Source organism: Azolla caroliniana, unplaced genomic scaffold (assembly GCF_043228905.1).
Source record: "Azolla caroliniana isolate FFs.n. ecotype wild unplaced genomic scaffold, voAzoCaro1.0.p SCAF_4, whole genome shotgun sequence".
In the NCBI taxonomy this organism is placed as follows: domain Eukaryota; kingdom Viridiplantae; phylum Streptophyta; class Polypodiopsida; order Salviniales; family Salviniaceae; genus Azolla; species Azolla caroliniana.
The window spans coordinates 22,330,945-22,474,587 of record NW_028230439.1 but is presented as its reverse complement, the minus strand read 5'-3'; the positions used below and the strand labels follow the sequence as shown (position 1 = coordinate 22,474,587).

Here is a 143,643-nt window from a genome sequence, read left to right as displayed (position 1 = left end):
TGCCCTTATTTTCCACCCGTGCTTGGTGTTGATCGGCCATTTGCCCTTCTTATAGAAGTCAATGGACATCAAATTGATCTCCGATCCGTGGTCCACCAAAGCTATCACCGGTTCCCGGACATCGCCGATCTTCACCGGGGTTTCCGTGGTCGCTCGGGCCCAGTGTGGTCTCGAATAGTGGCTTTCCGCACACTCGTCTCCCAGCGCCATGTCGTCTAGGTGCGTCGTCCGCACCTCCACCGGCCTTTCCGGTTCTGTCTCCGTCGACAGCCTCTTCCGTTTCACCAAGTCCACGATGGAGTCGTGGAACTCCTTCTTGGCGATTCCCAGCACCTCTCGTAACGACAGCTCCACCTTGCTGTCGAGGATCCGTTCCTCCAGGACCTTTCGTAAGTCCGTGGTCCTTTCTATCTCCGTCCCCAGACGGTACCCGCCCTTCTGGGGTTTATCTTGCGTGCCGGCCCCGCCGGCTTCGTCCCGTCGTGGCCCGGACCGGGTCTCGTATCGTTGTGAGGGCCCGGTCGTCCCAGGTCTCCCCACCCGCTTCTCTTCTACCAGAGCCTCGTAATTCTGGCAAGCGGCTTCCACGAAGCCCGTCCTTTCCTCGACCGGGTCGCTCCACCCGGTCATCTCCCGTACCCGTTTCTCCGCACTGTCCGATTCCTCCCCTTTAAGCCTTGCACCGGCAAGGCCTTCCAGCATCGTCGGCCAGAATCCGGCTTTGCTTTCCCTTCGGGCCTCGCCGCCCCCGACTCGAATGCCGGCCGACACCGAGTAGTGGACGGTTTCCGCGTGTCGGGCCGCCGCCTCTTCCATCAACCTTTTCATACCACCTTTTCCGTCGTTTCGGCTCAGGGCCCTTCGGGTGTCGCTGGCATGCACCCGTCCTTCCCACAGGTACACCACCCTGTCCCTCAGCGCCTCCGCGAAGTCGCCGCAGTCCTTCCGAATGTGGCTGACTTCATCGCACCACATGCACCTGTTTCCTGCCGCCGGCCGTCGGTCACGAGCCGGTTCGCCTCCTTCCCTTCGGGCCTGCGCGATTTGGAGGTCCTTTATCGCCTTCGTCAATTCCTCCAGCGCCGCTCCTCCGGTTGAGCCTCTGACTACGCCGGTCGAAGCCGAACCGGTTTCCAACCACTCCCGGGTCTCTTCCTTGCGCTCATGTGGCGCTGGTTCGAGCTTCCTTGCTGCGACCGAGCCCGACCCGGTCGCCCCGTTATCCGCCCATTCTCGCCGTTTGTCGAAACGGCCACAGACCTTCTTGACAGCCGCCCAGTCGGTAGTGAGCCCTTCTTCGGTTTCCAGCAAGAGGCCCACTTGCTCCCGATCCCGCTCGTCGACCGACTTGACAAACAGCAAGACCCGGCTCGTGTCCAGGATGGTTCGGTCGAGCGCCGAAAGGCGCGCAAAGTTTTCCTCGAACTCCCGGAGGAGCGCCGACGCGTTTCTTCCCTTCCCCGGGGACTCCACCCATTCCATGAACCTTCGCTTCGAAAGCCGGAGCGCGTCGTCCAGCCCGTATTTCTCTAGGAGCCGACCTTCGAACTCCTCCCAGGTACGGCTCTCCGTCCGCACCTCGAGCACCTCCGCATGGATGCTCGGCATCGCTACTCGGGGAAATCCGGCAAGACGCCTTTCTTCCGGAATGTCCCGCATCAGCATCTCTGCACCGTAGGACGCCAAATACTTCGTGGCATCCTTCCCATCGAACCGGCCGATCGTGCCGACGACCGCCTCAATAGCTCTGTCGAGGGCACCGGTGCTCTCGCGCGCGTTTACAATCCGATCCACGGCCGAAGCCATGGCCTCTGCGAGATCCGACCCCCTCATCTTCTGCTCTTCTGCCGCCTCTTTCACGTCGGGTTCACCAAAGATGTCGAGATATTATGCAAGTGCGCGTGGAATCGAGGCGGGACCGCGGGGGTCTCGGACCAAAGAGCAAGCGAGGGAGGAGAAAGAGAGAGAACCGGCTACGCAGGACCGGGGATACACAGGGACACGGCCCTTCAGCACGGAGAACGCGGACAGAGACCGACACAGACAGATGTGAATGACTTAATATGTATATTAAGAAAATGGCTAATCACGACTACAACCCTCGACGGGGCACAGGTTGGTTACAACCGAACAGGCCGGCGAACAGATGCCGATGCCTGTTCACTTCGACGCTCAAAGGGGCTGCCGGAAGCACTCGGGCGTTCCTCGAAACAGCGCGAGCCTCCTCGGAACCCTGCACAGAAAACTATGGAGCTCGAGAAGGAAGGAAAACAGAGAGAGAAGCGTCCAGAAACGGTCCGACAGCACTTCGTCCTCTCCCCCGCGAGATGCCTGCAACAGCTCTTTCCTCCTCTTTTTATAGCCCGACGAGCAGGCCGTCATGTCAGCTTTATTCCCTGTCCCTTTTGGACAGGGATCCGCTCCGTTTTTCACGCATCCGCGTAGTTACGCCGCCGACTCGTACAGTTCGCGCGCGCGACCGAAAAGACTGTTCGCGCGGTCTTTGTCTCCACTTGAGTTAGGGCCCGTTCCTGCCGATTATCCTCACAATTAACTTCTATGTACAACTTGGAGCGTGCGCGCGTGAAGAACCGGTTCCCACGCCTTGGTGCGCCGATTCCGCCTATGGACGGTTTTCTTCACGACAGCGTAAAATATAACAATTAAGACAGAACGACAATTAACACAGAAAGATAACAACGCTTAAGCTTTCATTAATTAACCGCTAACTATTACATTGTATCCGGGCCTTTAAATAAGTTTCCGGTCTGTATTACAAAACGGTGCCATCCGCACCTGTTCGGGATCGGTCCGGATCCGGAACGGCATACCGATTCCGGTCTGTCCGTCCACACTTATAGCTTAATTACAACCACATTCCTACTACTTAATTAGCTCTCCGTTTCCCACTCTGGACTCCTTTGCCGGCCGTGTCATCAAAGAAGGGAGATAGAGTCATGATGACACTCACATTATGCCTCGACAGGATTTGAACCTTCGACCTTGTTATAAACATCTTGAATCCTTAACCATTGTAATAATATGTTTATATCTATGGTTTTTAGAATATGTAATCTAATATCATAGGACTATTCTATATTACTCTACATTCTAGAATGACCTAGAATATTCTAGAGTGTTCTATATTACTTATAAATAGGGATCTATCAATCATCCCAAAACTAATTTGGTTCAACGCTATTATATAGCACTTTGTTGCCTACTCTTTGTAATTTGTTTTACACTGCAATATAATATTTCCCTTTCGATTCTCTCTCTCTCGACACAACCAAGTCGCCTTCTAGTTAGCGCTTCCCCCAACATTCAAGATTCACAATGTTTTACACGGTTTTTTGGACCTCGAACTCTACCATCCTTCTCGAATTCCGGGATGACAACCTTCTCCATCACCGCTTGTGGAATCATCGACAGGGGAGGAGTACGAGGTTACCTAAATCCTCGACTCTCACTTGCGTCGTGGACAACTTCAATATTTGGTCTTATGGAAAGGTTACCCCATTTCGGACACCACATGGGAACCAGTTACACATTTACAAAATGCTCTAGGGGTCATTCGGTCTTTTCATCAACGGTACCTATAGAAGCTAACCGCGTGGGTCTTGGGAGGTGGCCTTAAAGGGAGGATAATGTCGTAGACATATATATGAAGTGAACTAGATGCCATGCCACGATGGAAGGTAGGGGTTGAACCCATGACCTTCGAGGTCTCCAGTGGGCAACCCTACCAATTAGGCGACGTCCATCTATGCATCCTTATATAAAATCCAACTTGATGTATTCTAGATTGAACATTAGAAGTTTCCTAGCTTGCATGCATCCTCATCCATTCTCTATTCCTAGCTTGCATGCATACCTCTACCTTCTTGTATTTAAATACTCAAGTATACCTTGATTCTAATCAAGGTGAACAACAACAGTTACGGAAACATAAGTTGAGTTCTTGTTCTTTTCACTTGTCTATTCTCCCTCGTAGTACTTAGTCTCGTCTTGGATCTGCTCTATTCTACTCGTCCGTGACAGTCGAACACTCGCTTGTCAAGTGTTCGTTTGTTGAATGCTCATTTGTGACGGTTACCGCTTTGAAAAGTTTGGCATCAAACTTAAGATTTTGTGCCAATCGCCAGATTGGATGTGTCAATTATCTTGAATAACGTTCAACGCTAATGAAACTAGTTTTACTTTAATTTGAAAGTAACTAATTATTGCCAAACGATCAGTAAAAAATGGATGTTTAGTGTGCTAATGTTCGGATGATTAAGGAAAATTAGATAATAAAAAATTAGATAACAAAATATTAAGTGAACAAAAATTTAATCTATGTAAAACAAATAGTAGGTTTCACTTTCTTAATCTCTTCCTCACTAATTGGCTTACCTCGTAAGCTTACGTAGAGCTTGTCGATAGCTTCATGCATTGATCTTATCCCCAACAACGACACCAAATAGAGGTGTCGTACAGACGCACTTCAATAGATCAATGGAGTTTTGCTTCCTGTCGACGTCGTTGGGCTAGGATTCGGACTGGTGTATGCCCTTATGGTGGCAAACCTGGCAGAGGTAATTGTGAAGTACATCTGAGCTACTAGCTTACTTAACATTATGTGATTAATATTAATATCTCTCTTACTCTCTCGTATGCTTACACAAAGAAGTGAAAATGAATATAATATCTTATTATCACCAATCTTAGTACAAAGAGGTTGAGCACCATCAAGAGAGAGAGATTGGAGCTTGGTTTACTAATCACTATCATTAATCTCTCTTAGCTCTTAATTACAATTATGGAAATAGAAAATGAGGCTTTAAGCATTAATCACTAGGAGAAACTCTCAAGATTGAAGAAGAAGCATAAAAGACACTACAAAGTGATTTTTAAAGCTTTTACAATATACGTGTGGCCGTTTCAAACTAGGCTGCCCATTCGCTTCCATTCCCTCTTGCTTGGATTATTCTATTCCCCTTTTTGTAAGCTAGTTGCTTGGCATTCCTTGTTGGTGCGCATATCTTCACGACATGTGTGCCACATGCTATAGATCTACTTAACATTATGGTATAAGACATGCGATCATTTGTTTAGTGAGGGAGAGAAGACTTAGTTTAGTCGAATCTTCGAAGTAAGTGACACCACGTAAAATATGAGATGGATAGGATTCACATGTTCCTTTAAAGAAAGAAGTCATGAAACTAAGAATTTTGCAACAGAGTTTTAGACGGTGCATCTACCCTCATGTATGAAAACATTGAAATGTTTATCAATTATGCCACATTATTTAATGAAGAAAATAGATTTAACAACAAATATGCAAGTTTTCTTTGATTTAAATTGAAAAATATGCACGTTTTCTACCTCATTATTAAGTTACTTTTTGAGTTTATAAAGTCTTTGGCAAATATCATGAACAAAAAAGGAAGTTATGACAAAACTTTTAGCTCATATCAACAAATGGTGACTTTTCAACTACAATAAAGATTGAAAGACGATTTTTGGAAGCATTCAATATCTTTCTTTTCCTGGCTCCACATCCATTTTCACGAAATGTTCTTCTGCACAATATTATTGTGTTGCCAACCACAATATATCTTGATTGAACAATGTTAAATTTCCCTTCTTCTTTGTAGAACACAACCTTGTCACAACGACCATGAATTAAATGCCATTGTTTTACTCTATATATTCATTCAAAATAGAGCCTTTCATTCATCTTGTTTATCTAATTTTTGTCGATTCCTTGATATGTAGTGATCATTTTTTTCATTGTTATAACTTTCATGTCAACTAGATTTAGACAAGTTTTTGTTTTCTTAGACATGTTATTTTTACCCTCCATCCACATATGCATCGCAATTCAAAGTTCCATGTCTCATATAAGGAAGTATAGATATGCTTCTAGCTCCGTTGCGAATCAAGTTGTTCTACCCCCCCACCTCCAATTGAACTTGTTGATGTCCTAGAACTCAAGTTGAAGTTTTGATTGCTTTGGATTCCAAGGTTGTGAATAACAATCTATATGTATTATAGGTGCCTCATGCATTGGTTATTCTATACCCCCAATGGTCGAATGTAGACCTAATAAGTTCAAGTTCCAATTTATGCATTACATACAACTCATAGATACTCGTCCTCAAAGGAGGGGTAATGAAAAAAAGAGGGGTTTGTGAGTTTACCTAAATCGGGGCGTGGACAATCTATCTTATCTTCTTGGCAAAAGCGATCATGAGTAACGTGTATGTTGGAGAAGCTATCTATCTATGGGTTAGATTGATTTAGGACCACATGCTATGTTTTGTGAAGTATAATTTTTGACGATGATGTGTAAAATGCATGCTGCTCATGGATTTAGTGCGGAAGGAGACACCAAACTAATGTTATGCTAGGCGAACACGAATTTTATGTACTATGGAACTTAAGCCAACCATCATGGAGGAGATAAGGTGTGCGTTCTGGACAGAAGGGAATGACACGAAAGGTTGTGTGGTAGGGGCTGAGAATTTGGCCACGTATGAATTCTATGTTATTAAGGCAACTCAACAGAGTCAATTCACGTGACTTAATTGATGATGGTGGCACGTCCATCTTACTTAATCTGAATGAGATCCTCATGAGTCATATTCTTGTGCCAATATTCTTCTTTCTTAAATTTCTATTCTTCTTGTGGGAAATGAAATTAGACGCGTGTGTTCTTGTACCTCTCTCTCTCTTTTTATTCATGTCTTTTTATCCTTCACACCTCTCTCTCTCTCTCTCTTTTATCAACTTACTTATTTTGTCAGCATTTGAGATGTTGTCTAGTTACTTATTTTGTCAAGCTACTGTGCTCTCCCCTCAATGCGCACGATAAAAGCACCCCCTTTCCTTCACAACTCAAGCATTCTTATTACATAGAGAGAGAGAGAGAGAGAGAGAGAGAGTGTGTGTGTGTGTGTGTGTGTGTGTGTGTGTGAGTGAGGGAGGGATTGAATTATAATGGAGACATTATTATTATTATTGGCGTACATTTGCATAGCTTCTTTAGTAGTACTGGCCGCGTTATGGGCAGGGCATGAATGGAGGAGGAGATACGGTAGTAGTAGTAGTAGTAGTAGGCTTGTTCCCCCAGGGCCCTTTGCATTCCCTGTTCTTGGCAACATTCCACACCTCATGATGGGGGGCACGACTCGGCATCGATACCTCGCGGGCCTCGCCACGAAATATGGTCCCATCTTCCTCCTTCGACTCGCATCCAGGCCCTTGATCGTGGTGTCGAGCCCATCCCTGGCTCGTGCGCTCCTCCACACGCATGACAAGACGTTCGCGAGCCGCCCGCCCTCCCCCCAGGCCAGGCTCCTCCTCGGCCGCGAGTTCGGCGAGAAGCTGGTTACTTTCCTCCCTTATAGCAACGAATGGAGAGCGGCACGGAAGGCCTACATCGACCACATCTTTGCCCCACACCATATCGAAGAGTTCCATTCGGGCATCGTCTCCCATGAGATCCGTCGCCTCATTCAGACTCACCTTATCCCTGCTAGCAATGCTGGCCATGCCATTAATCTCACTGCTTGCATTGGGAACCTCATGGTGGACATCATGTGGCGTATCATCGACCGTCAAAGGTCTGAATGTTCCACCAAGTCCACAGTTATATGCAAACAACGCATTGAGGAACTTGGGGATTTACTTGCTGCTCCCCTTATCGGCGAATTCCTACCCTCGCTTGGTTTTCTCGACTACAACGCAAAGGCTTCGATGAAGAAGTCGTATTCGTGGTTCGACGATTTCACGGAACAGATCATCGCTGAGCGGGAGGAGAAGGGTGTGATAAGCAGTCAGGAGTTGGTTAAAGACATCCTAGATGCCTTCCTGTTGCCGGAGAACAAATTTAGCAGAGGGTTAGTGAAGGCTCGCATAATGGTGAGTCAATCAGCTCACCAAGAGGGCGGACGGACCTACCTTTATATATTTACATATTTAGGCTATATATATATATATATAACAAACTTAGCACACACTTTTAAAATAAATAAAAAAGAAAAAACTATGTTGTTTTGCATTTGCAGGAGTTGTTGGGGGCGGGGGTTGAGACAACGAGCACGACCATAGATTGGGCGATGGGCGAACTATTGTCAAATCCAAGTGTCATGGGAAAGCTTCGAGATGAGCTCAATATTGTGGTTGGACGAGAACGAGATGTAGTAGAGGTCTCAGACATCCCACACTTGCCATACCTGAGAGCTGTCGTCAAGGAAACATTCCGGATGCACCCTCCTACACCATTATTGCTCCCACACATGTCCCTTGATGCCTGTGAAGATGTGGGTGGCTATAGGATCCCCAAAGGAACCACGGTCCTCATCAATTTATGGGCCATCGGACACGACCCCGACATATGGAAGGATGATCCCGACATGTTTCTGCCGGACCGCTTCATGTCTAATGGTTGTAACTCCTCTATTGATGTCAAAGGCAAACATTTTGAGGTCCTTCCATTTGGCTCGGGGAGAAGGATTTGTCCTGGTATGAACCTCGCCTTGCCTACCGTCGAGATGACACTCGCGAACCTAGTTCATGCCTTCGACGATTGGAAGCTCATGCTCCCCCCTGGCCACCATTCCTTGGACATGTCTGACAAATGTGGACTTATTTGCTGTCGTGTCCATCCTCTCATTGTTGTACCTACAAAAATTTAGTTCAGGCTCCTTGACACATTGCATTCACTACACATCGTTTCCGAACTAGGGCAATTGTTTAGGCAGACTTGTCTTGTCCGGTGTGATACCTTTGGTAAAACATAGCAATTGCCTAGGGTTTATCATGACATATACATATATTGTAATTATAAGCTTTGTATTATAATTGTCTTGTACGATTAGACTTCAAGTCAAGAGATAGCCACATGTAATTTAATGGCCACAAACACCCTACAAAATAATTCCCTCCACCAAATCCTATATTGTGTGAGCATCTCTCATAATATTTATGTATATAATTCTATGTAACAATTTAGAGTTCAATGTTACCATAACTTACACGGCACTAATATTTAGTTGTATATTTTTTAAATATGCCTTTACTTGTCAACCAATCCTTTCTTCAATTTTTGTACAATAATAATATGTACATAACTTTCAAACGTTAAATCGTGAATCAATCGATATTGTTTCTAACATACCTAAGATTTGTTTTTAATTGTTGATGCGCGAGAAATGTGAAAAGCATGATAGTTGAGCGAGAAAGGCATGAGAGCAATGGAGAGTGAAGAGGGTGAGATGAGTGAAGGGAACCCTATCTAATCCATATCCAATATGGTCCTTTTCGATGACTTGCGCGATGGTGTCGACGTTGAAGTCGATCATTGCAATCGCTCCTCTTTTGGTGGTGGTCACGTCACGTCAGCTGTTTTTGAAGGTTCTGAATTCGGATGACGAATCGGGGCACCGTTTCATATGGCTCTTGATATGCTGCGTAGAATAATTGCTGCATCCAACACTCTTTGTGCAACTCGCCGGTGTAATAACTTGACAAATTTCTCGCTTAATTTACTCGAAGGAAGCAGGAACTGGGATGGTAAGTTGATCGAGCTCTGCTTGTGTCGGAAATCTCTTCGTCTGTGTTGTAATAAACTAATTAGTGTAGAATAAATAAATAGGAAACTAAATAATAAAAATGTAACCTTATGATATGAAAAGGTGCACCCCAAAAATAGGGTGCACCTATAACCACCACATTTCCTCTCTGTGTGGTCGGTTGGTTGTAAGAGAGAGACAGAAACTATCATTCAATTAAGTTTTCTTCTTCTCTTTTTCTCTCTCTCTCTCTCCCTCTCTTTCCATTCCATATTTCCTTATTTTCCACATGGTATCAGAGTAGTGAAGGAGTCCAACCCCACCAAGAATTGTGTCACGGTGTTAATAACGAACGTGTGAATTAAAGAAAAGTTTTTCGACCATGTCAAATGGTGGAGTGATAGCAAATGTGGCAGCAAATGCCACCTAGGTATCGTCTCGCACTTATCACATTGAAAAATTAAATGATAAAAACTATCAACCATGGCGTATGACCATGGAAATTATATTAGAATGTTGAGCGGCAAGCTCAACTGGAGCCGGATCGGCTGGATAAGCCTGAGCCGGTGAGCGAGACGGATCGGTAAGCCAGTGAGCTGGGGAGCTGGTTACCCGGATCCAGTCGGTAACCAGAAGCCTAGTATTAGTTTAGACTACTAGGCAGTTATAGTCTTGTAGTAAGTGTCTGATGCTCATGTGATCATTGAAGTACGCGGTACTCTTGTCAATCCCATGAGGACTTGTATAAATAGTGCTATTGAGCATAGTTGTATAGACAGAGTGTTTATATTGTTTTGAATATAGCTTTTACGTTCTGCTCTCTTTGTCTCTCCCGTGTACTCTGTGTATTCTCTGCTTTCTCTGTTTTCTAACGCTTCCACAAGTAATCGTTTTCATGGTATCAGAGCACGAGGGTTGAGAACCTCTGCAGCCGACAAACGCTTGAAAGCAAACCCTAACAGATCGTAAGAACACTAGACAGAGAAGTGATGGATAGAGGAATGGCTAGCTCGCTCCCTGTGGAGAAACTCGACAGATCCAACTACGCATCTTGGTTGTACAAGATGCACCAGTACCTGCTTGGGCATGGCTACTGGAGTTTCGTCGAAGGAGCCAACAAAACAGCACCTGATGCGGCACATAAGGATTTCCCAGTGTGGGAACAATCGGCAAGCAGAGTGATGTACTACTTCGCATCCAGTGTCGGAGACCAACTGCTGAGCCACATCCGAGACGCCAAGACTCCGAAGGAGGCTTGGGGAAACCTGAAGAAGGTTTTCGCCACGAGCACTACAACCCGGAAGCTGCAACTACGACAGGAGTTGAGCAATGTCCGACAGAAGGAAATGTCGGTGGCAGATTAAACCGCCCGGATCAAAGAGATATGTGACTCGCTTGCCTCTATCAACGTTACCGTAGAGGAAGACGAGATGGTGCAGGTCTATCTTGGGGGCCTGGCGTCTAAGTTCAGAGCGTTCCGAACGGCAGTGTGTACAAGGGAGAATACGTCGTCATTTTTCGACTTACAGTCGATGCTCCTTGTAGAGGAGAACCACGCCGGTGCATCAACTAGCGCACCCATTGATAGCCGGATGCTGTACACGGAAGCGGATCGGTCCCATGGGCGTGGTGGACGAGGCGGGTCGGCACGCCATAGAGATGGCCGGCAAGACCAGGAACAAAGGCACAGAGAACGTGTCGACAACAATTCCGAACCCTCCGGAAGCAGGGGGAGTCATGCCGGCACCGGTAGATGGCAAGAGAAGACTGCAACAGAATGTTGGTACTGTGGCAAAAAGGGCCATAGAGAAAGCGAGTGCTGGAGAAAACGCGCTGAGTCAGATAAATCCGGATTTGGCAAGGCCGACAAGGATGGTCGGCAAAGCTCGCACTACGCGAAGGGATCGGGAGGATCCAAGAACGGTAACATGCCAGCTTGGTGATGAAGCACGAGGCAAACTCCATGAAGAAGACCACTTCCAAATCGGAGAAAGTGTGGTATGTTGATTCCGGTGCGTCGAACCACATGATGAGCCACAAAGAGTGGTTCTCCTTTTTGGAGAAACCGGATCAACCAGGAGTAGTCAAAACCGGAGACGACACTTCTCACCCAATCGTGCAAGTCGGAGAAGTCCCTTTGAGCCACGTCGGACAGAAGGGGAAGCTGATGAACGTATTACACGTTTCGACAATCACGAAGAACCTAGTGTTGATCGGACAGATCGTCGACCAAGGGATGCAGGTGCAGTTTACGCACCTCGGGTGCTTCATCGAGGAAGAGGGCCAGATTATTGCACAAGGGCGCAGAGACAGGAGGATGTTTATCCTCGACGCCAACGACGTCGGTACCACTCTGTTTGCAAAAGGATAGAAGGTCGAATCGGACATCGACCTGTGGCACAAGCGGATAGGCCACGTCAATTACCGAAGGCTTCAAGACCTGCAAGCGAAACAAGTTGTTTTCGATTTGCCGAAGTTTAGCGGCCGGAAGGCCTAAGTATGTGAAGCCTGCCAACTCAGGAAGCAACACCGGCTTCCATTCCCTACCGAACGTAACCAGAGCCGTAACAAGCTTGACCTTATCCATTCGGATGTGTCCGGACCGGCACAGAATGTTAGTCTTGGCGGGAGTCGATATTTCATCTCTTTTATCGACGACTATACGCAGCACACATGGATCTACCTCATTGAGCGGAAGGGTGAAGTCTTCGAGTGTTTCCGGAGTCTCCAAAGCATGGTGGAACGGGAATCGGAGAGGAAGATCAAATGCCTGTGGTCGGATGGCGGAAAAGAATACTTTTCCGGCCAATTCAACAGTTATCTGCAGCAAAAGGGAATTCGGAGAGAGTTCAGCTGCAGATACACACCGCAACAGAACGGTGTTGCCAAGAGGAAGAACCGGTCACTTATTGATGCGGCAAGGGCAATGCTGGAGGAGAAGAGCATGCCCAAATTCTACTAGGCGGAGGCAGTCCAAACGGTTGTCTACATCCAGAACCGGATCGGTGACAAGGTGTCAGTTCATGAGCTATATTTCGGGCGCAAGCCAAATTTGAGACACCTTAAGATGTTTGGTAGCATTGCATATGTGCATGTACCGGATGAGAAGCGAAGGAAGTTGGATGCAAAATCGGAAAAATGCATCCTAGTCGGCTATGCTCAAGAGCAAAAGGGTTATAAGTGTTATAACCCTCGGAAAAAGCAGGTCTGAGTTTGTCGAGATGTCGAGTTCGCTGAATCGGCATCGTGGTACTCCTTACCGGCTCCGACTTTTGAATCTGACCCCATGCCGGAGGATGAGGCTAGTGCGCCTGAACCGGCCCAGGTAGATAATGATGAAGCGTGGACTCAGGATGAGAGTCCGGAATCGTTTCGGTTGAGCGGGCCGAACGAGAGACTGAGTCAATCTAACCAATCCGATGAGGAACCGGCGAGTAGTGGAGACTCTGTCGTGCTCTCCCCGCGCAAGGAACCGAGGAGACGGTTCACGCGCAAAGAGAAAGGGAAGAAAAAGATGTCGGAATTCGAAACCGACAACGATGAGTTAGATCGATGTGTATCCGACTCCGGCAAGGAGAAAGGCGGATCTTCGGCAACGAAGACCGAACCGGCCAAGAAAGGCCTTAAACCGGGTAACGGTGAGTTACACCGGTCCACCCGCCAGAAGGATCCCATCACGCGGTATGGGTACAATGAGTACATGGCGCATCACCATGCGTACATGACTAAGCTGGCAGAAGTGCGTGAGCCGGAGAGCTACGCAGAAGCGGCAAAGGACGCAAATTGGCGTGCCGCTATGGAGGAAGAAATGCGGGCACTTGATGTCAACGAGACATGGGACTTAGTTGACCCTCCCCATCACTGTAAACTGATCGGATGCAAGTGGGTGTACAAGGTAAAGTATAACGCTAACGGTTCAGTTAACCGGTACAAGGCCCAGTTAGTGGCGAAGGGATACACGCAGACCCACAGAATCGAGTACGACGAGACCTTCACTCCGGTAGCCAAGATGACAACGGTTCATGTGGTGTTGGTGGTTGCAGCAGCAAGAGGGTGGCATCTTCACCAAATGGATGTGAAGAATGTGTTTCTTTAGGGCGATCTTGAAGAAGAAGTCTTTATGACTCCGCCCCCCAGTTTTCAATTGGAGACGAACAAGTCGGCGGTATGCTGGCTGAAGAAGTCGTTGTACGGCCTGAAGCAAGCCCCTCGAGCTTGGAATGCAAAGATCACGCACCAGTTGCGTAAGATGGGGTTTGTGGCCTCCAAGTCCGACTCTTCGTTGTTCATTCGGCAAGGCTCAACCGGTCCGGTATGTATCCTACTATATGTTGATGATTTAGTCATCACCGGCCTGGGTCTTCCAGAAGTCAACCACGTCAAGTCCTAGTTGTCAGACGCATTTGAGATGAAGGACCTGGGGGACCTTCATTATTTTCTTGGGATCGAGGTGATCCGAACCCCCGACGACATATTGCTCTCACAACAACATTACATCTTGAATATGCTATACAAGTTCGGCATGACAGAATGTCGACCTGTCTCCACACCCTTGGACCAGAACGAGAAGCTTCGTCCCAACTCCGGACTAGCCTGCAACGAGAAACGGTTGCGACAAATTGTCGGAAGCCTTATTTACTTGATTATCACGCGACCCGACATCAGCTATCCGGTCGGAATGATAAGTCAATTAATGCAGAAGCCGACCATGGAGCACCTTCAGTGCGCGCAGTGGATACTGCGATATGTAAGCGGCACGAAGGACTGGGGCCTATTATACCGGTGCGGTATACCCGAAGAGCTGGTCGGTTACACAGATGTCGATTGGGCCGGAGATGCATCAGATCACCAATCAACCTTTGGTTACATGTTTTCCCTAGGTAGCGCGGTTGTTGCGTGGAGCAGCAAAAAGCAACCAACAGTTGCTCTGTCGAGCACTGAGGCTGAGTATCGAGGCGCTACCATTGCCACCTGTGAAGCCATTTGGCTTCAGCGACTGCTGCAAGACCTACGAATCGAGGTACCGACCCCGATTCTGGTCTACTGGGACAACATAAGCAGCATGCAACTCGCCAAGAACCCCGTATTCCATGCTCGCACAAAGCACATAGAAGTGCACTATCACTTCGTGCGTGAGCGTGTCCTGAGCAGTGAGGTCAAACTTCAGTATGTTCACGCGGATCGGCAAGTTGCCGACATCTTCACCAAACCACTTGGATTGGACAAGTTGCAACACTTCATCGAAATGCTTGGTGTTCAACATCTCGATGTGCCACACTTGAGGGGGAGAACGGGCAAAGACATCGGAACGGGCAAAGGCAAAGAGACTACCAATTGCACCGGTGAGGGAAGAACCGACGAAGGGAGAGTCAAGAAGAAGAAAGGAGCCGAGTCGACAAGGGAAGTTGACACGTCCGAACAAGTCGGAACAAGCGGCAGCGGCGGCAGAGTCAAGAAGGACAGAACCGACCGAAGGAAGAAGGCCAAGACCCGGACATGGTCCGTTGTGGTGAAGGGTTTGGAACCAGAAGACGAATCGGGAGCAACCGATTCGGACAAGAGATGGAACGAATCGGAGACAGTCGATTCGGTTCAACAGATAGATTCGGAAGAACCGGATCAATTCAAGGCCAAGAGGACGAGAAGGCAGTGAAAGTCGATGCCAACACGAAGGAATCGGCAAACCAGAACGCGTCGAAGTCACAGTAGCAAGGGAGCTTAATTGGGCCTATTGAGCAGACGAGGAGCGGCAAACAGAACTGGACCAGACGAGGAGCGCGAGCAAGGCGGAGCGACACCAGGAGAAGTCGGTTGGAAGAACCGACTGCCACAGAGGCTGACACTAGGATCCAACCTCAAGTTGAGCTTGAGGGGGAGTGTTGAGCGGCAAGCTCAATTGGAGCCGGATCGGCTGGATAAGCCTGAGCCGGTGAGCGAGACGGATTGGTAAGCCGGTGAGCAACTGAGCCGGTGAGCTGGGGAGCCGGTTAGCCGGATCCAATCGGTAACCGGAAGCCTAGTATTAGTTTAGACTACTAGGCAGTTATAGTCTCGTAGTAAGTGTCAGATGTTCGTGTGAGGATTGAAGTACGCGGTACTCTTGTCAGTCCCACGAGGACTTGTATAATTAGTGCTACTGAGCATAGTTGTATAGACTTCAAGTAGAAATTTGCAAACGGCTGAAGTCGTCTTATTTGTCAAGGCTCGTCCTTCCACTTGATTTGTCAAGTCTTCCCTTGCCAGCGCTAAGTACTTCATTTGTCCCACTCCCATTGGCATCGAGACCAGATCCACCATCCATTTGAAGTGTATGGTGAGTGGGTATGTCGGCTTTAACTCATCACGATGACGTATATTTGAATATGCTTGGCAAGTTTCGCATGTGGACACGAAATGGAGTACATCTTTGTACATGCTTGGCCACCAGTACTTCTCCTTCAACTTTTCGAACGTCGCCCATGTTCCTCTATGACCTGCCCAAGCACTCTCGTGGAATTCGGTCATCAGCGTCTCTTGCTCTTCTTTCTTTACCACCACTCGACGTGGTATTCCTGTCCTTCTTTTTGGATGTCGCCAAAGGAATCCTCCCTTCAAGAAGTATCGGTAAGCTTTCTGTTAACTCTTCGGGCCAGACAATGGCCTAACACAGGGTGTCTACGTGAGACACTTCACCAAAGGGTGTTACGGCAACCGGATTAGACTTCAATGCTTAATCCAACTTAGTTAAGTTACTTATTAGGATCGTCTTTAATAACACGCGTAAGATATAACAATTAAGACAGAACGGCAATTAACACAGAGAGATAACAACGCTTAAGCTTTCATTAATTAACCGCTAACTATTACATTGTATCCGGGCCTTTAAATAGGTTTCCGGTCTGTATTACAAAACGGTGCCATCCGCACCTGTTCGGGATCGGTCCGGATCCGGAACGGCATACCGATTCCGGTCCATCCGTCCACACTCATAGCTTAATTACAACCACATTCCTACTACTTAATTAGCTCTCCGTTTCCCACTCTGGACTCCTTTGCCGGCCGGTAACACATGGCACGCCCGTGGGACAGTACCTTGTACGTCGAATTCACAACCGACCCTTGCTATTCTTCGTCCAAAATGTCTAGAATGCTTTGTTCGAGAAGCTCCAATGGTTCATCTAGAAGTGGTTATTGTTGTTGTTGCTGTTGCTGCTCTGTTGTTGTCTGCTGTGGCGGGTCCGTTGGTGGTTGTTGCGGCTGCTCCTCCGTTTGTGGCTCTTACACCGGCGTCTCCGTCATTGCTCCCTGCGTCATAGTGGTCTCCGGTCGACTGGTTCCCGGCTGGCCCTCAGCCGGCGACGGTTCCTCATCACTAAGGTTAACCGCTGTCGCTTCTCGTGCTTTTTCTTCCTGTACCCGAGACCGCTCGTAGCTTTCAAACTAGATTTGAGCATCCAGCCTATCATCGTCCATCTGAGCTACGAGCTGCTTGACCTGCGCAAGCTGTTCATCTGCCAGGACTTGGAAGTCGTCGGCCAGCTCGTCCCGTATGGCGATGAAGTCCTCGGAAGTCAACGTATAACAGTCATCTCCTTCCTTCCGCCGGTTTGCCACATCCACCCGTAGCAACTGGAGTTCCGCCGCGTTTTGTGCCCACTTTGTCCACCATTTTACGGAGCTTTCATTAATCAAGTGTTTCGTTTGATTCAGCCATGCCCGGAGGATGGACTGAATCCGGCTCGTTCACAATTGCGATTTGGTTTCCGCCGCTTGCCGTTTCTCCTTCAGTTGTTTGATGATTTTGACGTTGTCCTCCGCCTGCGCCTTGTAATGCGTCAATTGCCTTTGATATGTCCTTTGTAATTTCTGCAATACTGTTGACGCTCTCTCTTTGTCTTCCTGCTGCTGCCTCTGGAGCTCCATCCGGACCTTCTCCGCCTCTTCCAAGCGTCTTGTATTTTCCGCCCGTTCTTCGGCGATCGTCGTCGCGGCCAGATCAACTGCCTGCTGGAGCTCGGCCATCCGTTCTTTATGCTCTGTTTCCAGCCGTTTGTAGTCCCGGTGCAGGTGCTCAAAATCATCCGTCTTTTGCTTGAGCCGTGCGTTGATCTGACGACGGGCCCGGTCCTCGCGGTCCTTCTGCTGGCAGAGCTCTTCCTTTAGAAATTCAATCTCTGTTTCCGCCGTTTTTCGCAGCTTGTCCTTTTCCTGCAGCACTTTGTCTTTCTCCTCCTTTAGCCGGTCGTACGCTTGATGGCCTTTCCGGAGGCTCTCCTCTGCCCGGCGGAGGTTCTCAGCAGTCTTCTTTAATTCGGCTTTGGCTGTCGTCTTCAATTCTCGTTCACGGCTCCTTAACGCTTCTTGTGCGGCAAGTTCCTCTCTCAATTCCGCAAGCTCCCGAGCTTGCACCACATCTCTCGCCGGAACGGTTTCCGTTGTCGGGGTCTTATTGCTATGTACAGGTCGTTCCGTTTCTTTATTCTGTACACTTACCGGAGTCACCGGTGATTGGATCCGTATTTTGGCCATCTCTGTCGTGACCTGATCCAAATCTTTTTCAAGGCACCGGATTCTGGACCGGGCCATCTCTAGTTGTTCGGTTGTGACGAGCAACCGTTCGCTTTGCGCTCTTTCTTCCGCCTCTATATACCCCACTACTCCGGCTATCTGTTCGCCTATCCACCGGAGCCACAGGCTACCGGTGCCTTGTTGTGCTTGCACGGAGGTTTGATAGATGGGCTCACTTGTAGAGGGGTGGTCCCGCCTGGTTTCGCCGAGTTGCAGTTCCTTTTCTGCTCGTGGACCATCCTGCTGTCCTGGTTCTGTCGAATACAAGTGTATAATGGACATATTCACACTATCCCTTTGTATAGATCAAGTTTGGGCCATTTGTGTAATTAGCATAAATGGTAGTTGCCCTAAGTCGGTCACTATATATAGTGACCTTGTAACCTTTTTGTAAGGTTGGTTGTATTATTGTTTCTATTGAATAGAAAGTCTTTTGTGCCTCTCTCTCTCTCTCTCTGTCTCTGTGCACGATCTTGCAAACTGTCATACGCAGGTTCTCAACACGAATCGAATGCTATTTGATCTTCCGCATTGACGACCTCTGTCTCCAACATCTGGTATCAGAGCCTGCACAGTATTCGGTCCTTCATCCCGCTGTCGGCCGTCGTCTCAGCCTGCACAGCATTCGGTTTCTTGCGTCATTCGAAGAAGAGAGAAGAAGAAGAAAAACGAGGCTTGCATCTCATCGCGTTAGATCATCTTCGCTTGGAGTAAGCCAGCAGGTTGTACTCTGTTCCTTGTGATCGTAACCGCTCGAGGTGAAATCCCCTTGTGCAACATTGACACGATCGTGCTCCACTCGGTTAAACGGCATCCGAAGAGGTCATCAAACACTGCTCGCCGCTCATTGTAACCACTCGGTGTAGATCGGTCTCAAGACAACAACCCCAATTCGTGCTTCATCCGGCTGATCGACATTCGGGAGGATCAGTTGGATCCGTCTCTCTCATCGCTGCAGTCACCCGAAGCAGAATCGGTCCAGACAATCGGTTTCAATAATCGGTATTTGGCATATATATTCGGAAGCGAACCGGGCTCACTCCGACTCGGCAACATTCGGGAAGACCAGTCGGTTCTGTCCCTCAAGTTACCGGAGTCAATTCGAGCAAGTTCAACAATACATATATCCGAAGCCGAACCGACTCAGGTTCAAATCCGACTAGAACGATATCGGGTGAGCCAACCGGCTGCACTCCAACAAGGTTCGTAGTCAACTCCGAACCGAGCTTCGTCAACCGAAACCAAATTTGATGGCATCAACATCCGGCTCGTCAGAAATGAGTCTACGAAAGTTCGATGGATCAAACTTCAACTTCTAGAAGGAGCAAATGCAGGACTATCTCATAGTCAAGGGGCAAATCGATCCCATCGAAAATGAAGAACCTCCAGAAGGATACAAACCAATTGAGTGGCAGAAGCTAGACAGAATCGTCCGCGCCACGATTCGGATGCACCTATCGGAATCGGTATACTTTACGGTGCAATCGTGTACGACAGCATTCGAACTGTGGAAAACACTGTCGGACACCTGCGAAAAGAAGGTCGCTGCAACGAAGATGTTTCTGATCCGGCGCCTCTACAACCTACGGATGAAGGAATCAGATTCGGTTCAAGCACATCTCAATGAGTACGAAAGCATAAGCTCCCAAATCTCATCTCAGGGGACGGCAATCGAGGATGAACTCAGAGCAATGATACTCATGAGCAGCCTTCCCTCATCATGGGAAACTTTCGTCACAACTGTGTGCAACGCGTCAACCACGGCTGTTAAATACTCCGAAGTCACGAGCGCAATCCTGACCGAAGCAGCTCAGAGAAAGTCTTTCGCCAAAGACTCAACAGACGACGCTTATGTAGTACAAGGTTCGATAGACCGATCGAACATACGAGGAAGAGATTCCTCACGGCAGCCGAACAATCAGCGAAGACGGAGCCAGTCACGGGATAATCGAATCTGCAACTATTGCAAGAAACCCGGACACATCAAAGCCGACTGCCGCGCACTCAAGAACAAGAACGACAAGTCTCAGAAATCAGACAAGAAGAGTGGCCGGCATGAGGAGATCAATTACGTCAGCTTCTCAGCTGATGTGCTACCAAACGACCCGAATATACTATCAATCGAAAATCCAGTCGGATCAGAAGTTCTGCTCACGACTGAAGAATCGAGCACATGGCTCTTAGATTCGGGCGCGTCATTTCACGTGACTCCTCATCGATCCCAATTTCGGCAATATACGATCCGTCACTCCGACTCAGTTCGAGTCGACAACTCGCAACACTGTGACATCATTGGAATCGGCACAGTAGAGCTCAACCTTGCAGGTGGCTCTACACTTGTACTTCACAATGTCCGACATGTACCCGAGCTCTCAAGGCCATTGATCTCAGTCGGACAACTAGATGAAGACGGCATTCGTGCCGGTTTTTCTTCGGGAGGGTGGACACTCCACAGGGGGAACCTCCTGCTTGCTAGAGGACCCAAGATACACTCACTGTATCCGTTACATGTTACGCTCAGAGAGGGTAACCTGTTTTTGGTGGATATTCCTGTGTCATCACTATGGCACAGAAGATTAGGACACCTCAGCAAGGCCGGCATTACGCACCTATCTAGAGCCGGATACATCCCTAAACTCTCCTTCTCAGACCATCAATTCTGCGAACATTGCCAGTATGGCAAACAAGCAGCCGCATCACACCCGACATCAGCACCAAGAGAAACGAGACCTCTCGATTTAGTCCACTCGGACGTCTGTGGCCCAATGCCGCATCAGTCTCTCGGCGGTGCCTCTTACTTCGTCAGTTTTATTGACGATTCGACTCGAAAGGTGTGGGCTTATCCAATTCGCACCAAAGATCGTGTCTTCTCGATCTTCTCCGATTGGCTCGCTATGGTAGAAAATCAAACTGACCGAAAACTGAAATGCTTTCGGACCGACAATGGGGGAGAGTTCAAATCAGAAGAATTCGTCAAATTCTGCCGACAACGCGGCATCCGACGTGAATTTACGGCACCACACAGTCCGGAGCAAAACGGGATTGCAGAACGCATGAATCGGACAATCCAAGAACGGATAGTTTCCATGCTCCAACACTCCGGACTGTCGGATGGCTTCTGGGCAGAGGCTCTACTCACGGCAGTACACATAATCAATATGTCGCCAAGTAGACCTCTAGGACTTCAAATTCCTCAGGAACTATGGATCGGCAGTAAGCCGAATTACGACAAGCTGAGGATCTTCGGATGCGAGGCGTACGCCCTTATTCCGAAAGATGATCGCCGAAAACTTGCACCTCGGTCCAGGAAATGCATTTTCCTTGGATATGGATCAGACGGCGAAATGGGATACCGACTCTGGGACCCCGAACGCAGACAAATCGTTCGAAGTTCGGACGTTGTGTTCAACGAGTCGGCTATGAATCCATCAGTCGAAAAACCGATCGAAGTCCGAAGGGTAACATTTTCCGATGTGCCGACCCTTCAAGAAGGCCCCGCTCTTAACACACGGTCAGCTTCACGGGTAGCTGAACCTTACACCACCGACTCGGACAACTCTGACTCGGCACAGCAGAATAATTCGCTTTCGGACCATCCGACCTCGATACCCGATGCGACCAATCCAATCATACCTCGACGATCCGAGAGACTGTCGCAACCTCCGGAGAGGTATTCTCCTGGAATTTTCTTCACCGACGCCGGCGAACCGACGTCTTACGAAGAAGCATCGACTTCTGTCGATTCAGCCACCTGGCATCTGGCGATGGAGTCGGAAATGCACTCCATTCGGGCAAACAAGACTTGGGATCTGGTCGAATTACCTAAGAATCGACGTGCTCTTCCTTGCAAGTGGGTTTATCGACTAAAAGAGACGTCTGATTCGACCACCCCAAAGTACAAGGCCAGATTAGTTGCGAAGGGCTTCCGACAAGAATATGGCGTCGACTTCGACGAGATTTTTTCACCAGTGGTGAAAATGACAACCCTTCGTTTTCTACTCGGCGTAGTGGCAGCCGACAACTTGGAGCTGATTCAGCTAGATGTCAAAACAGCCTTCCTCCATGGTGATCTTGAAGAGGAAATTTATATGGAACAGCCAAAAGGCTTCGTGGCAACTGGCCAAGAACATCTAGTCTGCCGACTCAGGAAGAGTCTATACGGCCTCAAACAGGCACCGCGACAATGGTACAAGAAGTTCGACGACTTCATCCAATCGATCGGCTTCTCAAAAAGCGATGAGGACCATTGTCTTTTTACCAACACAGCTCAAGATGGATCACCCATCTTCCTCATCATCTACGTGGACGACATGCTAATTTCTGGACGCCACGCGGGCGAACTTGCCGATCTCATTCGGCAACTGCGGTTGAAGTTTGCCATGAAGGACCTCGGTCCGGCACGACACATACTTGGCATGAAGATTAGTCGGCATCGCGACAAACAACATCTTTTTTTGTCTCAGACCGACTATATCGGACGTGTCTTGGAACGCTTCAACATGCAATCAACCAAATCTGCTTCAACCCCGCTCCCCATGAATCTTCGGCTCTCTCAGCGAGACTGCCCGACATCCGGTCCGGAGGGGGAAGATATGAAGTCGGTACCGTATGCACCGGCAGTCGGCTCCCTTATGTACCTGATGGTCGCGACACGGCCTGATATCTCTCAGGCCGTAGGAGTCGTTAGCAGATTTATGCACAATCTTGGCCGATCGCATTGGAACGCAGTCAAGCATGTGTTCAAATATCTGGCTGGCACAAAAGATCACGGCATTCTTTTCGGTCCGAACTCAACCTCAGGCGTAGTCGGTTACACCGACTCGGACTTCGCCGGCTGTATAGACAGTCAGAAATCAACAACCGGATACTGCTTCAAATTCGGCAATGGAGCAATTTCGTGGAAGTCGAAACTTCAGGAGTGCACAGCGACCTCAACGACCGAAGCAGAATATGTAGCTGCGTCCGACGCTGCAAAAGAAGCTTTGTGGCTCGGCCGGCTGGCGCACACGTTTCGACAAGTCGACCATGACTCGGCCCCAGTTGTCTATAGCGACAGTCAAGGTGTTGTTGCCTTGTCGAAAAATCCGGTTCACCACAACGCCTCCAAACATATCGACGTTCGATATCACTTCGTTCGGGACTGCGTCATTTCAGGGAAAATCGGTCTAGAGAAAATATCCACAACCGACAATGTCGCAGATGGAATGACCAAGTGTCTTTCGGCAGACCGCTTTCGGTCCCTTCGGCATCAGATGGGCGTAACGACAAACCAGTCCGGTTAGAGCCGGACACAGCGCAGGATGGTTTCAGACAACCGACATCAGTTCCTTAATGATCGGCTTCAACTCTTCCGACCCGACCAGTCCGGTCTTCTGCCTTTGGACCCTGCCGACTCGAACAAAACTGATATGTCCGAGAACCTAGGTTTATACCTGTAATCTTAGATAACCCATGTATACGCCCATTACGGGGGAGTGTCGAATACAAGTGTATAATGGACATATTCACACTATCCCTTTGTATAGATCAAGTTTGGGCCATTTGTGTAATTAGAATAAATGGTAGTTGCCCTAAGTCGGTCACTATATATAGTGACCTTGTAACCTTTTTGTAAGGTTGGTTGTATTATTGTTTCTATTGAATAGAAAGTCTTTTGTGCCTCTCTCTCTCTCTCTGTCTCTGTGCATGATCTTGCAAACTGTCATACGCAGGTTCTCAACACGAATCGAATGCTATTTGATCTTCCGCATTGACGACCTCTGTCTCCAACAGGTTCCCCTTGCGCTTCTTCTTGGCTGACCGAGGGAGGCTGCAGTGACCTTTCCGGCTCTGGCGGGATGGGACTTGCCGGTGTTGCCGGTGGTGCCGGGGCTTCTGTTTCTGGTGCCATCTGCACCGGTTCCGGTTCCTTCCTTGGCGTGGGAGTCTCAGTATGCGGAGCCGGTGTTCCCTCCTTCTGAGGGTCCGAACGTTTCCCGGCTGTCTCAACGGTCCTTGCCGACGACCGTCGCTGGAGGTGCTGTGTAGGCTCCTCCTCTATTTCCTTCTCCTGAGCTCCGGCATTGAGTTTTGCCGCCAAGGGGTCCACTTCTCGATTCACCGGTCGGCGGAGTGTGACCTTTACGGGCCGTGCCGGTGGTTCCTCCTGCACCTCCGATGGGCGCTTCCGGCTTCCGCTTCCTGCTGCCGCCTATTCTACATCCACCGCCTTTCCCTTACTGGCCTTAGAGGCCAACAGTTGTTGCCGTTTGGAAGCCGTCCTTGGGGTGCCGTCCGGCACTCTTCCTCGCTTCTTGGGCTGGACGGTCTGAACGGGTGGCACCAGCAAGGTGAGCCACTACGTTACGGCGTGCCATATCCTTCGTCCGTCTCGGCCTTCTTTGCCGTCTTTGCCTCTGACGATCTCGATCGCCGCACACAACCCATCTGCGATCAATACCGGCCAATCCACCTTGATCCCTTCATAGGTGGCGATGATCATCCCTGCCCGGTTCTGCGGCATGACAGGGGGTCTAGGGTACACGTGGCCGTATTCATGGAGCACACGAGCAATTTCGCGGAACAGCATATCTCCGCCGCCCTGTGTCTAGTAGCCCTTGCTGGCAAGAGAGTACTCACCAAAATACCTGATGAGTTGCTCCGAGGTTGGATTGTCGATCGTGAGTATGCCTCCCTCCAGAAGGCCTGTTAACGCTCGAATCGCCTCTGCCGTTATGACCTCTGTATCGATTTCCTTGATCACTTTGTCGGCTTCTTTGTGTGGCGGTACTTCCATCATCATCAAGAAGCCCTCGAGCCCTTGTTGCTTCAGCCATGTCTTGGCGGCTTCCGACAGCGTTTGCGGGTCCATCTCTGTGTCGGGGTCGGATTGCAGTGACGAGGATGGATGGTGATGAGAGCGGGGTTGAGAAAGAGAGAGTTCAGAAGGCGGGGGTTCTCTGTGCGCAGGTTCTCGTCTGATGATCTTGCAACGTTTCGGTGCTTCTGTGCTCCTGGGTTCGCGAAAGTAGAGGGTCTCTACGCACAATGGTTTTTGTCTGTGCATTCTGGCGCCTTTTTCGAGTTTGTGCATGTCGCGTACTTAAAATAGCATTATGTCCTGTGGTGGCGCTTTAAATGCCCACTACGTACCTTTTCGCTCCACGCTCTTTCATCCATTCATTCCTCGCTTTTGCATGATTGTTTTTTTTTTTTTTTCTAGTTATTATTATTATTAGTGTGACGTCACATGTCCGTTGGTCCTCCCGGACCCTTATCGGCCTCATTCTCTCCGGTTCCCGGCTTGCCGTCTTGGTGGTTGCCGTCGGTCCTTTGCTCAAACGGGTTCTTAGGCATCGGTCCTCTATATGCCTTTAACCGGAATCCGTTGACCCATTTGCCTAGCACTTCGCTGGCAAGTGTCCCCAACTGGTATGACCCATTATACTCCCGTGTTAGCCAATATGGTCCGGTCCATCTAAACCTTAGTTTACCCGGCATCTTGCCCATCCGGGTTTGGAATACTAACACCGGTTTGCCGATTGCGAACATTTTTTCGTTACCTTTCCTGTGCCAGTCGACGAATGCTTTCCGTCGCCGTTGCTCCAATTCTAAATGTAGGATGTTGGCCAACCGTTGTTCCTCCAACTCACACAGCGCTGTCAGCCTTATTGTCTCGGACTCCTTCTCGTTCAGCCGTTCTCGTAGCTGGATCCGTAAGCTAGGTACTTGGAATTCTACCGGCATGACCGCCTCGAGTCTGAATGCCAACCGGAACGGTGTTGTTCGGATGCTCGTTTTGTATGTCGTCCGGTATGCCCAAAGCGCGCTATGTAGCTTTGTGTCCCAATCCGTCCGTTTCTCGTTGACGATCTTCCGAAGGATATTCTGGAGCGTCTTGTTTGTTGATTCCGCTAATCCGTTCGCCTGTGGATAGTAAGGTGTGCTTCGTTTGTGGACCACGGCATAGAAGGTCTTTAGGCTTTCCACTACTTGTCCAAGAAAGTGCCCCCCTTGGTCACTTCTCAATTCAATGGGGCATTCGTAACGGCACCAGATGTACTCATATAGAAACTTTGTCGTTGACACAGCGGTGTTATCCCGTAAAGCTTTGGGCTCCACCCATTTCGTGCAGTAATCCGTAGCAACGATAACGTACCGATTACCCGTTCTCATTGCCGGTGGCTTGAACGGTCCTACAAAGTCCAGCCCCCACTTTTGGAATGGCTCGAGTGGTAGTACCGGCTGGTGTGGCATACGAGCCTGCTCCGTTGGCTGGCCCATTCTCTGGCATAGGTCACATTCTTTTGCGTACCGTACCGCATCTCTTAATGTCATCGCCGTTTTGTCTTCGGACTTCATCTCCTTGGCGATGTGCACCGGTTTTGCTTCGTCCGTGGTGCCTAAATTCACCTCTTCCAATTGCGATGCTTTTACGCGCTGTGAAACGGCCATTTCCCGTTCCAACGCTTCCTGCGCTTGCCGTAACTCCCGGATTGCGTCTTTATCCGGTTCTACTTCCGCCTCTTCCGGTTGCGGTAAGTACGGTGCTACGGCTTCGGCAATGTCAATTTCGAAGAGGGGTATGATCTTCGGGTTTTCCTGCAGGTATTGAGCTTCTTCTTCGTCCGCTAACCCTTCGAGCATGTTGACGCATTCCGCATACAACGGTATACATTCCTTGCCAGTGCTCGTCCTTGGCTGTGTTGGTACCCGTACCTTGGCTTTTCCTCGCCGGAAGGTAATTATATTTTTTCGCCAATTCTGTTTGATATGTGCCGTTTTCAACCATGGCCACCCCAGCAATAGCGGGTATGCGCCTTGTCCCTATAATTGTAGCACTACCCCAGAGCCTCCGTCTATAACTGTGCCGGGGAGTTCTTTCCCTTTTACAATGGCAGTGATTACCGGATTGCTGGTGTCTACCACTGTTTGTCCCTCCTCCGGATTCGAGAAGAGTACCGGTGCCGGTGATGGTTCTCCTACCGTCATGGCCGTCTTCAGTCCTTCCGTGAATCTAGGCATGAGTTGTAGGAGTCTTTCTAGTGGTAACGTAACCTGGCATTCTTGCAACGCCTGCCATGTCTCGTTCTCGGAGTGACTACCGCCGGCAAGCCCTGCGGTGGTCTCCTTTTGCTGCTGTAAGTCTGTGACATTCTGCTTGTTTGCTTTCTTTACCCATTCCGTTGCTTGTTTGTGGATGGTCTCCTGTGTCTCCCATTCTTTGGCCATGCCCGTCGACCTTGTGGTCACCTGCTGCAGGTCTGCCACCTCAGGGATGACCATATTTACCGCCGGTCATTTTTCATAGCTCTTCACCGGGCATTGGTTACTATAATGGCCTTCCTGTCGGCAGTAGTAACAGTAGGCTTTCCGGGCATTGCTAGATTCGGCCTTGTCTGTTGTTCCCGGGGTAGGTCCTACGGTACGCGCGGGGTTTTGTACCGGTTGGTTACTTGGAGCGCCTTGTTCCGGATCCCGGGGGTAGCCGCCTTTTTTTAAATGCCGTTTTTTGTTATAGCTCTTCTTATTACGATACTCTTGACGGGGTTGCCCGTTATATCTGCCGTATTCCTCCCGTTGCTGACGATACCCGGGGGAGTGCTCCCGGTCGTACTGTTCGTATCGTCTATTGTAATCCTGGTACCGATTATGCCGGTCATAGTTCTCTCGCCGATCACCGTACCGGACATCATTTTCCCGTCGCTCGCCATACCGGACATCCTGTGCCGGTCGGTCACGGTCCATTCGCCGCCAGCGTTCGTCTTCTTCATCCCGGCTGCTGTGTGGCTCAATTTGTCGGACGGGCGGTGCTTGCCGAGTCAACAGATTATACTCGCACCTATCCGTCGTATGGCTCTTGGATTGACAGATTACACATTGTGTCCTCATAGTGCATTCTAGAGCCAAGTGTCCGGAATTCAAGCAGGTTGTGCACTGTATTGCTTGCCAAAACCGGAGGTCTTCATCGGACGGTAATGCCCGTTGAAGTGCGCCCAGTGTGAGCCAGGAGCTTGTCTTTTCCATCTCTTTCACCCGGTCAATGACCTGGTCGATGGTACTTGTGCGGAAATCGATTACCGTGCAAACCGTGCGTGCGTAGGGGTTCCCGGAGCGCGTTTAGGAATATCGTCCGTAATTCCTTCTCCGGGGGTGCACGGGCAAGCTGACTATGCATCCGTTGAAACCGGATGACAAATTGGGGAATGCTCTCCCCTGCCTCTTGCCGGATGGTATAAAATAAGCCTACCATTACGGTCTGGTCCACCTCCTTTTGAAAAAAATGCATGAATTTAGCTTTTAAATCTGCAAAGGTGTTGATGGTAGACGGGTCCTGCGTCCGGCGCCATCTTGCTGCCGGTCCCTCCAATGTGACGCCAAACTCTGCTATCTTAGAGCGTTCTTCTTCCTCCGGTCTCAGTCGCTGGGACACATGGTTGGCTTCCCATGTCTGTTCAAAGGCGTGCACATGAGCTTCCGCGTCCGGATCATCTTTATACTTGGAGTACTGGAACGGCATGTCGTCGTCCGGTATCGATGCGCGGGCTGGTAGTGTTGGTGCTCGTTCCGGAATTTTCTCCGGTGTCGGTGTTCTTTCCCGATTTGATTCCGGTGTTGGTTGTTTCTCTTCCTTTGGTGACGAAGGCCTCTCCTCTTCGACTTCCGGTGTCGGAGGTCGTTCTTCTTCTGCTGGTTCCGGGGGTTCCAGCGTTAGCACTTCCGGTTCCGGTGTCGGTAAGGTATCTTATCCTTCGTCCTCCGGTCCGCCCGAGGTTTCGTTACTTCTACGGTAGTTCGTGTGCACGCTGTATTCCCCTTCGGAGTCCGATTCATATGCTGAAAAGGCCTCTGCTTCGCCTTCTCCGTTTGCCAACGCGTGGAGAAGGGATTCGGTTTCCCGGAGGCTGCTTAGGCTGCTGTCGTCGTCCGGGTGCGATGTTTGCTGTAACCAGAGGGAGTCCTCCGCTACTCTCCGGATTACGTTGGAAAACGAGCGATACGCTCTAATTTCCTACGCCGCTTGCTGGAAAGCCTGGCGTCTCCTTTGCCTTTCAGCAAGGCGTCGAGTTCGATCTGTAACCAGGTCGTGCGTTGATCTAGACATCCATCCGTGCCGTCATTCGCTGCAAAAACAGGAATCGTGGTCGCCAAAAACTGTGTTAACTCTTCGGGTCAGACAATGGCCTAACACAGGGTGTCTACGTGAGACACTTCACCAAAGGGTGTTACGGCAACCGGATTAGACTTCAACGCTTAATCCGACTTAGTTAAGTTACTTATTAGGATCGTCTTTAATAACACGCCTAAGATATAACAATTAAGACAGAACGGCAATTAACACAGAGAGATAACAACGCTTAAGCTTTCATTAATTAACCGCTAACTATTACATTGTATCCGGGCCTTTAAATAGGTTTCCGGTCTGTATTACAAAACGGTGCCATCCGCACTTGTTCGGGATCGGTCCGGATCCGGAACGGCATACCGATTCCGGTCCGTCCGTCCACACTCATAGCTTAATTACAACCACATTCCTACTACTTAATTAGCTCTCTGTTTCCCACTCTGGACTCCTTTGCCGGCCGGTAACACTTTCTTTCAGATTCGTAGGGCCTCCTCCTTTGTCAACGAAGCATCTGTCGTCAATGTTCTTAGGAATCTACCGATTAGTAACCACTCTCCTTCGTACTCGTTCTCGTTGAAGGCGTGGAGGGTTTGCGTGTCCGTGTCTTCCGCCGAAAATCGAGCCATCTTGAAGAAGTCAAGGGCGACATCTTCATCTTCCGAAACCATGTTACTTTCATTTGAAAATCTTGCCCTTGACAGCATGTCAGCCATGGCGTTCTTCTTCCCTGCAATGTGACGGATCTCTGGGTTTAAAGACTTGATGTAGGCGATCCACCTTAGCATAGCAAGATTTGGGGTCGCACATCCCGAGACCATTCCGAGAATTGGGAGACAATCTGTCTCTATTATCACTTCTGACCCGATCAGGTAATCTTTCTCCGTCTTCACTGCCGACACAATACCCCAAAGTTCCCGCTTGACTTGGGCATATCTTTGTTGCCGTTCGCTGAGAACCTTTGCTCCAAACCGGACGGCATATCGCGCATTATCTTCAACTTCTTGATTGATGACCCACCCGATTCCGGTTGGGCTCGTATCTACGGTCACGTAAATTGGTTTCCCTTCGGCATAGTCGGCCTTCCTTAGTGCCAGAGCTTCAAGAAGCAGTTTCTTTAATCTTCGCATCGCCTCTGTGTGCTCGTCTCGCCATTCGAACTTTATTCTTTTCTTTAGTAGTCCATATAACGGTTCGGCGACATGAGCGTAGTGAGGAATCCATATATGATAAAACGGGCACGCTCCAAGGAACCTTCGAACCTCCGTTTGGTTTTTGCATTCTTCTTTCATGTCTTGGATTGCGTTCACTTTGGATGGTGAGGGCTTCTGGCCGTATGCTCCACACAAGTGACCTACCACCAAGATCTCCGGTTGCCCGAATGTGGATTTTTCTCCCGAAAATGTCAAATTCGCATCTTCGAGCCTTTGAAGCACCTTCTCGCAATCTTTCATATGATCCGCAACGAACTTTCTACAACCTTCCTTATCTTTCTATTCATCTTTCTCCTCATCCGAACATCCTTTTATCGGAATATCATCCAAGAATGGCATCGTGATGTCCGGAATGCAATCCTTCAAGACTTTATTCATGGCATTCACCATATGAGCCACCGAGTTCGTTGCGCCTTGGGGTAAGGTACACATCCGCACAAGCCCGATCGGAGTCCTCATGGTTGTAATGTCCCGACTGTCGATCGCCAATTGGAATTGGTCATATCCGGAGTAGAGATCGCCAATGGAGTAGATGGACCGGCCCGCAAACGCTTCGGCAAATTCGTCCACGCTCGGACCGATTTCGGCATTTCGAATTGTCACCTTGTTGACGGGTTGAAGATCTTGGATGAATCGCAATGATCCATTCTTCTTCGGCACCGTGAACCACCTATTGGAATAAGGAGCATTCGACGGTTCTAGAATTCCCATACTCACCTTCTCCTTTAAGAGCTCGATCAGCTTCGGAAGGTGTGCTCTCAGAACCGGTATCGGTTTCAAATTCCAAGGCACATGAGGCACCGTGAAAATCACCATCGGCTCTATAACCTTTGGGTCGGCGCATCCGATTTCTCGTGGGAAGAATGCGAAAGCCTTCCCATGTCTCTCAAGCATATCGCGAAACATTCGCTCCTCTTCAGGGAGAAGGAAATCCTCCTTTCCAACTCGTAGCTTCCCCTTCGTCTCTTTGGTGAAGACATGACCTATCTTCTTCGGATCTCTTAAGCTTGGATCGTTAGCGACTTCCTTCATCTTTTGCCAGCTATCTTCCGGTAGCGGAACCGCAACTGGCTTGATCTTCTTATCCACCGTTCTATATTTCGTGTTGATGTCAGCTTCCTTCATCAAGATGCCACGACGGTATTCATCGATGATAGCGTACATGTTGACGGAGTTAACCGAAATCACGCGTTGGTTGTGAAGATAGCTCAAGTCCACGACGTCCTTGATTTCGCCGATGGTGTCGTTAAATGAGGCTTCTTCCATAATATGAGTCACAAACTCTCCTTCTTCTATTATGTTCTCTTCTTTCAGCATCTTCCCGAATTCTTGTATCCGGCGCTTGTGCTTCTTGTCGGGTAGTACTAGTTTACATGCGCCACTAGGTGTGACACATGTTGCTTCTCCTTGCAATCCACACACTCTTCTTTCTTGTGGGGTCTTGTGATTGCTCAGACTATTTGTGCCCCATGCTTCAATAGTCCGCTCTAAAAATCCGAGGATTCGCCTCTGAGACTATCTCGATTCCTTTCATGATTGGCTCGCACCGTTAGGAATTGGACCGATCTTTGGTTGTCAAGACTCTTTATTCGTGCGAAGGCTGCTCCATTATCGAACACTTTGGTCTCCATCCGAGATGATGTGATATAAGGTTGCCCTAGGATGACAGGATGCGACGCCGATTCTTGTACAAAGAAGTGTTGATCCATCTCCACATCCCCGATCGTGACTTTGACATTGGGACAAGCTCCATACAAATCCTCCGTAGACTTTGTTGCCGCGCGAATCTTCCATCCGTGGTTTGTATTGATTGGCCATCTTCCTTTTTTGTAGAAGTCGGTTGACATGAGGTTAATCTCCGAGCCGTGGTCGATCTAGGCTACCACGGTCTCTTTCTTCTCCCCGATCTTTACCGGCGTCTCCGTTGTCGCTCGTGCCCAATGAGGTCGAGTATAGTGGTTGTCCACCATATCTTCATCGACTTCGTCTCTTGCCATCATAATGGCATTCGTTTTTGCTTTTTGCGGCTTCTCTTCTTCCTCGTCCGATTGTTGTCTCTTTCTCTTTACAAGGTCCACGATCGTGTCATGGAACTCCTTCTTCGTAATGCCAAGCAATTCCCTCAAGGACAAAGTTACGTGGCTATCAAGAACTCGTTCTTCGAGAATCTTCATTAGGTCCGTCGTCTGCTCTATGTCCGACCTTAGCTTATAGGTAGGTATGGTCCTTGTCCTCCGAGCGGGGTCTTCGACACCAACCTTCACGGGCCGAACCGTTTCTTCAACTCGTATGCTCGGCTCCCCTTTTCGGCTTGATTCTCGTTCCTCCGTTTGTAAAGGTCGACTCGTCTCCGCATCGTCCTTCTTTTTCGCGTTCCTTGTTTCATGTCTTTCTGATGGCCCTTGCTCTTCTATTCTCTTTCTCTTTTCTTCGACGAACACCTCGTGGTTGTCGCACATCACCTCTGCGAGTATGGTGTTGTTGTCCACCGGATCCGACCACCCGGTTATGCTTTGCACGCTTCGGTCCGCAAGCTCTACCTCGTTCAATGTGATTTTTCCCTTCTTCTCATATTCGAGAACGGAAGTCCAAAACTTTGCTCCCGCTCTAGCAGCTTCAGTCTTGTCTTTCCCGACTCTTATTCCGGCCGACGCAGCATAGTGCATCGCATCCACATGAGTCGCATCGGCATCCTCCATAGATCTCTTCATTCCTCCTCTTCCGAAATTCACCCCTAGGGGTCTTCTAGTCTCGCTTGAGTAGATCATGTTGTCCTCTATGTATACGATATTTTGTCGAATCGCCTCTCGAAGGCTCGCACAATCCCTTCTCATGTGGTCCATGCTATCGCACCACACGCATCTAAAGGGTTCTTTTCCTTTAGGGCCCCGACGATTCATGTTGGCTAGAGTAACCTTCTCGAACTTCTTCGCTAGCTCTTCAATGATGTCGTCATCAATCTTCTTTTCTTCCACGTTACTTTGTCTTGGCGGCTCAGCTACTTTCGGCGGTCTTGCTTTCTCTGTGGTAGTCGGTCCCGTCAAGTCGGTGTCATCAACCCATTGGCGACGCTTGTCGAGCCTATTGCATGCCCGCTTCACCCCGATCCAGTCCGCTACGAGCCCATTTGCTTGGGTATCATCTTCGAGAAGAGTCCCCAACTCCCGTGTATCCTTTATGTCCACGGCCTTCAAGAAGTACAAAGTCTTGTCCTCTTCAAGCAACACTTGGTCCGTATTGGGGAGACGACTAAACATCTGGTCGAATTCGTCGTACACCCTCGAGGCGCTCATCTTCTTATTTTTCTTCTCTATCCACTTCATCAGGGCATGTCGAGTCATCCTCGTTGAGTCTTCAGTCACGAACTCCACTAGTATCGTTTTCTCGAACTCGGACCATGTTGTCTTACCTTCTTGAAGCTCGATGACGCGTCTTTGGATGTTGTTGGCGACAACTCTCTTGAAGCTTGCGATTTGACGTGCCTCGGACACGTCCCTTTGATTCATCTCCCTTCTATATGCATCAAGGAACTTCGTAACGTTCCTTCCTTCGAATTGGCCCTCGAGCTCTACGACACGATCGACAGCCTTCTCCACGCTCGCATCGTTGTCCCGAGATCTCATCATTTGCTCGACGATTAGCATCATCCTTTCGAGCTCTCCCGCTTGGTTGCTTGAGGACGCCATCTCCAAGTATTAATCTTGACTTGATCCTTCCTACCGCCTCGTTCACGTCGGGTTCACCACTTAATTATGTCGTGAAGATCCGTCACTACGCGCGGATCGTGAGGCGGAACCACCGAGGTTCTGGACCGGAAGGATTTAGAGTCGATACAAGCTTTGGCGAGAAAGTACTTAAGATAGATTGGGAAAGAGAGAAGTTGAGATTAAACGATTGAGAAAGATCGATTGAACTTTTTATCTTTGGATTTAAGAAACAAGTTACACCATCAATTTGATAACGAATTTCTTCTTCTTAATTTTATAATAAAAAAAAACCGTGTTTTTTCTCCTCCCCCTTCCCTCTTTTATAGATGCTCTCATGCATATGATGCATGTGAGGGTACAAGACATGCATAAATTGAATGTTTGCCATTTGGCGCTTATGTATTACATGTGGTGCATGATAACCATGTCACTTATTTTAGCTCTCATGTATGAGAATTTACATGTAAAAGTACAATGATAGAAATATAATTTCAACTAAATAACATGGCTTAATGGTAAGCCAATTGACTCTTAACTTGGAGGTACAAGGTTCGAATCCTTACTTGCCCTCCTTGTATATGTAAATATGTATATATATTTATATATTTATTTATCTAGTCGCCGGATGCCGTCGGTTACCAATGCCGTCGCCGGATGCCGTCAGTTATCGGTGCCGTCGTCGGATACCGGTGCCTCGCCGGATGCCGTCGTCGGTTACCGGTGCCTCGCCAGATGTCGGTGCCGTCGCCGGATTGCCGCGGGATCACCAGCTCAATAGGATGCCGTCGGTTACCGGTGCGTCGCCAGATACCGGTGCCGCCACCGGATGCCGTCAATTACCGGTGCCTCGCCGGATGCCGTTGGATCACCGGCTCAATCGCCGGTCCGGTTTTGGTTGGCCAAAACCCTTTACGAGTAGCTAGCCCGCCTCCACTCTTAGTCCAAGTTACCTTGAACTCTCTATGCTCCACACATAGACACAAAGATAATATCTTTTGCTCCACCTTATATATGATGAGAGTTGTATTTGTCGTGCCTATGTGGGATATCTCACAATTTTCTCTTTTCCTTTCACAAACTTTATACCCTCATATCTTGACATTTAGTTGTCTGTTTCTCGTGTAATAAAGTGCATTCGAAACCTCCATCATTTTGTACTTAGATATTAAATCTATTTAAAATGTTATCTTCACAATTATTGTACTATGTGATTCATACTCGATTTCGTACGTTTTATGGGATTTTCACACTATTGCCTAAAATCTTCACGACAACGCAGTTCGCACAATATTTGTTGGGTAAGGAGAACTTCATGGCTATAAGGGTTATCGATTATATGACCCAAAATACAAAAGATTTATATTTAGCCGACGAGTGATATTTGATGAAGACAAACTGTTATCTAATCCTCATTCACATCATGGCTATGAAAAGATACAAGACACGACTACCATGTCTAACACTAAATCCAATAAAGAAGTAATATCATCACCTACTAATTCTTGGCGGGCTCCACAAATGTCCTCGGAAATTCAACATGTCACAATTAACTCTCCTCCATTAATGCCCTCATCTCTAGAGGTCCTCCCACAAGTCTCAAGTTCAACCAATGACTCCAACTTATTGCCTTTAATAACCAAAAAATCCCAACAAACTGATATACATACTCCAATTTTAAACAGTAACCCCAACCAAAGTAAAAAGAGCCTTAATAATCACCATAGCACTCATAAAGAAAAACTCTTAGATGGAACACAACTGACTCATATTTGTGAAAGTGTTTTTAGAATTCAAGGTATTGAAGTCTACAAAAATATAAGGTATGGAGCATTCACGCCCGAAGGCCAAGCACACGAGCTAAGGTTTCAAGTATAAGTCAAACTAAAAGCAAGAAAGATGGAGAAAAGTAAAAGAAGGAAAAAGCAGACCACCAAAAAGCAGTCAGAAACAAACGCTCATAACTCTCTCTTGCTCACGTGTAAATATGGGTTAGAAAGCTTATGACGAGAGCTATCCGTAGCTTTTTAAAACTCTAAATTTGGAGCATGGATGAGGGAGATATGACGATTAGAAGATCGTTGTGTCATAGCTAAGAATAGGAGATGGAAAAGCTCTAAAAAAAGCGTGGAAAAGAAAGCAAGCGAAACTTATCTACTAGAGGAGAACTTCATATAAAGCAAGAAGAGTGAGGTGGTGAGGAGGGCTTTTTTCTGGTGGTGTTTTTCTTGCCTATTCATGTAGTGCGTTTTTCTAGTGATCAATTCATCCTTGTAGGCTTGAGTTTATGTATCTTCTTTCTCTTGTTTCTATGATCATCACTCCTTATTAATATATCTTTGTAGATTTGGGTTTCTATATCTTCCTTCTCTCTCTTTTCTATCATCATCTCTCTTTTCAATATTGATTATTCATGCTCCCATCCTATCAAAAATCTCCTTATTCCACTACGACGATCCTCATGCCTTAATGGCAAGTTGAAAACCATTGGTCACAATGATGCAAAAGTAATTAAAATAGGATGTAGAAATACTTCATATTCCACTAATAATCAACATGTAGAACATACAAATAGTTCTGACATTGCGAAATCACCTAGTTCACTTAGCTCTACATCTACTCCAAAGAAAGTTTGTACTATTCAAGATCTTTATGATCACACAAAAAAATAGACACTCTTGTTGCGAACCATCAATTTGAACCTGAGTTTGCATTTTCGGCTCTTGGTTCCCCCTCAACCACATCAGACATTTCTGATGAATGGCAAGTTGCCATGGGAAAAGAACTTGAATCTCTTGAGGCCAACAAAACGTGGACCCTGGTACCACTCCCAATGGGACGCTCACCTATTTCATGCAAATGGGTGTTGAAGAAAAAACTAAACCCTGATGGTACTGTTGCACGTTACAAAGCTCGACTTGTCACTCGTGGTTTTTCTCAAGTTGAAGGACTTTACTATTTTGAGACATTCTCACCCGTTCTTCGCATGGCATCTTTTCGGCTCCTAATGGCTCTGGCCACCATTCTTGACCTCGAGGTACATCATTTGGATGTACAAACGGCATTTCTACATGGTGATTTACCCGAAGAAATCTACATGTCACAACCTCCTGGGTTTGAGTCACACTCTCAACCAAACTATGTGTGTCGGTTACATCGGTCACTTTATGGACTCAAACAATCTCCTAGGTTATGGTTTCAAAATTTTAACAATTTTATACTCTCACATGGCTATTCTAGATTGTTATCAGAACCAAATATATACATTAGACATAATCATACATCTAATTGGTTGTTAGTGGTAGCACTATATGTGGATGACATTCCTATAGTCGGAACACCATCTGAAATTACTCAAGCAAAGCTAGAACTTTCCAAAGCATTTTCAATAACAGATTTAGGTCCCCTATCTTATTTTCTAGGCATGCAAGTTACACGTAATCGTAGTATGGGCACTTTGATCATTCATCAAAATAAATTCATTAATGAAATTTTGAAATCCTTCGGAATGTTAAACATTAAACCTTGCCCTACTCCCTTATCACTAACATGTAACTTAAGCATATCCGATGGTCCAACCACAAAAAGAGATATTAATTTTATGCAACAATTTCCCTTTAAACAATTAATAGGAAAACTTCGATATTTAGTCACAGGAACTCGTCCTAACCTTTGTTTTGCAATTAATTATCTATCGCGCTTTATGCATAACCCCGGCCTTATGCATTGGAAATCACTTCAACGAGTTATGTGATATCTAAAACACACATCTAACTATGGATTAACATATAAACAATCCCAATCCAAAAGACCAATCAAATCACTTGTTGGTTGGTCTGATTCGGATTGGGGGGGGGGGGGGGGGGGGGGGGACGTTGATTCTCGAAGATCTACTGCTGGTTTTTCTTTTATAATGGCAGGAGCAACAGTGACGTGGCAATCGAAAAAACAAGAATCTGTGACACTTTCATCTGCTGAAGCTGAATTCGTAGCAGTGGCATTGGCTGCTAAAGAAGGATTATGGTTGCAAATAGTGTTAAAAGAACTCCAACTATGTGAACCACTCCAATTGAAAATCTTCTGCGACAATATATCATGTATCTACTTAACGAAGAATCCAAAGCACTCAGAGAAAACAAAACATGTGGATTTAAAATATCACTTTATACGAGAGATGGCTGAAGAATACAAGCTTACCTTAGAGTTTACATCGACAAATAATATATGGGCTGATTTTCTAACAAAGGCTCTACCTCCGGACAAATTTGAAGCTTGTTGTGAAAATTTAGGATTACAACGATTCACAATTAATTAGTTTATGGGGGGATGTTGTAATAAACTAATTAGTGTAGAATAAATAAATAGGAAACTAAATAATAAAAATGTAACTTTATGATATGAAAAGGTGCACCCCAAAAATAGGGTGCACCTATAACCACCACATTTCCTCTCTGTGTGGTCGGTTGGTTGTAAGAGAGACAGAAACTATCATTCAATTAAGTTTTCTTCTTCTCTTTCTCTTTCTCTTTCTCTTTCTCTCTCTCTCTCTCTCTCTCTCCATTCCATATTTCCTTATTTTCTACAGTCTGAGCAGGAACTGCTAGTGTTCTCTTTCAATCCGGAGAACACGTTCGAATCCTTTTCTTGCACCACTAATGTGTGCAAGGTTGGAGGAATGAATCTAACAAACCACAATTAAATTAACTAACTGGATCAGCTATGATTAATTCAGCTATATGTAATAATGGATTCAGGTATAGCCAATTCGACTAACACACAGACAATATCTGAATCAACAAATACTTAGCACGAGGATGAATAACTGAATCACAAAACCAATACAGATATAACAATAAACCAAATGGCATTGTATACACAAAGATCTCTATATTAAAGTCGTATATTACAGCTGCCCTATAGTACAATGTTCATGCCCCTTTTATAGGTAAGCATGCACGGTTACAATGCCAGATCGGATCGAGACATGCTTCTAAATCCATCCCTACAATCAATCATCATAGTTATTCGTATCTTAATTCAATTACATCATTTCATATCTATTAATATTCTAGCTCCTAATAATCATTGACTTCACACTATTTGTCAATTGTTCGATTCGACTTTTATACTTTAGTTGGGCTTTACCCTCTTTCCGTTGTCAGCCATTTCGGCTACCCCTTGTCATCTTACTTTTGTTGAGGGTGGCATTCTTGATTAAGTGCTATATTGTTCTTATACGATTCAGTTGTAGCTTATTAGACCATACATTGTTTAGACGATTCGGGCATAGCCGATTCAACCATTGACTAGTTATTTGTTTGCAACATATTTCCATTCCTCCGACCACAATTTTTGTTGAAGGGTAATCTATGATAGGATATCTGACCCGTGATTTAGGGATTAAAACACTTAGTGCTAAGTCAAGGTAGAAGTAGGTAGAAAGAAATAGATATTGAGGGTGGTTCATTCTTGTTGAGTGACAAGCTCAACATGTAGTCAGATCAGCTAGAAGCCAAAAGGTCGAATCGGCTACTAGGATCGGCTAAGAGTCGAAGAAGGGCCATAGGGCTGGATCGGTTGGAGAAGCCGTTAGGGCACAATGTTTTGGGAATTGCGCCTACCGGAATACTATAGGTCTAACCTATCACAACACACCAACCATGGACTAAGACGGAGCACATATGACAAGGATACGACCGATAAGGCTACAAATGTGGAACTGGAATTGACGAGGCTAGGAATTGTAGAAGTTATTAGTGATGAGATTATGAACTTAGGGAGCTAGGATTAACTAGAGAGCATGAAGAAAAATATGAAGATCAAGGAGACAATACGGCATGAAAACGAGGAAACTAGATTAATATGCCAGTCATTGGCATTGAATCCCTTGATAGGGATCACGAAGATTACAAGCATTTATATTGTGAGTTGAGGTACATGCATTAGAATATTTTGAAGAAAATTATGGAACCTTTTAGAACCTTTTAGAACCTTTTGGAACCTTTAAGCCTTGCCTACTATGGAGATTACACTCGCAAACCTAGTTCATGCCTTCGACGATTGGAAGGTCGTGCTCCCTCTTGGCTAGCATTCCTTGGACAAATGTGGTTGCCGTCGTGTCCATCCTCTCATTGTTGTACCTACAAAAATAGAGTCCAGGCTCCTTGACACATTGCATTCACTACACGCATCAATTCCAAACTAGGGCAATTGTTTAGGGAGACTTCTCTAGTACCTTTGGTAACATAGCAATTGCCTATGGTTTATGTGTATATTGTAATTATAGGCTTTGTATTATTGTCTTGTACGATTAGTCAAGAGATAGCCATATTTAATTTAATGGCCACAAATACCCAACAAAATAATTTCCTCCACCAAATCCTTGTGTGAGTATCTCTCATAATATTTATATAATACTATACAATTTAGAGTTCAATGTTACCAACTTACTCCAGTGACACTAATAATTAATTTAATTGTATATTTTTTAAATATCTATTTCGGCCAAGGGTGTTTTGATAAGGTTTTCTACTTTGGTTGAGGAGTTTTTAACCAGATCTCTTCGTCCCGTTCGTCCAGAGTGTCATTAATGGGATGACAAGTTGATCGAGCATTGCTTGTGTCTGTTGTTTGCCGACTGAGGAAGTCCCTCTATAGATTGAAGCAAGCCCCGCGTGCCTGGAACACAAAGATCACGCAGCTACTGCATCAGATGGGGTTTTCTGCGTCGAAGTCGGACTCTTCATCTGGCAGGGTTTGAATTGGCCGGTGAGCATTTTGCTCTATGTGGATGATCTTGTCATTGTCGGTGCCGACCTGGAAGAAATCGACCATATCAAGTCCAAACTCACGACATCATTCAAAATGAAGGATCTTGATGACCTTCATTACTTCCTCGGGATCGAAGTGATCCTCACCCTGAAAGACATAATGATAAGTCAACTTCACGACGTGTTGAGTATACTCTTCAAGTTCGGATGACGGAGTTCAAATCCGTCTCTACTCCTCTGGGAAGGAATATGAAGCTTCATCCCGACTCCAGAACAGTATGCGACCCGAAGAGGTTCCGACAAATATTAGAAGCCTCATATATCGGACCATCACTCGGTCGGACCTCAGCTATCTGATCAGACTGATTAGTCAATTCATAGCACATCTGACCGTGTAGCACCTTCAGTGCGCGCACCACATACTAAGGTTTGTTAGTGGCACTAAGGACATGGAATTGTTGTATCAGACCGTTATAGTCGAACAACTTGTTGGCTATACGGATGTTGATTGGGCCGGAAATGCCGGCGACTGCAAGTCTACATCCGGGTACGCGTTTTTTCTAAGAAGCGTCGTGGTTGCCTGGAGCAGCAAGAAACAACCGACAATTGCACTCTCGAGCATTGAGGCCGAGTACCGAGAAGCAGCTAATGCTACGTGCAAAGCCATATGGCTCAAGAGGCTACTAAAGGATCTACAGATGGAGGTGTCTGATCCGACGACGATCTACTGCAACAACCTCAGCAACATCCAATTAGCAAAGAACCCCATCTTCCACGCCCGTACCAAACATATTGAGGTGCATTACCATTTTATCCACGAGCGTATCCTCTCCAATGAAGTCGAACTAGCGTATCTTCCGACGGATCGGCAAGCAACCGATATCTTCACCAAACCCTTAGGTCTTGACAAGTTGCAATAATTTTCGGGCATGCTTGGTGTGCAACACCTTGACTTGCCGAACTTGAGGGGGAGGAATGAAAAGAATGAAATAGGGAGGGATGGTCAAAGCGAACTCCGGAATCGAGCCGAGAAAGAAAATGTCTAGGAAGCCGATTTCGATTTCGGCCAGATTGAAGAAGTCGGAATGTTCGGCTCGATTGAGGAAGCTGAGGACGGATGAACATGTGAACATGTGCAGATAGAACGGACAAGTAGAGACTTGTTAAACTCAAGGAGAGTGATCACAAGGGAAAGCTGGAGCCAGAGCAAATCGAAAAAAGGGGAGGCAATGCCAAGAAGACCAAGACACGGACGTGGTTCGATGTCATGAAGGGTCTGAAGATCGAGGACAAGGACAGTCAATGTGAATCGAAAGCACTTGATTCAATCGAAATGTTTGGTTCGGTGGAGCCGAACTGATTGGCTAGGTCAAGAGGGCAACGGAAATGACACCGACACGAAGGAGTCGGCGAGTCGAGAAGCGCCAAAATCACGACAGCGAGGGAGCAGACAAACCGACCAAGAAGCTCATGGTGTGCGAGCAAGGTGGGAGGACGCCAAGAAGAGCCGGAGGAGAGGACCGGCAGATACAAACACAACAATCCAATCTCAAGTTCTCATGAATACATAAACATCATCGCTTCACCTGGGCTTGAACCCAAGACCTTGTAATACATAATCAAGAACCTAACCATTAAGATTGTTTATGATTATATGAGATGATAAAAGCTACTTCTTCTAATATATTGATTATTGTAAATACTCTCGAACATTCTAGAACATCTTAGAATATTCTAGGTCTAGAACGTTCTAGAACATTATAGAAATCTCTAGGCTATTCTATAGGAACCTATAAATATAGACATACGATTATTCTCAAACCAGTTCAAATCAACACCAGTCTTAAGCTCTCATCACCTATCTTGTATCCATTCTCATTCTATCTAATACATTCATTCTTCTGTTATCATTTGATTCCTCTCTTCGTGTGATCTCTTTATATCTTTCTTCTATTTCTCTTGGTTTTGACAGTTTGATTAGAATTTATCTCTCACTCTCCTTTATCCTCCTCAATAAATATCACGAAACCATGGCCACCATCAACTCAAAAGAATATCTCACCCTTGTTGCAGAAATGGAGAATCTTGAATTAGAGAATCAACGTCTTCTTGGAGATCTACAAAATGTTACTGTGGAGAAGCAACAATAAGAGTAGTTTACGCGACGGGTGCAACAATTAGAATCGACAATCATAGTTTTACAACAACAAAGGTTCGAAGGTCAATGAATTATCAAGGAGCCCAAAATCAGCCTCCCAGCTAAATTTGATGGTTCGAGGGCGCATTTCCGAGGTTTCTTGAATCAAGTGCGGTTGGTAATTCAAATGCATCCCATGCGTTATCCGACAGATGCATCACGAATCGGGTTAGTGGGCACCTTATTGAGTGGCATAGCATTGTCGTGAAGATTTTCGGCTATAGTGTGAAACCGGGGTGGAATGGGCAAGTCGATGGTGTGCAACATGTGCACATGTATACTAGGAAATGGTGTATAGAAATAAGAGGGAAATTTTATCCCACATTGTAAGGTCCCTCCCTCCTTGGGCTATAAAAGGAAGGGAGGGGTCACTTATGAAGTTGTTGCCTATTTTGCGTATGAAAGGTATACCACTTAGTCTAGAGTTCTTATCGTTTAGGGTTAGGGTTTCGTTTAGGGTTTTCCTTATTCGTTCTCGATTAGGGTTTTCTCATAGTCGTTTGATGCAGCCCATGTGGCCACCATTGTTGTAATCATTTGTTTGCTTTAATATAACTTGTTGAGCATCTTGCCTCCGTCGATCTCACCTTCTATGTCATGGTCTTATTCCTTCCTCTTCTCCTCTTGAGCTAAGCCTCCATATCATATCTTATTCTTTCTCCTCTACTCCCTAGTCCGAGACCCCGGTGGTCCCGCCCCTTCTACACGCACGCGCGTAACAACGCGACAACGTTGTCATGGTTTGCTCCATTATTAGAGACAAACTCTCCTCTACTACATAATTTCGAGGATTTTATCAAAGAATTTAAGGTTTGCTTCGGAGATAAAGATGGGGCAAGAACAACAATCAACAAGATTCGTACACTATGTCAAGGTGATCAGTCAGCTTTGACATATGCAGCCAATTTCCGTCTCATCACAAGCGATATTCCTTGGGATGAACAAACCCTAATTTAGCAATTTCGTTCCGGTCTTCGTAGTGATGTGAAGAACTTACTTCTTACCTTCCCCGAGGATCCAAAATCATTTACATAAGCTATTAGTCGAGCAATACGGTGTGATAATCGTCTTTTTGAGCGTCGATGTGAGCGACAACAACAAATAACAAGATCAAGATTCACACCAACTTATGCATCAGTAATGGCACAATATATCTCCAAGGTAAACATATAGCCCTACTCCAACTCCAAGGCAAACACGTAGTCCAGCCCCAATGGATAGGCCTACACCCATGGAGATGGATATGACCCAACGACGAGGACCATTGTCGGACGAAGAGAAGCAATGATGCCGAGCAAACTGTCTATGCTTATATTGTGGGGGTCCAAGACATATAGTCATTCATTGCTCCCGTAGGCCGAGACGTCAGTTAAATCAAATTCACAATGACAATAAAAATGAGTCCAACATTTTAGAAGCACTTAGTGATTCTAATATTATGAATAATCCACCCTTGTCCAATAAGTTTGAAGTCCTAAGCCAATTAGAAGAGGAGTCAAACGAATAAGTTCGACCAAAATTGGAGCCATTTGGTTGGACAACCCTAGATCTGTACGACCTAGTGTAGATTCCATTTCATCCAAGCATGTTAATAGAGTCTTATCAGCCCAAGTACAAGTTAGGACACCGAGTTGTCAACTTCAGGTCCAAGCCCTCTTGGATACTGGAGCCAATTCTTGTTTCATGGATAGAGATTTTGCCCAAAAACATCAAATATCCTTGTATACCCTTCCTTGCCCAATTTCCGTGGTAGTGATTGATGGACGTCCCATAGCATCCGGGAAGATATTCGAAGAGTTTGAGCCAATACACATACTCTTAGGTTATTTAAGATGTGTAGTTTCCTTTAACATAATCCATAGCCCCGAGCATCCAATTGTCCTTGGTTTGCCATGGTTCAAGCTACATAACCCAAGAATCGATTGGAGGAGGCGAGAAATTTGGTGCCCTTCAGCAGAAAATATCATTGCTAAGGATCGAACCCAAGACTATTCCCTTAGAGAATATAGTTCTACCAGTGCACCATCTCCTTTTCATCAAATCTCAACCATCACATTGAAATAATTGTCCTTGGTTTGCCATGGTTCAAGCTACATAACCCAAGAATCGATTGGAGGAGGCGAGAAATTTGGTGCCCTTCAGCAGAAAATATCATTGCTAAGGATCGAACCCAAGACTATTCCCTTAGAGAATATAGTTCTACCAGTGCACCATCTCCTTTTCATCAAATCTCAACCATCACATTGAAATAATTGTCCCAAGTGGGAGGAAAGAACAAATTTTTCTTATTTGCAATATCAGTGACACCTTCTAGTGCCACTCAAGGGAATTCAAGCATCCAAATTCATGAAAAATATCAAGAATATGTTGATGTTTTCACCAAAGTCAAAGCTAGTGTACTTCCAAAGCATCAGTCATACGACTATCCCATTGACCTCGAACCCGGAAAAGAGCCACCATGGGGTCCGATCTAGAATCTATCACCAACTGAGCTTGAGGTTCTTCGAGAATACATCGAGTAGAATCTTGCACATGGGTTTATTCGAAATTCAAAGTCTCCAACCGGTGCTCCAATATTTTTGGTGAAGAAAAAGGACGGTTTGTTTCGTTTGGTCGTGGACTATCGGGGATTAAATAAAGTCACCATAAGAAATAGGTATGCTCTACCTTTAATCTCCGGTCTTTTAGAGCGCATTGGTGGGGCAAAGCATTTTACAAAGATTGATTTAAGTGTTGCATATAATCTTGTTCACATTCGATTGGGAGATGAGTGGAAAACTGCATTTCGCACTGGGTATGGTCATTTCGAGTATACAGTCATGCCTTTCAGGCTCACAAATGCACCCGCAGTTTTCCAACGTACGGCAAATGACATTTTCCAGGATTTTCTAAATGCCTTCTCATCATCTATTTAGATGATCTGTTGATAAATACTCTAAAGCACAAGAGGAGCATGATATACATGTCCGGAAAGTACTTGACTGCTTAAGAAAGTATGGTATATATGCTAAACTTGAGAAGTGTAGTTTTGACAACGAACAAGTCGAATTCTTGGGTTATATTATTTCATCCAAGGGTATCTTCAGCAAAAGTTAAAATAATATTGGAAATTGGAATGGCAACCCCCACGTTCTGTTCAAGACGTCCAATGTTTCCTTGAATTTGCTAACTTCTATCACAAATTCATATAGAATTATTCAAAGATTGTGTTGCCTCTCACCCAACTCACCAAGAAAAATCAAGCGTTTGTTTGGACTATTGAAGCGGACACAACCTTTACTCAACTGAAAGAGGCATTCACATCAATTCCTATCGTAGTGCATATTGATCCCGAAAAGCCATTTACCATTGAGGTGGATGTGTCGGACTTTGCATTGGGGAGTATCCTATCACAACCAGGCAAGGACGGGGAATCTCATTCAATCGTGTTTCACTCAAGAAAATTTACTACTGCAGAGGTAAACTACAAGGTGCATGACAAGGAGTTACTAGTTGTGGTCGACTCTTTCGAGCAATGGCGACATTTCTTGGAAGGATCGCCTCATCAAATCATCATTTATAGTGATCACAAAAATCTTACATATTTTCAAAGGGCTCGAGTGTTAAAAAGGAGACAAGCTCGGTGGGCACAATTTCTAACTCATTTTGATTTCAAGATCGTTTTCCGTCTCGAGAAACAACAAGGGAAGACAAATGCTCTATCTCAGTGTTCATATCTTGCACCTTGACCTAGAGATCCAGCCTTCGACAATCAAAAGCAAATTCTTGTAGGACCACCAAAGCTACAAGCAACAACAGTTTATGCCACGCTGCATAATTCATGCCTTGTTGATACTATTTGCTAACGATTTCACTAAGGATGTCTTGACCCACATTAGTCCAAGCCATGCATCTTGCTCCACATTGCAAGGGTCATCTCAACACTATCAGGACTTCAAATGGCAAGATGGCTTACTCTTTTACAAGAATCTCCTTTACATCCCTGATGAATCACCCCACCGTCAAGTATTAGAGCATTGCCATGATGCGCCTATGGCTGGAAATTTTGGTATTGCCAAGACCATGGAGTTGGTGAAGCGCTCTTTTTGGTGGCTTCATTTGCAAAACTTTGTCGAACATTATGTTCGTACATTTGACACCTGTTGTTGAGCCAAAATACCCAAGCATCATCCTTATGGCTTGTTACAACCATTACCGCCTCCAACCAAGCCATGGTAGTCTATTTCTATGGATTTCCTTATGGATCTGCCACCTTCAAAAGGCTTTGATACTATTTTAACAGTAGTGGATCGATTTACCAAGATGGCACATTTTTTACCATGTGTAAAGAGCATCGGTAGTCAAGAAACCGTAGATATCCTTATGCGTGAAGTGTTTCGCCATCATGGTCTTCTAGACAATATAATTACCAATCATGGTCTGTAATTTATCTCTCACTTTTGGAAGCACCTATGGGCAAGCCTCAAAATCTCCTGTAAACTCTCTTCGGCTTATCATCCGCAAACCGACAGACAAACCGAGCGCAGGAATCAAAACTTCGATGCTTCATTAGTTATCAACAAGATTATTGGAGTAATATTTTACATCTTGCTGAGTTTGCATACAATATCACGATACACTATTCTACCAAGGTTGTAACACCTTTCTTTGCCAATACACCAGCAACCATCCTCGATGGTGTATCTTGGATCTTCCCAAGGTCGCACGAAAACCTAGTGCTAAGCATCACCTTCATCGACTACACTAAATCCAGTTAGCACTATCTTCAAATCTTCAGACAGCTCAAGCACAACATAAGACCAACGCAGATCGTCATCGTCTTAAGTCTCCTTTTAAGGTTGGTGACCAAGTATGGTTGATTCGTCGTCACATCAAGACTACCCGGTCATGTGAGAAGCTCGATTATCAACGCTTAGGTCCTTTTCTCATCACTACGCAGATTAATGATGCAACCTTTCGTCTTAATATTCCAGCACACATGCGACTTCACCCAGTCTTTCGTAGCTCTCTTTTGGAACCTTGTCGCACCTCTTCCATTCCTAATCATGTCGTGCCACCTCCTCCCTCTGTCCAACTTGCTAACGACCCCGAATACGAGGTAGCAACTATTCTCGATTCTAAGATTGTGCGGAATAAGCTCTATTATCTGGTTGATTGGGTAGGCTATCCTCCGAGTGATCGCACTTGGGAACCCATCAATAATGTTTCTAATTCTCAAGCTCTTGTCGACGACTTCCATCGCCGCTATCCAAACAAACCGGGCCCTACATTCTTAACACCGCCTTCCACTCGTCATTCTCAAAGGGGGGGGGAGGGGGGGGGGGGGATAGTGTCATGAATACACAAACATGATGGCTTCACCTGGGCTTAAACCCAAGACCTTGTAATACATAATCCTAAAACCCTAAACCCTAGTGGTTCCATGCAACAGAACCAATACAAGTCTCGACACAAGGGGCATGTCTCATGCTGGACCTATGAATAAGTAGTAGGCCCAATAAGAGAGAGAGAGAGAGAGAGAGCATGAATGAAAGAGAAAGCCTAGAGAGAGCAGAGCTCCCATGGAACCATGGAGGAGAAGAAGGAATGGCGGGTCCCCTGCTCCTCCTCCTCCTCCTCACTCCTGCTTATGCCCAGCATCTCCTCCTGCTACTGGCTCCTTCATCGCTGCGGGAAGAGCAAAGACCTGCAGTCCTGTCGCCACGTCTATCATGGTCTGCTCAAGCGATCTGGCCTCGCTCTCCACGCCTTCCTCGCCAATCACCTCATCCGCATGTTCGCCCTCTGCGGTAGCCTCACCGATGCTAACCATGTCTTCACCGCGTGCATCCCCTCACCTGATGCTTTCACGTGGAGTGCTATCATCTCTGCTATGTCAGGGCCAGCTCATCATCATTCCCGTGTTGAGGATGATCACCATGATGACCATGATCATGACTTATGGCGGATCGACCAGCTTTGCTATGCTGCCATGATGGATGCCAATGCCCATGCCGATGTCCATGTCTTGTCTTCTGCACTCACCGCATGTGCTCGCCTAGGCGATGTGCGACTTGGCAGGCTCATCCATGCCCACATCATTCATGTCGGACTGGAATATACTACTCCATCTATAGGGAACTCCCTCTTGGGTATGTATGCCAAATGTGCGAGTATGGAGGATGCTTTTAGAATTCTGGAGGTACTGTCGTCCCCATGCCGAGATTTGATAACTTGGGGGACCTTGATCTCAGCATGTGTGCAGCATGGGAATAGCCTGGAGGCCTTACATCTATTCAATCACCTCCAACACGAAGGCCTGCTAAAGCCCAATGAGTTTATCTTCTCCAGTGCCATCAAAGCATGCTCTATGGTGATGTCTGCTTGGAATGAAGGGCAAATCATTCATATGAATGTGGTTGAGAATGGGTTTCATGCAGATGGTTTTATCGGAAGCTGTTTGATTCACATGTATACGAATCATGGAAGCCTTCGGGATGCATGGGCGGTGTTTTCTAGGTTAGCTAAGAAGGATGCAGTGACATGGACATCAATGATGGATGCATTTATTCATCATGGTATTTACCAACGTGCGTTTGATCTTTTCCTTCAAATGGGCATGGCAGGCATCGAGGTGACGCAGGTGACCTTTCTCAGTATTGTGAAAGTTTTTAGCACAAATGAGTGCCTAGGTGATGGGATGTTACTTCATGCTTATCTTATAGAAACAGGAATTCGAATGGATAAGGCCATCGGTACTGCACTTATTGATTTCTATAATAACTGCTTTAGTCTATCGGATGCATGCAGTGTATTTGAGGGGCTTTACAAAAGAGATGTAGTGACATGGGATGCAATGCTGTCAGGGTGCGTGGCGCATGGAAATAGAGATGCTGCTTTGCAGTATTTTTTGCAAATGCAATGGCAGGGTTTGAAGCCAAGTACAGTTACTTTTATTATCATCTTGCAAATCTTTTCTATGCCTGGTACTATGACTAGTGGAAAACTAATGCATGCTCAAATTGTTGAAAATGGTCATGAACAGGACACTGTAGTTGGCAATTCTCTCATCAACATGTACTCCAAGCAGGGGGCTATATTAGACGCATGTGTGGTGTTCAATGCCTTAGTCAAGCATGATGTGGTAACATGGAGTGCTCTCATCAATGGGCACATAGAACAGGGATATACTGAGGAGTGTATTGAGCTTTTTCAAGAGATGTATGGACAGGACATTCAGCTGGATGAGACAATTTTAATTTATCAATTGACCACGTGTTCCTCTTCAGATGAGGGTAAGTTGATTCATGCGTATGCGATCGAAAACCTGTGTTACCTGACTTCATCAATTGTAAATGCTCTCATCTATATGTATGGTGAAGTCGAGAAAAAACTGGATGATGCTGCAAAGACATTTGATATGTGTGTTGAAAAGGATGTGGCAACATGGACATCAATGATACAATGCCTTTCCAACAGTGGGTATTCGCAAGAGGCTTTACAAATATATGTACAAATGCAAAACGAAGGAATATATGCAAGTCAGTTGACCTTTGTGAGTGCATTAAAAGCATGCTCAAGTCTTCATGAGGGAAAACAGTTACATACTTGTCTTATGTATAATGATTATGACGAAGACTTATTCATAGCAAACAGTCTCCTCGATATGTATGCCAAGTGTGGAGACCTTTGCGATGCCTGTGCAACTTTCGAAAAGTTGTTGGTGAGGGATACAGTGACGTGGAACATCATCATTGCACGGTGTCTCGAGCAGTCTAACAACAGACTAGTGCTTGATTATTTCGAGGATATGCGATGCAAAGGCATGAAGCCAGATGGTGCAACCTTTTCTTCCCTTCTCTCTGCCTGTAATTACATAGGCCTAGTTAAGGAAGGCTGCCAATATTTCATGTTGATGCAAGAATGCTATGGCATTGTACCTACTTGTGACCATTTTAACATCATCTTAGATCTTTTAGGCCAGGCAGGATGGTTGAAAGAAGCAGATGGTTTTGTCCAGTCAGCACCATTTCCATTGACTCATCATTCAACATGGTTTTCATTACTCAGGCATTGTAGATCACATGGCAATATTTCACTAGGAAGGACATGTTTTAATCAACTAATTGGACTTAATGGATGATGCTTAGGTACTCTTTCCACGAAGCAGGGAAAACTCTATTTTGGGTTTCCCCTTGCTGACTAATCTAGAGTCTCCTTCATGGAAGATGATACCCCCCCTCCCCTTTGCTTGAGCTATGGTGGAAAATGACTCATTGGTTACTGGAATCTCACACCTGCCATTTGCAAAAGCTCCTCTTTAGATCACCAAAGCATTATACAAGGATTGTCATTAGAACAAGGCCATTCGTACGATGCTTCTTTATAGGCTCCTCCTCCCCCCAATTATTACAACACGCACATAGGGCCAAAGGAGGGTTGTAAATTATTTAGCCTACTTACGTGTATTGTCATATAGTGATTTGTTATGACACTAGTCATTGCCCTCTCTTGGACAACGCCCTTGATAGAATTGTGACGGCGAGTGAGCGGTGAAAATGCTTGGATATTTTTAAACCTTGAGATTCATAACCCTGCATGCATTAATCAAAAGAAGGCAATTAGACATTCTTTAAAGATACATACATGATAATAAAGTTATTTTGTAAACCTACTTGTAATTCCTACAATTATTTTTTTTCTCTTTTGAGTTTGCAGAGTTGCTAGTGGATTATATTTATTCTATGGTGGAAATCCTCATCTTCTTAAGATACAAAACCTAACGAATGAATTAGACGTAAGATACAAAACTATGCCTGGGATTGTGCAAGTCCCATATTCTTCACTAATAAATCCATGGAATCATCATCTGTGTCATGCCTTGGGGCATTTTCATGTAGTGTAATTAAGCTATAACATATTGCATCACCACATGATTCTTCTTTATTGACAATGATTTTGGCAAGACTTTGAAGTTGGGCTACTCCCCATCAGAAATAGGCATCAAATCTCAACATTTACACTCCCTGTAATCTCTTTGATACCAATTTCAAACAAAATACCCATCAGAAAATTGCATGATCATGCGGGATAGAGATAAACATATGAGTACTGCACCACACCACACGGGAAATTTTATACGCTTGGGCGATTCGTGGGACACTGGAGAGGGATATCACATAAACAGAATTCGACCAGATAAAAATAATTCACATGTGGAATCATGAATACTTAAGGAAAAAGTTCAATGTTGCTGCGATCCTACATATTGGGGAAACTCAGAAATCTATTCATCACTTGGTTGGAATTTCACTCTAGCTTAACATATTAGCCTTAATGATTCAGATTAAATGATCGCAAACCAGCGGAGCTAATCTGGAACTCTCTTTTATATCTCAAATCCAGATGTCAATGTGATCAGCACTAGTCATGGTTAAATGCAGAAATGATCAGAGACTCAATAGGTCTGATTATAGAGACTATTGATATAATTGGGGATGGGCTTCAACTGCGAGATCTTGTCCGAGTTGGGAGGCCACAAGCCTATCCAACAGGCGCCAGTCCATGCTGCAGACAAAGGACTGCTCATGCTCAATGTGTTCATGTGGTTGATGATGATGATCAGCAGTTGAGGTGCTACTAGGCATTATCGCCGCCATTAATGCATCCTGATCAGTAGGATTCATATTCCTGAGATGATAGAGATCAGGGTTTCCGGAGCCGTATACGCCACATATCAGAGCCCTAATATGGTTCAAATCAGAGGCAGAGGCGCACTGGCTAATACATAATTGGGTCTTATTACTGCAATTAGCAGCTACAGTGGAGGGATCAAGCAGTTTGGGAAGAGACATGAAGGCATGTTGAAGCAGAGGATCAGGATCATCAGCACCACCATCGCTGCCGCTAAACATATAATTACCACTAGTAAGTGTACTAATTTCACCACAGTTTTCATGCCATATATGTCCTGACATTGGAATATGATCTTCCCCCCACCATGATGCATCCTTCCTGTACTTCATGAACCCTGTGCCTGCTACAATTTCTCGCCCATTGTGAGCCCCCTCCATAGCGCCTACCACAACACACAATTCTTGCGCATTGACAGTGCAGGGATTTTTCTTCTTGAACACCCTGCAAACAGTCCACCCAGCTTCCTGATCCTGCAACACACATTACCAAATGCATAATTAGGGATTTGGAAGAAGATCATGGTGGAATTTGGAAGAAGATTAAACCCTAAACCCTAAACCTAAACAGAACCTGAAGATCTACACTTGTTTTGCCAGAAATCATGCTAATCCCAAACCCTTAATGCCAAAACAATGCAGACTTTGAATCAAATGCGAGACTCGGCTTACATTGGTATGCAGCAGCGATGGATTAAGGAGCACATGGGAGGCATGATATTGATCAGAATCATGGCAATCTGTGGATCGATACTCATGCATGATCCAATCAGTCTTTTGGCCGTTGGGTGCCCGGCCACGATAGAAAACTAATGTCTTCCGCATACCAATGACAAGCTTCTCATGATTCTGCTTAAATCTGTAAACAGATTTATCTCTCCCTGTGGCCTTCCAGAAGCCAGAAGCCGTTGCCCTGTTCGTGCGGCTCCCTGTGGGATATTTCTTGTCTTTACGGCTAAAGAAATACCACTCCTCCTCTTCATCATCTCCTCTTGCTGCTCCAATCCTGCACCTCTCTTTTTTACATTGATCCAATTAACCAAAAACCAGGAAAATGTAGTTGGGATTAATATGTGGAGTACACAAGCATTACTAATCAATTTGTTGAGAAAATTTGTGAATTTAGAGCCCATTATAACTGCTAAATTTTGGTTCATTCATTCTTAAATCATTAATGTTTTGAAAAACCTAGTTTAGCTAACCTATTGTTTTTACTATTGACTTGAAAGATGATGTATAAGGCTATGGTTTCCAGAGCATTAAACAGAGGTAATTTGAACAGATTGCTGCAAACTCGCTCATGCAAACTACCAATGTCTGGTAAAACCACTAAGGAGTACCACGTAATTGAGGGGGAATTAATAATTGGAAATGTGTGTTTAATTAGCATCATACAGGCTAGATCAAAAATGCGAGGAAAGAACCATGGAAATGAAGCGATTAGGAAAGGAATGCGATTAGTCATGAGGAAGGATGAACAATTGAGTGAGAGGACAAATGGAATGGGGTTGATCATAGAAAATACTGATAAATTATCAAAAGCTCCATTGATGATTGATTAAAATTGATTAGCTCTTTGAAAACTAGGGACCGCATGTTGATACCTCGGAGATCCCATGGCTCGATCTTGTAAAGATCGATTTCACGGATGAAATTGAGATCGATTCTCTGCGACTCCACTTTCTTCTTCAAGTAATAATCCACAAGCTCCTCATCAGTGGGATGGAATCGAAATCCCGGTGGCACCTTCACATCGGCACGATTCATGTCATCCACAAATACTTACATTATACATACTTCTATAGTTAGGGATATGTGAAAATGTGATTTGGTTAATTGTAGCTCTATACTTCTATAGTTATGGACATGTGAAAATGTGATTTGTGTTAATTGTAACTATACTTCTATAGTTAGGGATATGTGATAATGTGATTTGGTTAATTGTAGTTCTATACTTCTATAGTTAGGGTATGTGAAAATGTGATTTGGTTAATTGTAGTTCTATACTTCTATAGTTAGGGATATGTGATAATGTGATTTGGTTAATTGTAGCTTTATACTTCTATAGTTATGGACATGTGAAAATGTGATTTGTGTTAATTGTAACTATACTTCTATAGTTAGGGATATGTGATAATGTGATTTGGTTAATTGTAGTTCTATACTTCGATAGTTAGGGTATGTGAAAATGTGATTTGGTTAATTGTAGTTCTATACTTCTATAGTTAGGGATATGTGATAATGTGATTTGGTTAATTGTAGTTCTATACTTCTATAGTTAGGGATATGTGAAAATGTGATTTGGTTAATTGTAGTTGTATACTGAATCTATAATTAGGGATGTGAATGTGCTTTGGTTAATTCGATCTGATCTAATGGATATTTGGAGAAATTAATGGTGGCAAGCCAAATCATGCCATCCACAAATAGTTACATATATATACTTCTATACTTAGGGATGTGAAAATGTAATTTGGTTAAGTTGGTCGTATGTATATTTGGACAAGAGTAATAGATATGAAGAGGAAGCGGTATATACTTGCAACTGATCATATTGGGTGTCTCCATGTGATTGTGTGTGCATATACATGTATGATTTGAGTTCATGTGACATGCATTTCGGGTCATATATGTATAGATTTCTTGCGCTAAAACCCGAACATTCTTTGAGATTTAGGCCCAGATAAATGCCCTAAGATTTGTTGGTGGACATATGCACAACCATGGACAAGGTGTTGACCCCCCCCACACCCCCAAGTAGCTTGGGCCCTAGTGGCATGCATGTTCTTCTAGGTGTGAATAGTTGGCCAAAGAGATAGAGATATAGGTTTTGTTATCATCTCTTTTGTGGAGTTCAAAATACGCCCAGAAAGAGAGAGGAAGATTGTAAGCGGGCCTCGTGATTGGAAACTAGTACCAACAAAAGAGGTGAGAGACACTAGGACGACACAGACATAGGTTGGACCTTATGGTATAAACAATGATGAGTAGTGGTGTGCAAGGGAGCACAAGACAAACACACACTCATGCATTTCCCCGTGTGATTTGATAAGGAAACATGTCTGCTCACACACCCTATTCACATGCCTAATACATACCATCTTGTTCTATCTGCAACTTAATGCAAATGTTTTTGCAAATTTATTATATATGCAATACGATTGCTACAAAAAGGGTAACCTAAACGATTTCGTTTATCAAATTCAAAATTGTATGTGAAATAGTTTAAAGTTTCTTAAAACTTAATTGACATATTTGATGTTGAATGGGTTTATTAAAGTACGTTCCTATAACTTTTGATAAATGAATTTAAGCATAAAGTGTGTTTATGAGCTCTAAGAAAGGTAAAGGTGTCATGCTATATGTATTGGATGCATTTTGATCTAACATGATTTTTGGAAAAGTGTCATGATAATGATGGATGCAAACATTTATGTGTGTCTCAATCACATACCAAATTCAAGGCTTCTCGCTTGCATGTTTGGCACTCTTGAGTTTAAGGTAAATATTCTTGCAATTCCATCATGCTCACATAAATCACTATTGTACACTTCAAAATGCTTTCATCCAATTTTGCCAAATCTAATGAATATTCTTGCTTTTGTTACTTGAAAGTATGAGTAGTTTTACTTTATTTTTTCATATCATGTTGCATTATAAGCAACTACATGGATGGGCCACAACTCACATGATAAAATTGAGGTTAACACGGTTTCTTCCAATATAGTGAATGAGTAAAAATTATTTTACTATGAATACCTTATTGCATTGCCATCAATAAAGTAACTAGAAAATATCATAACCTAAGAAGATTTCATGGATGTTTAGTTGTATAAACAAAAACAAACGAGTCTCACGTGGCTAGAACATGTATTTCTCCATCATATACATCACTAAAGCAGAGAATAAAGGAATGATGATCATCACGATTCACAAGGATACCAACACAAAGTCATGCGCAATTGCGCATGTCAACCCTACTTTATGTACTTGGAAAAATCTTCATTTGAAATATTCACATGCTCTTACTCCCATGGGCCATTGATGTATTTTCTTATGCACGTGGGTTAAGTTTCATTTTCAATATCTGTTTTGTTTTGTTGATATGTCACTTAAGCATCAACTATTCGCCTCATTTATCGAGGCAAGTGAGTGTCTAGTAGATGATAGTTCCATGTATTGAAAACATATCGGACAATGTTTCTACACTCCATATTCCCAATTTGACTAAACAAATGCTATGAATGATGAGCAATGTGATCCATATTTATAGCCTTTTAAACATTAATAGACATATACACATTCATTCACATTAAAGCCTTTCACTATGAATCTCAATTGTAATACTAATGCATGATCTCAAATTTTTAGTCTAAACATGGACATATAATGTGTCTCCAATGGTTGGTTCAATTGTGTGAAGATGTAGTAGAAATCCTAATGGTTATAAAAAGAAGTTAAGTTTCACCAATATTATTATTTATATCAATATACTAAATTCAAAAACCTATATTCAAACTAGGGGAAGGCAAGTTAAGGACATACCATATTCAAGCTCAAATTGGTTGAATGTGGATGCCACAGTATGGGCTACGATATCATCGGTGGTTCTATGGAATATTTGGATAGATCAATGCAAAAATGTGTTTCAGCAAATAAAAAATAATCTTGTTCATTGTGTGAAGGAAATTTGGTCGATGCTTATTTCAATTTTAAAAGGTCAATATGACTCCTTCATTGCTAATGAATATATACCATTTTTCTGAAACAATAATCCTTTAAAGGCAAGTGGAAGGATTTGTTCATATTTGTGGAGAGAAATGACCAAATGGTTTGGCAATATGTACCCCCTCAATAGTTGTTTCCTCCATAGGTGGAGTTTGGTTTCAATTATGACATTGTGGAGGATATACGTTTTCTCTCTTATCTTACCCTCCACTAAATTGTACCATTATATGCTTTGTATACACTTATTACTAATTAGATTGGTAATGAAAACTATGGTGTAGTTTTGTTTTAAAAAAGAAAAAGAAAAAGGAAACCTATAACTATAGTGATTTGTGTTACTTCTTAAATTATTATGCTATTCTACAATTAATATGTTGAAGTTTTCCATGTTAATGTTATTAGACAAGTTTTAACCAAATAGCTAGATATGAGTTAAATTTATTTTCTTGTTGAAGATAGGCAAACGTAGCTTAAATTCATGGAATTGCAATGATGGAATCCTTAGGTGCAACCTCTAAATCTCATAACTTTGGTTTAATGTGTTGCATGATTTTATGCAATAGAAAAACTTTGATAATAGGCCAATAAACTATGGGAAATTTTGCAAGGATCATCATGTCGTTTGTAAAGATCCTTTCCTCAAATTTGAAGCTTAAATGATTCCACAAAACATGTACATGAATATAAAGAAATTATTAAGTTTTTGTGTCGTCAAATAGTTGTCTTCACAAGGCTAAGGCCTACTAGACTAAAAATGTTCGAATGATGTACTTCCATCTAATAGAACATGCATACCAACAAGTTTACTTTGCACAATCACAATGCGCACAAAAGACATCTAGGTAGGCAAGTTGTCAACTTTTCTAATGGCTTTTGTACAACCACAATCCACTAAGAGTAAGAAGAAGATAGTTAGTACTCATTTTTTGATAACATTCCATTGTATCTTTTCTTCATGTATAGCCCATACATATCAGCGTGCATCATCACCTGTCTACATCTCAAACAATAGTACTAGTATGTTTGCATTGTCAAACAATAAAAAAGTTTAAGGGAATTATACATATTGGACAATAAAAAAATTCTACATAATAGTATGGTGTATAATGTTCAAGAAAAATGATGCATTCAATTCATATTCGAAAATGGATGTCTACTTCTAGTTTCTTGCAAAATTCAATAACATTTTTTCCAATTTTTTATAGAGCCTTTAGGACGTCAACATCATGTAACAATTGTTTGATTTATTCTAGATGCGAATGTCAAGTAATTATATCCGACATGAAATAGAAACCTCATTGGTTCATCAAGAAGATACCCCGCTCCTGTAATATTTATGATACTATGAATCACAATCTTCTCTAGGTTTTAGGTTTACATGTGAATTTTTCAATGAGTTCCTCTATCTCATGGTCTAAAAAATATGTCCAAGAAGAATAAGCAACTTTATTCTCTAAGGTTGCACTTTGATTACAATATCGTCACACCTTTTTTGGAGAAGTTGATGATCTAGGCATGGAAACAATGTTGAAGGATTACGGTCAAATTTCACCAAGCTTTCATGTTCAAATTGTCACTTTCTTTGTGCACATTTTACTTTGTGTTCAAACTTCTTTAGCCTTCTCAAGCACCCTAGCATACTTCCTTTTTGTTTCTAGCCAAATTTCTTATTGCCATTGTTTCCATGCCCAAACTTTTAACCATTCATTTGAGATGCACACAACCTTGATGCCTATAAAAATGGATACTTGAAAGCAAATGGCATCCACCCTTGATAGATTAACATGCCATAAATATATGGGAATAATTTGCCCACATGTGTCTCATAAACCATTAAGTCCCTAAGTCTCTCATTATATATCTCCGAAGTTGTCAACATGCACATGACAAAATTAGAGACTAACCATGGCCTTTGCTTATCTACTATTTATGACAATGAATCACATACTTTTTAAAGCAAATTTTGTGTTGATAAAACTTTGGCGTCAATCCCTTCATATCTATGTGCTACAACATAAATGCCCTTTATATCTATTTGTAGTACCTTTGCTTTTGTTCAGCCCCTGCTTGAGTTTTCTCCAATTCAAACCCCAAAAGGGAATTGTTCAACCACACACTATTATTGCAACCTTGTTTACGTACTCTTATTTGTAGCCACAATTTGTTGTATCTCTAGTTTGATAAGGATTGCAATGGGTTTAATATCTTTTTCGCTAGTTTTCTTGGAGGTTCCAACTTGCGGACAAGTGGTCTTCCTCTACATTTGCAATTAATAAACCTTGGGCTTGAGAGACTATAAACATACCTACCACACCATTTTTGCCCCAAAAAAACAGTGTCTCCATCATTAGTTAGCAATATACCAACCCATCTTGCATTCAACCTTCAATCATATCTACTTCCATATAATTAGTCAAACACAAACAAACGCCCTATTCTTTTAACTTTTCAAAAAGCATTAATAATTTGTATTGGGATTAGGTATGAACATGGAATGCTCTCTAAAGCCAATAAATCATGGTGATATTGTGAGCTTCTCATGTCACAATGTCCATGTTAGGCCATATCTACATGGGGAGAGGTTTGGTCAAGCACATCAGTTTTTTGCCATCATCATGGAGCCTTGGTCACAAGAAGTCACATCCCATTAACTCCACAAGTTCTTCTGCATGCACTGGAGCTTGAAGTATTGGCCTTATTTTCACTTGCTTCCAATTTCGGGGGCTCCGTAATTCCAATCACCAAAATCTCCTTTCATTAGTCCCCTTACATTTGTTATGTTCCATGACATTTAACATGGATAGCCTCAATGCCTTCACTAATTACAGATACTGAACTGAAACCTCTACCTCCACCTTCAAAACGATGTGATTGCATATGTCAACTGAACATTGGAAATTCAATTCCACATTAAAAATGCAATACCACAAATTTAAACATCATGATGAATCTTCATCATTTTTGAGGTGGGAAAAAATCAATGTCACGTAAATGAATGTTCCAAATTTACCTAATGGTTATAGTCATGAATAGTGAACAAAACAAAAGCCTTCATAATTTTTATGGCCAAAATTGAGCCTCGAGAGTGATGATGATTCCATACAGTTCACCTCCCGCTGCATTACTAACAAGTTTGCTGTCGATTGCTTTTATGTTTGTATGAAATCTCAATTTTAAAGCAGCCCATTTGAGCTCACCAATGACGCTGAGAACTGGGGATGTGTACAGTATGCCACTAATACATACTTTTAGGGTAACCACATTCAGTGCTTTTGCTTTGGTCATATGTACAAACCATATCCTTGAAAATCTTTTTTTTAATGCAATTTCTGGATTTCAGTTGGCCCGACTGCTGAAATCATGTGTCAGCACATACCTTCAAACCTCATATGATGGCGTTTTTAAAAATAAATTATGTGAACACTCAGATGGAAATATAGCAATAAATATCTTCATTGCCACAAGACATTAGTTACGTTACACATGATCAACCAATAGTTTCCAACTCCAGCTACCTGCATTGGTTCCACCAATAGTTTCCAAATCAGCATTGCAAGATTATCATGCGTTCAGCAATGAGAAAAAAGGTTAACACTTACTTACCAAACAGTAATAAATTAATATAGAGCATTGCTCAAAAAACTTAATGTGCACCGCACATTTTGAAACATATGGTCCAGCCTCTGCCAACATGCAGATTCTAACTTCAGAAGTGCCTTAGCTTTCTCCTGCAATAGAGGCTGATGCAAAATGATTTCCCCATGTATCTGAAAATAGTCATTTTGAATAATCAGGCATTTTTACAATGTGTTCATTAGTTCTATATTGAGCTCACTCCAAAAACATAAATGCGATTGTAAGCTGCACCTTAAGAAAGAGCCTAGTCAAAGCTTGAATAAACTCGAAGTCACAATTTGATTGTATTCTCTCCACAAGAAAGTCCAGTACAAGCCCAATTAATTTTAACTGCTTCGATGTCAGTGCATCCACAGAGCCTAAATCATCAAGTATCCTAAGCATCTGAAACTCCATGTCTATCTCTGATGGTGACAAACCCTTGAGGAATGACAAAAGTGCACCAACTATAAATAAAAGGCAGGCTTAAATCAATGTTATAGAAAATAAAGAAATCTAAGTTCAACAGAAGAATAAAATTTAATAATAGCCAAAGCCAGGAATGTTTACACGTACAATCACCAGAATCTGCGCAGGAGCATAGCAAACTCAAGAATGGAGTTTCTTCACTTCCATGTTTGCTTCCTGTCAAAGTCTTTACTTTTCCCTTCTGATCCTCCGCTGTTTTGGTCAATCCTGTAAAGGTGACTTCCCCTGAAAGAGAAGGCAAGGTTGGCAAAAAAAATGGAGCTTTCTCTGGTTTCTTCGGTGGTTCTATAGGTTTGTTCCGCATCTTGATAATGTCAAGGTTGACTAAACTTTGCCACTGTGATTTAGGCAATAATGATAGTGTCACTAACTCTGGCAGGATTTGAGACTTGTGGGATAATTCATCCACCTCCCCTATTGGTTCAGATTCAGGACTTGCTAGTGTCACATCCACTGCAGAAAGACCTTCCTCTTCTGAAAGCTCCCGCGATGACATGGTAGGCATCGATACCTTAACTACATCTTTCCCACTTCCATACCTTCCAGGGTCTAGTACACCAGAATAAATAAAACGATTTCCCCTGCATCCCCAGAAACAAAAAGTAATAATATTGTAGAAAAAACCATTAAGTGTGAGTATCAAGTTAAGTCATGCTGCATACCACAAATAAACTCCATTATGAGCAACATGGGTTGTTGCTAGCATATCCATGTTCGGTGATAACGATATGCAAGTCACAGGATCATCCATAAGCATTGCATCCAGTTGCCTGGAAGAGATCACATCCCAGATTCGTATTGTCCCATCCATAGAAGATAATAAGATCCATTTACCATCCGCACTGAAGCATAAATCAGTTATACGGTCATTTGGTCCTTCAAACTTGCGAACAAGTTTTGCAGATATTACATCATATACACGCACTACCAGATCATCTGATGCAGTTGCAAGCAATCCTGGAAAAACCCACAATCGTTTAATTTTTATACAATATCCTTTTAGCTGTAGATAAATTGTATGCAAATGGAATTTCATACCACTTCCACGATGAAAATCCATCTTAACAAGCTGAGATTCAATAGACCAGCTATGTCGAATCTTAGCACCTTTGAAATCCCAAACCTAAGAAAACGAGAATTACGTTCTTTATCAGTGTTCTCTGAGCCACGTGCTAACCCCCAAAATCATGTAGTAATACGGAATAGGAAACGCGTTAAGCCACATACCTTGACATAACAATCATAACTACCAGTAATAAGTAGGGTATTGGTATTGTCACATGCAATCCCAATGACAGATCCTCTATGCGCTTTAGAACCAGCTAAATTGACATCACAATAGATCTGGCGACTTAACCCTGATTGTATATTGAACCGTTCAACATGTCCAATTGTGGTTCCGAGAAAAGCAAAATTCCCACAGGAGCTTATCGAACATGCCTGAAAGTTCGCAGTTCCAAATTCCAGATCAAAACTTAAAAGCTACTATTAACAATGAAGAATGATCCATAAAGTAAACTACACTAGGCTCTCAATCCAAAGTATACAGATCATTTATGTAAGTGAATATATTGCATATCCTTACATTCACAGAACCACAGTTCTCAACGGTAGGCTTCAAAACATGCTCGCCAATAACATAATTCTGTAAACGCCAAGAGTATGCCACACTTTCGTCCACATGGCACGTAACGACATTGCACCAATCCCGCTCACGTATTTCAGCTGCATCAAAGCATGTAACAGGAGGAAGCTTCAAATCTTCTTCCTGTGAAAGAAGACATTAGTCTACAAAGAGTAATTACAAACATGTGAGCCCATCAACGCAAAAATAATGTAAATTAAGCCACTGATTAGTCATACCTTCAGCTTTAGTTTTCTCGCTTTTTTTGCCACATGCCCTTGTGAAAGTTCTCTGCTTTGTTGATCCTAAAAATGTTGGAAACAGCAAAACAGGCAATTTATTTTCGATATCATCAGAATAAGAAGATGAATCATAGAATGAAGTAGTATTGTTGGAGCCACAAGTTCATCAATCGTAAGGAAATCCTAAGTTACTGATAATATATTATTAAATATTCCTTGAATGAGACTGATTGAGACAGTATTTTAGGAAACCTGAATAGTTGAAAAAATCCTGAAAGCTCGATCTTGCCCAGCTGAAAGAATGTGACGACCAGTTCCATAGTATCTGGATTCAAAACATAATTGCTAGAAGGTTGGAAAGCATGAATGCATATCTGATTACTCCTAGATTAACGTGAGCATTTATTAATTGGCATTTCCACTACACTTATTACCTGCCACATCTACAGCATACTGGAAATACTGAATGCAACAAACCATACAACAAGGGGACCAAAGAAAGAAGTGAAACACACAAGAATCCAAAGATTTGATTCTGCCTACACACATAAAGTTATTGCAAATTCCCAAAGCCACAGCTTAGAAGATGAATACCCAATCATTTCCTTTCTATTTAGCGACCAACAACATTCTATGGCTATAAAACCCTGACCAAGTGTGCATTTTATGCGAATGAAAATGTCAAAACTGATCAATTAAGGATAAAGACACTACCGCATACATGTTGGGGGAGCGCTATGTCCACTCCTAAATCGCAATAGTCGAGCCTCTCCATCATTTGAATCAAATATCCACATCTTTAAAAAATTTAGAGAAGTCGTTTGAGAAAAAGCTAGTAACAGAAAATGCAGATACTGCTGTATATGCCTTTGCCAAACTATATAAACGTTTTCACATTGAAAGATGGGAAATTGTTTTTGTTATATAAAGATTCCAAATATGAAAGCCTTTTCGATTAAGGTTCAAGCTTAAATAAGCCATGTATCATACAAGATTACTGATAAATTATCTCAAATATATGCATGTGAGGCATTACTTTCCCTGCCTTTATGCTATAACTATGTAAAGTTAGCATATAAGTTCCATGAGATGCAGAAATAAGCTATACATAAAATTTGTCGATGTAACAATACATTAGAGAAGAGGAGACCTTAAGAGCATTATCTGCCCCAGCAGTAAGCAATACTGGTTCATTTTGGAAGAAATGCATAGCACATATTGTTGAATCATGAGCATCCTTTATAACAGCCTGTAATTTCTGTTTCTCCAAATTCCATATACTTATTACACCTGATGATCCCCCAGCTGCTAGAATAGGTTGCCCATCTGCATTTCAACAAATAAATAAATGCTTTTCTTGCCTCTGGAAAGGGATTGACCTTTTATTCAATACTTAACCAGTTATACAAGAAGTTACGCAACGACCATTCAGTTGCGAACTGCCAGATTACTTTGTTTTAACGTGCGAAACTTGCAGCCATGTTTTTAAAAAAATTCAATTAATACCATGATTTATCACAGATGTATCATCAACCTCATACTCAATTCACCTTATATCTAAATGCACAAACTCCATAGCCTTGGAACTTTATGGTTCTTAATTATATTTCATAAAAATAAAATACCTGTTCTAAATGATAATGCGGTCACAGATCCTCTGGTCATATGGTTGAATGTAACAACAGATTCATCATATCGAAGGTTGTGGATATGAATTTTTCCATCTGCACAACCAATAGCGACAACATCCAAAGCTGGAGATGATGCACAGCAACGGATAGGACTGCCCCAGCCCATAAATTTGTAGAGGATTTTTCCAGTGCTGACATTACAAAGGTATAAATATCCTTCTTCTGTGCCAATGACCACCTGCATGGATACAAACAGTCTATGAAGTGAAGGATAGGACGTGCGGTTGTTTAATGATCATGTATCACAGTTTTATGGAATTTATACAATTTTGTTACACTTTTTAGAAACACATTTAAAGACATTAAAACAAATAGCTGACACCTCAATCATGTTAAAAATTTGTATGACATTATACAACAAGAGGAGCATGTATAAGTTTAGATACAACTAGCATAATTAGATTAGAGCTCGATCACTTCTTCGTCAAGGGTAAATAATCAAAATCTCATCCCCAACACATAATGATCTAATCGCTCACAGTGTAACATAGAAACTTGCATCTCAACTCATATACTCAGGTATATGACTATTCCTACACTCTAGAAGTAGAGAATTAGTTGGATTATGTCTCCCTCGACTGCTATTGAGAGGATAGCTATATTTCCTTGAGAGTATGGACTACATTTCATCAATTAGTCTGATTGACTACTTATCAAAGGATCCATACTGTTAGTTGGAGACACTTTCATCATTTCATAAGGGATCTTGTTAAAAAACTAATTAGATGTATCATATATAACGATGTTTAATATTTCATCATCTATCAGGAGAGGACTTTGCATGCTTTAAAGCATGTGTGACCTGAGACAACATACAATTTTAGCCCCCAAATGAACCAAGTTGCAAAAGAAATGAACATATACTGTAAACTAAAGCACATGATTTGCTAATAAAATACCTTATTTAGGTAAGTATCTGGGTGCATAATACATGTTGGTGAAACACCCTCTTCCAAATGTATTTTGCGGAGTGGGCTTGGATTACTAGCCAAATTGGTAGCTTCCCATACAAAGAGCCATCCCCCCGTATCCACACTCAAGATGAAACTGCCAAGGGACAGCAAATGCACAACTTTACTCTCATGTTCAAACCATTCAGAAACCTGTAACAAAGAAAGAAAAGCAATGTGAGAGCCACGAATATGGTATAAACACACACTCTGGGTGCCCTGTTGGAATTGCATGCATGCAACCAAAAAAGAGGTAAAACCCAATAAGAGATAAAGAAACAACAATAAAACACGATTTCAAACTAAAAAATCTAACGCACACATGACATCTTCACATCAGGCTCAGACACATTAGACAAAAAATACCGACACCATGTATTTTTTATGTTAGGAATGAGTTTCTCAGCCAGATTTTGCAGTACTTGCTGTGCTCGCCGGAAAATGAAGATACTTCTCCCTGAAGCAGCATATGTATAATCCCTCCAGCAAGCAAGAGATCTTATTCTCTTCTCCAGTTGGGAACCTACACACTGGCAGTCATCACCATCACACGTACAAAAAAGAGAGAAGGATTTGTTGAACAAAAACCACTTAACTAAAGAAAACCATGGCATTATTGTAAGATGCTGTAATAACAATAACAAACTACTAAATTTACTAATCCGCAGGTGGTTTTGTATTTTATGGTTAAAATCCATTGAAATGCACATAAAGCACTTAATCCACGTGAGACCAATTTACAATCGAATAGGAGCTACAGGACACATGTGGAGTAGTGTAATAACAATAAGAATAGTTATATATCTTCAGTCCATGGGCCTCAATAAGATTGGGAGAACGATAAATGATCCTCAGCAGTTTTGGCAGCATAATTATGACGCTGGGCAATACATATACAAGCTCGAAGAGAAAGTAGAGAGAAAGAAAGAATGCAACTTACCAACAAATACAAGCGACAGCTTTGCGGTCTGGCGCAGACAATCGGGCGGAAAAAAAAAACAGAACAAGAGAGTCACATATTCTGCGAACAGTAACTGGTCCATGTAAAGAGATTTAAAAAAAGGGGGGGGTGGAGGGGGGAGCTTACATTGAATATCTGAAAGGATTTACCGACGCTGAGAGTGACGAAGGTCTCTAAGCCCCGCCGTTGAACGGCAAAAGGGACGTTGTCTGTGATGTAGCCAATTGCCCTATAAGGCTCGAAGATGCCCATCTCCACACACACTCTCTCTCACTCTCTTTCTGTCTCTCTCTCTCTCTCTCAGAGCAGAGCAGAGCAGAGCAGAGCAGAGCCAAGCCAAGCAAAAGCTAAAGAACCAAGACAAACCCAAACCCTCTCTCCCTTCTCTCCTCTCCTCTGTTTTCTTTCTCTGTGTACATACTCCTCTGTTTTTCTTTCTCAACCTTCCTCCGTGTGTGTGTGTCACTCATCCTTAAGGCTTACTTAATTGACTAAACCCCCCCCCCCTCTCCCCTGTTCCTGTTCCAAAGTTCAGACCTAAACCTCCCCAACACCACAGGCACACACAACTCTTCTAAGTTTTCGTTTGTTGAACTCCAGTGCAAACTCCCAATGCACTCTTCTTGCATCCGTGTGTCTCATGTCGTCTCTTGAGTTCCCCTTCTGGTGCACTCTTCTTGCATCCGTGTGTTGAGTGTCGTCTCATGTCGTCTCGTCTCTTGAGTTCCCCTTCCGGCGCACTCTTCTTGCATCCGTGTGTTGAGTCGTGTCGTGTCATCTCCTGAGTTCCCCTGTTGTAACTCTTCTCCTTTCGTTGCTTCCATGTGTAGATTGCAGCATTGCCTCCATTTGTTTCCATTCTTTGTCTTAATTGGTTGTCCACGATATCTCGCTTCACAATTCACCCTCCCTTCACTCCCTCGTGCTCTTTCTATCCTGACCTTGGTTCAAGTCACCAAATGCCTGCCGTTTGGCGCTCCACCCCTTTGAAACTGGTTGAGTTTCCATGTTATGTCATTATAATTACCCCTTTCTCTCTTATTGTGCTATATGTACATGGAACTTGTATGTGTTGTTTTTCATGGCCATTATGCAATTTTTGAGTAATTTTGTTTATTTTTCGCCTGCAATATAAATATCAAACTAGATCAAAAGAATAATCAATAAGATCTTCAAAACGACAAGTAAGTTTTTTATATTAAACTACCGATAACTATTATAAATGAAACACTATATATCATAACATATAGACTCGAGAAAATAATTGCAAGGTTGTTGAGAATCAAACCCAACTTCCCCGATGAAATGGCTTTTACACTAGGCTAGTTTTGTAAATAGCAAAAAGAGCAGTTGCCCTAGGTTAGTTGGTATTTAAATCAACCTTTTGTAACTTAGTTACTGTTGGATGTAATTAACTTTTGTCTAATAAACCTTCTTGTTCTTTGTCTCTAAGTTCTCTCTCTCTCATTTGGTTTTATACACGCACTGTTCCTTCCGTTGCACGAGATCATCTACACTCACGATTCTTTACATGGTATCAGAGCATGTGGTTGTCTAATCAAACTTGCTCAACTGTGTTGTGTTGCACACCAACGATCAATTGAACCAGTTCAACAACAGAGAAGAAAACAATACTATGAATACTCATATGGGAAGCGCTCTACCCATCGAGAAACTTGATAGAACAAACTTTGCATCTTGGGAATATAAGATGCACCAATACCTTGTCACCAAGGTTATTGGAGCTACATTGAAGGAGCTCACGAAAAAGTCATAGGTCGGCATGTCCGATGCCTTCAATCAGATGGGGGTAAAGAGTACTTCTCGACTAAATTCATAGCTTATCTCTGGAAGGAATGAATTTGATGAGAGTTCTCATGTCGACATGCACCTCGACAAAATGGTGTGGCCGAATGCAAGAATTGACACATATTAGAGGTGGAAAGAGCAATGATGAACGAGAAGAACCTGCCAAAGTTGTACTAGGCAGAAGTGGCAAACACAATTGTTTACCTTATGAATCGGTGCACCACCATAAGAGTGCACGATGTCACACCCCACAAGGATTTTTTGGGGAAGACGCCGGATTTATCCCACGTCAAGATATTCGGCTCAATCGTTTATGTACATGTTCCCGACGAGAACCCAAAAAAGCTCGATCCCAAGTTAGAGAAATTTATCCTCGTAGGGTACTCACTTGAACAAAAGGGGTACAAATGCTATAATCCATCTACCTAAAAAGGTTCGAGTGAGTCGAAATGTTGATGGCTCAGTGAACCACTACAAGGCATGACTCGTAGCTAAGGGATATCCTCAAACACATGACTATGAGGAGACCTTTGCCCTAGTGGCAAAGATGATGATTGTTCAGATAGTCATTGCACTCGCAGTTGCTAAAGGATGGCACCTCCATCAAATGGACGTAAAGAGTGCCTTCCTTCTAGGCAAATTAGAAGAGGTCTTCATGATCCAACCACCTGGTTTCGAGTCGACCAAGCATCTGATCGCAGCCAGTCAACTCAAGAAGCCATTGTACGGACTTAAGCAAGCACCACGTGCTTGGCACTCGAAGATCACTCAATATCTTCACCAAATCGGCATGTCAAAATCGGATAACTCCCTCAACATCAAAAGTGAGTCGAACAACCCAATTGACATCATCTTGTAAGATGATCTGATCATAGGAGGAAAGAATCTAGTCGACATTAGTAAAGTCAAATCACTCCTATCTGGCAGATTCGAAATGAAAGACATGCACGAGCTCCATTACTTCCTCAGCATAGAAGTAATTAGGACACCAGTTAGGATTATGATCTCTCAGTGGCACTACATCTGCAACCTGCTCTACAAAGTTCGGAATGACTGAGTGTAAAATTGCGTCAACCCTTCTCGATCAAAACCTCAAGCTTGATGCCGACTCTGGAATAAAAGAGTGTGAGCCAACTCGATATCGTCAACTGATCAGTATCTTAATCTATCTTACCGTCACACGACCGACTTTAACTATCAAACTGGTCTACTTAGCCAATTAATGCAGAAACCTCAGGATATTCATATGGGTTGCGCTAAGAGAGTACTCAAGTACATTCATGGGATGATGGATTATAACATCATGTACAAGTCAGACAGGATCATCCGACTCAAATGCATATTGGGCCGACTATAAGGTTGACAAACGATCGACCTCAGGGTTCGCCTTCTCCATTGGCAGCGGAGCAATCCCCCAGAGCAGCAAAAAGTAGCCGACAGTTGCACTATTGAGCATAGAGGCCGAATATAGGGGCACTGTTGTCGCTGCATGTGAAGCCATTTGGCTAAAAAGGATATCAAAGGATCTGGACGTTCCCGTCAAGGATCTGATACTCCTTTATTGCGACACCATGAGCAATACTCATTTGGCTCAAAACCTGGTGCACACGAAGCATATCAAAGTGCGCTATCACTTCATTGGAGAGCGGGTCCAAGCTAGAGAAGTCGACCTGCAACACATTAGCACGAATCTTTAGGTTGCCGACATCTTCACAAAAGCCTTAAGAGCTGACAAGCTCGGGAAATTTACATCAGACCTAGGTCTAACGATATCTGCATTGTTGAGCTTGAGGGGGAGTACAACAACCAAGAAGTACAACACAACAACCGATTAGTTGATCAATGGACACAAATCGAACAAGGAGTTGAAACAATCGAAGCCGAGCCGAGCGACCATCCAGCCATACAGCCGAGAAATCTGGAAAGCCAAAACGAGCCAATCTCTCCGGCGACTGAAAGTTGTGTTCGAAAGGGCGTGTTGAGAATCAAACCCAACTTCCCCAATGAAATGGCATTTACACTAGGCTAGTTTTGTAAATAGCATAAAGGGTAGTTGCCCTAGGTTAGTTGGCATTTAAACCAACCTTTTGTAACTTAGTTACTGTTGTAATTCACTTTTTGTCTATATATAGCTTATTGTTATTTGTCTCTAAGTTCTCTCTCTCTCTCTCTCTCTCTCTCCTTTGGTGTTACACACACAGAGTTCCTTCTGCTGCACAAGTTCACCTACACTCATGATTCTTTATAAATTCTCATAATATATAGGCAAGAGGAGAAGAAAAACCTATAATGTTGCTCCAACAAAGTGTTGCGCGCTTAAAGATAAAGGGAGGATGTATATAAAAAGATCCCTCGTGAGAATGGCCCTAACGTTATGTAAATAGCAAATGTGTCCACTCCTTCATTCACTCTCAGGAATTTGAAGTAACAAAAGTATGTTATCGGGTTTAGCAATTACACTGTAGGGTTTTGAAAGTGATGTAAGACATTCTAAATGTATTGTGTGGGGTCGCCCCTTTGGTTTCTTCGTGCAAAGCAAGAAGACATGAAAACGAGAAACAAGGATTTACAATCAGTGACAACATGCATAACAAATGATTGGGCAATGGCAAACGTTGGATCGATACGGAGACCTCGGCGGGTGCATGCGCACGAGGATCATCTCGAGCACAAGCGGACAAAAGAAAAGATCGAGGTGCTCATTGTAGCGATCGAGTTGTCGAAAAAGCATTGTATCTATTCAAGAAGGCATATCCTCGGCTTGGCCAATATGATATGCTTTTCTTGTGTATACTTCTGTATGTCTGTCTCTACATATACATATGTATATGAATAATGATATATGTACATATACTGTATGTATACATATATGATATATGTATATATGTATACATAATACATATATATCTGTACAGCAGGGAGAGTGTTCTGTTGCTCTGTTCCCCTGCTCTGTTCCACTTCATCCACATAGGTGAGGGTGTAATAGGAGAAGCTATGGCCATGGCTCATGCTCTCCTCACCTCTCTCGGAGGAGGGGAGGCTTATGGTTTCTCTGTCTCCTCCTCCTCCTCTTCATTACTCGGGACACCCACACCCACACCCACACCCACACCCATGCCCAAGCTTATGGCCATGCCTTCCTCTCAGCCCAGCAGTAACAGCCGCAGGAGAGGATCATCATCATCATTCGTTGTAGTAATATACCGGCAGCAATATGCTCCTTCTTCTCTGCCTTCCTCCTCTCTGAGCGCTGTGCTGCTCCCAGCAACAGGCGAGGGCGAGGGAGATCGCGAGAGCAAGAGCGAGGATGATGATGATGCTTCTGAAAGTGAAGGTTCTGAGCTGCACCTGCGCTTGGATGATCTGGATGCGGAACGGGATTTCCGTCGTAGAAGACCAAGACCCCGCCTCAACATAGAGCGAGAAAGGCCTCGATTCCCGGCAAAACCTGGGAAACGGCAGAATGTGCCTGCCAGAGCCAGGAAAATGATACTCGAACTCATTGCCTCCCCTCATCCCCACCAATTTCTCTCCACCTGCTCCTCCATGAACCTCGAAAGAGCAGACTGGCTTTATGTCATTCGATATTTCAGAGAACAAGAAGACAAGAGTTTGCTACTACAGGTATATTATGTCTTTTTACTCAATAATATCTGCTGAACGTACATCCAAATACCTGGAAAATGCACAATGCCTGTACTCACTGACACAGATTGAGAAATCAGATCTTATTTATTTGGGCAATAATTTTATCATCAAGTTATTTCCTCATTACAGTACTTGAGAGAGAAAACCTCAAGATAAGAAATACAAACAGAAAAGGTAGACATCATCACGGTAAATACAAAAGTATTGCAATTGACAATTAATATGTCAACATGAGTCTGCGTAGATACAGTATATGCCTTATTTTATCTTGATTTAATTTGTAACCTGATCTGCTCATCCTGCCACACCCTGTCTGTTTCCTGAGCCTAGGCACGAATTTTATAAAATACTCACCATCATCTTGTACTTAATCATAAGATACTCTTGAATGCATATGTTTCTCTTCTAAAGTTGTATCTTTGCAAAACATTCCAGGTTTATGATTTTGCACTGCATGATCCAGCATTTCGAGCCGATGCACGAGACTACACAAACCTCATGCGGGTTTATATTCAGCTTGGTAACCATGATGCAGTTGAAGAGGCTTTTCTTGTCATGAGAGAGAGGAATATATTCCCAGATTTAGTCACATACACTGTAGTGATTGCAATGTATGGGAAGATAGGGAATCTCAACATGGTCAAAGCAAAGTTAGCTGAGATGAAGTTATGGGGACTTATGCCTGACACACTTCTGTATTGTGCCCTGGTGGAAGCTTACAGTCAGCTGGGTCATGCAAAAGAGGCTGAGAGATATATTGAAGACATGGAAAATGCAGGCATATCTTTAAAAATTGAGATTTTTATTTCACTGATTAGAGGATATGGTATTATTGGCCATGTCAAAGATGCAGAACGCGTTTTCCAGCTAATGCAGTTGAAGTTGTTCTACCCTGAGAGGAGATCATACTCTGCTCTCATGGACGCATACACCAGAGACGAGGATGTTAAACATGCGATTCAGGTCTTTGATAATATGATATCGATTGGAATTGAACCCACTGATAAGTCATTAGCTAGGTTACTTATTGCATGTGAGAAGAAGAACATGCTAGCAGAGGCAATAGAGACAATAGAAAAGCTTGAAAGCAAATCTCTCAAATTTGGGACCAAAACACTTATCAGCTTCAGAGAATGGCTCGAGAAACTTGGACTAGACAAGGAAGTGGAACGGCTGTCAAAGGAGATTTCGAAGCGGATGTACAGGAAAGCATTCTTTTTGGAGCAATATGGCGATGTTTCGGCCACACATTCTGGCTTGTGACCAATGATGACATGATCATTGGTCAGGAAAAGAACTCTCAACAGGTCTACTAGGACTGCTGGCTAGGGTTTTCAAGCATGTCTGGCTGTTTCAATTGCTCGAAAAAATATTGAACTACCATGTGCTTCAACAACCCTTTGGACAGACAAAATATAGTTTTTGTTTCTCACGTCATTTCCTTAATTCCAACCCTGCCATCATATGACATATAACATAAATGCTATACAGGCAGTCTCGAAAATTTCCTGGTGTGCCCCTCCCCTCATTTGAATCAAAGGGTTGGGGGGGTATGGCTAGGATTGTAGACAGATTTACAGGAAATGCAGCAAGCACCTGTAATCTATAATAAATGACGCAGGATTTCCAAAGAAACTGCAGGTGTGTTGAAAATAATGAATGTTTAAGAGGATATCTGATATTCCAATGAGAGGTTCTGTAGTAAAGTTTGTTTAGGTGGTAGAGAATGTTTCCGTTGTCAAGCTTATTTAACCTCAACCAGGTTTCCTGTAACTGACATAAAGAATGATATAGTATGAAACAAATGCATATTCCTGTGTCGAGGTTATGAATATTTGACGGGGCTGACGAACTAAACATGATGTATCTCATCAAGAAAGAAAAAGCTAACCTCATTTACCATGGGTGTCCATTTTCTGCTACAAATGGAGAGATTCTGTTTTGAAACAAGGCTGGAACTCACACTGATCTCCCTGAAAATGTTTAGAAATTTAGTGCTGGCAGATTGGGTTTCATATTGCCTGGAATTCAATGTAAAAGAAATATGGATGTAAATGTGCATGTGTGTTCTATTTTCAATTATACCTTTAGGACCTCCAAGTGAGTGCTGCAGTAAATTAATCAAGGGTTGATAAAGAGCACTTGGGGAAAGTAATGAAAATCCTAGAACATTTCAAGAAGTAAAGAAAACCCTTTGGGTGTTTGTTGCTATGGACTTTTATTAGTGGGTGTTTGCTGTGGACTTTCTTGACACATTTATTAGTTGTGGATATTACAAGTTTTGTTAGTTATCAAGACTAAATTGTGACTTAATTTGGTGGTCATGCATTGATGTTATGCCAATCTCTTAGACTTATGTTACCCTTCTATTAAAGGCATTGTGATTCTACTTCTAAAGACATTTTTGAACTAATACAAATTGTTCTATCAAAGTAAGAATAAACCTTTTTGTATAGTTCCTTGGCCTTTTTAATTTTAATACCAATGAAGCATAATTTTTATGGAAAAAAAAAACCTTTTTGAATAATCATTTGTTAAGATTAATCCCTCGTTTTTTATTTCAGCCATTTATTAAATTGTGAACTAAATGATGGAATGTTCTCTACTTGATGATTCATACGTTGCATGAAGTTATTATATTTAGATTCTTTTTATATTGCTTAATTATTCTCTTAGTATCAACCTTTTACATTTATTTGGACATTGTAGTGATGTAAGTTAAAACAATGTGTGCGTTATTCATATCTTTTGAAAGAGGAATTGTTGCAAGGGGTAACAAAGTTACTATTATAGAGCCTTAGTGAGGGTGCTAAGGTCAATACTTCATCACAAACCATTGAGTTGTATATGTATGTGTTATCTATAACTTGTAGTATTTCCAACTTGCCCTACACTTGCTAAACGATTTGAAGGTATTAACCGAATTTCACCAGAAGGTAGTCTTGGTGTAGCTAATCTCCCTTGGCTACGACCTTTGTTGTAGCAACTGTTGCTCTGACTAATTGTCCACCTTTCCTAAGTTTTAACTCAATATAATGTATGGTGGTACCCAAAGGAATATTGGTTGAAGTAGATCCTTTACTCTCATTCTATCATGAAAAAGGATAAAGATATCTCTTCCCCAAATTCCCTATGTACCATGCAATACGTAATATGGTAGTTAGTAATGATAGAAGTTTTGCATATGGTCTTTGATGGGAGTTTTTGGGGGCATCCAAGGTTGGGTGACGGTGATTGGACAAGGCTTGTAAAGTCTCATTCAAGCAACGTGGGTGGTTTGAATAAGTGTTGTTGAGTGGAACATTGGGCTCATCTTAGATCCGTTGTATGAATTACACAAGGAGAAGAAAGTTAATATGATGTTCATGTCGTAATAACTCAACCTACTCTGTGATCAAGGTTTCTTCACTTATTCATTCTCCAATTTTCTCTTGAAATTTCCACAATCGCGCCTCTTCATTCCTTAATCCTCTTATAGCTCAACTGAAATTCAATGAAGAGATGTCCACATGTAATAAATGTTTACATGCCCCGTTTCATTGAAATTCAATGAAGGGGTAGTTAACTCCCACACACATGCCAACCTTGAAACCTCTACGTTGTCCCATGCAATCAATAACCTTAAACACTAGACCATTAAGTTTAAATACTTTTTTTGTCTCTTTACATATTTACATCGTTTTCTACATTGTTCCACTTCCTCCCTTTTTCTCCGTATTCCTCTTTTTGAACCCACCACCTTAGCCCATGAAGCTCTTCTAATGAGTGGAGCATTGTTGTTTCTTTTGCTACAAATTTTCTAATGAGTGGAGGATTGTTGTTTCTTTTGCGCATTTTGTAGGTCTTTCTTCACATTGGGTGTCCTCACGATAGACACACCAAGCTTGTTGGCTCCATGGAGCATGCTTTCTCTCTATTGGAGCTTTTATAGTCATCTTCATACTCGATAACTAGGCCTTGTCATTATCAAGTCGTGCTATGGTCACTCCACACCGTGACATTCTATAATTAAGGGTCTCAAGCTTAATTAGGCAACTTATCATGGTGAAAAACAAGTTATCAACATGGCCACGTGGTGTTTGGCCCAACCTAACGTCAATGTCATCCTTAATCCTCACAAGTGAGGTTGACATTAAGCTTGGGTGTACCGTGATGCCAATTTATTGCACACAAGATTGCTTTAACACAAACTATTTAGGTTGAAGGGTTGTAACACTTGTACTCTTTATGCTCAAGAAATTGGTTGACGAAGACACACCTTTCCAACTTTATGCCGATCTTGCCCAATGCATGCACATACACAATGTCGCCAAACACTTTCAAATGTGAGAAGTCAAGCTTTCTTCCACATAAGCTTTCATATGAAGGCATATTGTGCATTTCAACGATCAAACATCCACTCATAAGGTAAATAGTCATGTACACCTCTTCTTCAATGGAACATAACTATTATGCGAGGGGAACATGCCTCGTTTTCAATACTAGATGCCAACATATAACAATCGCCTTTACAAACATATGTCTGTCTAATGGCCATTCACGAGGGAGGGGAGGGGGGGGGGGGGGGGGGGCTACATCCTACATGCAGGATGAGAGGGCCAAAAGGACAAGGCAATGCTGCCCAGATGCCCAGAATAGGTTGCAACAATGAGCAGGACCAAATCAATGAAGCGTCTCTCCTCTCTTTTGTGTGTTTGTCCTGTGTCCTGCCAAAACCTTAACGGGCTTGTTTCATGTGTTATGTTATGTGTGTGTGTTTTGTCCTGTGTGCTGCCAAAACCCTAATTCTTGGATTCTAATGGGCTTGCTTCATGTGTATAGACAATAGTGCGACATCATGCTAGAGAGAGAGAGAGAGAGAATGCATGCATGAGGTCCACAACAATGAGCTTATAAACAAATCAATAAAGCCTCTCTCCTCTCTCCTCTCTCCTCCCCTGTTCCTGTCCTGTGTTATCTGTGTCCTCCTGCCAAAACCCTAAATCCAGAATTCTAATGGAATGTGTATACAATTTGTATTGCCGAGGTAGTAGATAGAGGCGTCTGTCGGCTTTATAGGGGTAGGGGTAGGGGGGGGGGGGGGGGGTAGGGCCATCGTCAATGCAGGAGGGGACAGGCACGGATCCTCCCTTCCTTTTTTAGGGTTTTGAATAGCTGCTGAACTCAGCTGTGCTGCGTGCGGTTTAGTGTGTTCGAGTTCCTAGCTCCTTCATCGCCATCTCCATCTCCATCTCCATCTCCTTCTCCATGGCACCCCCTGCTGCTTCTTGCATGACCTCTGTCGCTGCTGCCTCTACATCTTCCTCTCAGTTCAATCTGGGTTTTGTCGGATCCGGGGTTGCGTTTGGTTTTGGGCGGCCTCGATGGTGCCCATCTCCTTTTCTGCCTCCACCATCTCTGAAATTCGCAACTGGGAAGATCCGCACCCAGGTCTCTGCTGAAGTCAGGGTTGCTCCTCCCCCTCCTTCCTTTCAGGCCCCTGTTTTTGCAGCTGAGGAGGGTGGCTTGAAAGTGAAAGGACAGAAGAGGACCGATATCAAGAAGATACTGATACTTGGGGCGGGGCCCATTGTCATTGGGCAGGCATGCGAGTTTGATTACTCGGGAACTCAAGCGTGTAAAGCGCTCAAGGAGGAGGGGTATGAGGTGATTCTCATAAATTCAAACCCGGCAACCATCATGACGGACCCAGAACTTGCAGATTCTACTTACATCACCCCCATGACTCCTGAATTAGTGGAGAAAATCCTGGAGAAGGAGAGACCAGATGCTCTGCTCCCAACCATGGGGGGACAAACCGCATTGAACCTCGCAGTCGCGCTGGCAGAAGGAGGGATCCTTGAAAAGTACGGGATAGAGCTGATCGGAGCCAAGCTGGACGCCATCAAGAAGGCAGAGGATCGGGATCTTTTCAAGAAAGCCATGAATCGGATTGGAGTGAAATCACCACCTTCTGGGATTGCAACAACACTTGAGGAGTGCTTTCAAATAGCACAAAAGATTGGTGACTATCCCTTGATCATAAGGCCTGCATTTACGCTTGGAGGGACTGGTGGAGGGATTGCTTACAACAAGGAGGAGTTTGAGGCGATATGTAAGGCAGGTTTAGCTGCCAGTCTTTGCTCACAAGTGTTGGTAGAGAAATCTCTGTTGGGATGGAAAGAATATGAGCTTGAGGTGATGAGAGATTTGGCGGACAATGTTGTCATCATTTGCTCAATTGAGAACATTGATCCAATGGGGGTTCATACTGGTGATTCTATTACTGTTGCGCCTGCCCAAACTCTGACTGACAAAGAATATCAGCGCCTGAGGGACCAAGCAGTAGCAATAATGAGAGAAATTGGTGTGGAATGTGGGGGATCCAATGTACAGTTTGCTGTTAATCCACAAGATGGCGAAGTTATGGTCATAGAGATGAATCCGAGGGTTTCAAGGTCGTCTGCCTTAGCATCTAAGGCTACAGGCTTTCCAATCGCCAAAATGGCAGCAAAGCTCTCTGTTGGTTATACATTGGATTTAATTCCCAATGATATCACCAAAAAAACCCCAGCAAGTTTTGAACCATCTATCGATTATGTTGTCACAAAGGTGAGTTGTTTTCTATCAGTCTGTGCTTTAGAAAATTATACCATATCTTTATGTTTTCCGGTTAAAAGATTAGAACTCTGGTTTTTCATTATGTTGCATTTGTAGTAATTAGTATCATGGTTTTGAGTCATGGATGTATCATTTTCCTGAAGAGAGAATGTGTTTTCCATGTGCATGCATGTAGCCGAAACAACATTTTCTACATCCTGATATTGTAAATGGAGATGCATAAAAACACAAGAGTTTCCCTTCTAGGACTTGCTTACACTTCCCTTTCTATAAAGTCGTAACGAGTTCCCCTGTTCATATGACTGGACATGATTATTTAAAGATGTCCTAATGAATTGCATTTCGGGGTTGAAACTCGTTCTATTGTTTAGTCTACACACTCACCACTAACCCCAAGTCCCTTTAGATTAGGAAAGTTGCATCTCTGATGCTATATTATTTAGGGAAATTGTTTTAGGCACTTCGATTCTAAAGCTTAAAGTTCTGGTTAACTTTGAATTATCTTCTAATAACTGAACAGCAAAGTATATAGCTATAAAGCTGTAGGAGATGGTTTGCCCTAGTCAAGATTGCACAGACATGTCCAACCATAAAATAAAGATTGAGATTTCTTTCATAGAAGTGCCAGAAGGCACACATCTTAGTTGCCTAAATGCACCAGTTGAAGTATGCCATTTTTCTCAGTTCACTGAGATGCTATATTTATACATTGCATGATCTTTGAGCATAGGGGTATTATGCATGGTATCATTGAAACTAGGACCTCAAGCCTGTTAAAGTGCCAAGGAGAAGGATATTACAGAAGAGAAGAAATGAGTTTGTTTAAAGCTAGAGCAAAGGAATCAACAGCTACTATCGTGGAAGAAACAATCACCAACTGTCCCACCAAATTGCCTTTGGATGAAATTGATTGAGTGTTTATCAAATAATTGATTTTAAAAGGGTAAAGGATACAGAGGCTTTTGACTCATTAAGTTCTTGTGATACTTTTCAAGCCAACCCTCTGTGGTGCCTGATGGAGCCTTCTAAAGCTATTCTCGGCTCTGTAACAAAGTTTTCTCTGAAGCTGTCTTGGCTTTTTGTCCCTCAAGAAAAGAAGAGTAAAGAAAAGAAACGAAGGAAATTGTTTAACTTCTAAACTGTTGGTTTTCCTGATTTTATAACTTATAGATACCATTTACATTTTCTGATGCCTCGTGCTTGAGTTGTATGCCATTGTGCACTATATACCATATTCCATGTTTATTTGCCAAATACTTTAGGGCATTTTCAATCATACCATTATAGACAGAGAACACCACCATCCTTTCTTTTCTGTCCTCAATTCTCGTTATTGTTAATATTTTGTTGAGCTTCTACTAATTACTGCATGTGAGATTTTAAAATCAAGGTCACTGGTCAGTCTACAATTCGTTTTCACACATGCAGATTCTGTCCCTGTTTGCTGTCCTCAATTCTGCTTATTATGAATAATTTGTCAAAGTTTATTTTTTCAAATGCAGATTCCACGTTTTGCTTTCGAGAAATTTCCTGGTTCTCAACCAGTGTTGACAACACAGATGAAATCTGTCGGGGAGGCTATGGCTATGGGTAGGACGTTTCAGGAATCGTTTCAAAAAGCTCTCAGGTCATTGGAGACTGGTCATTATGGTTGGGGCTGTGAAAAGGTTAAAGAGCTAGACTGGGACTGGGAAAAGCTCAAGTACAATTTACGTGTACCAAATCCAGATCGAATGACTGCATTATATGCTGCCCTCAAGAGGGGAATGTCGGAACATGAGCTTTATGAACTTACCTTTATTGATCCATGGTTTCTTTCACAATTAGGCGAGCTGCTAGAAGTAGAAAAGTTTCTTAGTGAAACTACTCTCAATCAACTTACTAAAGAAGATCTGTATGAAGTAAAGAGAAGAGGATTCAGTGATAGGCAAATAGCTTATTCTACGGCTTCCACAGAGAAAGATGTTCGGGCCCATCGCATAAGTCTCGGCATTGTTCCCACATTCAAGCGAGTGGATACCTGTGCAGCAGAATTTGAAGCGCACACACCATACATGTACTCTTCCTATGAGGAAGAATGTGAAGCTTCTCCAAACAACAAGAAGAAAGTGCTCATTTTGGGTGGTGGTCCGAATCGTATAGGGCAGGGCATTGAGTTTGATTATTGCTGCTGTCATGCATGCTTTGCTCTCCAGGTAACATATTGTGCTTGTTAAGTATGTTCATGCAGAAAATTTATATAAGACTAACTGATCAAATTATCTTTTCTAAATGATATAAGGATGCTGGATTTGAGACAATTATGATGAATTCCAATCCAGAAACTGTCTCCACAGATTATGATACTAGTGATAGGCTCTATTTTGAGCCTCTAACTGTCGAGGATGTGTTGAATGTAATCGATTTAGAGAAACCAGATGGAATCATAATGCAGTTTGGAGGTCAGACTCCCTTGAAATTAGCAGTGCCAATACAGAACTATCTTGATGAATTCAAACCCAAGACTGCGAGTGGAAATGGCTTTGTTAAGATATGGGGTACATCCCCAGATTCAATTGATGCTGCTGAAGATAGGAAGCGATTCAACTCAATGCTTGATGAACTTGGGATCAAGCAGCCTCCTGGTGGCATTGCAAGGAGCGAAGAAGATGCCCTTGTGATAGCTGAGAGAGTTGGATTTCCTGTGGTGGTTCGTCCATCTTATGTTTTAGGTGGACGAGCCATGGAGATAGTCTATTCTGCTGATAGATTGAAAGCTTACCTTGAAACAGCAGTGGAGGTGGATCCAGAGAGGCCTGTTCTTGTTGACAGGTACCTGACTGATGCTGTTGAGATTGATGTAGATTCTCTGACTGATGCTGATGGGAATGTGGTGATTGGAGGTATCATGGAACACATTGAGCAGGCAGGTGTCCACTCGGGCGATTCTGCATGCTGTATTCCGACGAAGTCCGTCAGTGAGCATGCACTATCAGTTATTCGGAAGTGGACATCAGATCTAGCAAAGAGGCTTAAGGTGCATGGCTTAATGAACTGTCAATATGCCATCACACCAGCAGATGAAGTGTATATTCTAGAAGCAAATCCAAGGGCCTCCAGAACAGTTCCGTTTGTCTCAAAAGCTATTGGCAGACCTTTGGCCAAGTATGCAGCGCTTCTCATGTCTGGTTTATCTGTTCATGATATTGGCTTCACTGAGGAAGTTATCCCACACCACGTCTCGGTAAAGGAAGCAGTTCTTCCTTTTGATAAATTTCAAGGTTGTGATATTCTACTTGGACCAGAAATGCGTAGCACGGGGGAAGTCATGGGGATTGACTATGGATTTGCGATGGCATTTGCAAAGGCACAAATTGCGGCAAACCAAAAGATGCCGCTCACTGGGACTGTCTTTATCAGCATGAATGATGCCACAAAGCCAAAGGTTGTGCCCATTGCTAAAGAATTCGTAGAGCTTGGTTTCAGCATACTTGCCACTTCAGGTACTGCCGAGTTGCTGGAATCACATGGTGTGGCAGTAAAACAGGTGCTCAAGGTTCATGAAGGTCGCCCACATGTAGGGGATGTCCTGGCCAATGGCCACATTCAACTTGTTGTCATAACAAGCTCTGGTGATGCGCTTGATCAAAAGGATGGGCGCCACATCAGGCGTACAGCCCTTGCATACAAAGTTCCAATAATAACAACAGTTGCAGGGGCATCTGCAACTCTTGAAGCAATCAAAGGTTTGAAAAGAAGCCCAATAGACATGCTTTCGCTGCAAGAATTCTTCAAGATAAACAATTGAAACTAGCATCATGCAGGTTGGACTCAAGTTCTTAAAAGATAATAGGCCAGAACAGCTAAATCTTAAACAGACCTTTCTCAACTTTACATTTTCCATGCCTTTGTGTTTTGTAGTTGAAGAACATGGAGTAGTAGTGTTGTCATTAAAAGGTCAGAGCATCTTCTATATATATATCGTTGATGAGCTCATCTGTTAATTCAGTTTTTTGATAGCAAGCTACCTTTGGAGGGAATTTGTTTCTATCCGCATTCTAGCAGCAAGGCGATCTCTCCCTCAATCCTTCAATCGAAATAAATTTTGACACCGAAATATATTTGTACAACTACAAGCTTTTTTATGAAATATGGTAAGAGCATAGCATGATCGCTCAGGAATTTTAATGTGTCTTTTGTCACTGCCTCAACCTGCTGAAAGGACAGTTTTTTAGTGGCCAGATATTCTCACCAGCAAACTTTTCGTTTGTATGAGCTAGAAATAAATGAATGTGTTCCATGAATTTAGGTTAGTGAGTTCTTATAAACAATCTGAGCTTCTATTGAAAGTAAGCCCTAATCATAAATCCATCTGAATTCAGCCTTGCCACTGAAGATCATAAACAAAGTCTTTAAATTCCTTGATGCTGTAGTTCCTACTTTCAAAAACATAAAGTCTGCAAACTGCAGTAGTTTAAAATTTGTTGAGTGGAAGTTAGATATGGTACGGATAAGTCGACACACCGTCACGTCCAATGAGAATTCCTGGGTGAACAGTTGTGAAGTAAGGTTTAAGCTTGAGAATGTGGAAGCTCGAAGAGATTTAATATTGATAGGCAGCTAGTAACCTTTTATATGAACTAGATGGCTGCTTTTACACACCTAACGAGGTTTTGCTGGGTAAACAGTTTTGAAAGTTATCTTTTGGCTTGACAATGTTGAAGCTCAAAGTAATGCAATCTTGATGGCAAACAAGAAATCTTGGGAATATAAAATTAATATGACGAGGTTGTTGAGCACATGTTCTTTTATATGCAATAGCACCATGAATTTGGGAATTGGAGGTTGAAATGTTGTGGACATGAGGAAGAGAATAAAGTGGGGGTGCAAATATGTATTGTTAAACCTCTTACTTTGTAAGTTGCAAAGAGTATAATATATATTACAAATGGGCGCCTAGGTTTTGCAATGAGCCTATCTAACAAGGCATAGTTGAGGAAATCTAATAAAGAAAAATAGATGAGGATAAATCTATGGCAAAACCTTTCTCCAAAGCTACCAAACTCTTGTGAGGATTTTCCTCATTTCCAATTCTCTTGTATGTGCTTGTATTCACATGGAAGAGGGTATTTCCAATTCACTTGTATGTGATTGTATTCACATGGAAGAGGGTATCGTCTCTATAATGCATATGCAATCTTTTTGCATTATAGTGACTCTCATAAGCTCTCAATGCCTACATATTATTACAATGGGTAAGGATTCAAGATGTGTATAACAAGGTCGAAGGTTCAAATCTTGTCGAGGCATAATGTGAGTGTCATCATGACTCTATCTCCCTTCTTTGATGACACGTCTCATGAGTCGTAGGGTTTGTACTAGGACTTGGTTTACGAGGATATTGGCAATGAAATGCGGTGACCATGTTCGCGGCATTGGAAAGTTTTGTTGTAGGTTCCCAAGTTCGATCATTGGGGATATAGCCTAACCAATCAACCAAGTAATACAACTTGTTTTGCATGATTTTAGAATCGAGAATGGCAACAACCTCAAATTCGGGTCCTTCCAAGAACTCAACGGGTGGTGGGGGTATTGTAAGATGGCCCAGAATTGAACTTGTTGTGTAAGGTTCCAAAAAGGGACACATGAAACGCCGGATGAAGATGCATATGCGGAGGGAGGCCAAGACGAAACGCAACATCACTTACCTTACCAGTGATTATGTAAGGGCCAAAACGTTGGTAATCCAATTTACTACAAGGCCGAGTTGTCTTGATGGTGTGTTGGAGAAGCCATACAATATCCCCAACACGGAAAGTTTTGGAGGAGTCTAGGCGATGACTATCAAGACTGAGAGAGAGAAAGAGAGAAAAAGTGATAGAGAGATAATTGAAGAGAATTATTGTATTGAAGCGTAAAATGGATTACAAAGAGTAGGCAACAAAATGGCGTTGAACCAATTTAGGTTTGGGATGGGTGGTAGATCCCTATTTATAAGTAATAGAGAACACTTTAAATATTCTAGGTTATCCTAGAATGTAGAGTAATCTAGAAGATCTCTAGAGTATTCTAGAAGGTTCTAGTGGTATAGAACACTCTAGAATATTCTAGGTCATTCTAGAATGTAGAGTAATATAGAATATTCCTATGATATTAGATTTCATATTCTAGAGACTATACATATAAGAATATTAATACAATGGTTAAGGATTTGACATGTGTACAACAAGGTCGTGGGTTCAAATCCTTTCGAGTCATAATGTGAGTGTCATCATCCTTTCGATGCATGATGTGAGTGTTATCATGACACTATCCCCCTTCTTCGACGACACGTCTCACGGGTCGTAGGGTTTGTATTAGGACCTGGTTTACAAGGATATTGGCGATGAAATGCATTGACGAGTTCCAACATTGGAAAGATTTGCGGCAGGTTCCTAAGTTCGATCATTGGGGGTATAACCTAGCCAATCGACTAAGTAATACAACTTGTTGCGCATGATTTTAGAATCGAGAATGGCAACAACTTCAAATTCAGGCCCGTCCAAGAACTTGACAGGTGGTGGGGGTGTCGTAAGTCGGCCCGGAATTGAACTTGTAGTATAAGGTTCCAAAAGGGATACATGAAACACCGGATGAAGATGCATGTGTGGAGGGAGGTCAAGACGAAATGCAACATCACTTATCTTACCAGTGATCATGTAAGGGCCAAAACGTTGGTGATTCAATTTACTGCAAGGTTGAGTGGTCTTGATGTTGTGTTGGAGAAGCCATACATAATCCCCAATGCGGAACTTTTTTGAGGAGTCTAGACGATGACGATCGACAAGCCTCTTGTGTGTAAATTGAGCATCGTGCAAATTGTGGAGAATGTTAGCTTGAATTTCTTGGAGGCGACTAAGACAATCCTTGGCAGCAGGGTTGGTAGGAACTTCTGGATGCGCATTCATCGTCCACCGAGGATGACAACCCGTATTTGCGAAAAATGGGGAATATCCTGTAGAAGAATGGGCTGAGTTGTTGTAAGCGAATTCCGCCAAGTGCAAAAAAGCAACCCAATCATCTTGTTGATAGTTGATGAAACAACGAAGATATTGTTCCAATGTCTGGTTGGTACGCTCTGTTTGGCCATTTGTTTCAGGATGATAGCCCGAAGAAAGCTTAACTGAAATGTGAAGAAGTTTGAACATGTGCTTCCAAAACTTTGAGATGAATTGTGGACCACGATCACTAATAATATCATCCGGCAGACCATGATGCTTAAATACCTCCCGCATAACGAGATCAGCCGCCTCTTGACTAGTAATCGACTTTGTACATGGCAAGAAATGTGCCATTTTGGTAAATCGATCAACCACTGTGAGAATTGCATCAAAACCTTTTGAAACTGGGAGATCAGTAATGAAGTCCAAGGATATAGACTTCCAAGGAGTTTCCGGAATGGGAAGTGTTTGTAGTAAGCCATAGGGTCGGTGACGAGGATTCTTTGATCGACAACATATATCACAACTCCGAACATAATCCTCAACAAAATGACGAAGGCGAGGCCACCAATAGCGTCGAGAAATTAATTCTAGAGTTTTGTGAACTCCAAAATGACCAGCCATTGGTGAGTCATGGCAATGTTGCAAAACTTGTAGCCGTGGGGGACCATCAGGAACATACAATAAATTTTGTCGAAATAGAAAACCACCATGCCAATAGAACTGACAATAGTCATTACGAGGATTTTTCGACCATGAGCAAGAAGCACGATCCGGGACAATATGATCCAAAACATCCTTGGCGAAATCATCAGTGGCCATATGATCTTGAATGGAATCAAGAAGAGTGGAATTTTCAAGAGTTGTTATGGCGTTAACTACCATTAATCGTAATCGATTAGGACCCAAAAGGATTTGTTTTTGATGCTCAAATGCAGGTTCCCCTAGACGAAGTTCCATATAAGAGCGCCGAGAAAGAGCATCTGCTTTGCCTTGCTGCATCCCAGGGCGATATATGATGATAAAATCGAAGTGAGTCAAAAATTGCGCCCACCGGGCTTGTCGCCGACTCAAGACTCGAGCATTTTGGAAATAAGTCAGGTTCTTATGATCATTGTAGACAATGATCTGCTGAGAAGAACCTTCTAGGAAATGTCGCCATTGTTGAAACGAATCCACGATTGCAAGAAGCTCTTTGTCATGGATCTCATAGTTGATCTCTGCAGCTTCAAACTTTCGTGAATGAAAGGCGACAGGGTGTAGTTGTCCATCATCTCCAGTCTGCGAGAGGACACTCCCTAGTGCAAAATCGGATGCATCAGCTTCGAGGATGAAGCGTTTTGTTGGGTCGACATGTGCTAAGATAGGTGCCGTTGTAAATGCTCGTTTTAAGCTTTCAAATGCCTCGCTGCATCTGAACTCCATATAAATGGTCGATCTTTATGTGTGAGCTGAGTAAGCGAAAGCACAACCTTGGAATAATCTTTAATAAATTTTCGATAAAAATTTGCAAACCCGAGAAAACATTGCACATCACGCACTGAAAGGGGCGTTTGCCACTCTAAAATTGCTTGTACCTTCATGGGGTCCATAGCAATACCATTTGACGATACAACATACCCCAAAAATTCCACTTGATTCTGGCCGAAATTACACTTTTCTAATTTTGCGTAGAGACCATATTCTCGGAGTCGACGTAGTACCTGACGAACATGTTCATCATGCTCCTCTTGGGTCTTTGAGTAGATTAAAATATCATCTAGGTAAACTATAGTGAAGATATCAAGAAAATCTCGAAAAATATCGTTCGCCATATGTTGGAAAATAGCAGGTGCATTCTGAGACCGAATGACATCACTGTATACTCAAAATGTCCATAGCGAGTGCGGAAAGCTGTCTTCCATTCATCCCCCGGGCGAATCCGAACTAGATTATATGCTCCGCGAAGGTCCAACTTCGTGAAATATTTTGCACCACTGAGACGTTCCAAAAGATTCGGGATTAATGGTAGATCATATCTCGAATAGTCACTTTGTTTAGCCCTCGATAATCCACGACCAATCGAAGAGTCCCATTCTTCTTCTTAACGAAGAAGATAGGTGCACTAGTAGGGGATCTAGAATGCCGAATGAATCTATTTGCCAGATTCTCATCAATATATTCCCGCAAAGTTTCTAGCTCTACAGGGGAGAGATTATAAATTGGGCCCCATGGAGGTTCTTTCCCTGGTTGTAAGTCAATAGGGCAGTCGTATGGCCAATGCTCCGGCAATGTATTGGCCTTCACCTTATCAAAGACATCTGAAAACTCCTTGTATTTCTTTGGAAGTTTAATATCCGCCTCATGTGAAGTGGATGATGGAGTTGCTATTATTGCGAAGACGAACATGGCCTCATTCCCCCCTTCCTCTCGCAACTGTCGTAAAGAGATGGGCGATAACTTCGGGGATCTATTATCACATGTAGGAGAGAGGGATGCAGGGTTTGTGCTTTTTTCCCGGGTCTCCTCAATTGTTCTTTTCATCCAATCAATCTTCGGGTTATGGAGTTCAAACCAGGGGAGACCTAGAACTATTGGGTGTTCCGGACTACGAATAATGTTGAAAGAGATTATGCTTGCCAAATTGCCAAGAACTATCCTAATTGGCTCAGACTCCTCGACTATATCTCCTGATGCTATGGGACGTCCATCAATGACTCCTACGGCTACTGGGCTGGGAAACTTATTCAAGAGGATGTTTTGTGACAAGGAAAATTCACGATCCATGAAACAAGAGTTGGCTCCAGAATCTAGAAGGGTAGAGGCTAGGACTTGATGACATGTAGATGTGGTAAGCTCGACTTGTGCTGAAAAAATTAGACTCACTTGATTTGATGAAATGGAACCACGACTAGGAACTAACTCTACATAGCTAGGATGGTCCAGCCAAATGGCTCCTATTTTGGCCGGACTTACTCGTTTAACACATCCTCTAATTGACTCAAGACATCGAATCTATTCTCATGGCATGGACTATGAGGCTTATTTATGTTATTAGAAGTAACAATAGAACTCGATGTAGGGTTTTCATGGGCACTTACTTGGTATACTTGACGCCTAGGTTTATGTGGACAATTTACAGCTATATGTCCTGGACCACCACAATACAGGTAGAGGCGATGCGCTCGACGTCGTTGCTTCTCAGAATCTGATAACGGCCCACGACGTTGTGTTGACTCTATTTCCATCGGAGTGGGGCCATCCCTTGTAATGGGTCTAGAAACTTGTGGAGGCGTTGCGACTACGGAAGCGTAAGTCTGCTCAGGTTGGCGGCGTAACATTTGTTGGCGCTCAGAACGTCGCTCAAATAGGCGATTATCACATCGCACAGCTCGACTAATAGCTTCTGTAAGTGACTGCGGATCTTCAGGGAAAGTAAGAAGAAGATCTTTGACATCGTTTCTCAAACCTTGACGGAATTGATCCATTAAAGCTGCCTCATCCCAAGGGATATCGCATGCCAAGAGACGGAAATCGGTTGCATAAGACGACGCGGGACGATCTCCTTGTCGGAGCCTTCGAATCTTGTTTATTGCTGTCCTAGTGCTGTCGGTGTCTCCGAAACTAGCTTGAAACTCTTTAACAAATGCCTCGAAATCCTCCAGCAATGGTGATTTGTTCTCGAGAAGTGGTGCGAACCATGCTAACGCCGTACCACATAGCAAAGTTCCCACTAATCCCACACGAGCAGCATCAGTTGGATACCGATTGGGATGTAGCTGAATAACTAGATGAACTTGATTCAAAAAGCCTCGAAATAAAGATCTCGTACCATCAAACTTGGCAGGGAGGCTGATCTTTGGCTCTCTAGGGGAGTTCTGAGCCCCCGACGCTTGCTCACGTAATGACAATATAGTCGCCTCGAGTTGATGAACCCGTTGTGATAACTCTTCATATTGTTGAGCTTTTTCGGCGCTCACGTGTTGTAGATCTCCAAGTAGCCTTTGATTCTCATGCTCTAATGCCACAAATTTATTCGTGAGCATGTTGAGCTCAGAAAGAACACGCATGTATTCTTGTTTGCTCACGGACTCCATAGCTTACGAGAGGAGAGGAGAAGGAAGAAGAGAACTTGTTAGGATTTGTGGAAGACGAAGAGATGAAAGGAAAAAAATTGGTTCAAACTGTCAAGACTGAGAGAGAGAAAGAGAGAAAAAGAGAGAAAAAGAGATAGAGAGATAATTGAAGAGAATTATTGTATTGAAGCGTAAAATGGATTACAAAGAGTAGGCTACAAAATGGCGTTGAACCAATTTAGGTTTGGGATGGGTGGTAGATCCCTATTTATAAGTAATAGAGAACACTCTAGAATATTCTAGGTTATCCTAGAATGTAGAGTAATCTAGAAGATCTCTAGAGTATTCTAGAAGGTTCTAGTGGTATAGAACACTCTAGAATATTCTAGGTCATTCTAGAATGTAGAGTAATATAGAATATTCCTATGATATTAGATTTCATATTCTAGAGACTATACATATAAGAATATTAATACAATGGTTAAGGATTTGACATGTGTACAACAAGGTCGTGGGTTCAAATCTTTTCGAGTCATAATGTGAGTGTCATCATCCTTTCGATGCATGATGTGAGTGTTATCATGACAATGACGATCCGCAAGCTGCTTGTGTGTAACTTGAGCATCATGCAAATTGTGACGAATGGTAGCGTGAATTTCTTGGAGGCGACTAAGATAATCCTCAACAACAGGGTTGGTAGGAACGCCTGGATGCGCATTCATTGCCCACCGAGGATGACAACCCATATTTGCGAAAGAATGGAGAATATCCTGTAGAAGAATGGACTGAGTTGTTGTAAACGAATTCAGCCAAGTGCAAAAAATCAACCCAATCATCTTGTTGGTAGTTGATGAAACAACGAAGATATTGCTCCAAAGTCTAGTTGGTACGCTCAGTTTGGCCATTAGTCTCGTGAGTCAAAAATTGCACCCATCGGGCTTGTGGGCAACTCAAGACTCGAGCATTTTGGAAATATGTTAGGTTCTTATGATCGTTGTAAACAATTATCTGATGAGAAGAACCTTCCAGAAAATATCGCCATTGTTGAAAAGAATCCACAATTGCAAGAAGTTCTTCGTCATGGATCTCATAGTTGATCTCTGCAGGTTCAAACTTTTGGGGATGAAAGGTGACAGGGTGTAGATGTCCATCATCTCCAAACTGGGATAGGACATTCCCTAGTGCAAAGTCGGATGCATAAGCTTCAACGATGAAGCATTTTGTTGGGTCGACATGTGCTAAAATAGGTGTTGTTGTAAATGCTTGTTTTGAGCTTTCAAATGCTTCAGCTGCATCTGAACTCCATATGAATGGCTGAGTTTTTTGTGTGTGAGTTGAGTGAGCGGAAGCACAACCTTGAAATAACCTTTCATAAATTTTTGATAAAAATTTGCAAACCCGAGAAAACATTGTACATCGCGCACTGATAAGGGCGTCTGCCACTCTAAAATTGCTTGCACCTTCATGGGGTCCATAGCAATACCATCTTATGATACAACATACCCCAAAAATTCCACTTGATTCTGGCCGAAACTACACTTTTCTAATTTTGCATAGAGACCATATTCTTGTAGTCGACGTAGTACCTGACGAACATGTTCATCATGCTCCTATTGGGCCTTCGAGTAGATTAAGATGTCATCTAGGTAAACTATAGTGAAGATATCGAGAAAATCTCGAAAAATATCATTTGCCATGTGTTGGAAAACTGCAGGTACATTCATGAGACCGAATGGCATCACAGTATACTCGAAATGTCCATAGTGAGTGCGAAAAGCAGTCTTCCATTTATCCCCCGAATGAATCCGAACTAGATTATATGCACCGCAAAGGTCCAACTTCGTGAAATATTTTGGTCCACTGAGACGTTCCAAAAGATTCGGGATTAACGTTAGAGCATATCTATTCCGAGTAGTCACTTTGTTTAGGCCTCGATAATCCACGACCAAATGAAGAGTCCCATTCTTTTTCTTAACGAAGAAGATAGGTGCACCAGCTGGGGATCTAGAGTGCCAAATGAATCCGTTTGACAGATTCTTATCGATATATTCCCGCAAAATCTGTAGCTCTACAGGGGAGAGATTATAAATTGGGCCCCATGGAGGTTCTTTCCATGGTTGTAAGACAATAGGGCAGTCATATGACTGATGCTCCGGCAATGTATTGGCCTTTACCTTATCAAAGACGTCTAAGCACTCTTTGTATTTCTTTGGTAGTTTAATGTCCGCTTCATGTAAAGTGGGTGATGGAGTTGCTACTATTGCGAAGATGAACATGGCCTCGTTCCCCCCTTCCTCACACAACTGACGTAGAGAGATGGTCGATAACATAGGGGGATCTAGTATCACATGTCGGACATTCAAGGGATGCGAGCTTTGTTCTTTGTTCTTTTCATCCAATCAATCTTTGGGTTATGGAGTTCAAACCAAGGGAGACCTAGAACTATTGGGTGTTCTGGACTGCAAATAATGTTGAAAGAGATTATGCTTGCCAAATCACCAAGAACTATCCGAATTGGCTCAGACTCCTCGACTATATCACCTGATTCTATGGGACGGTCATCAATGACTCATGTGACTATTGGGCTCGGGAGCTTATTCAAGAGGATGTTTTGTGACAATGCAAATTTATGATCCTCAGTATATCCCTGTTCTATGTGCCCATTGATGAGAGCACTCCATGTTACCACATCATGCTTGACTAAGGCATTGGACACCACACATGCGTCTAATATAGCCCCCTGCTTGGAGTACATGTTGATGAGAGAATTGCCAACTACAATGTCCTGTTCATGACCGTTTTCAACAATTTGAGCATGCATTAGTTTTCCACTAGTCATAGTACCAGGCATAAAAAAGATTTGCAAGATGATAATAAAAGTAACTGTACTTGGCTTCAAACCTTGCCATTGCATTTGCAAAAAATATTGCAAAGCAGCATCTCCATTTCCATGCGCCACGCACCCTGACAGCATTGCATCCCATGTCACTACATCTCTTTTGTAAAGCCCCTCAAATACACTGCATGCATCCGATAGACTAAAGCAGTTATTATAGAAATCAATAAGTGCAGTACCGATGGCCTTATCCATTCGAATTCCTGTTTCTATAAGATAAGCATGAAGTAACATCCCATCACCTAGGCACTCATTTGTGCTAAAAACTTTCACAATGCTGAGAAAGGTCACCTGCGTCACCTCGATGACTGCCATGCCCATTTGAAGGAAAAGATCAAACGCACGTTGGTAAATACCATGATGAATAAATGCATCCATCATTGATGTCCATGTCACTGCATCCTTCTTAGCTAAACTAGAAAACACCGCCCATGCATCCCGAAGGCTTCCATGATTCGTATACATGTGAATCAAACAGCTTCCGATAAAACCATCTGCATGAAACCCATTCTCAACCACATTCATATGAATGATTTGCCCTTCATTCCAAGCAGACATCACCATAGAGCATGCTTTGATGGCACTGGAGAAGATAAACTCATTGGGCTTTAGCAGGCCTTCGTGTTGGAGGTGATTGAATAGATGTAAGGCCTCCAGGCTATTCCCATGCTGCACACATGCTGAGATCAAGGTCCCCCAAGTTATCAAATCTCGGCATGGGGACGACAGTACCTCCAGAATTCTAAAAGCATCCTCCATACTCGCACATTTGGCATACATACCCAAGAGGGAGTTCCCTATAGATGGAGTAGTACATTCCAGTCCGACATGAATGATGTGGGCATGGATGAGCCTGCCAAGCCGCACATCGCCTAGGCGAGCACATGCGGTGAGTGCAGAAGACAAGACATGGACATCGGCATGGGCATTGGCATCCATCATGGCGGCATAGCAAAGCTGGTCGATCCGCCATAAGTCATGATCATGGTCATCATGGTGATCATCCTCAACATGGGAATGATGATGAGCTGGCCCTGACATAGCAGAGATGATAGCACTCCACGTGAAAGCATCGGGTGAGGGAATGCAAGCGGTGAAGACATGGTTAGCATCGGTGAGGCTACCGTAGAGGGCGAACATGCGAATGAGGTGATTGGCGAGGAAGGCATGGAGAGCGAGGCCAGATCGCTTGAGCAGGCTATGATAGATGTGGCGATAGGACTCCAGGTCTTTGCTCTTCCCAAAGCGATGAAAGAGCCAGTAGCAGGAGGAGATGCTGGGCATAAGTAGGAGGGAGGAGGAGCAGGGGACCTGCCATTCCTTCTTCTCCTCCATGGTTCCATGGGAGCTCTGCTCTCTCTAGGCTTTCTCTTTCATTCATGCTCTCTCTCTCTCTCTCTCTCTCTCTCTTATTGGGCCTACTACTTATTCATAGGTCCAGCATGAGACATGCCCCTTGTGTCGAGACTTGTATTGGTTCTGTTGCATGGAACCAGTAGGGTTTAGGGTTTTAGGATTATGTATTACAAGGTCTTGGGTTTAAGCCCAGGTGAAGCCATCATGTTTATGTATTCATGACACTATCCCCCCCCTTTGAGAATGACGAGTGGAAGGTGGCGTTAAGAATGTAGGGCCCGGTTTGTTTGGATAGCGGCGATGGAAGTCGTCGACAAGAGCTTGAGAATTAGAAACATTATTGACGGGTTCCCAAGTGCGATCAATCGGAGGATAGCCTACCCAATCAACCAGATAATAGAGCTTATTCCGCGCAATCTTAGAATCAAGAATAATTGCTGCCTGTTGGGAGACAGGTCCCTCCGGATGGGAAGGGAGAAGAATAGTGCTGAAGAACAAACTTGGCCGAGGCCGATAGGCCGAGGCCGAAACCGTATGAGGAGTACCCGACTACGTAGAGCCGGATGGTGCAGACCTGGTGAGAACCGGATGAGGAGTACCCGGCTACGGAGAGCCGGATGGTGCAGACACGGTGAGAACCGAATGAGGAGTACCCGGCTACGGAGAGCCGGATGGTGCAGACCCGGTGAGAACCGGATGAGGAGTACTCGGCTACGGAGAGCCGGATGGTGCAGACCTGATGAGGAGTGCTCATCGGATGAAGAGACATATTAGTAAATATTTTTATGAGAGCCCATCATGGCTATATTTGTAAATAGCCGAAAAGTCATATTAGTATAAATATGACTTAGGGCAAACTTTTATGTTGTTGTTGTTGTTGTTGTCATTGTTGTTGGTGCAAGAAGAAGAGAGTGCACGTAACTGTGTACAGAGAGAGAGAGAGAGAAAGAGGTTGTTGCCTCTGTTGTAACCGCCGCCTGTGGCGAAGATCGTGAGCACGAGGTCGTTGCCTCCGTGAATTCACTGTTGTACATTCTAGCATAGTGATAGTTCGCAACCTGTGGGCTGCTGTGGTTTTTTCCCTAGTTTGGGGTTTTCCACGTAAACATCCTGTGTACTCTTCTCTTCTTTGTGTCGTTCATTATTTCCGTTTTCTGTGTGTGTGTGATTATAAGCTCGGTTGTGGCCGAGCGTTGTGCATAAGGAGCGTTTGAGTTCCGTTACTGCCTCATATTCGGGGTCGTTAGCAAGTTGGATAGAGGGAGGAGGTGGCACGACACGATTAGGAATGGAAGAGGTGCGACAAGGTTCCAAAAGAGTGCTATGAAAGACTGGGTGAAGTCGCATGTGTGCTGGAAGATTAAGACGAAAGGTTGCATCATTAATCTGCGTAGTGATGAGAAAAGGACCTAAGCGCTGATAATCGAGCTTCTCACATGACCAGGTAGTTTTGATGTGATGACGAAGCAACCATACTTGGTCACCAACCTTAAAAGGAGACTTAAGACAATGATGATCTGCGTTGGTCTTATGTTGTGCTTGAGTTGTCTGAAGATTTGAAGATAGTGCTAACTGGATTTAGTGTAGTCGATGAAGGTGATGCTTAGCACTAGGTTTTCGTGCGACCTTGGGAAGATCCAAGATACACCATCGAGGATGGTTGCCGGTGTATAGGCAAAGAAAGGTGTTACAACCTTGGTAGAAGAGCGTACCGTGATATTGTATGCAAACTTAGCAAGATGTAAAATATTACTCCAATCATCTTGTTGATAACTGATGAAGCATCGAAGATACTGCTTGAGCGTTTGATTCCTGCGCTCGGTTTGTCTGTCGGTTTGTGGATGATAAGCTGAAGAGAGTTTACAGGAGATTTAGAGGCCTGCCCATAGGTGCTTCCAAAAGTGAGAGATAAATTATGGACCACAATCGGTAATTATATCGTCTAGAAGATCATGATGGTGAAACACTTCACGCTGTCGTGAAGATCCGTCACTACGCGCGGATCGTGAGGCGGAACCGCCGGGGTTCTGGACAAGAAGGATTTAGAGTCGATACAAGCTTTGGCGAGAAAGTATTTAAGATAGATTGGGAAAGAGAGAAGTTGACATTAAACGATTGAGAAAGATCGATTGAACTTTTTATCTTCGGATTTAAGAAACAAGTTACACCATCGATTTGATAACGAATTTCTTCTTCTTAATTTCATAATAAAAAAAAATCGTGTTTTTTCTCCTCCCCCTTCTCTCTTTTCTAGATGCTCTCATGCATATGATGCATGTGAGGGTACAAGACATGCATAAATTGCATGTTTGCCATTTGGCGCTTATGTATTACATGTGGTGCATGATAACCATGTCACTCCATTTTAGCTCTCATGTATGAGAATTTCCATTCAAAAGTACAATGATAGAAATATAATTTCAACTAAATAGCATGGCTTAATGGTAAGCCAATTGACTCCTAACTTGGAGGTGCAAGGTTCGAATCCTTACTTGCCCTCCTTGTATATGTAAATATGTATATATATATTTATATATTTATTTATCTAGTCGCCGGACGCTGGTTCGCCGGATGCCGTCGCTGGATACCGGTGCCGCCGCCGGATGTCGTCGCCGGATACCGGTGCCGGATGCCGTCGGATCACTATTGCCGGATTGCCGTCGGATCATCGTTGCCGGTTTGCCGCCGGATCACCAGCTCCATCGCCGGTCCGGTTTTGGTTGGCCAAAACCCTTTACGAGAAGCTAGCCCACCTCCATTCTTAGTTCAAGTTACCTTGAACTCTCTATACTCCACACATAGACACAAAGATAATATCTTTTGCTCCACCTTATATATGATGAGAGCTGTATTTGTCGTGCCTATGTGGGATATCTCACAATTTTCTCCTTTCTTTTTACAAACTTTATACCCTCATATCTTGACATTTAGTTGTCCGTTTCTCGTGTAATAAAGTGCATTCGAAACCTCCATCATTTTGTACTTAGATATTAAATCTATTTAAAATGTTATCTTTACAATTATTGTACTACGTGATTCATACTCGATTTCGTACGTTTTATGGGATTTTCACACTATTGCCGAAAATCTTCACGACAACGCATAATGATATCTACGGTTTCCTGACTATTGATGCTATTTACACATGGTAAAAAATGTGCCATCTTGGTAAATCGATCCACTATTGTTAAAATAGTATCAAAGCCTTTTGAAGGTGGCAAATCCATAATGAAATCCATAGAAATAGATTGCCATGGCTTGGTTGGAGGCGGTAATGGTTGTAACAAGCCATAAGGATGATGCTTGGGTATTTTGGCTCAACAACAAGTGTCAAATGTACGAACATAATGTTCGACAAAGTTTTGCAAATGAAGCCACCAAAAAGAGCGCTTCACCAACTCCATGGTCTTGGCATTACCAAAATTTCCAGCCATAGGCGCATCATGGCAATGCTCTAATACTTGAAGGCAAGGTGATTCATCAGGGATGTAAAGGAGATTCTTGTAAAAGAGTAAGCCATCTTGCCATTTGAAGTCCTGATCGTGTTGAGATGACCCTTGCAATGTGGAGCAAGATGCATGGCTTGGATTAATGTGGGTCAAGACATCCTTAGTGAAATTATCGGAGTGAAGTCGTTGGCGAATAGTATCAACAAGGCATGAATTATGCGGTGTGGCATAAACTGTTGTTGCTTGTAGTTTTGATGGTCCTAGGAGAATTTGCTTTTGATTGTCAAAGGCTGGATCTCCAGGTCGAGGTGCAAGATATGAACACCGAGATAGAGCATCTGTCTTCCCTTGTTGTTTCTCGGGGCGGAAAACGATATTGAAATCAAAATGAGTTAGAAATTGTGCCCACCGAGCTTGTCTCCTTTTTAACACTCAAGTCATTTGAAAATACGTAAGATTTTTGTGATCACTATAAATGATGATTTGATGAGGCGATCCTTCCAAGAAATGTCGCCATTGCTCGAAAGAGTCGACCACAATTAGCAACTCCTTGTCATGCACTTCGTAGTTTACCTCCGCAACAATAAATATTCTTGAGTGAAACACGATTGAATGAGATTCCCCGACCTTGCCTGGTTGTGATAGGATACTCCCCAATGCAAAGTCCGACACATCCGCCTCAATGGTAAATGGCTTTTCGGGATCAATATGCACTATGATAGGAGTTGATGTGAATGCCTCTTTCAGTTGAGTAAAGGTTTTGTCCGCTTCAATAGTCCAAAGAAACGCTTGATTTTTCTTGGTGAGTTGGGTGAGAGGCAACACAATCTTTGAATAATTCTATATGAATTTGTGATAGAAGTTAGCAAATTCAAGGAAACATTGGACGTCTTGAACAGAACGCGGGGGTTGCCATGAAGATATCCTTGGATGAAATAATATAACCCAAGAATTCGACTTGTTCGTTGTCAAAACTACACTTCTCAAGTTTAGCACATAGACCATACTTTCTTAAGCGGTCAAGTACTTTCTGGACATGTATATCATGCTCCTCTTGTGCTTTAGAGTATTTATCAACAGATCATCTAAATAGATGATGAGAAGGTATTCAAAAAATCCTGGAAAATGTCATTTGCCGTACGTTGGAAAATTACGGGTGCATTTGTGAGCCTGAAAGGCATGACTGTATACTCGAAATGACCATACCGAGTGCAAAATGCAGTTTTCCACTCATCTCCCAATCGAATGTGAACAAGATTATATGCACCCCTTAAATCAATCTTTGTAAAATGCTTTGCCCCACCAATGCGCTCTAAAAGACCGGAGATTAAAGGTAGAGCATACCTATTTCTTATGGTGACTTTATTTAATCCCCGATAGTCCACAACCAAACGAAACAAACCGTCCTTTTTCTTCACCAAAAATATTGTCTAGAGCACCGGTTGGAGACATGAATTTCGAATAAACCCATGTGCAAGATTCTACTCGATGTATTCTTGAAGAACCTCAAGCTCAGTTGGTGATAGATTGTAGATCGAACCCCACGGTGGCTCTTTTCCGGGTTTGAGGTCAATGGGACAGTCGTATGACTGATGCTTTGGAAGTACACTAGCTTTGACTTTGGCGAAAACATTAACATATTCTTGATATTTTTTAGGAATTTGGATGCCTGAATTCCCTTGAGTGGCATTAGAAGGTGTCACTGATATTGCAAATAAGAAAAATTTGTTCTTTCCTCCCACTTGGGACAATTGTTCCAATTTGATGGTTGAGATTTGATGAAAAGGAGATGGTGCACTAGTAGAACTATATTCTTTAAGGGAATAGTCTTGGGTTCGATCCTTAGCAATGATTATTTCTGCTGAAGGACACGAAATTTCTCGCCTCCTCCAATCGATTCTTGGGTTATGTAGCTTGAACCATGGCAAACCAAGGACAATTGGATGCTCAGGGCTACGGATTATGTTAAAGGAAACTACACATCCTAAATAACCTAAGAGTATGTGTATTGGCTCAGACTCTTCGAATATCTTCCCGGATGCTATGGGACGTCCATCAATCCCTACTACAGAAATTGGGCAAGGAAGGGGATACAAGGATATTTGATGTTTTTGGGCAAAATCTCTATTCATGAAACAAGAATTGGCTCTAGTATCTAAGAGGGCTTGGACTTGAAGTTGACAACTCGGTGTCCTAACTTGTACTTGGGCTGAGAAGACTCTATTAACGTGCTTGGATGAAATGGAATCTACACTAGGTTGTACAGATCTAGGGTTGTCCAACCAAATGGCTCCAATTTTGGTCGAACTTATTCGTTTGACTCCTCTTCTAATTGGCTTAGGACTTCAAAATTATTGGACAAGGGTGGATTATTCATAATATTAGAATCACTAAGTGCTTCTAAAATGTTGGACTCATTTTTATTGTCATTGTGAATTTGATTTAACTGACATCTCGGCCTATGGGAGCAATGAATGGCTATATGTCTTGGACCCCCGCAATATAAGCATAGACAGTTTGCTCGGCGTCGTTGCTTCTCTTCCTCCGACAATGGTCCTCGTTGTTGGGTCATATCCATCTCCATGGGTGTAGGCCTATCCATTGGGGTTGGATTACGTGTTTGCCTTGGAGTTGGAGTAGGGCTTTATGTTTGCCTTGGAGATGATTGTGCCGTTACTGATGCATAAGTTGGTGTGAATCTTGATCTTGTTATTTGTTGTTGTCGCTCACATCGACACTCAAAAAGACGATTATCACACTGTATTGCTCGACTAATAGCTTATGTAAATGATTTTGGATCCTCGGGGAGGGTAAAAAGTAAGTTCTTCACATCACTACGAAGATCGGAACGAAATTGCTAAATTAGGGTTTGTTCATCCCAAGGAATATCGCTTGCGATGAGACGGAAATTGGCTGCATATGTCAATGCTGACTGATCACCTTGATGTAGTGTACGAATCTTGTTGATTGTTGTTCTTGCCCCATCTTTATCTCCGAAGCAAGCCTTAAATTCTTTGATAAACTCCTCGAAATTATGTAGTAGAGGAGAGTTTGTCTCTAATAATGGAGCAAACCATGACAACGCTATGCCAATCAATAAGGTGCCCACTAACCCGACTCGTGATGCATCTGTCGAATAACGCATGGGATGCATTTGAATTACCAACCGCACTTGATTCAAGAAACCTCGGAAATGCGTCCTCGAACCATCAAATTTAGCTGGGAGGCTGATTTTGGACTCCTTGATAATTCATTGACCTTCGACCCTTTGTTGTTATAAAACTATGATTGTCGATTCTAATTGTTGCACCCGTCGCGTAAACTCCTCTTGTTGTTGCTTCTCCATAGTAACGTTTTGTAGATCTCCAAGAAGACGTTGATTCTCTAATTCAAGATTCTCCATTTCTGCAACAAGGGTGAGATATTCTTCCGAGTTGATGGCGGTCGTGGTTTCGTGATGTTTATAGAGGAGGATAAAGGAGAGCGAGAGAGATAAATTCTAATCAAACTGTCAAAACCAAGAGAAAAGATAGAGTGATAGAAGAAAGATATAAAGAGATCACACGAAGAGAGGAATCAAATGATAAGAGAAGAATGAATGTATTAGATAGAATGAGAATGGATACAAGATAGGTGATGAGAGCTTAAGACTGGTGTTGATTCGAACTAGTTTGAGAATAATTGTATGTCTATATTTATAGGTTCCTATAGAATAGCCTAGAGATTTCTATAATGTTCTAGAACGTTCTAGACATAAAATATTCTAAGATGTTCTAGAATGTTCAAGAGTATTTACAATAATCAATATATTAGAAGAAGTAGCTTTTATCATCTCATATGATCATAAACAATCTTAATGGTTAGGTTCTTGATTATGTATTACAAGGTCTTGGGTTCAAGCCCAGGGGAAGCGATGATGTTTATGTATTCATGAGAACTTGAGATCAGATTGTTGTGTCTGTATCTGCCGGTCCTCTCCTCCGGCTCTTCTTGGCGTTCTCCCACCTTGCTCACGCACCATGAGCTTCTCGGTCGGTTTGTCTGCTTCCTCGCTGTCGCGCTTCTCGACTCACCGACTCCTTTGTGTCGGTGTCACTTCCGTTGCCCTCTTGACTTGGCCAATCAATTCGGCTCCATCGAACCAAACATTTCGATTGAATCAAGTGCTTCCGATTCACATTGACTGTCCCTGTCCTCGATCTTCAGACCCTTCACGACATCGAACCACGTCCGTGTCTTGGTCTTCTTGGCATTGCCTCCCCTTTTTTCGGTTTGCTCTGGCTCTAGCTTTCCCTTGTGATCACTCTCCTTGAGTCTAACAAGTCTCTACTTGTCCGTTCTATCTGCACATGTTCATCTGTCCTCGGCTTCCTCAGCCGAGCCGAACGTTTCGACTTCTTCAATCTGGCCGAAATCGAAATCGGCTTCCCGGACATTTTCTTTCTCGGCTCGATTTCGGAGTTCCCTTTGACCATCCCTCCCTGTTTGATTCCTTTCATTCCTCCCCCTCAAGTTCGGCAAGTCAAGGTGTTGCACACCAAGCATGCCCGAAAATTACCGCAACTTGTCAAGACCTAAGGGTTTGGTGAAGATATCGGTTGCTTGCCGATCCGTTGGAAGATATGCCAGTTCGACTTCATTGGAGAGGATATGCTCGCGGAAAAAATGGTAATGCACCTCAATATGTTTGGTACGGGCGTGGAAGATGGGGTTCTTTGCTAATTGGATGTTGCTGCGGTTGTCGCAGTAGATCGTCGTCGGATCAGGCACCTCCATTTGTAGATCCTTTAGTAGCCTCTTGAGCCATATGGCTTTGCACATAACATTAGCCGCTTCTCGGTACTCGGCCTCAATGCTCGAGAGTGCAATTATCGGTTGTTTCTTGTTGCTCCAGGCAACCACGACACTTCTTAGGAAAAACGCGTACCCGGATGTAAACTTGCGGTCGCCAGCATTTCCGGGCCAATCAACATCCATATAGTCAACAAGTTGTCCAACTATAACGGTCTGATACAACAATCCCATGTCCTTAGTGCCATTAACAAACCTTAGTATGTGGTGCGCGCACTGAAGGTGCTACATAGTCGGATGCGCTATGAATTGACTAATCAGTCCGATCGGATAGCTGAGGTCCGACCGGGTGATGGTCCGATATATGAGGCTTCCGATATTTTTCGGAACCTCTTCAGGTCGCATACTGTTCCGGAGTCGAGATGAAGCTTCATATTCCTTCCCAGAGGAGTAGAGACGGATTTGAACTCCGTCATCCGAACTTGAAGAGCATACTCAACACGTCGTGAAGTTGACTTATCATTATGTCTTTCAAGGTGCGGATCACTTCGATCCCGAGGAAGTAATGAAGGTCATCAAGATCCTTCATTTTGAACGATGTCGTGAGTTCGGACTTGATACGGTCGATTTCTTCCAGGTCGGCGCCGACAATGACAAGATCATCCACATAGAGCAAAATGCTCATCGGCAGATTCAAACCCTGCCAGATGAAGAGTGAAGAGTCCGACTTCGACGCGGCAAACCCCATCCGATGTAGTAGCTGCGTGATCTTCGTGTTCTAGGCACGCGTGGCTTGCTTCAGTCTGTAGAGGGACTTCCTCAATTGGCAAACAACAGACAAAGGCAATGCTCGATCAACTTGTCATCCCATGAATGACACTCTGGACGAACGGGAAGAAGAGATCTCGTTAAAAACACCTCAGCCAAAGTAGAAAACCTTACAAAACACCCCTGGCCGAAAGAGATATTTAAAAAATATACAATTAAATTAATTATTAGTGTCACTGGAGTAAGTTGATAACATTGAACTCTAAATTGTATAGAATTATATAAATATTATGAGAGATACTCACACAAGGATTTGGTGGAGGAAATTATTTTGTTGGGTATTTGTGGCCATTAAATTAAATATGGCTATCTCTTGACTAATCGTACAAGACAATAATACAAAGCCTATAATTACATATACACATAAACCATAGGTAATTGCTATGTTACCAAAGGTACTAGAGAAGTCTCCCTAAACAATTGCCCTAGTTTGGAATTGATGCGTGTAGTGAATGCAATGTGTCAAGGAGCCTGAACTATATTTTTGTAGGTACAACAATGAGAGGATAGACATGACGACAACCACATTTGTCCAAGGAATGCTAGCCAAGAGGGAGCACGACCTTCTAATCGTCGAAGGCATGAACTAGGTTTGCGGGTGTAATCTCCATAGTAGGCAAGGCTTAAAGGTTCCAAAAGGTTCTAAAAGGTTCCATAATATTCTTCAAAATATTCTAATGCATGTACCTCAACTCACAATATAAATACTTGTAATCTTTGTGATCCCTGTCAAGGGATTCAATGCCAATGACTGACATATTAATCTAGTTTCCTCGTTTTCATGCCGTATTGTCTCCTTGATCTTCATATTTTTCTTCATGCTCTCAAGTTAATCCTAGCTCCCTAAGTTCATAGTCTCATTACTCACAACTTCTACAATTCCTAGCCTTGTCAATTCCGGTTCCACATTTGTAGCCTTATCGGTCGTATCCTTGTCATATGTGCTCCGTCGTAGTCCATGGTTGGTGTATCTTGACAAGTTTGACATATAGTATTCCGGTAGGCTCAAATCCCAAAACATTGTGTCCTAACGGCTTCTCCAACCGATCCAGCCCTATGGCCCTTCTTCGACTCTTAGCCGATCCTAGTAGCCGATTCAGCCTTGTGGCTTCTAGCCGATCTGACTACATGTTGAGCTTGTCACTCAACAAGAATGAACCACCCTCAGTATCTATTTCCACTAAGTGTTTTAATTCCTAAATCACGGGTCGGATATCCTATCATAGATTACCCTTCAACAAAGATTGGGTCCGAAGAATGGAAATATGCTGAAAACAAATAACTAGTCAATGGTCGAATCGGCTATGCCCGAATCGTCTAAACAATGTATGGTCTAATAAGCTACAACTGAATCGTATAAGAACAATATAGCACTTAATCAAGAATGCCACCCTCAGCAAAAGTAAGATGACAAGGGGTAGCCGAAACGGCTGACAACGGAAAGAGGGTAAAGCCCAGCTAAAGTATAAAAGTCAGAATCGTAACAATCGGCAAATAGTGTGAAGTCAATGATTATTAGGAGCTGGAATATTAATAGATATGAAATGATGTAATTGAATTAAGATACGAATAGCTACGATGAATGATTGTAGGGATGGATTCGGAAGGATGTCTCGATCCGATCTGGCATTGTAACCGTGCATGCTTACCTATAAAAGGGGCATGAACATTGTACTATAGGGCAGCTGTAATATACGACTTTAATATAGAGATCTTTTTGTATACAATGCCATTTGGTTTATTCTTATATCTGTATTGGTTTTGTGATTCAGTTATTCATCCTTGTGCTAAGTATTTGTTGATTCAGATATTGTCTGTGTGTTAGCCCAATCGGCTGTACCCCGAATCCATTATTACATATAGCTGAATTAATCATAGCTGATCCAGTTAGTTAATTTAATTGTGGTTTGTTAGATTCATTCCTCCAACCTTGCACACATTAGCGGTGCAAGAAAAGGATTCGAACGCAAATGCATCAAACATTGCTGAATTCGGGTTGTCGTGGCAGGGCCAGGCCGCGAACTGGTATTCCCAGGATGATCAAGGGGTGTTTGCTTCCTTTGAGTAAATTAAGCGAGAAATTTGTCAAGTTATTACACCCGCGAGTTGCACAAAGAGTGTTGGATGCAGCAATTCTAGACAGCATATCAAGAGCAATATGAAATGGTGCCCCGATTCGTCATCCCGAATTCGGAACCTTCAAAAACATCTGACGTGACGTGACCACCACCAGAGGAGGAGCGGTTGCAAATGACCGACTTCAACGCCGACACCATCGCGCAAGTCATCGAAAAGGACCGTATTGGATATGGATTAGTTAGGGTTCCCTTCACTCTTCTCACCCTCTTCACTCTCCATTGCTCTTCGTGCCTTCCTCGCTCACTATTGTTCTTGTGTTGCTTCAACTATCATGCTTTTCACATTTCTCGCGCATCAACAATTAAAAACAATTCTTAGGTATGTTAGAAACAATATCGATTGATTCACGATTTAACGTTTGAAAGTTATGTACATATTATTATTGTACAAAAATTGAAGAAAGGATTGGTTGACAAGTAAAGGCATATTTAAAAAATATACAACTAAATATTAGTGCGGTGTAAGTTATGGTAACATTGAGCTCTAAATTGTTACATAGAATTATATACATAAATATTATGAGAGATGCTCACACAAGGATTTGGTGGAGGAAATTATTTTGTTGGGTGTTTGTGGCCATAAAATTACATATGGCTATCTCTTGACTTGACTAATCGTACAAGACAATTATAATACAAAGCTTATAATTACAATATATGTATATGTCATAATAAACCCTAGGCAATTGCTATGTTTTACCAAAGGTATCACACCTGGCAAGACAAGTCTGCCTAAACAATTGCCCTAGTTCGGAATCGATGCGTGTAGTGAATGCAATGTGTCAAGGAGCCTGAACTAAATTTTTGTAGGTACAACAATGAGAGGATGGACACGACGTGAATGCAATGTGTCAAAGAGCCTGAACTAAATTTTTGTAGGTACAACAATGAGAGGATGGACACGACGGCAAGTAAGTCCACATTTGTCAGACATGTCCAAGGAATGGTGGCCAGGAGGGAGCACGAACTTCCAATCGTCGAAGGCATGAACTAGGTTCGCGAGTGTAATCTCCACGGTAGGCAAGGCGAGGTTCATACCAGGGCAAATCCTTCTCCCCGAGCCGAATGGAAGGACCTCAAAATGTTTGCCTTTGACATCAATAGAGGAGTTACAACCATCAGACATGAAGCGGTCGGGCAGAAACATGTCGGGATCATCCTTCCATATGTCGGGGTCGTGTCCGATGGCCCATAAATTTACGAGGACTGTGGTTCCTTTGGGGATCCTATAGCCTCCCACATCTTCACAGGCATCAAGGGACATGTGTGGGAGCAATAATGGTGCAGGGGGGTGCATCCGGAATGTTTCCTTGACGACAGCTCTCAGGTATGGCAGGTGTGGGATGTCTGAGACCTCTACTACATCTCGTTCTCGTCCAACCACAGTATTGAGCTCATCTCGAAGCTTTCCCATGACACTTGGATTTGACAACAGTTCGCCCATCGCCCAATCTATGGTTGTGCTCGTTGTCTCAACCCCGGCCCCCAACAACTCCTGCAAATGCAAAACCAACATTTTAAAAGTGTGTGCTAAGTTTGTTATATATATATATATATATATATATGTAGCCTAAATATGTAAATATATAAAGGTAGGTCCGTCCGCCCTCTTGGTGAGAGCTGATTGACTCACCATTATGCGAGCCTTCACTAACCCTCTGCTAAATTTGTTCTCCGGCAACAGGAAGGCATCTAGGATGTCTTTAACCAACTCCTGACTGCTTATCACACCCTTCTCCTCCCGCTCAGCGATGATCTGTTCCGTGAAATCGTCGAACCACGAATACAACTTCTTCATCGAAGCCTTTGCATTGTAGTCGAGAAAGCCTAGCGAGGGTAGGAATTCGCCGATAAGGGGAGCAGCAAGTAAATCCGCAAGTTCCTCAATGCGTTGTTTGCATATAACTGTGGACTTGGTGGAACATTCAGACCTTTGACGGCCGATGATACGCCACATGATGTCCACCATGAGGTTCCCAATGCAAGCAGTGAGATTAATGGCATGGCCAGCATTGCTAGCAGGGATAAGGTGAGTCTGAATGAGGCGACGGATCTCATGGGAGACGATGCCCGAATGGAACTCTTCGATATGGTGTGGGGCAAAGATGTGGTCGATGTAGGCCTTCCGTGCCGCTCTCCATTCGTTGCTATAAGGGAGGAAAGTAACCAGCTTCTCGCCGAACTCGCGGCCGAGGAGGAGCCTGGCCTGGGGGGAGGGCGGGCGGCTCGCGAACGTCTTGTCATGCGTGTGGAGGAGCGCACGAGCCAGGGATGGGCTCGACACCACGATCAAGGGCCTGGATGCGAGTCGAAGGAGGAAGATGGGACCATATTTCGTGGCGAGGGCCGCGAGGTATCGATGCCGAGTCGCGCCCGCCATCATGAGGTGTGGAATGTTGCCAAGAACAGGGAATGCAAAGGGCCCTGGGGGAACAAGCCTACTACTACTACTACCTCCGTATCTCCTCCTCCTCCTCCATTCAAGCCCTACTACTAAAGAAGCTATGCAAATGTACGCCAATAATAATAATAATGTCTCCATTATATTTCCCTCACACACTCACACACTCACACACACACACACACACAATGTAATACTAATGCTTGAGGTGTGAAGGAAAGGGGGTGCTTTTATAGTGCGCATTGAGGGGAGAGCACAGTAGCTGACAAAATAAGTAACTAGACAACATCTTAAATGCTGACAAAATAAGTAAGTTGACAAAAGAGAGAGAGAGAGGTGTGAAGGATAAAAAGACATGAGTACACTAGAGGTACAAGAACACACGCGTCTAATTTCATTTCCCACAAGAAGAATACAATGGCACAAGAATATGACTCATAAGATCTCATTCAGATTAAGTAAGATGGACGTGCCGCCATCATCAATTAAGTCACGTGAATAGACTGTTGAGTTGCCTTAATAACATAGAATTCATACGTCACCAAATTCTCGGCCCCTACCACACAACCTTTTCTTTCATTCCCTTCCGTCCAGAACGCACACCTTACCTCCTCCATGATGGCCGGCTTAAGTTCCATAGTACATAAAATTCGTGTTCGCCTAGCATAACATTAGTTTTCCTACGTTGGGAAACGAATGCGAATGTTATTCAAACATTCTTGTGTTTTTTTTCCCCCTTTTTTGTTTTTTTCCTTCTTTTAGGTTTATTTACCTCATAATAAATAGTTAATCCAAAAGTATGGTATTTATCATTCTTTGAGGGTGTTTACCATACTCAAATGATTGAACCTTTCGCAAATGCAGTTGAAATAATGTATTGTGCCACATTAATTTGGTGTCTCCTTCCGCACTAAATCCATGAGCAGCATGCATTTTACACATCATCATCAAAAATTATACTTCACAAAACATAGCATGTGGTCCTAAATCAATCTAACCCATAGATAGATAGCTTCTCCAACATACATGTTACTCATGATCGCTTTTGCCAAGAAGATAAGATAGATTGTCCACACCCCCGATTTAGGTAAACTCACAAACCCCTCTTTTTTTCATTACCCCTCCTTTGAGGACGAGTATTTATGAGTTGTATGTAATGCGTAAATTGGAACTTGAACTTATTAGGTCTACATTCGACCATTGGGGGTATAGAATAACCAATGCACGAGGCACCTATAATACATATAGATTGTTATTCACAACCTTGGAATCCAAAGCAATCAAAACTTCAACTTGAGTTCTAGGACATCAACAAGTTCAATTGGAGGTGGGGGGGTAAAACGACTTGATTCGCAACGGAGCTAGAAGCATATCTATACTTCCTTATATGAGACATGGAACTTTGCATTGCGATGCATATGTGGATGGAGGGTAAAAATAACATGTCTAAGAAAACAAAAACTTGTCTAAATCTAGTTGACATGAAAGTTATAACAATGAAAAAAATGATCACTACATATCAAGGAATCGACAAAAACTAGATAAACAAGATGAATGAAAGGCTCTATTTTGAATGAATATATAGAGTAAAACAATGGCATTTAATTCATGGTCGTTGTGACAAGGTTGTGTTCTACAAAGAAGAAGGGAAATTTAACATTGTTAAATCAAGATATATTGTGGTTGGCAACACAACAATATTGTGCAGAAGAACATTTCGTGAAAATGGATGTGGAGCCAGGAAAAGAAAGATATTGAATGCTTCCAAAAATCGTCGTTCAATCTTTATTGTAGTTGAAAAGTCACCATTTGTTGACATGAGCTAAAAGTTTTGTCATAACTTCCTTTTTTGTTCATGATATTTGCCAAAGACTTTATAAACTCAAAAAGTAACTTAATAATGAGGTAGAAAACGTGCATAGTTTTCAATTTAAATCAAAGAAAACGTGCATATTTGTTGTTAAATCTATTTTCTTCATTAAATAATGTGGCATAATTGATAAACATTTCAATGTTTTCATACATGAGGGTAGATACATCGTCTAAAACTCTGTTGCAAAATTCTTAGTTTCATGACTTCTTTCTTTAAAGGAACATGTGAATCCTATCCATCTCATATTTTATGTGGTGTCACTTACTTCGAAGATTCGACTAAACTAAGTCTTCTCTCCCTCACTAAACAAATGATCACATGTCTTATACCATAATGTTAAGTAGATCTATAGCATGTGGCACACATGTTGTGAAGATATGCGCACCAACAAGGAACGCCAAGCAACTAGCTTACAAAAAGGGGAATAGAATAATCCAAGCAAGAGGGAATGGAAGCGAATGGGTAGCCTAGTGTGAAATGGCCACACGTATATTGTAAAAGCTTTAAAAATCACTTTGTAGTGTCTTTTATGCTTCTTCTTCAATCTTGAGAGTTTCTCCTAGTGATTAATGCTTAAAGCCTCATTTTCTATTTCCATAATTGTAATTAAGAGCTAAGAGAGATTAATGATAGTGATTAGTAAACCAAGCTCCAATCTCTCTCTCTTGATGGTGCTCAACCTCTTTGTACTAAGATTGGTGATAATAAGATATTATATTCATTTTCACTTCTTTGTGTAAGCATACGAGAGAGTAAGAGAGATATTAATATTAATCACATAATGTTAAGTAAGCTAGTAGCTCAGAGGTACTCCACAATTACCTCTGCCAGGTTTGCCACCATAAGGGCATACACCAGTTTGAATCCTAGCCCAACGATGTTGACAGGAAGCAAAACTCCATTGATCTATTGAAGTGCGTCTGTACGACACCTCTATTTGGTGTCGCTATTGGGGATAAGATCAATGCGTGAAGCTATCGACAAGCTCTACGTAAGCTTACAAGGTAAGCCAATTAGTGAGGAAGAGATTAAGAAAGTGAAACATACTTTTTGTTTTACATAGATTAAATTTTTGTTCACTTAATATTTTGTTATCTAATTTTTTATTATCTAATTTTCCTTAATCATCTGAACATTAGCACACTAAACATCCAATTTTTACTGATCGTTTGGCAAGAATTAGTTACTTTCAAATTAAAGTAAAACTAGTTTCATTAGCGTTGAACGTTATTCAAGATAATTGACACATCCAATTTGGCGATTGACACAAAATCTTAAGTTTGATGCCAAACTTTTCAAAGCGGTAACTGTCACAAATGAGCATTCAACAAACGAACACTTGACAAGCGAGTGTTCGACTGTCACGGACGAGTAGAATAGAGCAGATCCAAGACCAGACTAAGTACTACGAGGGAGAATAGACAAGTGAAAAGAACAAGAACTCAACTTATGTTTCTGTAACTGGTGTTGTTCACCTTGATTAGAATCAAGGTGTACTTGAGTATTTAAATACAAGAAGGTAGAGGTATGCATGCAATCTAGGAATAGAGAATGGATGAGGATGCATGCAAGCTAGGAAACTTCTAATGTTCAATCTAGAATACATCAAGTTGGATTTTATATAAGGATGCATAGATGGACGTCGCCTAATTGGTAGGGTTGCCCAATGGAGACCTCGAAGGTCATGGGTCCAACCCCTACCTTCCATCGTGGCATGACATCTAGTTCACTTCATATATATGTCTACGACATTATCCTTCCTTTAAGGCCACCTCCCAAGACCCGCGCGGTCAGCTTCTATAGGTACCGTTGATGAAAAGACCGAATGATGCCTAGAGCATTTTGTAAATGTGTAACTGGTTCCCATGTGGTGTCCGAAATGGGGTAACCTTTCCATAAGACCAAATATTGAAATTGTCCACGACGCAAGCGAGAGTCGAGAATTTAGGTAACCTCGTACTCCTCCCCTGTCGATGATTCCACAATCGGAGAGGAAGGAGGTTGTCATCCCGGAATTCGAGAAGGATGGTAGAGTTCGAGGTCCAGGAAAACGTGTAAAACATTGTGAATCTTGAATGTTGGGGGAAGCGCTAACTAGAAGGCGACTTGGTTGTGTTGAGAGAGAGAGAGAGAGAGAGAATCGAAAGGGAAATATTATATTGCAGTGTAAAACAGATTATAAAGAGTAGGCAACAAAGTGCTATATAATAGCGTTGAACCAATTTAGTTTTGGGATGATTGATAGATCCCTATTTATAAGTAATATAGAACACTCTAGAATATTCTAGGTCATTCTAGAATGTAGAGTAATATAGAATAGTCCTATGATATTAGATTACATATTCTAAAAACCATAGTCTTCCACTAAGTGAGCAAGCCATTAATTTTTTTGCTACTCTAATCAAAGGAGTAGTACATCATTCAATATGGTTAGAGTCACACATATGCGCATGATGATATTGCCAATGTAAACTCACAACATAATTTGGATTTCATGTTATCAATATTCCATAAATACTATCAATCAAGCATGATGATATTGCCAATGTAAACTCACACAGCATAATGTGGATTTCATGTTATCAATATTCCATAAATACTATCAATCAATATTCTCGATATCAAACTAGAATAAAGGTTACACAAAGTGGATTTGAGACAATGGAGTGGAAGACATCACATACAACAAAAGCCAGAAACACACACCTTCCTCTTGCTCATGGACAACTCCATTATAAAGAAATTGATAGTGATTGCCACCATTTGGTTCCACTTAAATGGCATGAAGTTGTAAAACATATTGATAGTATGTGCTCGAGTCATGGATTGCCATCCATTTTCCATTCAAAGTAGGGAATTGTGACTCGAATGGTTGGGTTAACAAAGAACTCGAGGTTGTGTACATATGGTGAGAAGAATCTCCCTATCACTTGGGGCGAAACATGACAGAGATTGCCCATAATTTGGTTCCACTTAAGTAGCAGGACAATTACAGAACATGTTGATTGTATGTGCTCAAGTCATGGGCTGCCATCGAATTTGCATTGGAATGTAGGAAATTGTGACCCGAATGATTAGCATGACTGGGAACTCTCAGTTGTATATATGTCAAGTACTGTAATCTCCTCATCACGCTTGTGATGACCACTACAAGAACAGACCAGATCAGAACACAGAAGGCGTGAGGTATAATTGTAAAATTGGTCTTTTTTGGTATATATATTTAGATACTTAAAGAACATAGTACGTAAAATTCGTGTTCAAACATTCTTGTGTTTTTTTCTTTTGCTTTTTTCCCCTTTAAGGTTTTATTTTTTGTTTTTTTCCCCTTTTTTAGGTTTATTTACCACATAATAAATATTTTTAATCCAAAAGTATGGTATTTACCATTCTGCGAGGGTGTTTACCATACTCGAATGAACGTATGGTACGTATGGTTCATACTATGCATACGCATACGCATACGCATACAGACATAATACAAAGACAGACGGATACACAGAAGCAGCAGCGGGAGGAGAAGATGGAGGCAGGGGAGCAAGGCAGCGAACGATCCTCTGGCGGTGGTGGGGTGTTGTGGGAGATGGACGTGGAAGTGGTGATGGCTCTACGAACCCTTGAATCGGTGGAGAAGGACGCCTGCGCTCTCTCCAACTCCCTCTCTGCACTCCTCGGCTCCCTCGAATCTGCCTTGTCCAAGGTCTCAATCCTTCAATCCTTTTCTTCCTTCCAATTCTAACAGAAGGGGGGGAGGCCTTCTCTCAACAATCCAGAATTTCTTCTTCTAGGTCACTACAAGCTCCGTCCAACATTTGCAGATTTACAACGAAGGTGCCGGTCGTGTGCAAGAGGCTGGTGCGTGTTTCTGTGCTTTTGTTTGTATCTGTGATGTCTTCATGTATCCTTTTGTGGATTAAAAGGACATGAAGTCTTTAAGAAATCTATCTTCGAGGTTATAATGCTACGGTTTATGGGCAATCTTTGCTGATGGAGCTCATTTAAAATCACAGTCAAATCAACTTTGTGATCTTTTGTTCATTCCCGGAGCACACTATCGTATCATCTACGAACTGGACTTGCTCATGATGTGTAAGCAATCTATGTTTACGGAACTCATTTGAAATCACAGCCAAATGGTCCCAATGCTCTTGGTCTTTCTTAGAGTGCACTATCATATCATCTAAGAGTGGGAGGCGCTCATGATGTATAAGAATTCTATGGTTTCTAATCTCATTTAAAATCAGGACCAAATTCTCAGTCTTGCGAATGAAATCCCAGACCGTCTTGCTGGCTTTCTCTTTGAGGGACAAGAGTTGGTCTGGATTCGATTTTGTCCATCTTCCCACGATGTTGGTTAAAAAAAATCTTCCATTACTTCAAGAAAGTCATTCCAAACTTCATATAGAAGCGTTCTAAACAAGACCCTGGCTTTATCCTATAAGGTAAGCTCAGAGGGGGGACAGTCTCACCCCAACCGAGATTGGTTTGTAGGCCATTTTGATTTCCTAAACCATTGTACATGGTCATAAGCAGCGTGGATACCTGTGAAACAAGATACAATCTTTGCTTATCTAGGGTCTTGTGAGACTGAGTCAGTTTCTTGACATGATTTGGTTTTCTGGTGTCTTTCCCTTGTTTAATATTGTCGATGTGAGTGTCATGATTCAAATGCGTCTTCTAGACTTGAATGAAAGTGTTTCGCCTCAGTAGAGATTTTGAACTTGTTTGCAAGGTCTCAACTCGTTTCAGTGTTTTGAAGTTCAATGAGAATAATTCTAGACTTGAATGAAATGCTTAATTTCGATAGAGATTCCTAGACTCTTTGGAAGATTCTAGACTCAGGGTGGAAGTTCTGAACTCGTAAGAGAATTCTGGACTTTGGGAAAGTCTAGACTCATGGGAGAGTCCTAGACTCAATGGAGGTGTCTGGCTTCAATGGATTCTTCTAGAGTCGATGGAAAATCTTAAAGGTAACTGTGTAATTAGACTTTAAAGCATCTCTAATGATGAATCCCTTGGGATTTTCCTCAGGTACTTTTGAGTTGATGCACTCATGTACTTTTTAGTTGAGGAAATAAGTGCAGCAAGGATTGTTGCATTGGATATCTCTATTTCTCATGGAGAGTTCTGCACCTTGTCCAAAGGTAGTTAGGAAACAAAAAAGGGCGTACCCATATATAAGGTAGATGTGATGAATGCAACATTGGAAGAAGAAGCCAAAATCAAAGCTTCTGCACTGCACAGTCAAGTTAGTGGGCTGGAAAATGTACACAAGATGTCAGGAACTTTGGACAAGGATTAATGCGTCAGATTTCCCAATTGCTTCATGGAGGGTTGGAATAGATGACCTTAGATCTAGGGCTTTAATCTTTTGTCTCATGAGACATGGAGAAGAAAAAACTTACATATCCAAGGAAATAATTCTCAGAAGTGACAAGGTAGATGAAAATCTCATGCTATCTCAAGTAGCAGCACATCGGAATGAAAACATGCAGGAATGCTTGATGCAAGGAAAGGTGGGAAAATGTACTGTCTATAGATAACAGAGGTAACCCACATAATGAATGATGTATGACCCATGAAACTCTACACATGACTATATGGATTGCAATGGCTCCCTCAGGATAGATGCTGGATATTTTGAAGATATCTTTAACAGCACATATATTTTGAGAAACATTATTGTACTCACAATACACACTGTAATGTACATGAATGTAAATAGCAGTCAATATTCCTTTCTCAACTACCCATATAGCGGAGCTCTGCGCCAGAATCTGTGGTGCATAAGGATGTAGATGTAGGTTGTATGTGTATTAGAATTAGAGTCATATGTGGCAATGTGCTACTTTCCATGTGCCTACTCAAGGTTTGCAGACCTCACCAAATCACCAGATTACGATTGGATTTAGTCTTTAGGAGAAATTCTTGAGAAACACTTTCAAGGGAACAAGATACAAGCCAAACGAGCCAAACGGAACCATAACTCCAGATCTGGAATATCCAGTTAGGGAAATACTGAAGACAAACCTCAAGTTAAACCTTGAATCTGTTTATAGACTAGCTGTCATATTTTCTGTTTTATACATTTGTAAAAATGCTCTGGTCTCATAGGTCATTTAAACCTTTCCTGGAGGTCAGTTGAGTGTTTTTCGTTCTGCCATAGTTTCTTAAGCATAAGGTATGTTATGTTGCACATGATGGATTTTGAATAATTGATGATTTTGCGTAATAATTTACGATCAGATACAAATGGTGGATTTTGGTGTTTGTCAGGCTTCTTTCATTTTGGCATAAGATATGTTGGGTTGCAAATGGTGGATTTTGAAGAATTGGTGATTTTGTGTAATATCTTTATTGGCATACTGATGAACATAATGACTTTGGTTGATGTTATCAAATCATTAAAAAGCTTGAGCATTGTGGAAGAGGAGGCCTAAATGATTGGTTTGATCTGTATTTTAGCTTTAGATGCTGCTATGAAGGGCAACAGGTTCGTTAATGCATGTTTAAGGTATAATATGCTGTTCTTCTATGTTGAGGCAATTTCGTGAGAAATCATTTTCTCAGGACAGCTTCTAATTTTGCTATGCAGACTAAATGAAGAGATGAAAGGAATGACCAATGTAGCTACCCAATTGTATCCTTTTTCGCTTGCTCATTCAGTGATGTTTTACCTGTAGAAATTTCCATCATGTGCAATGGGTCTTCTTCACTGCTTCTATTCAGAAAAATATTACGACAAACAGTAGACCACTTGGATCGTCATGTAAGTAGGCTTCTGCCGTGAACTGCTTGGACAAGTAATCTCAAAACATTGCCATCCCACCCTGACTTCTTTGTTTCACATCTTTAAACCAAGTGCAATGGGTGCCATGGACAAGATGATAATAAATGAGAGTTGAGTATGTCAAGCTAGCTAAGCTGCCTGCTGCTGCTTTGCAGTCTTCTCACTTGTATATTTTGCTGAGGTCCTATATCATAAGCCATTTAGCGTCACGTTTAAGTACAATGGTAATCCATATTCAAGGAAAAATATATTTTACATCACCATAATCTGACACAGATTACCAACTGATAAGTATATTTTATGAGGATGTATGCATTCCACTTCTTCTCTTCAGGATATAAGATTTGCCTTTTCAAGCTATTTTCTAATGTGATGTTTTCTGCCTAAAATTCAAGATGAAAATATTATAGTTTTGTTGTTTGTTGTTAACATGAATGTGAGCTCTAGTTTGCTAACAATGCATGAACATGGACAGTCTATGTATTGCACATATTTTATTTACGAGTGCATGATATTAGCTTTGAAAACACATAAAGAAGGTTTAGAACACAACATATTAAGAACATTAAAAAAATAGGGCATGCGTGTGTCCGCTGATGCCATTGGAAGCATATCAATACATAAAGAGAACTTCAGAAATCATTGGATCCACGCATGCTGATCCACACTATTCCATGTGTAATGTTTTTCTTCAGCATGCTTAGGTTCCAAATAAGTCCAGATGTATAATAATTGTCAATGTATGTGTGTTTCTAATTCATATGTGAAGGCATGCTAACATGATTGTTTCATTCCTTGATTTTTGGAGTCATTTATGTAAGATTGAACAAGTCTTCATATAGCTTACAAATAATTGATTTTTTGTTGACATAGTTTGCATTTGCCTACTCAATAATATATCTTTATCATGAAGGTTTCGCAGGTGAATATTACCCTTGCTATCCATTTATAAGCCATTTCTTGGCATTTTTGTTGCCTTTAATAGTATACTTTATCCATTTATACTAGTACATTGCCAAGGTGTCACTGAATCCACTTATCGAATGATTGAATAGTGCGAATGGATGAACTGTGTAAGTATACTATATAGAGGATGTCGGTAGGCAGATTTGAACATCATTAAGTAGGATACGAACCAATATGAGTTAGATGCGGATGTTCACCGATATCTTAAAGTTTTGTGAAGCTATTTCTAAACATGTGGAATATGTGAAAGTTGTAATATGTTTCTGATTGTAATATACTAACAGATTCTTATTCAACAGAATTGTGTTCACCATTCCCTGCGTTCTTGCGTTCATTACAGTTGAAACTAATTAATATGTGATTAACGAAGTATGATGATATCAAAGGCCATGACTCAGTTGTATCGCTCTCGTCTAAAGACTTCGAGATATACACATGGATGTATTGTAGGAATACTAGGGTGAAACACAATACCTGAGTTTGTATATGAGTAATGCATTACATAGGGATGGGAGGAAACTGGATCATGTTCTGCATTGGACTCCCCCACATTAGATTGAGGACAATGTGGGTAAGATGGCCAAATGGCTAAGACCAAGGGTTCATAGTGCCAATTAACAAATGACGACCAATAACCCCATGACAATGCCAAATAGCCATGGCCAATAGATTCGTGCCAATGAAGGAAAAGGCAAAGAGGAGGAGGACCTCACGTATGCATATAACCTGAATACCAATAGGTTGAAGACGAAAGGCAAAGCCAACAATTATTGAGTGAAGTTTTTTTCAAACTTTCACACAAATTCGGATTTAATGCTCATCTTCATTTCACTTGGATGTTGTTGGAAACCTTTATGACAACAAGAGTGCTATAAGATTCGACACATTATAAATCTAATCCAATTGTCTTCTACTTTTGTTGTGGCCAATAGCTCCTTTGATAGGGGTTCATTGTGCACATGATTTACATCCTCATGATCTTGCACTAGCATTTTGGTATATGCATAGTTTTAAATCAAACCCTCCAACATATAATTCATTCATTGCATGCTCTTCTAGTATAACCTATTAAGCTCTATGGATTACACAAATAACTAGAAAAATACGTTTCTTGCAAAATCATGCTTCACATAACAATGAAACAATTTACCGATATGGATAAGTCATCAAAATATTTGACCAATATGTTTCACAAAATCAAAATAGATAATCATGTTAATAGATGTGTACAATTTCATTTTCGACATGTCACTGTCACATGATCTTCATCATGAGCTACACCCTAACTCATAGATTGCAATCGGTCTACTATGGGCGTTAAAAAGGTATCAACCTGTTTATGATACATATTGCCAAAGATATTAGCATTTTTCACAGAGCATGAAATTTTGGCAACAGTTGGAGTGGCAAAACTTATGACACTTTAGTAAAGGGAAAATTTTGGGTGCTTGATTAAAATCTATTTTTAAACTTCATAGTGATCTTAATTTGCATTCCATCTAAATGTGATTATATTGCTTAAATTGGAGCATTATTTGGGATATGTAACCAATCAAAATTAGTGTTTCAAATTGTCATCAATGATAATAAGATTATAGTCTAGTTTGATTATGACGGGGTCTTGCTTTGAGTATTGAATGGGGGTCCCATGAGGTTTGTTGAGAGTGTTTTAGACGTATCGTGCACAAGGTGTATCACTACATCCTATTCAAGAGGAAGCAATATGCCTGGAAGAATATCTTAGTGAGAGCACATTCGAACATTCAAACAAAAATACTTCATCAATACATACATTGCGCATTTGTGGACTAACTAATTTACCTATGATTAGGCCTCTAAGACATTCATTGTAAGTACTAGGGCCCTAAAACACATACTCTTCATACTATTGGAATTCCAATCAAATTCATAGTGTGTGACTGTAATGTTTATTGTTGTAATCCATTATTCATGGATAGATGTGGAATGTAATTTGTCCATACCAAGTTAGCACACCAAGCTCTTGTGGTTACAATACATGAAAATGCATACATGTCATAGCCTAGTAGACAATAAAACATCTTGTTCCTTAGAAAAACAATATATTAGTCATTACTTAGTACAAGGCCAATCTCTTGTGTTACAATAAATTTGAGAATGTATAAAATCAGTAGACATAACATCTCCTTCAAAAAATAGTATGGTCATATATATATAGTCATGTGGATAGTAAGGATGACATCACACTGTTAGTTCCTTCAAGTGATATATATATATCTAGGGTAGCAAAATGTACTTTCCTTGTGAGAAGCTGATTCTCTAGAAGAGGAGTGCTATAAAAGCACAAGCAAGCTTCGTGGTATGGATGCCCATATTATAAAAACAAATCGACAAGCGTTAGGGCTACCACAGGAGTCAATTAGAGGTTTTTGGGAGAATGGCTCAAGGAGTGATAATCTCCTTTGCATTATGTATGCATACATAGGATCATTAGATATTGTAAAACAATTAGCCAAAGCGTAATTAGGGTAGTATAAGTAGTGGTATCAAGTTGATGGGGTTTTTGGAGGGCAAGTCCCAAGGAGCGAGCGAGAATCCCGTGGGAAGATATGGCCACCACGAGAGAGGAGAATAGAGTATTCAACAAAGATTAAAAATGGTAGTAGTGTAAGCAAATGATGGCATGGTTGTGACATGTAAATGATGAATCTGATTCAAAGCAGCTATGGTGAGCAAGGAAGAGGGTGTAAGAATTCTATTAAGAAGCTGGCCCTAACCCTAATGCTAGTAGCCAGTTCATGTAGGGATTGTGTGTATGTGTGTTTATTGAAGAGGGTTTTGTGTGGGTGTGTGTAAGTCAAACCCCTAAATTTAGGTATAGGTAGTTTTATTTGGAGAAATATTGGGGTTGACTTACCATCTCTATAAGATCCATGTCTTTGACCTTGACCTCAAAGTCAACGCGACAGCTGTCCCTGCTGCTCACCATGCCAATGCAGCCCTCCTCAGCATCCTTCCCTTGATTATCCATATTATCCACCATGTCCACATCCACATTGTACTTATCCCTTGCTCTGCTCCTAGCATTAGGGTTAGGGTTTATGATGCTGCTCAACTCACCACCACCACCATGCCACAAAATCGTCGAGGCTGCCCCCATGTTATCACAACGATTGTTTCCGCTGTTGCTCTCGGATGACAGTCTCGGGATGATCTCGTCGAAGAAGAAGAAGGATGCTGGCGATGATGATGACGATGACGACGACGAAGATCCACCTCCTCTCGTAGTATCCGGCCATTCGTGACGATCTACGGGTTCCGACTTCATTGCCATAGTCTCCTCGATCAGATCGATACGCTCCCGATCAGTCGAATGAGTTGAATCCGTGCTGAACTTGGCAGTGGAGAATTTGCTCATCAAATTGCTATTGCTGCTATATAAGTGGGGATGATTTCGGGCGCCCGAAAAGAGAGTAGGCCATGGAACTGTACCTCCGCCGCTGCTGCCGTCAATCGTGTTGTGTTGCCTAATTCCGTGGCTGATTTTCTCCCAGAGGAGCTGCGGTAGTAGTCTGTCAGCTGGCACATTAGGGTTAGGGCTAAACATGAGACCATGATCAGGCCATGAGTCGGAAGGGTTGTTGATCATATGGCCACTGTTGACTAAACTAGGGTTATATGGTGTTGGAGGTACCGTCGACTGCTGATGGTGGAGCTGGAAGATTAGGCTACTGTATGAAGAAGCTAGTGGTCCTTCCTCGTGCTTGGCGCAGGCGGCCGAAGACATATTCATTTGAAGCAATGGAGGAGGATCCATGGGGCGGAGGAGCGGAGGAATGGCTGAAGTAGACAAGCCTTTAGGGGGGGCCCTAGAAGGCACGAGGGCGGCCGCGGGATTGTCGGTGGAAGTAGTAGTGCCGCCAAGTTTAGCGGTAGTAGTGGAGGAGGAGGAGATGGCGGCAGTGGTGGTCTTGCAATGGGGAGTGGAGGAGGAGAAGAGGGATTGCTGGTAGTCTCGGAGGATTGTGGAGGCTCCATCCAGGCGCTTGTGCTTCTTGCCGTTGTCCTGCCGCCGTAGGGTGGCGTTCCAGTGGTTCTTGATCGCATTGTCCGTCCGGCCCGGCAGGAACTTGGCAATCTCCGCCCACTTGTTGCCGTACTGCGCGTGCAGACGCACCATCTCCTGCTCCTCCTCTCTCGTCCAGTCATCCCTCTGCACCCAAACAAAACACCAGTATTTTTCATGTGTGCGTATTAGTTACTAACACACACCTATGATTTGGGGGGCAGTAAAATCTGTACTGCACAGCCACATCATCGTCATCGCCATGTTCAATCAATCATCATCAATCAATCATCTTGATCAATCAATGATGATCAATGATCTATCATCATCATCAATCATCTTCATCAATCAATCTTGATCCATCAATGATGATCAATGATCGATCATCATCTTTAAACATCTTGAACAATCAATCATGATCAATCAATGATGATCAATGATCGATCATCTTCTTCAATCAATCATGATCAATCGTAATCACAAATCATCATCATCGATCATCATTATGACAGCCATGTGAGAGAGTCATATAATGGGAACCATGCAGAGCAGATTCAAAGCCAAAACAGTGAGAGAGCTTAGATCACGATCTGTAATGGATGGGATGATCTGCAGGACTGTTTGTATAACAATACCATGGATATGATCTGTGGGTGGATATGACCTTCCCCTTGTGCTGTAATGTCTATTACATTGCAGACATAGACAGAGACAGAGACAGAGATGGAGAGGGGGACCTTAATGTCAGGGCGGAGATGGTTCTGGTAGCGCTCCCGGCATTGCTTCCCTTTGCGGCCATGCAGGTGATGGGCGATTCTAGACCAATGCTGGTGCCCATACTTCTCCACCAGCTCACTCAGCTTCCTGCAGACAAACAAAATTTTTAGCCCGTAGATTTGTGAAATGATCCAGAATCTAGACACAGATAGACATGGATCTATGTGGCTGCCAAGATGATCGCTACATGTGTGTAGATGAACGCTGCAGCCGATTTACCTGTCTTCTTCAGGTGTCCACTGCCCTTTGATGGTGGGCTTCTTGTTGTTAAATCCTGCAGCGCTCAGATGGCTAGCGATGGAGAGCTTCTTGGTGGACGCCATGGCGGCTCCGCCGACCCCGCCGCCACCGGCTGAGAAGCTGTGGAGGATAAGCTTGTTGTTCCTGACCCTGCTGTCGCTGCTCATGAGCTGGTACTGCAGATGGCGGCGCACCTCCTGCTCCTCCTCCTCCTCATTCATGCATCTTTCCATGAACCCCTGCACGTAATTGCTCACCAACATGTCGTGATCGCCGCCGCCGCCATGGTGGCGATCCTCCTGCACCAACAGCCCTAGCCTACCACCGCCTGCATGATTCGTCAAGGCCAGTGTTAATCCAAGATCCTGTCCCTCTTCCCCTCCGATCAGGAGCTCCTGCCCCGGCCTGGCTATGGCGTGATGATGATGATGATGATCGCTGCTGTGCCCAGCGGCTATGGAAGCTGCTGTGTCCGCCCCCAGCTCCTTCTCCTGCCGCCTGTGGCGCTCATTCTCTTCCAGCTGCAGGTCCAGCACCTGCATCTCCCGCTCCGCCCGTCCGCCGCATGATTTAACTCCCCCCCAATTGCAGATCGAGTACTGCTCCTTTATTAAGCTCATCAAGCCTGCTTCTTCATCGTCTCTGTGATGATTCCCATTCCTGTAACTGCAATCCATCTGCAGCGCCGATGGCTTCATCCAGGATTCATGGCTAATGCTTCTGCTGTTGTACACCGCTCCTGCTGCAAGGCTGCAGCTGCTTGCCGTGTCGGCAAGGCAGCTTGTCTGTGGACGCCATAGCCGCTGCTGTCTCGAAGGTCTCTGTGGCGGCGGCGTATTACTGTTGAATACAATCTCCCAATTCGGGTGCATCCTCAACTGACGATCATCGGCACCCTCTCCTTGCTCGTTTCTCTGCACCATCGTCTCGTCCAATTGTACAGAAGTTAGGGTTTGGTGGGATAATTTGAAGCTGTCTTTCCTGTCTGCTGCTATCACGACAGCTTCTGGTATGGTACCGGGGCTCACTAATTCTACGATGGCCTGACTGCCGGTGGCGGCAGTTGGTAGGTTAGCATCTCTAGCGAGCTCAAGCTGCTTCTGGAGCTCCTGATGGGCACTTTGCTGACATTGCAGGCCTTCGTGATCGTTGGCAGTAGTAGCCGCTTGAATCATGAGCGATGATGGCCGAGGCAAACTCATCATCTGCTCAGGATTCTGTGACAGATTCTTCATCTCACGATCATCCTGCCGGATGCAGCCATATAGTGGCTGATCCTGAGCGGCCTGCGCCGGTCCAGCCCAGCAGGATCTGGCCCCTCTTCTGGGTCCTTTGAGCGTCCATTGCTGATTCTGCAGCACAGATACATGGCTGTTGCTGCTGGCAATTCGGTTGTGATGATCACTTTCACTAGTATTAGCCGTAATATCAATTCTGATCGATGCAGCAGCTGGTAGAATTCCAGGATCGTCACGGAGAACTGCAGCTATGGAGCTCCGCAGAGGCTCATAATGTGGCGCAGGAGGAAGAAGAGCAGCAGCAGGAGCTACAGGAGGAGGAGGAGGAGGAATATGCAGGGTTCGATCGTCCTTCAAAGGAACCCCCAATTGCGGAGCCATATTCAGGATTCCTGCTGGATAGCTCAATCCTGCAACACTATTATTGCGATTAATAGTAGTAGTAGTAGTAGTAGTAGTAGTAGAAGTAGAAGTAGAAGTAGAAGTAGAAGCTGCGCAAGCTGCAGTAGTGCCTCTGTTTCTGTTTGGCGGTGGTGTGCTTTGCGTACTGCACCATAAGAAATTTAGGGCTGCAGACGGAGATAACTGCCAAGGAAAACAATCTGGGTCTCAGTTAAAAAAACCATGAAACCATGAAACTGTAGGTAGGCAAGGCGGCAAGCAGCATGATCAGGAATGAATTGACACAGAGAAAGAGAGAGAGAGAGAGATCAGAGACATCAGAGAGATGGATTTTTTGTTGCGCTCTCTCTGTTAAGAATACATAGATCTATATCATCGTTCTATCTGTCATAAAGATCGTATTATACACCCAAATCCTCTCTCTCTCTATCGCTCTCTCTGTCTCTCTCTGTATGTATGTGTATACAGTATATGTATCCATATGGGGTGATGATCGAATGTTTATTTTTGAATGTAGATCTATTATATATAAGCATCTTATAATTGGTGTTACGAGTCTGTATTTCCGATGATTGTCTGCGGAATCAGAATCCGTTTCTGTATGTAATTGAGCAAGGATGATGGGGGAATTTTCTATGCAAAAACTGATCATTTCCGTGTGTGTGTTGCATAATTGATCATTTCCGTGTGTGTGTGTGTGTGAGAGAGAGAGAGAGTGAGAGAGAGAGAGATCATTGTGATTTATGGAAGAAGAAGAAGATTCAGGAGCTTTACCGGTCCTGTTGGAGATGGCGTGACCTCTGCATCCTCCTCCTCCTCCTCCTCCGCCTGATCAGCTAATGGTAATGGATCTTCTCCTTCTGCTTCTTCTTCTTCTGCTTCTTCTTCTTCTTCTTCTTCTGCAGTAACTGTGTCAAGCTTCTCACGGCTGCTCCTGGGGACTCTGCTGCACATTCTGATTGTGGCGGAACAGACTTAACTATGGACTTAGAATTTAAACAGCAGGAAGGACGGGTTGAATTGGAGACTCCTGCCAAATGAATTGAATTGAAAATTGAAAATTTGAATTGAATGAAATGGCAAAATACTACTTACTGAGGAAAGAAGAGAGGAGAAGAAGAAGGTAAGGAAGGATTAAATATGGTTGATGGTGAAGGTGTTTTTTTATACATACTAGTTGTGGTTAGTTTTAGCAGCTTCTCTCCTCTTCTGCTCTATTTATTATTCATTCTCTTCTTCTAACTAAAGAAGAAGAAGAAGAAGAAGAAGGAGCATCAACATCGATCGGCGGAGCTCACTAACAAAATGAGTTCTTTTTAAGGTTAAAAAGGCTGCTAATAATAATAATAATAATAATAAGCTGCATCTCGTCTGGTTTTAAGAAGAAGGAGCTTTGGGATTTGTGGAAGCACTGCAGGAGAGAGAGAGAGAGAGCAGAAGAAGAAGAAGAAGAAGAAGAAGAGGAGGAGGAGGAGAGAGAATCATTGGAGATAGTGACACACACACACACTAATACACCTTTCTTTCTTTCTCTCTCTCTCTCTCTCTCTCTCTCTCATGTGTGTGTGTTGGTGGGGTCTCTGTTGTGTTTGTGTGTGTGTGTGTGTGTGTGTGTGTGAGCGCGCTCCTGCCTGGCCTGGCCTTGATCATACAAAATCCACGCCGTTCATTTCCATCTTCATCCAACGGCCCTCATCCCCCCTCCTCGAGACTCTTCACCTTCCTCTCAAAACAACACTTAATAATATAACATTATACATACATATATATATATAATAAAGCACACACACACACACTTGAAAAACATTATCAAGCGGCCATGATGATGATGATGATCTATCATGCATCTCCACGACCCCTCCCAACCCCTTTTTATCATGGAAACTCAAGCTTACCCCCCTCCCCTTACTTGCCCCTTGTATATCGTGCTACTTCCACTAAGGCTTGTGGATTTGTTAAGTTATACACCCAGTGATCGAACTTATAAGGAACTGTGTGTAATTCGAAAGCATCTTGATCACTCCCAAAAATCTTTGTACAAAAAGCTCCATCTCGATAAACTAGGTCCCCAATCCATGCAAATTGCAACTTGTATAATTATTGCTTATTTTATAGGAAGAGAGATGGCTTTACATGACCAATCCAACACTTTGGAGACGCTAAACCCACGGACAACTTGATGCAACATGCCATAGACTTCCATACGTTACATGCTACCATTGCATGCATTGCAATTCGTAACCTTATGGATAACATATGAACATGGATCAAGGCTAGGTGGCAACAGAGCTAAGGGTACTAGGTGGTGGCCTATATGTATAGGGAAGCGATATTATAAAACCATTCCAATACAACCCGGATCTTTTGCTAAATATGAGGTTTGAATCTACTCTTCTCTCCATAATCTTGAATAGAAACAAATCTTCCCTTCGTTTTTTTTTAATTGGTATATATGATAGTTCCATTGGTAGTTGTTTCGCTTACTAACAGTAAATTTTTTGTTATACCTAGAACATATTGGACATTTGGAACCTTCTTTGATTGATGGACATGTGCAATTCTTCTTTTCCAATTGCAACTTTTGTACCATTGTTGCCAAACCAAACTTGTAGGCCTTGTGGAAAACTTTTATAATTATGGAGCAAATTCTTGTTGTGAGTAAGATGGTTCAATGCAATAGTGTCAAAGAACCAAAGATTTTTAGAATTCATCAATTTTGCTATTGTGATGTAAGCTTCTATTTGTTTTGATCTACTTTTGTCTTTTATTTGTGTTTCTTCTATCACACACATATTAAATGCTTGTATGAAATTGTTGTCACCATCTTCATAGTCTCTACTATTTGATCATAATGAAGCAATGTTTGATTGTGGAGGAAGTCTTCTACCTACTCCCTTTTGATCATATTTTTTCTCTTCACAATCATGTTCAATATGGTATGGTTTGTTGCAGTATCTACAAATGATCATAAACATGTTGATTGTTCTGGGGCTCGGATGATATTTTTGGAATGCCTTCTTACGTAGCTTCTTGGTTAGGATAACTACTTAAGAGAGGAAATGAAGAGCTCGCTAAACTTAGGTATACAAGAGTTAGTAGCTCGAGAGTGCTTGACACCTATTTACCATCAAGAGGGTATACAACAATCCAATGCAAACAACGGATTCAAACAAGGAGATAGAACTCCAATGGAAACGATGATTTGCTCTCAATGGAAGCACATCAAGTTGACATAATAGCTAATAAACGAGCAATGCCATTAGAAGTTTTAGAATCATGGCTATCATGGCAGGCCGCAATTGGCAGATACGAGCATCAGGAGGAGGGGATGACTTTGGTGATAAAAGCACAAGAGGTATTTTTCTCCTCCAACGGCAATGTCCACTCCACTCCTCTTAATGACAAATCTCAAGAGGTATTGGAATTGGTTAGCCCAATAACTCTTTGGATTCTATGGAAACAACGATGTAGGCGAGTCTTCTCCAACCAAACCGCACATCCAACAAGGTTACTGCAAGAGATATAGAGTGAAATTGTAGCCCCTCTAAAGAGCCAATATGATGGCCTTAAGGGCGGCTCCGAGGGAGTTGAAAGACAACAAATAGCCTTCATCCAACAATGGTTATCCTCTCCCTTTCTTGAGTCAGTGGGCATCCACATAAGATGGAACTGTCGCGTCCCTTCAGGGATTTGTACATAATCGTCTCATTTGAAAAAATTTATAACTAAGGGAAGGAGTTTTTTTTTTGGAAAAAGAAGAAGAAGAAGTTTTAGAATCCAACAATTGAACTTTGGAAAGGATTCATGAGAGAGTAGACAAATATGTTTGAATACAAAAAAATTGTTAAACAATAGAAATATAGAAGATTAGAGTAATTCAGAGTGCGGCATGGAGAGAAAGAGGAAGATTTTTACCTATTAAGCCCTTTATGCGCAAAATCAATAGAATTTCCACAAGAACAAGTTGTTAGAGGAAGAAAAGTTAAAATTTGTGTTGCCTTTCCTTTTCTTTTCCCTTTTCCTGATAATGAGGTGCCCTATTAGGGTTTCCATGGAGATAGAGCCAAGCATTTGATGTCACTTAGTGCATGTATGTTAAACTTGTCACGCACCAAAGGCTAGTCATGTGCTCCTAGTTTTCACACGTGCTTTAGCTTGCACCTAAGTATTTGCAATTGTTTTATATCCTTGTCTGGTTCCAATGGCAAAATTGATTCAATATATGTTGTGTTGGGAAACAGGTCCCTCCGGATGGGAAGGAAGAAGAACAGTGCCGATGAACAAACTCGACCGAGGCCGAAACGGTATGAACCGGATGGGGAGTACCCGACTGCGGAGAGCCGGATGGTGTAGGCCCGGTATGAACCGGATGGGGAGTACCCGACTACGGAGAGCCGGATGGTGCAGGCCCGGTATGAACCAGAGGAAGAGACATATTCGTAAATATGTTTCTGAGAGCCCATCGAGGCTACATTTGTAAATAGCCGAAAAGTCATATTAGTATAAATATGACTTAGGGCAAACTTTCTTGTGTTGTTGTTGTTTGTTGTGGTTGTTATTCTTCCTTGTCGGTGTAAGAAGAAGCGAGAGCGCGTAACTGTACAGAGAGAGAGAGAGAGAGAGAGAGAGAGAGAGACGAGGTCGTTGCCTCTGTTGTAACCGCCGCCTGTGGCGAAGATCAGAGAGCACGAGGTCGTTGCCTCAGTGAACTCACTGTTGTATATTCCTACATAGTGATAGTTTGCAGCCTGTGGGCTGCCGTGGTTTTTCCCTTATTTTGGGGTTTTCCACGTAAACCTCCTGTGTACCATTTCTCCCCTTTGTGTCGCGTTTCATTACCTGTTTTTCTGTGTATGAAAAGAATCTCGGTTGTGGCCGAGCGTCGGACATAAGGAACGTCGAGTTCCCGTCATGTTGTCACCCTATTCGTATTTACATTGCTTCACAAAATACCTACACGTGGCACTTATTTACATTTACAAGATATTTTACATAAATTATAAAACTACTCAAATGTGTGATGTAAAGGTTATCTTATGTAGGTCACTAATATTTACAAAACACAAGTGAAGGGTATATTCACTAATGTGATTGGATAGAGGGAAAGATAGGTGCATTTCCTCTTTTCTTTGTGTAGATGAGTGGAGAAAAACGGTGAAAATCTATATTACTTTGGTAGCAGGCTCAACATGGTGATGTCATCGGCATGCATTTTTTGACACCAACCATTGGAATTCATCGGCAAAGTTTTGTTCCAATTGCAGGAAGTTCTAAAGGTGGCTGATTTTGTATGCATGTTAGAGAGATGTAACCTATTTTTGTGAACCTTGGAAGCAGGGTTGAGGCATGCTTTGGAGAAGTTGGCTAATCATTGTCCTTAGCAGGCATTATGTGAGATATGGAATGACATATGATGCTATCAAACTGCATCAAAATAGAAGGAATGTTGAACAATATGTGGTACAACTCATATTTTTGTGGCCCTTATGAAAGCTTATTCGCAACTTGAGGGAGTGTCTCCGGATGCTATAATAGTTTCTTTGGATTTCAAGTTTGCAATGGCATAGACTCCAGTGTTAAAGGCCAAAATTCCATATTCAACTTGTAAAAAGAGGGGTTTTTTTGAACCCAGTGTAGTTGGTGGTAATTCCTTGCTTGATATGGATGCAAAATGTGGCTAGATTGCTAAAGCTACATGAGTGTTCAATAGTTTTCTAGTTAAATATGTTGCAATATTCTTTGTAATAGTGGATTGTTTTGTATATTGCCTTTGGCCACTTTATGTTAATAGCAATGGAGGATATTTTTATGGGTAAAAAAATAAGATAGGTGCATGCAGTATCATGATCTTGATAACTAACAAATGGAGAGTTTTTTATATTAAGATCACACTTATAGGGTTAGATACCCTCATAAGGCACATTATGTCGGAAAGTTGAAGCCTTGAGACACTAGTGGTGTGGGCTAGGCTTTTGTCACGATGATCGTATTACCTCTTCCAAGGTACTAGTCATCCTAATATCTATTGATATTGGACATCCGTGGTAGGTTGACTTGTCATGGTGGCGAAGAGGATTGGGTTCCTCTATTCGATCTATTCACCTTTTCTATGTTAATTTGGTCTAGTGATTAATAAGAGATTCACACTATGTGCCACTAGAAACTTGATATCACAACCCTTTCCTATGCATTTGTGTATGATGATCTCGACATAAGCACAATAATTGCAGCGATAATATATACCATCATTGTTGCTCCAAACATGTTATCCTAATCACCAAAACCATCCACACAAATAAGTATTAAAATGGGGCTAACATTGAGCCAAACGCCTCTTTGCCTTGTATGTTTGTGTTGATCTTATTAATTGAAGTGTCATTCGTCTTACTACTTGTATTTTTCTTGTTTACAACCAACTCTTCAGCTTGTAATAGATAGTAGTGAGCTTCTTCCTAAGGTTAGACCATTCGAGAGAAGTAGGTTAGAGTTTGTAAGGTAAAAGTAGGTGAGGTTTGTGGCTTGAGAGTGCTTGCCAACCACTCTCGTCCAACTTGCCATGAACCACTCTTGTCCAACTTGGCATATCTATGCGGAACTTGATCTTTAGCACTGCTTGTTCAAAGTTTATGTTTTGTTGGTTACTTGTAGGATATTATGCCATAATTGTTGAAATGATTCAATTGATCTCCAAGCCCTAAAAGCTCACGTAATTTTTGGGTGATTGCTTCAATTTTGGTAGATATGTTCTTGCTTGGGTAATTATAGTATTTTGAGTAAATGTTTTAACTCCACATATAATTTTAGGTACAAATTCTTTATTTTCAACATGAATGTATATTTATCATATGCTTCAATTTTCTTTGGTGAATACCATATGTGGCAATGTCTCTTCCTTCGTTTGGTATTTATCAAATCCATTGAGGATATCTCATCCTAATCATGAATTGTATTCGATTCTGCGACCACTTTTGACCACTTTTGTTTGGAACATGTCATTATATTTCAATGTACTATTCTTGACGTACCTACCCATACTTCATACTTTTATGCATAGAATGAACCATACGTGCATTCGCATTCGAGAATGATTCAATCAAACGTGTATGGTAAATCATCTCAAAGTTGGATTGGATTTATAAGTTGGAAAAATAAGTAAATATTGGAATTTCAAAAAATGACTATGGTCTATATTATATAGTGATTGAATCAAATGTCAACACAATTGAAAGTTCAAAACTTAGGAATTACTTAACTACTAAACATTAGAAAGCACTAACATAAAAATCAAATAATTCAAAGACATAATTGTATTGATGATGAGCTCATCTTGCAATGATCAATGTTCTCATCTCGCAACGACTGAGGGTATCAATTTCTTCACTTTAGAACTTTGCAAAAAAATGAGTATGAACTATACAGATTGAATCAAAATGTCATTATAAACTATAATCAAACGTTCAAAAACTCATAAAACGTATATTCAAGAATACGAGGAAAACATGATACTAACATAAAATTTTACTATGACATGACACTAAAGAGAGGGAGAAGGAAAGGTGAGAAAATTGGGATTCAACCCCAAGACATAGTTGATAGAAACATAACAACTTACAACTAGGGTGAGCTCATTTCTAATAAGGAAGAACAAGAAAAAAAAATCAACACATATTTTTCGCTTTTTGAACATTTCCAAACGAACACGTTTATTACGCTCTATGCTTATTGGACTTCCGTTATGATGCATCACTATGTAGTGTGATTGATTAGTTTTTCATTCCCTCATTTTGAGATTGGTGCATGACTTGGCCATTTCTCCTCCTCTATGAACCAAGGCATCCCTTCTTGCACATCCACTCCACTCATATGGCCAAGAATGATGGTCTGCTTGTCTCTAAGCCTTCTGAAGTATTAAGCTTACCACATCATTTCAGGCAAAATAGCCACAAATTCCAAAATATTAGCACCCATTTTACCAAAATCTTGCCTTAGAAACGTGCAACATTTTACAATGTTGTTTATTTAATTATTTAAATTTCCTTACATTTGTTTCCATATGTTACTGTGCCATTATGCATCATACTTTTTCTTAGACATAATAGATGCCAATCTTCTCGTTGCTCATTCAAGATTTCAAAGCTCAATGAGAAAATTTGAAATTACAAATATGGAGGTATCTACAACTTGCAAACCTCATCTCCAAAGAATACATGTTGAGGGATAAACAACTCAGATCAACATCTTGAAAAGACATTCAGCCCTTTCTTAGAAATAAGCGAATAGAGCTGGTCTGAATTTACAGAGAGAATAGTTCACCAACACTTGCACATAAATTGCCTACTGGCACTAGAGACCTTAGGAAGAGGTCCTGCCAAACTTCGATTCAATAAAACTTTCAAGGTTGTGGCAGGTTTAAGGAACTTGACCTAGGCATAATTATACTGTCCAATACTGTTAGCTTTTAACTTTAATTTTCAGAAGTGATTCAACAAGCTGTCGACAGATGGGACACTTATCCATTTGATTTTTGAAATCTGACGCACATCCACTGCACATGCACTACAAGAAATGCACAAAATCAATCAGATACGAAACCCAATGAAACACAATATGTATGTATTTTTATTTATATATAAGCAAAGGTATGATGCAAGTTACCATGTGCCTGCAGGGCATTACAGCAGTATCTCGAGGTTCTGACATGCAGATAACACATTCCTTTCCGAAATCATCGTCATCATGTTTGTTTTGATCCACAACATTTTCAACACCATACAACTCCTTCAATTCATATCTCACACCATCAACCCAAATGATTTGCCGCAGTACTCGCACCTTGCAATCTCCAGCTTCATTCTTCTGAATGACTGCTTGAGTGATCTGTGAATTCACATATTTTGGAAGTGCTGCACCAATATCAACCTCACCAGTACTAGTTGGGGTTTCTTTAGATTCTGGCACATTGGTTTGAGCTCTAATCACCAATGGACAAACATGATCCTCTCCTTCGTTCTCTAGATCAGTGGGAACAAAACAATCCAAGTATATGCCTGTTCCTGAAGCTTGCTGAAATGCTTTAGACACGCCCCTTTCAAAAGGAATTCTTATTGGGGTGAAAATTTTTGGATAAAGAGGCTTGATGCTACAATCATTTTCATCCTCCTTTGCAAAAAGAAAAATATTGAAACTGCAAGCAACACACATCAATAAATAACCATACTAAGACTCTTAAGTTCATGGATATGTAGCTCATATACCTTCCTGAAGATTCCGCATCATAAATAAAAGAAAGTAGATAAAATCCCAGCTGTTCTGTATCCTTGATCAACCGAATGGTTCCCTTCTTTATGTTCACTGCATTATGCACTGTGACAGTCTGCTGAGTTGGATTGGCAGTGCCACTAGATGCTGGTGGTAATGGAGGCTGACATCCAATGCTTGAATTTGGTACAGGATGTCTTTGGGAATTATAGCCATGCCAGTAAACATTAGGAAGAGACGCTACAGGATCTGGTGGATACTGTGGATATGGAACAGGATGGTAAGCTGGTTGCACTGGAGGTAGAACATACCATGGCTGAGGAGCATAAATAGGAGCCTCATTTCTCCGTCGCCTGCTGGAGCCATTTCCCATCAATACAATTTAGCTTACAGCCTAGCTTTTTCTTTATCTTTGCTATTATCTGCAAGCAATGGTTATTTTGTAAAGAAGATAAATGCTAAACAAATGCACAGCCATCATCTAAGTCATAAAAAACAATGTCAGAACTGCATGGTAACAGCTCTATTTAATACTGAGAAACTAACACACAATCATATGTGAATAGGTGCACTCTTCCATACAGTATACTTGAGCTATGTGAAAACACCATTACATTTGGAAATGGACATTCACTATCCAAGTCCACATCCAAAGATTCAAATTTATCAATGTGCTACAAAAAGAGCCACTTCAAATGTGCAGAGAATTTCAGACCTAAAGCAAAAGTAAACTCGTAGTTCCATAAAAACGCGTGGCTATTGAATTGCGACTATTTTTACTATGAGATGTTGGACAGATGTCTTGTTGGAGCACTTTCCCCATAGTCGTAGTTTCCTAGTTTAAACACGTTCCTAATTGCATTGTAGATTTCATATCTTCATACTTAGACTGCTCTAATCTGAAATTAACAATCTGAACTTCAGTTGCAGTTTCCTGGTTTATCTCATCTGCAATATTCTGAGTTGAAACCTTCAACTCTATACAATATACAATATCTGGGGTGCAAAGGAGAATTGAAAAGAAAGCATACTCTTGCTTTGAAGCCATCATTTCAAAGCTAAGGAAGTTGCATCATTTTAGGTGCCAACATATTATTGCAACAAAATGTAAGCAAAATTTTTAAATTCCTCTCTTCGCATCTTGACTCTTTACCTTTTAAATAAGAGATCCTTTTTACTCATATAGGCAGAGCATACAATTTATCACAATGCTTGTCTCATTATCTTGTTTGTTTAATGATTAGTTATGATTAGGAGACCTGTTTACACTAATCTACATAAAGCCAACCTAGATTTATAAGATATATAATATAATGCATCCGTGTGGAATTTCGATGTAGTGATCATGCTCCATTTTTATCTCCTATAATCGCATTTAAATCTTCTATGATTGATGCTGTGCTATTGATTTTTAACTTTCACATATTCTCATTATTCTTTTACATTTTCCATTAAACATTAGAAAAATGGAACATCAATGTAACACAATAAATTTTGGAGAAAATATAAATGGATTGATGGATAGAGAACAGCAACTTTTTGTTTCTTTAATGCTTCTTGATTTCAGCCATTAGAAAGAGGCTCAACTTTTGTATGTCTTCACAGCAGACGCATTTGATGAGAATTTTCATTTAGATAAGAGGTAAATGTGATGACCCTGGAATTTATTTTAGGGTCTTCTATAGGATCAGTTAACTGCAGCATACAAAAATTTGACAATGGAAATTATTGGCAATCACTTGGGTCATGAGAGAAATGGTAATACTTAGAGGCTTCTTAAAAGGAATCTGTCATCCATATTTGAGATGAAATTTTACACATTTACAACCGTTTTACAACAAATCATCTGCATCAAAGTAAGCAACAGATTACGGCTTCTTATAGAGATGAGGAAAGTGCCTGCACAGACGGTATTTTCTCATGAACCCTTCAACTCAAACACCCCTTCTCTTATTTCTTACACGAGTATTCTCTCATGAGTCAGGGTATGACACCCAAATGATGTTGCTTTGACATACTGTCATTCTGTCAACAAAATGGCCAAAGGGATGCTTTTTAGAATGCAGGTAAAATGTTCAGAGTCATTCTATCAAACGAAACTTTTAGCAATTAGGTCAAGAGAAACATTAGACATAGATAATCTCCTATCTGCGAATACGCTATACACTTTTACTCTCGTTGTCCCAAATGTGGTGAGACGAGACCTCTGAGATAGAAGAGGGCAAGGCCAGTATTGGCAATTCCTGAGACTGAGGAATGCAGAGACAGGGAGAATGAAAATGAGGAGGAAGGGGGGAGAGTAGTACCTCGTAGAGGAATCGCTGCCTCCGTGTTTCTTCCTTCGGTGCCCTGCCTGTGGAGGAGCAGGGTATATTGTGCCTGTATATATATGTATGTATGTATCCTATGTATGTAATGTAATGTACATAATATATGTATGTAATCATAGAATGAACCATACGTATCATACGCACATTCGCATTCGAGAATGATTCAAATCAAACGTGTATGGTAAATCATCTCAAAGTTGGATTGGATTGACTAGGGTCTATATTATATATTGATTCACTCTCGATCCTAATAAGTGGACTCTAATCCATTGTGAACCACCAACATAAGTATGGTTGCAATATTTGCATTGTATCACATGCATACTTTTGGGATGCGAATCAAGACATCTCTATCATCCTCACTTTAGAACTTTACAAAAAAATGAGTATGAACTATAGAGATTGAATCAAAATATGTCATTATAAATTTTAATCAAACGTTCAAAAACTCATAAAACGTATATTCAAGAATATGAAGAAAACATGACATAGGCAATAGTCGCATAACAACTTACCACTAGGGTGACCTAATTTCTAATAACAAAGAAAGAAAAAAAGAAACGATCAAAAACTCATAAAACGTATATTCGAGAATATGAAGAAAACATGACATAGGCAGTAGTAGCATAACAACCTACCACTAGGGTGACCTAATTTCTAATAACAAAGAAAGAAAGAAAAAGAATAAAAACGAACATGACACTAACATAAAAATTTGCCATGACACTAACAAGAGGGTATGAGAAAGTTGGAAATTGAACCCAAGTCACAAATAATAGTAGCACAACAACTTACCAATAGGTTGTGCTTAGTTGTAATAATAAAAAAATAAAAGAAAATAACTATTATAACACTAATATAAAAATTTGCTATGACATGGTACTAATGAGTGAGAGAGAGAGAGATGAGAAAATTAGGAATCAAACCCAAGATGTAGACAACAATAGCATGACTCCTTACCATTAGGGTGAGGTAAATTGTAATAACTATAAATGATTAGTTATGAAGAAGAAGAAAACGAGTACATATTTTTCCCATTTCAAACGTGTTCGTTTCCAAACGTTGGAATGCTTGCACAAACACGAATATTACGTTCTATGTATGTAATAATGTATGTATGTATGTATGTACGTACGTACGTACATATGTGTGTGCGTGTGTATGTAATGTGTATGTTATGTATGTATGTATCTCTCTACCGATGAAACCCATGCTACCGTTTTTCAAAACTACTCGAAATTGATGCGTTCGCCTTTTCCTCTTTTTATCGGCAACCATGACTTCTACTCTTAAAACAGACCATTATTGTATATGTGTTCGTATATGCACATACTTATACATATGTATGTACATACCAGTACATGTGCAAGTCAGTGTCTGTGTACGCGCGTGTGTGTGGATGTTTAATATATGCATATAGAACAAAGCGATGATACTTTGGACTACATCCCACCCACACTTGGCTTTTCACAAGTAAACCAATATCCTAGCCACATTATAGAGTTGCAACATTTCTCTATCACAACCCGTATTCATGTCTTCAACGTTTCCTCATAATGTCCCCCAAGTTTAGTGTTGTTCCCCATTTTAATAAAATACCATATTATTGTTCTCTCTCTCTCTCTCTCTCTCTTGGTGAAAACACACAATTATATCAATAAATGTGTGTAGAAAACATTACTTACAATGGGTGTGACAATGGAGTATGGTTGGTTACCCATAACTACACTACATGGGTAATTGAACATGTTGAATGGCCAATAATTGAACATGTTGAATGGCCAATACGCAAGACAAACACTCCACTGAGAAAAGAATTTCCACTTGTTCCAATAAAGAAAATTGTCACATTAGTACTCCCTTTAACTTTCATAGATATACTTTCACTCCATGTCTACCATCGAATACAAAAGTGTTGCGTATGTTCCAATTATGACGCAATCCCCAATATCTCAAAAATAGAAAAACGATCTCCATCTCTAATTTTGGGTCAACCTGTGTAAATTGTGTAAACACCCACTGTTTAGGTGTCAAATAACATCGTGATAAAACTTGCCAAATTTGAGAAATGTAGCTCCAAATTTGACAAGCAAACGGACATTGTATAAATCGATGAGTATTATCTTCCATTTGAACAATGCAAAAAAAAAAAACAATTACCTGTTGTTGGTCCACGACACTTTAGAGCTAATCCCAAAGGCAAACCTCCAATCAAAACTCTCCAAATGAAGACCTTTGCTACAAGTGGCAATTTAGAATGCCAACTACATGGTAAGATCTACCACCACCCATGATACATTTGTGTATTTTCCATTCTTCTTCAGCCTTAGATGATAACCATACAAGAGACTCAACAGAGCAATGATACAAAAGATTAGTAGTCACTTGTAACAATGACGCTTGACCCCGTAAACACCGATCAATCCACGGTTGTTCTATTGTTTGTAGAGGTAAAGAACCTTGCATCAACGCAATATTTTGTAGTTGTTGCCAAATAAACCCATAATTAGGCGGGATGCGTAATAATTGTTGCACTTCAACAAACTCCAAAATTCTTTGAGATGGAGCCTCGACTATATCTCCCACCTCTATGACCCCCAAACGAAACAAACGATTAATTTAAGAGCCCAATCTCTCCTTTTCTAGCCAACATAATAACCAAGAAGACACAAGTAACTATTTTTGCAAAGAATCCCTCTCTCTCTCTCTCTCTCTCTCTCTCTGGCCCTTAAGGGTTGTAGGATTAGAAGTAATACTCCATTCTTTACACTCTTGATTAATCCTCACACTCTTATCATCGTGGGTATAATACTATAATACAAATTACCATGAGATAAATTGTGGTTATGCTCATAACATAAACCCAATGCTTTTACATTTGGGCTTATATTTTCTCAGAGATATTATCCGCATTCACCTTTCTCTAAATGAAGTGTCTCTCTCATCGACCTCTATCCACTCTTGCATCTTTGGGTTCATGCATTGCACATTTCTTTGGAAACTCTTCTTCCAATTCATGAAGGTAATAGTGGATAGCGTACTAAGGATTCTATCCAAATAAGTGGAACATTTCATATCATATCTTATCTATTTACATATCCACTTATCTATTTGGTTATTTGGGTCATTTAAAATTAAGTAGTAAGTGTTGTAAATGTGAGGAGATGGATGTAGGGTTGTTGCATTTGTGTTTTCATTGATTTCACTTATATGTTTGAATCAATCTCCTCATCAAACCGACAAGCAATAATCTTTGCCGCTAAACAAGTCAAATTTATCCACCATTCCCTAACACACCAACAATTGGAGCTATAATCATTACCCATGATCATAGGTTAGCGCCATTGTCAATGATAATCCCTACATAAAATCCCAACCCTCATATAGCAACTACAAAGTGTTTAGTTGTTTAGTCTTAATTAGTTGGTGGAAAGATGAGGTCATTCTTCATAGATTCCTATACTTATTTGCAAGGATGATGGTAGTCCTCACATGACAATTATAGGTATGTACTAGGGTTGGGGGTCAATGTTCATGTAGCCACTATGAAGCAATACACGAGGTGAATGAATGTGTGTGTTGATGTATAGACATTGAGTGATTGGGAGATTAACCAACCAAAGTCATATTGTAAAGGCTTAAGCTACATAATCATCATACATTCAATGACATTAGTTTCTATTCAATCCCTTCAATACTATGTTGCCTTTAGACAACCTTTCAAGTTAGCCTACACATAAACCCTAAACCCTAAACTTGCACATATGCTATAAGCAAAGGCAATATAGAATAGAGTAAAAAAACCTTGCACACATTTGTGAGTTGCTAGAGCAATATCCATTACTCTAAATGTGGAGTGATAGGTACGTGTCTCAAAGTAGTTATTGACATTTGATATGTACATATTGTGGTGTACATGTGTTCCTTTGTGCCACCCTTTTAGCTCACCCTTTTTAGGATGCACGTACCCAAGTTGACCCACCCTTTTAGCACACCCTTTTTAGCCAAGCCAACCCAAATGGGTTTTGTTGTATCAACTATAAATTGATTAAGAAGTAAAAAGTTAAGTAGCTTGGTTTTGATCTCTTATGTGCATTTCACATATTGGTGGAGATGCAGGGTACCAACCCCCACATCCAAGCATCCACCTCTTCCGCTTCGTAGGTAGCATCGCCCTCGCCACCGTCATCGACACTCTTGTTAGTCTGTTGTAGTAGTATCTCTTCCATTAGCACCGCCTTAGTTCACTAGTTAGGCCTCCCAACATCCATTGCTTCCTCCATCCAAGTCTTTTTTTGCAATCGCCATCTATACCTCTCTAGCACGCAAGCCCACTACACCTTCACCTTAGACACTCACTTTCTCACACCATTTTTATGTCTTGCCCCACCAACTCTTCCCCCTCACCTTAGGTTGCGCACTAATTTCTTGTCCCATGAGTTTCTCCAATCCCCCTCCTACACGATAGCCCTCCTGTCCCCCACCTCAGCAAAGTCCAAGTGGCCCTTAGTCCACACGAGTGATTGATCTCTCTTTGCCAAATGATCTTTTCCTTGATTCCCCTCTGACACGATAGCCCTCCCATCCCCCACCTTAGCCAAGTCCAGGTGGCCCTCAGTCCACATGAGCAATTGATCTTCGCCGCCATATGATCTTTCCTCGATCCCCCTCCGACACGATAGCCCTCTTGTCCCCCACCTCAACAAAGTCCAGGTGGCCCTCAGTCCACATGAGTGATTGATCTCTATTCGCCGATGGATAGCTCGTTTTCCGTCACTAGCCCCGTCCAACTATCAAGGCCAACAATTCCACGGGGATATCCTCAACGTCATTGCAACTCAACTACATGTCCGTAGATGTTTACATCCCCACGCCATCTTCACCGAACGCCTCAACAAGACCACCCTCAAACACGATATGACTGCATAAATCAACCCTTTTCAAGCACTCTATGGGCGTAACCCTCGCCTCGCACTAGAATCATCCATGGATTTCCATTTGAAACCTGCCATCAGATGCTCCGCCTCCTTTGACAAGCCATTGTTCTTGTTCTTGTTCTTGTTCATGTACCTGTCTTGTTCTTGTTCATGCCCCTCAATCTCTTGTTTCTTGCAGGGGGGAAATGTGGTGTGCATGTGTTTTTTGTGCCACCCTTTTAGCTCACCCTTTTTAGGATGCACGTACCCAAGTTGACCCACCCCTTTTATCACACCCTTTTTAACCAAGCCAACCCAAATGGGTTCCGTTGTATCAACTATAAATTGATTAAGAAGTAAGAAGCTAAGTAGACTGGTTTTGATCTCTTATGTGCATTTCACATAATATAAATTCATAATATTTCTAAATTGTTAGATAACTTAGGTTGTTTCAAAATGTGGTTAACACATGCATATGCATGTACAATGTGTCTGTGTCTGTGTGTGTACATCCACGTGTGCATGCGTACGTGTATGTATATATGTATGTGGGTTGATGTGATTGTAACTCAAATGTTGAGGTTACATATGATAGCCTATTATATGTTTATATTGCCCCATCCTAGGTGTGTTTTACGCTTATGAGAGCACTTGAGAGAAATCCTACAAAAGAGTAACACTCTCCATAAATGTATTTCATATGTATGATTGTTCTGTACAATTGAGTTCCTTACACTCTCCATAAATGTATTTCATATGTATGATTGTTCTTTAAAATTGAGTTCCTTACAAGTTCCTTGTTGAGACATAACATGAGAATGGATATGTGTCACATTAGAGAATTGTCATCCAAATTTAACATGTACATATATGCTAAGGAAGTTTGTCACACAACTTTCCAAGATACAAGGAAGCCCATAAAAAGGTAAGCTTGATTCAAAAAATGAACCTTGTTAACCCCCGAGAAATTATATAATGGCTACCACATTGATGATGAGAAATTATATAATAGCTACCACATTGATGATGCGAATGTTGGGTTTGTTTTTTAATATCCAAAGCCAAGTAATGTTGAAGGCACTCTACATAGAACCTTAAATAAAGGCCGCCTCTTATTTGTTGTGGAGAACGTATCTCTTTCTTTTCCTATGTGTTTGTGGGTGTCTCCTAGGCCTAAGTTCTTCATCTCTTCCCCCTATAAGTGGCATTCCCTATAGGTGAGTCATTTGCTTCTCGGGTACTCAAATTGGGCATAAGTGAGTTGACAGGCGTAAGTCGCAAGTTTTTAAACCAATGGCAGAACATAGTTTCCAATGGGTACGGGAAAGGTGAAAGGCTAGATAGAGGGCAGGTAGAGCTAGATGAAGTTACTTGGAACCATCTTGAATGGGAAACTTTTAGGAATCATCATGAGAAAATGGACACTTCAATAAGTCCTCTTTTGCTCTTAGCTACTTGTCTCGTGTCATCAAATCAATCAATTCGGTTGTTGAGCTAGTAGTAAGTAATTAATCTCATCTATCCATTTGACATGTTTGGGGTAAGCCTTCTAGACAACAATTCTAGGGCTTGCCATGTAGCATCACCCTTTGTGAGGGGGTCCATGTACAACAATGCCTTCCTATACTCCGACTTCCACAGGTTCTCTTGAATGGTGCTCAAATTGGTCCGCGACACTTTGTCCAAAATTTTGCCCAACCTACTCACATCCTTCTCCGGCACTCCAACAGAAATCCGCGGCCAATCTATGAGGTGTGAATAGGGAAGTGCAATGTCATCTGCGATGATGACGGGCACACATCCGAATATGACCGCCTCGACAATGCGAGGACTCCATGGTGCCCATCCTAGAGGGCACAAACAAAACACCGACCGGCTGATCTCCATATGATAGTCCGGAGATCGTGACCTCTCGATGAAGAATCGGTGATTGTGTCGGAACCTCCGCCAGATCATCGAACGCACACCCCTGTTCATAACACAAAATGGCCACAAATTCAGTTTCTATGTTCATCTCCCTACATTCCTAACAAACCTCTTATCAAAACATTCAGGCCCACCTGTACTCCATCAAAGGATCTATCTACACACCTGCTATACATCCTGCCACTGATATTTTTCGGGTGTAGCTCGATTTTCCCGCGGAAATAGGCCCAGATATCCCGGGTTTGCTCCTCCGGGTGATACTCTTGATCCACCGATGAAGGCAGCACAAACGGAGGGATCTGTACATTCTGGTTGTGTGGTTGGCAAGCATGGCTGCTTGTCTGCCCAAATGTCTGCAAAATGATGGAGTTCCTAAGGAAGCTCGGAATTCCGGCGGTGATGGCTACATCTTCCTGCAAAACAGGAAGGAAGAGCAATGGTAATTTAGAAAAAACATTTTGAATTTCATAGTTGAAAGTAGGTAAGAGTCATCACTTGTGATGAACATAAATAGTTATACCATGGTGTGGAAGCATGCCCCGTAGTCGTGCGTGGCCACAAATACATGGTCCTTGCCTCGGCTGCGATTCCAGTAGGGCATCTGGCGAGACACGAGCTTGACTGCGGATCGTAGGAGGGAGCGCGCGTGGGCCAATGATGGGAAGCCCGTGGAGGTGTTGAAGTTACACGAGACGTACACGGGTACGAAGAAGAAGTCTGCATCCCACGGCCTCAATGTCCGCACGGGGCTGCTCAGCAATCGCTTGTGGATCGCGACTTCGGCTGCGAACAGGTGGTTCGAGCATCGGTGATGGTTTCCATGTCCATGTCCATCTTCGTTTGTGTTCAGCCAATCCTCATTGAAACTAGGGGGAAGATCATAAACAT

The 143,643-nt window shown here is 42.5% G+C and overlaps 11 protein-coding genes across 17 annotated transcripts in view; 5 read left to right on the top strand and 6 right to left on the bottom strand.

Moving 5' to 3' along the window:
• Positions 1-6,984: 6,984 nt before the first annotated feature.
• LOC147865453 (flavonoid 3'-monooxygenase-like) lies at positions 6,985-8,746 on the top strand. The gene is made up of 2 exons (XM_087318265.1): positions 6,985-7,908; positions 8,055-8,746. Exons 1-2 carry the CDS (start codon positions 6,985-6,987, stop codon positions 8,682-8,684), a joined length of 1,554 nt encoding a protein of 517 aa, XP_087174391.1. The 3' UTR covers positions 8,685-8,746.
• Positions 8,747-48,662: 39,916 nt separating this feature from the next.
• LOC147865452 (pentatricopeptide repeat-containing protein At5g52850, chloroplastic-like) lies at positions 48,663-51,215 on the top strand. Its single transcript, XM_087318666.1, has one exon. It carries the CDS (start codon positions 48,663-48,665, stop codon positions 51,213-51,215), a length of 2,553 nt encoding a protein of 850 aa, XP_087174792.1.
• Positions 51,216-51,990: 775 nt separating this feature from the next.
• On the bottom strand, positions 51,991-54,534 carry LOC147865451 (NAC domain-containing protein 101-like). The gene is made up of 4 exons (XM_087318685.1): positions 54,369-54,534; positions 53,479-53,780; positions 52,252-53,232; positions 51,991-52,052 (listed from the first exon to the last, which is right to left on the bottom strand). The coding sequence occupies exons 1-3, from the start codon at positions 54,529-54,531 to the stop codon at positions 52,552-52,554; spliced, it is 1,146 nt and encodes a 381-aa protein (XP_087174811.1). The 5' UTR covers positions 54,532-54,534; the 3' UTR covers positions 51,991-52,052; positions 52,252-52,551.
• A 5,887-nt stretch (positions 54,535-60,421) lies between these two features.
• On the bottom strand, positions 60,422-67,380 carry LOC147865450 (transducin family protein / WD-40 repeat family protein). 2 transcript variants are annotated; one of them, XM_087318262.1, is made up of 17 exons: positions 67,191-67,380; positions 67,044-67,071; positions 66,526-66,626; positions 66,053-66,256; positions 65,088-65,331; positions 64,613-64,788; positions 64,177-64,259; positions 63,715-63,787; positions 63,460-63,525; positions 63,182-63,364; positions 62,824-63,036; positions 62,635-62,719; positions 62,259-62,553; positions 61,678-62,177; positions 61,360-61,574; positions 61,096-61,259; positions 60,422-61,007 (listed from the first exon to the last, which is right to left on the bottom strand). In XM_087318262.1, the coding sequence occupies exons 1-16, from the start codon at positions 67,314-67,316 to the stop codon at positions 61,110-61,112; spliced, it is 2,742 nt and encodes a 913-aa protein (XP_087174388.1). In that variant the 5' UTR covers positions 67,317-67,380; the 3' UTR covers positions 60,422-61,007; positions 61,096-61,109. The 2 variants fall into 2 exon arrangements, with proteins under 2 accessions (XP_087174388.1, XP_087174389.1); XM_087318263.1 differs by having other exon boundaries at positions 61,684-62,177; positions 67,191-67,379.
• Positions 67,381-71,802: 4,422 nt separating this feature from the next.
• Positions 71,803-74,616, top strand: LOC147865449 (uncharacterized). Its single transcript, XM_087318261.1, has 2 exons — positions 71,803-72,497; positions 72,957-74,616. The coding sequence occupies exons 1-2, from the start codon at positions 71,868-71,870 to the stop codon at positions 73,782-73,784; spliced, it is 1,458 nt and encodes a 485-aa protein (XP_087174387.1). The 5' UTR covers positions 71,803-71,867; the 3' UTR covers positions 73,785-74,616.
• A 3,116-nt stretch (positions 74,617-77,732) lies between these two features.
• CARB (carbamoyl phosphate synthetase B) lies at positions 77,733-83,288 on the top strand. The gene is made up of 3 exons (XM_087318260.1): positions 77,733-79,112; positions 80,624-81,316; positions 81,403-83,288. The coding sequence occupies exons 1-3, from the start codon at positions 77,769-77,771 to the stop codon at positions 82,906-82,908; spliced, it is 3,543 nt and encodes a 1,180-aa protein (XP_087174386.1). The 5' UTR covers positions 77,733-77,768; the 3' UTR covers positions 82,909-83,288.
• A 9,416-nt stretch (positions 83,289-92,704) lies between these two features.
• LOC147865447 (pentatricopeptide repeat-containing protein At4g18520, chloroplastic-like) lies at positions 92,705-94,366 on the bottom strand. The gene has a single exon (XM_087318665.1). The coding sequence runs from the start codon at positions 94,364-94,366 to the stop codon at positions 92,705-92,707; it is 1,662 nt and encodes a 553-aa protein (XP_087174791.1).
• A 9,360-nt stretch (positions 94,367-103,726) lies between these two features.
• On the bottom strand, positions 103,727-108,153 carry LOC147865446 (flavonoid 3'-monooxygenase-like). 3 transcript variants are annotated; one of them, XM_087318259.1, is made up of 3 exons: positions 107,227-108,153; positions 106,473-107,088; positions 103,727-103,945 (listed from the first exon to the last, which is right to left on the bottom strand). In XM_087318259.1, exons 1-3 carry the CDS (start codon positions 108,133-108,135, stop codon positions 103,932-103,934), a joined length of 1,539 nt encoding a protein of 512 aa, XP_087174385.1. In that variant the 5' UTR covers positions 108,136-108,153; the 3' UTR covers positions 103,727-103,931. The 3 variants fall into 3 exon arrangements, with proteins under 3 accessions (XP_087174385.1, XP_087174384.1, XP_087174383.1); XM_087318258.1 differs by lacking the exon at positions 103,727-103,945 and adding an exon at positions 106,314-106,403; XM_087318257.1 differs by lacking the exon at positions 103,727-103,945 and having other exon boundaries at positions 106,445-107,088.
• A 5,213-nt stretch (positions 108,154-113,366) lies between these two features.
• LOC147865445 (uncharacterized) lies at positions 113,367-117,076 on the top strand. 4 transcript variants are annotated; one of them, XM_087318254.1, is made up of 5 exons: positions 113,367-113,567; positions 113,656-113,722; positions 116,333-116,360; positions 116,463-116,507; positions 116,597-117,076. In XM_087318254.1, exons 1-5 carry the CDS (start codon positions 113,391-113,393, stop codon positions 116,655-116,657), a joined length of 378 nt encoding a protein of 125 aa, XP_087174380.1. In that variant the 5' UTR covers positions 113,367-113,390; the 3' UTR covers positions 116,658-117,076. The 4 variants fall into 4 exon arrangements, with proteins under 4 accessions (XP_087174380.1, XP_087174379.1, XP_087174382.1 ...); XM_087318253.1 differs by having other exon boundaries at positions 116,333-116,381; XM_087318256.1 differs by lacking the exon at positions 116,463-116,507 and having other exon boundaries at positions 116,551-117,076.
• A 15,347-nt stretch (positions 117,077-132,423) lies between these two features.
• On the bottom strand, positions 132,424-135,962 carry LOC147865444 (putative E3 ubiquitin-protein ligase LUL3). Its single transcript, XM_087318251.1, has 4 exons — positions 135,890-135,962; positions 133,580-134,005; positions 132,981-133,509; positions 132,424-132,881 (listed from the first exon to the last, which is right to left on the bottom strand). The coding sequence occupies exons 2-4, from the start codon at positions 133,954-133,956 to the stop codon at positions 132,777-132,779; spliced, it is 1,011 nt and encodes a 336-aa protein (XP_087174377.1). The 5' UTR covers positions 133,957-134,005; positions 135,890-135,962; the 3' UTR covers positions 132,424-132,776.
• Positions 135,963-141,567: 5,605 nt separating this feature from the next.
• LOC147865443 (putative glucuronoxylan glucuronosyltransferase IRX7) overlaps positions 141,568-143,643 on the bottom strand; it is a 3,016-nt gene continuing 940 nt past the window's right edge. The window contains exons 2-4 of the mRNA XM_087318250.1: positions 143,276-143,643; positions 142,921-143,168; positions 141,568-142,798 (exon numbers count right to left, since the gene is read on the bottom strand). The exon at positions 143,276-143,643 is cut by the window's right edge and continues 60 nt beyond it. Coding sequence (XP_087174376.1) covers positions 142,348-142,798; positions 142,921-143,168; positions 143,276-143,643 — 1,067 coding nt within the window. The 3' untranslated portion in view covers positions 141,568-142,347. The remainder of the gene's footprint in view (positions 142,799-142,920; positions 143,169-143,275) is intronic.

Bases quoted from the DNA above. Each gene is read 5' to 3' on its own strand.
- CARB (XM_087318260.1), top strand. From the start codon at position 77,769: ATGGCACCCCCTGCTGCTTCTTGCATGACCTCTGTCGCTGCTGCCTCT. The intron at 79,113-80,623 runs GTGAGTTGTTTT...TTTCAAATGCAG, and splicing joins TCGATTATGTTGTCACAAAG to ATTCCACGTTTTGCTTTCGA. The intron at 81,317-81,402 runs GTAACATATTGT...AAATGATATAAG, and splicing joins ATGCATGCTTTGCTCTCCAG to GATGCTGGATTTGAGACAAT.
- LOC147865445 (XM_087318252.1), top strand. From the start codon at position 113,391: ATGGAGGCAGGGGAGCAAGGCAGCGAACGATCCTCTGGCGGTGGTGGG. The intron at 113,568-113,655 runs GTCTCAATCCTT...TTCTTCTTCTAG, and splicing joins TCGAATCTGCCTTGTCCAAG to GTCACTACAAGCTCCGTCCA. The intron at 113,723-116,143 runs GTGCGTGTTTCT...GGTGTTTGTCAG, and splicing joins CGGTCGTGTGCAAGAGGCTG to GCTTCTTTCATTTTGGCATA.
- LOC147865451 (XM_087318685.1), bottom strand. From the start codon at position 54,531: ATGAATCGTGCCGATGTGAAGGTGCCACCGGGATTTCGATTCCATCCC. The intron at 53,781-54,368 runs GTATCAACATGC...AATGTAAAAAAG, and splicing joins CGAGCCATGGGATCTCCGAG to AGAGGTGCAGGATTGGAGCA. The intron at 53,233-53,478 runs GCCTCCCATGTG...TTGCAGGATCAG, and splicing joins ATGATTCTGATCAATATCAT to GAAGCTGGGTGGACTGTTTG.
- LOC147865444 (XM_087318251.1), bottom strand. From the start codon at position 133,956: ATGGGAAATGGCTCCAGCAGGCGACGGAGAAATGAGGCTCCTATTTAT. The intron at 133,510-133,579 runs GTATATGAGCTA...TGTTGCTTGCAG, and splicing joins GATGCGGAATCTTCAGGAAG to TTTCAATATTTTTCTTTTTG. The intron at 132,882-132,980 runs GTAACTTGCATC...CATTTCTTGTAG, and splicing joins TAATGCCCTGCAGGCACATG to TGCATGTGCAGTGGATGTGC.
- LOC147865453 (XM_087318265.1), top strand. From the start codon at position 6,985: ATGGAGACATTATTATTATTATTGGCGTACATTTGCATAGCTTCTTTA. The intron at 7,909-8,054 runs GTGAGTCAATCA...TTGCATTTGCAG, and splicing joins TAGTGAAGGCTCGCATAATG to GAGTTGTTGGGGGCGGGGGT.
- LOC147865452 (XM_087318666.1), top strand. From the start codon at position 48,663: ATGGAGGAGAAGAAGGAATGGCGGGTCCCCTGCTCCTCCTCCTCCTCC.
- LOC147865449 (XM_087318261.1), top strand. From the start codon at position 71,868: ATGGCCATGGCTCATGCTCTCCTCACCTCTCTCGGAGGAGGGGAGGCT. The intron at 72,498-72,956 runs GTATATTATGTC...AAAACATTCCAG, and splicing joins ACAAGAGTTTGCTACTACAG to GTTTATGATTTTGCACTGCA.
- LOC147865447 (XM_087318665.1), bottom strand. From the start codon at position 94,366: ATGGAGGAGAAGAAGGAATGGCAGGTCCCCTGCTCCTCCTCCCTCCTA.
- LOC147865446 (XM_087318259.1), bottom strand. From the start codon at position 108,135: ATGGAGACATTATTATTATTATTGGCGTACATTTGCATAGCTTCTTTA. The intron at 107,089-107,226 runs GTGAGTCAATCA...TTGCATTTGCAG, and splicing joins TAGTGAAGGCTCGCATAATG to GAGTTGTTGGGGGCCGGGGT.
- LOC147865450 (XM_087318262.1), bottom strand. From the start codon at position 67,316: ATGGGCATCTTCGAGCCTTATAGGGCAATTGGCTACATCACAGACAAC. The intron at 64,789-65,087 runs GTATTTTATTTT...GTTGAAATGCAG, and splicing joins CGCATTATCATTTAGAACAG to ATGGGCAACCTATTCTAGCA. The intron at 63,526-63,714 runs GTTTCCTAAAAT...CAACATTTTTAG, and splicing joins GGATTTTTTCAACTATTCAG to GATCAACAAAGCAGAGAACT.